At 43.4% G+C, this 144179-nt stretch overlaps 1 protein-coding gene across 4 annotated transcripts; it reads left to right on the forward strand.

The window, feature by feature from the left end:
• Positions 1–337: 337 nt before the first annotated feature.
• On the forward strand, positions 338–97722 carry TTI2 (TELO2 interacting protein 2). Of its 4 annotated transcripts, XM_069213814.1 has the most exons (7): positions 352–1646; positions 23247–23433; positions 50545–50637; positions 51880–52067; positions 61282–61425; positions 96103–96265; positions 97581–97722. In XM_069213814.1, exons 1-7 carry the CDS (start codon positions 1075–1077, stop codon positions 97662–97664), a joined length of 1431 nt encoding a protein of 476 aa, XP_069069915.1. In that variant the 5' UTR covers positions 352–1074; the 3' UTR covers positions 97665–97722. The 4 variants fall into 4 exon arrangements, 2 of the variants coding, with proteins under 2 accessions (XP_069069916.1, XP_069069915.1); XR_011199420.1 differs by lacking the exons at positions 96103–96265; positions 97581–97722 and adding an exon at positions 60250–61186 and having other exon boundaries at positions 338–1646; positions 61282–61393; XR_011199421.1 differs by lacking the exons at positions 96103–96265; positions 97581–97722 and adding an exon at positions 60250–60949 and having other exon boundaries at positions 338–1646; positions 61282–61363.
• Positions 97723–144179: the final 46457 nt, after the last annotated feature.

The raw sequence follows: 144179 nt of genomic DNA on the forward strand, positions 1-144179 counted from the left end.
ACGGAGACTTCGATGAAAATCAGAAACTCCGTTTCCGCGCATGCGCGGGCCGCAAAAGGAGTAAAAATAGAGAGCTGACTGCTCTCTGGGGCAGCACTTGCAAGTTTCTCCGGTCCGCGAACGCAGTGAACAGACAAAACTGCGTCACGGGCGGAGAACAGCTTTCACTGCACCGCGCGGTTGGGAACAAAAAGGAGAACATTCCTGATGCGCTCACAGTTACAATAAAATCGGGAAGACCGAACTCTTGTCTCCCGATTGTCGAGTGCCGCTGGCCCTGCTCCCACTCCACGGGAACAGATAAACAAACAGCACTTATCTGGCACATTAATAGAAGAAAACGAGGGGACTCAACTTCGGCTGCGCAGCAGCAAAGAAAGAGGAGAGATTAACATGGAGACTCTTATAGTTGGGGACTGCCTGGGATTGGCCAGTATGGACTACTGAGGTTTATGGGATTTGTAGTTTAATGTTGATAACTCTTTAGCTGCTGTGCTTTGATCAGGAAGAGAAGCATAATCCGAAGCCTCCGGTCCTGACATAGAATAGCCGTCCCTATCTCAAGTCTTCGATGCGAGCCCTCCCTCCTGCGTGCGATGCATCAAACACCGTCCACAAAGCAAGAGAAGACAAGCGCTCGCCGTTTTGGAATGAACAATGCCGTTGTTCATCTCGATGAGATTACCAGATGTTAGAAGGAGTTAATACATTTTGCACCAAGGAAGGAAAAAAAAGAGCTCGAAGATTTCCAAAGCGACGCCGTACGACGTGCATCCCAAAGATTTTGTAAAATGTAAAAACAATAACAAACTGCTGCAAAGAAGTGTGGAAGAAATATGAAAACGTTGTAATAGTGAATAACTGCGTTCTGTATTCTGCACCTACAACCTTTGATAAATACCACAACAATCTACTCCAAGCTCAGCCCACAGGAAGCCCGTGACTCCGTAACAGGAAATGGCGTGGACGTAACGTAAGGGGGTCAGCCTGTCAGCTGTATTTTTTCCGGGTTTGTGAAGTTGAGCACTTTGTCGACAGCAGAAAAATCCTCTAATTAGCAGTACCGGATCAACTATGAATGAGCCCGAGTCGACAGATGTGGTGGATTCAAGCAGTAGTCCTTTAAGCGTGGATGCCTTGGATTCTGCGAGTTTAACTAATTCTTTACTTGACATGGGACTCGTGGGTTTCACAGATCTTAACTCCGTGGTCCTGTCTGCAGACCTGGCAATGACTTTATGTCGTCACGCTGCCCCAAAGGGAGAGTCCGAAGGGAAAAAATGCTCTGTCCCCGAGAGAGCTCGAGCCTCTGGGGCTATAATTGTAGATTTGCTTAAGGCTATGCACAAAGGAAAGCTTGCGCAAGAACAGACTGGAGCTAAATGTGCATTTTCAGACGAGGGAGGACAGGCACTGTGTGAGTTGCCCAGTTCTCTGGCAGCCCCAATATATATTTTTGCCACCACCCACCATGAGGATAAGCCATGGACGGACCATGATTCCAGAGCAAAGGCACAGGAGGTGTTGGCGTGCTTGCTTTGGACCTCGCGCGCTGGATCTGTTGCTGAGCTGCTCCGAGGACGCGGAGAAGCAGATCAAGGGATTTTCAAGGATGTGATGGGGCTCCTGAAACCAGAGCTTAAGAAGTGAGTGACCATGACAGCCAATGAAATCAACATATATTATAATCACTACAAGAGGCTCCTAATCTCTTTTAGAGCTAAGTAAACTAACCACCCTTTCCCATGATGTTGCAAATCATAATGAAGTTCCATTACCGTGTTTCAACTGGTAAATGAAAGCCATGTGCATTTGTACGACTGAAGAGCCTGATGGAGACCGTACCATATACTGATTATGTTTCAAGTTATGACCACTTTATTATAATTCTTATGCACTAAAGCCCATATTATCAGAGGAAATCAAGGCTTGTTTCGTAATTCTAACTTACGTGCTTATCTTTGACACGCACTGATTTTGAATTTAGAAATCAGTTAAAACTCATGTGTATCAACTGTCAACCGGTAAAACGATTCAGTGTAACTTTAGTCTAACATAATGATAATAGTTTTTATGCATCATTGTGGTGGTAACTGTAATAAAAGAAAATCCAGCTTCTTGAAGGTAATTCCCTTCTTTATTAGTAAATAAGTATGTAGGTGTAATGGCCATAGACCAGCATTCTTCTAAGTCTGTGGTCACCCTCCAACTGCTAAAACGGCAGAAGAAGGCAGAAACCAGAACCATGTTTGAAGATGCAGGCAAATACCAGGCTATACAAGGAATATGAACATAGAATAGGTACGTTAGATACGTTATCACAACAATACACTGACTGAATGTCACATCTCCCACTTTAACAAATAAACAGAGCAAAACCATAATAAAGAAAATACATAATATTAATAATACTTAGAATACATTGATATCTTAGTCTTGTAAAATAGCTCGTTTTTTTAGATAGTCTATTGGATCTAGTGGTATAATTTGAACCAGATGAAACAATTTCTTTGCTATGTGATGAATTATCGTTGACACCACCTTCCGATGTAACAGATTCCTCGTACACCGTACTATTCATCACTTAACATTTTATTCATAGGAATAAACAACAGATTTCCAGAGGATTGTGATTCTTTCCTTAATTTTTTCCCTTGAACATCATTAATCAAGATAAGAATCCTTTTTGCCCACCTACGCCCAGGCTCTAGCTGCACAGATGAACGTGTAACTTTAGATACTTTAAAAGGTCCAATACATTGAAATTCCGCTTTAGATTTCATTGGTCTCATGTCTTTAATCATAACTAAGGACCCTCTATATATTTCCTTATGATGACTTTTTTTATTTTTAAATCATAATACCTTTTCATCTTATCTTGAGCAACTGCTGCATTAGATTTTACCTTCTTCAAATCTGCTTGTTCCTGTATATTGTTTTTACACTTGTTTATTAACCATGTAGGACAAAACCCACTACAAGCTTGCCTGCCTCTCAAGTCACAAAAAGGTCAAACACCTGTCACTTTATAAGGGGTGTTTTGATAAGCCCATATTTATTCTTGTACAAACTTTTCTGCATTCCGACTACAAGTTAAAGCAGTTTGAATTCCTTCCATTAGCAAACGGTTAATTCTCTTAATCGTGCCATTTGCTTGAGGAGAATATAAAGGGACTCTGTAATGTTTATTACCATTGTTTCTTAGAAATGATTCAGTTTTGTCAGAAACTAACTGCACACCATTATCGGTTACAAGTTCATCTAGATAACCTTCCAATGTAAAATATTTTTCTAAGAAAATGATCACCTCTTGTATGGTTATTTCAGGTACAAATTTATAATATACCCATTTTGTTAAATACTCAGTAAGAACTATTACATTTTTCAGCATGTCTGGAAAAGCCTTGATATGCCCAGCAAAGTCCAATGCCAATTTAGACCGTGGAGCAGAAGGCATAGGTGTAGGAATAAGAGGTGTATCCTTCAATCTCCAATGTTTGTTTGATACAATACATTCCTGACATGAATTGACAAAACTGTCCACTTGCTCATCCATATAGGGCCACCAAAACGTATTTCTTAACGATTTGTTAGTAGCCTTAGAACCTAATTGCCCTTTGTTAGCGAGACCTGTTACTTTAAGTCTTACATTTTCCGGTATGGCAATTTTTCCTCCACTTAATAAGACATCTGTCTCTACAGTTAATTGATCGCTATTTGACAGAAACAGTATGTCTGCTTTAAAATGTTTAACATGTGGCCATCTTTGCTGTGCACATTATTTTTAACCTTTTGTCATGTCTCCTTCACAAGCGTTATTCCATTCCTGCTGTGAAATAGTGCCTTGACAACTATCAAAACATCCCCTTTAGCCACTACACACTCAATGTTTAGTAATATTTATCTGTCTCGTAATTCATCCTGAATTCGAAGCCTTGATAAACAATCAGCTCTAGCATAATTATGTCCAGATATATATCTTATTTCAAAATTATATTCCTGCAGTCTAGACAACATTCTTATTAGCCTAGGAGACACTGATGAAGTACCTTTTGTCTCCTAGAAGGTGTATTAAAGGTTTATGATCAGTGATTAATACAAAATATGTTCCCCCACACATATATCTTAAACTTCTCTCTAGCTCATACACAGGCAAGTTCCCCTCTCTCTCTCTGGTATATTTTCTCTCAATTACGGATATTATTTTAGATGCAAAAGCATTAGTCATTTCGGCGCCATCAATACATTAGCATAAAACGGCTTCAAGTCCTTCTTCTGCACTGGCATTCATAGTAATCAGACATTGATGACTTCTACTTTATGATTTTAATGCAGGATCATTAGCTAGTATATCTTTGATTTCTGAAAATACTTTTTGTTCTTCAGGACCCCAACTAAATTTCTCTCTTTTTCTGAGCATTTTTTAAAGAGGTTGCATGAGAGTAGCGTAACCACTCACAAATCTTGAATAATAATCGCTCAGTCCCAAAAAAGATAACATGGTAACAGGTGATCTAGAATCTGTTATTATTCTATGATCTTGGTTATCAATTTTGACATTGCAAAACTAACCTTTCTTGCTAGCAATTAATGATGTATCCTTATTATCTGTACACTTGTACATATGACTCCATGTGCGGTGTATTCTTGAGCATGCTATCGGGCTAGGGAGGACGTGACACCCTGTAATATGTAGAAATGCATTGGTTTGTGGGAAACCTCAGTTTGCTCACTACAAACTTCAGATGTCTAAGTGTAACTGGGGGGTTGGTGACTTAAATCAAGGTTGGTGCACTGGAGAAAAACAATGCATATTTACTGTGCTACTTGATACCCATCCTGTGACAGTAAGCACTGTGAATATTCATTGTTATGTTTCCAAAATGTGCTTTTTATAAGATATTTTGTATAGATCCCCGCTCACATCATCGTGCTGCATGTTGGTGGAGGTGGATGGCCATCCCTTTATCGAGTCTTCAATGCAAGCCCTCCCTCCTGCGTGCAAAGCAACAAACACTGTCCACAAAGCAAGACAAGAAAAGCGCTTGCTGTCTTGAAATGAACAATGCCATTGTTCATCTCAATGAGATTGCCTGACTAAATGTCTCTTTTTTTCTGAGCATTTTTTAAAGAGTTTCCACTCGCAAATCTTCTATAATAATCGCTCAATCCCAAAAAAGGTTTCAGTTCATCTTTATTACCAGGAGATGGTGCTTCTCTTAATGCCTTAACAAGATCATCCTTAGGTTTAACACCATCAGCTGTAACACAGTGACCTAAATACTCCACAGTTTGTTAGAAACTTACACTTGCTCATGGATACTCTCATACCATGCTGGCATAAAATATTGAGTACCTTATCTAGGATAATATTATGTTCCTGCACATCTTTAGGAAAAATAAGAACGTCGTCTTGAAACACTAACACACCTGGTATGTCCTTTAAACAGATTAAACATTAGTTTTTGAAACATGCTTGCCGCTGATGCTAGACCAAACAGCAGACATAGGTACTTGTAAGCTCCGAATGGAGTAATAAATAAAGTCAAAATTTGGGATTCCAATTTCAGAGGTACTTGGTGATATGCTGCTTTAAGATCTGTGTGGCTAAAAACTTTATCCCCATCCAATGTGGACAAAAGTTTATTAATTTTATGTAATGGAGAACACTCTACCACAATATTTCTGTTAAGTGCCCGTAAAATAGACAAATCCTAAATTGCCCATTTTTCTTTTTAGCTATAACAATAGCGCTGGGCCATTCAGGCGCATTAACAGGCTAATTAATCTTATCCATACACAGTTGATCACTGTTTTTTTTTTTTTTTTTTTTTTTTTTTAAACTGCCCTTACAGATAACGGAGCATCCCTTACTTTGTGCTTAACTGGAATAGCATCCTCTTGTAATACTATTTCATGCTCAAATCCATAGACTGTACCTACATTTTCTAAAAACACAGTTGGGTATCTGGATATTATCTGATCAATACCATTATTACTAGACTCAATCAGCGTAGCTGAGACATTAGTTCCTGATTTCAAAACAATACCTAACCTTTCTTGATCAATTCAGCCCATACTATCCATTCAGTTTACGGTTACTTAATTATTTTGTGAAAAAATTACAGCACGTCTTCAAAAAATCTAATTGTTTCAGTTTCTGATTCTCCATAAGCAATTGCCTTTATATCTGTTTTTTGTAAGCATCTCGTTACACCAATGTGAATTACAAGATTTTTTGGACAACATGATAACTGGTGATCCAGAATCTGCCATTCGTCTAAGATCTTGGTTACAAATGTGACATTGCAAAATGGACCTTTCTTGTCAGCAATTAATGTTATGTCTTTATTATTTGTACACTTCTAACCACTACTAAAATTCTAAGAGCAGCTACATACTGGTCATTAGTTTCCCCTGTGGATTGTTTTCTAGAATACAAATTAAATCTTTCCAAAACAATGCTAAGTTCTTGAGAAAAATGTAGTAACAACCGTTTTTCAGCTTCTACAAATCCAGTTAGCTGCATCACCAGAATCTCATTCTGGCCCTGGGATTTCTGGTAATATATCACTAAGATATTGTCCTTCTGTGCCAAGATAATTGTAAAGAATGGCTAATTTTCTGGCAGCATCACAATTTACACCATCAATTTCCACTAAGTAGTTTTTAAAAACATGGAGCCAATGTTTCCACACTATTTTAGGATTGTCTTGTTCCACAAGAAAGTGGGGGGGTTGTTGTACATTTCCCCCACACAACATTGCAGATAATATATTATTATCAAGGGCAATAGAAAGGAGAATTTTAAATTATTAAATGTTACTTAAAAACAACAGTTGAACTGTTCTGAAATATTAGTCCTTACATAATCGCATATACATTTGCAAAAACATGTGACTAAATACAGGGAGTGCAGAATTATTAGGCAAATGAGTATTTTGACCACATCATCCTCTTTATGCATGTTGTCTTACTCCAAGCTGTATAGGCTCGAAAGCCTACTACCAATTAAGCATATTAGGTGATGTGCATCTCTGTAATGAGAAGGGGTGTGGTCTAATGACATCAACACCCTATTTCAGGTGTGCATAATTATTAGGCAACTTAACAAAAAACAAATATATACCCATTTCAATTATTTATTATTACCAGTGAAACCAATATAACATCTCAACATTCACAAATATACATTTCTGACATTCAAAAACAAAACAAAAACAAATCAGTGACCAATATAGCCACCTTTCTTTGCAAGGACACTCAAAAGCCTGCCATCCATGGATTCTGTCAGTGTTTTGATCTGTTCACCATCAACATTGCGTGTAGCAGCAACCACAGCCTCCCAGACACTGTTCAGAGAGGTGTACTGTTTTCCCTCCTTGTACATCTCACATTTGATGATGGACCACAGGTTCTCAATGGGGTTCAGATCAGGTAAACAAGGAGGCCATGTCATTAGATTTCCTTCTTTTATACCCTTTCTTGCCAGCCACGCTGTGGAGTACTTGGACGCGTGTGATGGAGCATTGTCCTGCATGAAAATCATGTTTTTCTTGAAGGATGCAGACTTCTTCCTGTACCACTGCTTGAAGAAGGTGCCTTCCAGGAACTGGCAGTAGGACTGGGAGTTGAGCTTGACTCCATCCTCAACCCGAAAAGGCCCCACAAGCTCATCTTTGATGATACCAGCCCAAACCAGTACTCCACCTCCACCTTGCTGGCGTCTGAGTCGGACTGGAGCTCTCTGCCCTTTACCAATCCAGCCACGGGCCCATCCATCTGGCCCATCAAGACTCACTCTCATTTCATCAGTCCATAAAACCTTAGAAAAATCAGTCTTGAGATATTTCTTGGCCCAATCTTGACGTTTCAGCTTGTGTGTCTTGTTCAGTGGTGGTCGTCTTTCAGCCTTTCTTACCTTGGCCATGTCTCTGAGTATTGCACACCTTGTGCTTTTGGGCACTCCAGTGATGTTGCAGCTCTGAAATATGGCCAAACTGGTGGCAAGTGGCATCGTGGCAGCTGCACGCTTGACTTTTCTCAGTTCATGGGCAGTTATTTTGCGCCTTGGTTTTTCCACACGCTTCTTGCGACCCTGTTGACTATTTTGAATGAAACGCTTGATTGTTCGATGATCACGCTTCAGAAGCTTTGCAATTTTAAGAGTGCTGCATCCCTCTGCAAGATATCTCACTATTTTTGACTTTTCTGAGCCTGTCAAGTCCTTCTTTTGACCCATTTTGCCAAAGGAAAGGAAGTTGCCTAATAATTATGCACACCTGATATAGGGTGTTGATGTCATTAGACCACACCCCTTCTCATTACAGAGATGCACATCACCTAATATGCTTAATTGGTAGTAGGCTTTCGAGCCTATACAGCTTGGAGTAAGACAACATGCATAAAGAGGATGATGTGGTCAAAATACTCATTTGCCTAATAATTCTGCACTCCCTGTATACTTCAAACACTCCGTGGTTAACTTTGTAGAAATAGAAGATACCCTGCCTGAGGGCATCTCACACTGTTTCAGAATCAGACAAAGTGGCCTAGAAAATGTTGCTCCATGTAGCTAAGTACCGATGTTACGTATGATGTGTACTTCCTTGTTCTTGCCTCAACACGCTGCTCCAGACGCGTGCATGAGCAGTCCCTCATTCAAGGCCCCGGGGCATGAATTGCCACTCAATAACACTGTGGCCAAAATATGGTGGCCACCACCCAATTCCTTGCCGGTCGTGACCTCCGAATGCCACCAAAAGTCAGTGCCTGACGGTACATGCGCCTCTGCAGCACGGCGACTGCACAACAGTACAGGTAGCAACAATGGCAATTCTGGCACATCACATAGCCGACAACAAACAGCTGCAGTCAGTACTTCCACCACTGCAGTACGGTGACTGCACAGCCGCACAGGTCATAACAGTGGCAACTCCGATACAGCACTCAGCCGCAACGAACAGCTGCAGCTCAGCACAGTTGCAGCACCATAGTGTGCCAACTACAATGGTCACAGCTCGTGCTCATCCAGTCGCAGTTAAGCGCCACTACGGCACCGCTGTGTGTCAAATACTGCAGTCGTGATTCCACATCGGTCGACAGCACTCCGAAAGCGCATAATCACGATCGTTCCAGCTGTCAGTGGCCTCCCCGGAACATGTAGGCTTCTCACTCATCGCCAAAATGCGGTGGTAACTCCAATGAAAGACAATCTGACTTCTTGAAGGTTAATTACTTCTTTACTGGTAAATAGGTACATAGGTGTAGAGCCCATCGACTAGCATGCTTCTAGGTCTGTGGTCACCCTCCAACTGCTCAAACCAGCAGAACAAAGAAGGCAGAACACAGAACCATGTTTAGAAGATGCAGGCAAATATCAGGCTATACAAAGAATATGAACATTTAATAGGAATACTACATATATCATCACAGTAATAAAATGTCTTAATGTCTCAATCATGGCCTTGCCATCAGCTGTTTCTCAATTTGTTTTAGCATAACGTCAGACTTGGATTTTTAAATATAAATGGTATATTCAGTTTAGTTTTATAGCACATTGCAAATTTATTTAACACAACCAATACTTTTTGGTTAAAAGTGCACCAAATTAATGCAGTGTTTGGAGGCAAAATTAGTGAGCGCAACCCTGGCATTATAGAGGAAAATGTGTTTCCTAATGTGAAGTTAGTTTTACTTAATACTGTTGATTAATGGATTTCTTTTAAGGTCTGGCCAAGAGACAGGTTTATTCTTTTCACCAGCCTCATGTTTTCCACAAAAAAAGTAAAAACCAAAATAGATCTGTAAACATGCTTTTGTTCAGCCCCCTTCATCCTTTGATCTGTTCTGGAGTTACTCACATTTTCTGCCCACCACAGCATAGGCCAGTGAGTCATCCCGCTTCCGCCTCTGCCTCCCTTCCCTGTACGTGAATGCATTTTGCTTATATACATGCACTTCCACCTAAAAAAAAAAAGAAGTCCACTTCAGTGCTAATGCTGGTAGATTAATTTCTGCTTTATTTTCTGTTGGGGTTTCTTATTTTTTTAATTTATTTTTTTCGATTAGGGTATTTTGTACTTGTTTTACTTTGGTTTTGCACTCTCATCACACCACCTTTTATACAGTTATATTTTTATTTTGTATTACTTTTAATGTCCGTTGCAAACAAATAAACACTGCAGGCTTGCGAGGACCAGACCTAATGACTTTTCTTATATTGTTTTTCTAATGCAGTTAGATGGTTAAAGCAACAAGTGTTATCAGAATGAAAAAATGCAGATTGTAGAATCACCTTATTGTAAGGGAACACTTTTTGTTAAAAAAAAAAAAAAAAAGGTAATTCAAAAAAATTAGTAACAACATAAATGTAGAATTTTTGGGCAAGATTCATATTTTTCTCTTTGCGTATGCACAGGTTGCTCATGGAAAATGCAGAAACGCCCCATTTAGAACTGAAATGGTATCCACAAAGTCATTCAAGCTGCTGAGGCATCACTTGGGGCAATTTGATATTCCTATTAAATTTCCATATTTGAAAGAGGCTCACATAGTTGTGTGTGCATTCTCAGTGTCAAGCGAGTACAGACAAAATGAGGTCAGATGGGATAAGCACCTACAAAGGCACACATAAACCTTTGCATTGTCTTTCCCACATTTAACAGTGCCTGTGGTGTGATGGAAACATTTTTCACAGAATTTATTTCCCATTAAAACAAAAGAGCTAAATTTTTCTTTCTTTTCCTAACCTATTTTTCAGATTCTCTTCTGTATGGAGTTTACAGGCATAGCGTTCGGATAAATGTTACACAGTTCCATGAAAATACGATTGAGATGATAAAAAATATTGAGAGCAATTGTGCAGTCAGCATCTACTCCATGAATCTAGGGATTTTGGACTCTTTCTGTGAGTCGGTCCTTTAAATGCTTAGTGTGTGCTATGGGTTGGATTTTTTTATTTTTTAGCAAATTTAAAGCTTCTCATCCCTTTATGAATTACTTTTTATATTTGCAGAGGTTCTTGAATCCTACATTTAAAAAAAAAAAAAGTTTTGTCTGTGATCCTATGAAAATAGCTAATGCTTAGTGCCGTTTGAGAAAAACAATGCTTTGATTCCTTTTGCTGAATTTCTAGGGATGTCCCAAACTTGGCATTAAGTATTTCCCAGCACTTCAGTGCTGTCTGATGTCTTTTTTTCACATCACAATTTATGTGTTAAAGATAGAAAATGTGCCCATGCAATATCCACAGTTGACTTTCTGAGGTTTTAACCACTTTATAATTCTTAGAGTCATGTAGCTCACAGATGGTAGTCTAATGTATGTAACCTGTTCAGCATCAAAAACAACATTATAAACTTGGTGCACTTACCTCTTTTGGACTAGGAGGTATTTGTAGTATATCAAAAGGTGATGCTGTTTTACTATCGTTTCTACAGTCTGTCATCATCATCATTTACTTTATTTCAGTAAGAGAAACATACCATAAAAGTGCAATACATAACAATGTATAAAGAAAAATTATAAAAAATGCACAATAAAAATAGATAAAGGATTCTTAAGAAGTAAGTTAAAACCATAAAAGATAGACATAAGAAATTCATTACACCAGCAACACCTCTGAACCCAATAAATATCAGCTAAGATCATGCACTAAAATAAATGTGCATAAAAGAAATCTGAATCTAAGAAACAGCCACCCGAACCTATTCTTTAAGATGCTAATCCTAAAACACCACAGATGGTTCCTAAAATGTTTTCCATAAAATAGAATTTATAAGCAAATAAATCCAGTTTAGGGAATTCTCTCAGCAAATGAGCAAACCTCCAAGACCATTTGTATCCAATAATATAAAAGCTGCACATCGGGTTACGTAAGATACCAATTGATGTCATACACCAAGATACAATAAATATGCATGGAGAGATCTAAATCTAAAAGGCAGCTACCTGGTCATGTTCTTTAAAGTTGCTAATCTGAAACGCCAAATTGATTTCAAGAATTTTGCCACTGGATAAACGATATGAGCCGATGGATCAGATTTAAAAATTCTCTCTGCATGTAAACAGCTCCTAAGGCCCAGTTGTATGCATGGAGGATTAATCCAAGAGGCCCTCTGTTTGTCATATGCACGACATTGAAAAAGGACATGTAGGACAGACTCTTTGTTTTTACATCCCATCGGGCATGACTTAGACTTGTTAATAGAATTAGGCCATTTGTAGGTTAGAGATCACAGGGGGAGAGACCCTATTCTGAATCTGATAAAAAGAGCACGCGCGGATGGGGAAAGTGCTGCACCCATGAAGGGCTCAAACTCCTAGTGGCATTTGGACTGCAAATAGATATCAGTCATGGACAATGGCGCAACCTCAGCCAGTTGAGCAGTTTGGACTTTAAGCCAAAAAGCGTCCTTCAATGAATGCACAGCATTTTTGGGGATGGAAAGGGGATCCTTCCAATAGGGCCCCAAACCAAGGAGCATTAGAGACCTATCAACATACACACACCAATTGATTTTAATCTTGGGGTTGTGGCCCACCAGATTGAGGAGCCCACATCTAAATGGAATGAGGGCATCTGAAGACCGTAGCCGAATCCAAAACAGGAGAGGCCTTAAGGCAGCAATGTGATTAATTGGAAAAAGATTTAAATCCATTCGGATGGGCAAGGATCTTCAAAAAAAGGGTTTCCACCCTAGCCAGATTCAACAAGTTGCAATGGCCCCAAAGCTCCGCACCATACAAAGCCCCCCCCGGCTTGAGATTTATATATTTCGAGAGCAGGAGTCATGGCAAACCTAGGGGATCTGGTTGCAAATCGCACAATACCACCCGCCCTTTGTTTCAGGCACATTAATGACTTCTGGCGGTAGGCATGCCAGAAGTGAGAGTCTTCTAATTTTATACCTAGGTAATCGAAAGTGCCTACTCTTTCTAGGGAAACGCCTTCTAGATAAACAGGTCTCTTCATTTTCTGCTTTTTGTCCCCAAACACCATGTATTTTTGTTTTGGCTGAGTTGATTTCCAAGCCATGGTCTTTGCAAAACTCCAGGAACCTTGCGAGCAGACATGAGAGACCCATAGCTGTTCGAGAGAGTAGCAAGGTGTCATCAGCAAATAGGAGGCATTGGATCTTCTGCCCATCCATACTGGGGGCATCACCAGAGCAATCTAAAAGGTACGGAATGCAGGCGTTGATAAACAGGAGGAACAGGGTAGGCGCAAGAACGCAACCCTGCCTCACACCACAAGCAGTGGGAAATGCTAGAGTCGGGTCACCAGCCGGGCCCCATCGTACTTTGGCACAATTGCCAGAGTATAGATCTTTAATTATATTAATCATGCAGCCTGGGACTCCAGCAGTTCTCATAACCTCCCACAGCTTGGGGCGTGGGACAAGGTCGAAAGCGGATTTCAGATCAACAAAGGCCACAAATAAGTGGCCTTGGTCCACGTCTACGATCTTCCACGTTATGGTGGTAAAGCGGAAGACCTGATCGATGGTGCTGACCTTGTCCCTAAATCCTGCCTGCAGATGGCTTAGTACTTAATTTTCGCCATCCAGTGTTTCAGTCTGCTTAGCAGCTGGGAGTAGAATATTTTTTGCAAATTATCTAAAAGGCTAATGGGTCTGTAATTTCCTGGAAGGCTTTTCTCTCCTTTCTTATAAATAGGAACAATTATTGCCTCATTCCAGGAATCCGGGTAAGACCTAGTAGCCAAGGCATTATTCGATATCCTATTAATATACCAGGTCCATTTGGGCAAGTCTGATTTGTGCAAGTCCGAGGGGATGCCATCTGGTCCCGGGGCCTTCCCTGATTTTTGGGCACTAATTGCTAACTCTGTTTCTTTTAAGGTAAAAGGAGGCACCGCAGGGCAACACGTTGGGGATTCTGCAGGACTGATGGCAGCAGTTTCCGGCAAGGAGCCATACTGTTCCCAAAAATGAGTAAGCCAAGTATCAGCAGTAATATGACATTCTGGAGTGAGTGGCAAATCTGTATCTCTGCGTGAAACCAGGAGCCAAAAGAGTTTAACATCACGGGTCCTAGCTGCCTCAGCCAAGTCTCCCCATAGACTTTCCTCATACTTGAGTTTGCATAGTTTGCAAGTGGCAACATAAGTCTTCCTCGCATTTACAATGGCTTCCTGATTCTTTGACTTTAACGCTTTGGTCAAAAGATACTTGGCCTCACGACACCTCTTATCAAACCATTTAACGTTAGATGGGAGAAAATAATTCCTTCGTTTCGAAGCAGAAAAAAGCTCCTTGAGAGACATAAAAAAGCCACATGGGAAGACATGACTTCCTGTGGGGATAACACAATATTGTCATCAAAGAGCTGATGTCTAGAAACTAAGGCGCGCAGTTTGTCATTTAACAAGTTGGACTTCTGGAACGAAGCCCATCTCACAGTGCGCCTGTTGCTAGACAACTTCAAACGATCATGAACATTAGGAGCAGAAGACAACGGAAGTCCTGCAAAAAGAGTTCCATAGAATATAATTTGTAAAGGAGCATGATCACTGGTAAACCGTGGCCCCACTTCCACATCAATTATGGAATGCCAAACCCATAGATCGAAAATGACATAATCCAAAATACTACTATAGAGACCCCTAAAAAAGGTTGGTCTAGCAGGAATGTCAGCAGGGAATTGGCCATTTCCGAAGCGAAGGCCGTGAATTACTGTAAGATCTATTATTTGCGTCGCCCTGCAAGAAACAGTAGACGATGCTGGTTGTCTTGAAAAAAGGGGAATATTCCACACTTCGTCTTCGGCCTGTATTGTCTCAGCATAGGCGGAGTCAAGTTCGATTTGCGCATTAAGATCACCTGCAATGATAATACGATACTTGGAGCGAAAGTCAGATATGAGATTATGCAGGCAATCTATAGTGGCAGACTGGTGGTTAGAGGGGCCTGGTCTGTTGTAGATATTAATACATGACACAGGATTACCCAAATTTGGCAGTATTGCTATTGCCAAAATGTCACAAGAATCAACAGCAATCTCCTTAACTTTGCCCACCTCTGTCATCTTTACCCAGATGCATAGACCCCCTATTGCCCTGCCCATAGAAGACTGAATTGCATTTTTAGTAAAGGAACAAACACCTTGCCTATACACTCATTCCGTGGCCCATGTTTCCTGAAACATACAAATGTGGAAAGGTTCGATGTAAGCCCCCCCCCACTCGGGATCAACTAATTTACTTTTGATACCTGCCACATTCCAAGACAGAAATTTCCCTGTGGCCTGCATAGAACTGCAGGTGGCTTCACAAAGATCAACAACCAATGCTGGATTAGAATTCACAGTGACTGTGCTAGATGGATCCCATGAAATGTTGGCACCAGAACTTGGCAAAAGAGTTTGAGGAGGCAAGGCCTGGGAATCATAACCTACACTGGAGTCACAAAAACGAAGGGGATATAGTCAATCCACATCAGAAGTGCCCCGTTGAGGCGCAGAAGTGCATGCACTAACACATTTAAAAACTGGGGCCGTATCAGACTCAGCATCCGGAACGGATGGCAGACCAAAAGAGGCAGCAGGGTCGGTTGCAATAGATGGGGTCAGCTTATCCATACTTAAGCGGGAGGGCAAGCTCTTAGGTCCCAACACAGGCAAGCTGTCACTAAAAAATATGTCAAAGTCCTTCCTTGTCAAATTGCGTGCTTCCATCTAGAGGGGGCCCATGACTAAAGAAGGGCTTGCAAGATTGAGTTTAATAGTGTCCCGCCCGCCAATGCGACCACGCAGCCGAGTGGCCGATACAATGTCTGAGTGGATGATTGAGCCACAGCCTTTGACATGGCGAATCCAATCCAAAGCCTTATTAATTAAAGAGGGTATGTCTTCCCTCAATTGAGCTGTGAGGGGGGGGGAACATTACGCATATAAATACAATTCCAATTAGACATAAGGGTTGGGTGGCCAGAGACTGGTGTAGGGTCCACACTCCGGTAGATAGTGAAGGGGGAGGGTGTGGATTTTTCCAAAGAAGGAGCAGGGTATTTGCGGTGATGCAACCTATAACTAGAAGACTGGGAAACCTCAGAAGTAATTGGAAGATCTGCTGTCAAAGGAGCAGGGGGGCCATCAGATGACTACATTGCAGTGGCGCTGAGTTCGGAACACACTGGGGAGTTGGTTCAGATTTCTTAAGAAGCTTGAGGACTTCGAGCAATAGGCACTTCAACTCCCCTACTCCATGCTTTAAACTGGAGACTAAAGCTGGAATGTCTTCTTCAAGAGAAGGAGGCGCAGGGGTCAAAGGAATCTGATTGTCACTGGCCAAATCTGAATGATCCAAAACAGAAAAGCAATTTGAACAGGGAATCCCATGGAGAATAGGGTCTGTTGCTATAGCTTCCAAGTTAAACACAGAGTCCAGCACAGCTGAAGGGTCAGCCCTACAAAGCGGGCTTGAGGAAGCAAGGACTTGGACTGCAATTTTCGGGGGCAAAACATCAGTAGAGGAATTAGATCCAGATGTTAAAAACGGCAATAGAGTTCCCGGTTTCAGCCTCTTCCGGGCGTTACTCTCTTTATCCTTAAGAATTGACTCCACTTCTTGAATTAAATTATCAATTTGTCTGGACACACAGTTGGTATGGAGATGCGTTGCTCTACTAGATTTAGAGATTTTCGTTTTGGCAGGGCCTAAATCTGGGCTGGATCTTCCCTTACGTTTCCCCATTCTGAGAGAATAAGAGGGCTAAGCACCAATATAGGTGCAACAAGGAAATAAGGGGCACAGGTATATCAAAAAGCCTTTAACCGTACCTTACATTCCAGGGGAAAGGCAGGGTCCATCCCAAAGAACAAATGCAAGTATTCGCAGCAAGTCAAACAATATTCCGTGAGACACAGCAAGTAAGCCAAGAATCCTTGACCCTCTCAGAAGACCAATCGCCACCAAAAAATAAATATAAAAGGGTTTGGCCTAGCCCAGTCTCTACCGGGCGCTGGACGGGCCCGCCCTTGGCCCAGGCTTTGCCCGGGCGTGTCCCGTGAAGCGGGCGCGCGATACAAGTTTAAAGGGGCCTGGTCCCCGCCCCTCTCCGTCAGCTGGTCTCTCCCGGCACTCCAAATGCTCGCCACGCGAAGCGGGCACGCGATACAAGTTTAAAGGGGCCTGGTCCCCGCCTCTTTCCGTCAGCTGGTCTCTCTCGGTCTCTCCCGGCACTCCAAATGTGCGCGAAACAAGTTTAAAGGGGCCTGGTCCCCGCCCCTCTTCGTCAGCTGGTCTCTCCTGGCACTCCAAATGCGCGTCCCCAGTCTGTCAAGTATTGCATCTTGAGACCACTCACAGGGATGTTGTTGGTGAAATGGGCTCTGGTTCAAGTAGGCTGAAAAAAATAAATGGCCTGCCCACAATTTCTAAGTTATTATGAGTGAGAAATGTACGAAGGACATGGGGATATTAAGTATGCTTTGCACATGTCTTCCATTACTCAGCCTCCCATGTTGATGTGTGAGGGAAATTAACTTTCCCAGCTGAGAACTTTCATGATCCTCATATGTGGTTCTAAGAGTAAAGGTAATTTATGTCCACCATTTTATTTATTTATAGTTTTATAAAGTACAGACTTAAATGTATGGGTTTAAGAGCACCACACAGATCAGGTAAGGGAGCCATTTCAATATATTGGCTAGTATCAGTTTACAGTGTGGATTTGTTATTGTCCATTTATACAAATGTTCTTTCCTGCCATTACACCACTATTTACACACATGTTAATAGCTCCCATTATCATTGCTTTCATTCTTTGGGGTTTACAATGTAATATCATATTCTTCCTTTAGTATCTTGATCTCCTGTGATGATGTTTACAATAGATAGGTGTGTCCTAATATATTTGATGTACGTTTTTTTAGATTAAGGATCTCAATTTGGATTTCAAGTTGCAAGGCAAAGGCTGGATACATGAGTCAGAAGTTCTCATGCTCGCCCTTGAGGTGTTTTTTAATATAGGGATCAAAGATACAGGTTTTGATGTGGATTGGTTTGCCAATTTTAGTTTATTGTGACACATCCTGAGAAAGACTTGAACAATGTGATTCTTTTTCTTTCAAAATGTAACAGACATTGGGGGTCATTCTGACCCTGGCGGCCGGTGACCGCCAGGGTCACCGACCACGGGAGCACCGCCAACAGGCTGGCGGTGCTCCCAAGGGCATTCTGACCGCGGCGGTTCAGCCGCGGTCAGAAAGGGTAAACCGGCGGTCTCCCGCCGGTTTACCGCTGCCCCATTGAATCCTCCATGGCGGCGGAGCGCGCTCCGCCGCCATGGGGATTCAGACACCCCCTACCGCCATCCTGTTCATGGCGGGAAACCCGCCATGAACAGGATGGCGGTAGGGTGTGCCGCGGGGCCACTGGGGGCCCCTGCAGTGCCCATGCCAATGGCATGGGCACTGCAGGGGCCCCCGTAAAAGACCCCACAAAGTATAAAGCAGACACTGAAATACGCGACGGGTGCAACTGCACCCGTCGCACCCCTGCAACTACGCCGGCTCAATTCTGAGCCGGCGTCCTCGTTGCAGGGGCATTTCCGCTGGGCCGGCGGGCGCTCTTTTGGAGAGCGCCCGCCGGCCCAGCGGAAATGTTTGAATGGCCGCCACGGTCTTTTGACCGCGGTGCGGTCATTTGTCGGCGGTAAGGTCTGAATGACCCCCATTGTCTTGTCTTGTTTTAAAGGTTGTTAAGAGACGGAATGGGGGATATACAGTTGCCTTTCAGCACAATCCTTTTGAAGCTGTGTGAACTTGGAATCATCTGCTTTTTTGAACAGTAGTAGTGACTGATCAAGTAGTCGCTGACTCTTGATTGGTGCAGTACTCTGATTTTTAAAGATGAAACCAGGTGGCCCTAGCATTTTTTATTTTTATTTTTTATAGCTAGTCATTCAGCGGAATGTATTTCTCCTGTGGTATTTTACCAAACCATGAAGTTAATTCATTGGGGATTGTAGCACTCACTGTTTTTTGATAACTGGTTTATGTTGTGTATAACTGCGGCACACAAAAAAGAGTCAGCAGTACATAATGTTGATACCCTATAGAACATCTTTTAAACAACACCTTTTGGCTAGATTCTGGTTAATAATACAACTTGGAAGGTTCTATCAGAATCATACTATTTAAAAAAAAAAAAAACTGAGTGAGTACATAAAAAGCAGAACTTTATAAAATTCTCTAAATAAATGCTACAAGAAATGAGGCCTTCAGTCAAATAAATGGCATGCACAAGTATTGTTAGAAAAAGACACAATTTGTCAGTGAGATGCTTTGGTGTAGCATGCTCAAGTATTGTTTGACAAGCATCGGCAAAGCCAATAGTTCTTGCTTATGCAACGTTTTGTCAACGCGTTTTAGCTGGGTTATACACCAGTGTGCCATGCTGTTCAGCATGGCTAAAGTTAGTTTCATGGAGTGGTATAGAATGGCGTAGAGTGGAGTGCATAGAGTAGAGTGGCAAGGAGTGGAGTGAGGTAGAGTCTTGTAGACTTGAGTGGTGTAGAGCGTTGTGGAGTGGCATAAAGTCAGGTAGAGCGGAGTGTCCCAGTTGAGTCATGTAGATTGGAGTGTTGTAGAGTGGAGGAAAGTGTCGTGGAGTAAAGTGGCATGGAGTATAGTAGCGTGGAGTCAAGCAGAGTGTGGACTGGCATATTGTGACATAGGGTGGAGTAAAGTGGAGTGGAGTGTTGTAGAGTGGCACACGATGGAGTATACTGTCATAGAGCAGAGTAGAGTGTCACAGAGTTGAGTGTTGTGGAGTGACATAGTGTTGTAGAATGGAGTGGTGTAGAGCTGAATACTGGCACAGAGTGGAGTAGTGTCATTGAGTAGTGTCGAAGTGTCATGGAAGAGGGTAGAGTGGCTTAGAGTGGAGTATAGTGTTGTGGGTTGGAGTGTTGTGCAAAGTGAAGTGGAATAGAGTGTTCAAGTGTGATATGGCATAGAGTGGAGTATAGTGGAGTTTCAAAGTAGAGTGGCATAGGTTAGAGCGAGGCGGCGTAGAGAGGAGGGACCTAGAATGTCAATGAAATGGAGTAGTGTCATAGAGTGGAGTGGAGTAGAGTGGCATACACTAGAGTAGAGTGGTGTTGAGTATGTGTGGTGTGGTTGTGTGCTGCAATTATAGACAGCACATTTTCCATTGAAATTATCATTACATTTGCACAAATGTAGTTTTACTGATAAAATTATAATCTGATAGAGACTTCTAGTTGCATATTCCTTACCATTGAATTTCCCACAGGCGTCAGCTTGATCCAGAGATTTCTTTTTGAGCTGTACGTACCCCTGCGAGCCTTTGAGCCGTTGGGTGGTGTTGATTGGCTTTGCGTCCATCGGCAGCGTCGTCCGTGCTGGATATGACATGGCGGGTCCTATATAGGCACAACCCCCGGTGCGTTGACATCAATTCTTTTCTTTCAGCGCCAGCTAGCACTGATCTGAAAAGACCTACCCGCCCGTCACTTTTTGACTGGCCTTTTTAAAACTTTTTGTTGAAGACTTTTTTTCGAACTTTCTACTCCTGGTGCGTCTTGGGTGTCATTACTGGAGGCTGGGTTTAAGCCCTGCGGGTCTGTCATAGGGCGATGTCCCTGATAGATATGCATCTTGTGTGTCTTTGGTGCCTCGAGCGCGACAACAACCCAAAGTCGTGCTCTGAGTCGTGGGACACCCAGGGATCAGGTCCTAGATCCAGACTAGCGTTGGTCGTACTTCCCCGACGCTCCAACACTACCCGCACCCAGGAGCGGCACCATCCCTATTCCCGACTCAGATTCGGAGCTGGATAGGCGTAGTGTGACTCTGATGTCAGCAGGAGCCTTGTATCCTGTCGGATCCTGAGCCCCTTTCTTGTGAGCTAGGTTATGGGTGAGTAATGGGAGGGGTCACTGGACCGTTTAGAATACCAGATCCAAGACGGTATGGACTGGCGTACAGCCTTGGGTGTGGCTAGCGGAGTGGATACTTCACCAGACACTGGCATGCTTTCTCCTCCTCCTGTGGCTACAGAGGAGGGGCTTCCTACTTAATGGTGGTGAGAAGAGCAGCTGAGGTCTTGGACCATGTGTTGCTTTCGGTGGCAGTCAAGACTAACCTCCTGACAGCGGTGCTTCAGCCTAGGGTTTTCTCTTCTGAACACATTCTTTCGCTTTTATTGAAGCCCTTGCGGACGTCCTACTGGGTACCTGGTCGAAACCCAGCAAAGGGCCTCCTGTCAACTGGCCAATTGCCCGCCCCACTCCGGGGGACCCAGGATTTCTGACGCAACACACCACCCCTGAGAGCTTGGTCAGTAACTTGTTCTACAGTGCACAAACCACAATTTGTGGGGATCAGCATCACCCAGCGTTTCGATATATTTTGCTCTTATTAAAATATTTGTTTGACACTTCAGAATTATATAAAAAAAAAAAAAGTGCAATTCTGGTATGTTCTGAAATGTTTGTACAGTTTGTTTACTTGCATTAAAATGTTGTGGTTTTCTAGAAAAAAGATAACACCCTTTCCTCTGCACCAAGCAAGATTGTCACATAATTCCTCTCATTTTGCAGTCCGAGAAAAGTAAATACCAACCTTCCTCGAATACAGATCCTGACATTTGACATGCTTTGAATGCAGAGCAAATGTGACAAAATAAAAACTAAATTTACAGACCTGTTTTATTGCTCATTCGCTTCTGAACTCCAGCATGGCTCTTTTGGAGTTGCTTCAGCACCCCCCCACTTCCCTGCTCATGGCACCTATGGCACTGGCATGAAATTGAAGGGGAGGATTGTTTAAGGTATGCTATTAGTAAAGAACACTGATGAAAATAAACAAGCTTGTAGGCAGAACATTGTTTACAGGCATGCAAGATTGATAAACTCATAGTGGCAGAGATGCGTTGCATCAATCAAGCAGAAAGATAGAAGGCAGGAAACATTTTCAAAGAAAAAAACCCACATTTGCTGCTGCATACAAACTGAGAACACGTTTTCTCATGGAGTTCCTCATGCAAAAGAAAAGAAAACTCCTATAAAGCAAGCACTTATAGCAAAATAAAAGAAGCTGAAGAAGTTGGAGAAGTGGTAAGCAGGCAATGCTCCACAGGAAACACAACAACATGCTGGACAGCCCAAAACAAATAAAGCCAGCAAATAAAAAACAAGCACATTTTGTGTTACAAACCAAGCCAGTGGTAACCAATGGGCGGAATACATTCCTATGGAAGCTTTCAGCATGTCTCCAATATGACTTTGCAAGCTTAGACCTAAAAAAGGGCACAATTTATCTGAGATGCTTATGTCACTATGTTGCAGTTTAACACCAAGCTAATTTTGAGCATATTTGTGTGACTTTAAAAAAATGACAAAAATGTTTTATTTAAAGTAGTTGCCCGTGAATTCAATCAACCCAATATTTTTTTTACTGCATTTTATTTAAATCAACCCCATTCACTTTACCAACAGTGCCCTACTCCATTTTCCTCCTCCTGGAAATTTTCCATTTTAGAGGCATTGGACAGGCAGTAGTCATCTGACATTGCTGCAAGTATTGATCATTTCATTGTCTTCCCAGCATTTTTTAAAATATGCAGTGATGTATGATCGAGACAGTGCTTGGCTAGCCATGTGTTACTTTCTCACATTTTAAGGTATATGATAGAGGCATGGTGGTGTGATCAATGACTTAAGAAATAATAGAAAATTTAAATTGGCACTAGTTCTGCACTTTTTGTCAAATTCTCAGCTAGTTCCCTTGTCTCGTAGACCTCAACTTTGTGAAAAAATGTAGAAAGAACATGCTCTGTGGGTAGGAAGAATTGGTGTACAAACAAAAAAAATGATGAACTGCTCAATGCTGAAAACAGCTCTCCAGGGTAAAGTTTTGTTTTGGCAGATTGATGGGCAAAATAGAGACAAGAAAGAAGAGTCCAGTAGCACATGCTCTGCCTGCTTTGCCTGTTCTTGAAGAAGTGTACAACTTTGGCTTCTAATGCTCTCTAACAGAACTGGATATTACATCAAATGGATAACATTCTTATGCTGTTCTCCAGGTATTTTAAGCTTTAGAATTCAAGCCAACTCGCTAATTTATTGTGCACCATTGTACGGCTGGGATCTGCTCTAAAAGTTATTGTACTTTTGAGATGTTATGGCATGGGACGTTTGCACTAACAGATATTGGTCCACCCCACTATAACTATTTTAATTATGTATTCTTAGGGACACCTGGGAACTGAACCCTGCCACCAAGTATATTTTCTCGTGGACATTGCAGCAAGTAATTCGTCCTTGGCTGAGTGATTACCTGGACAGTGTTTTGCCTCCATCACTGCTATTATCCGATGACTTTAGGACAGAAAATAAGATCCTGGGTGTGAGATGCCTGCATCACATCATCCTGAATGTGGTAAGCCAACGTGACAGACCCCTGCAGTGCAGTGCGGCCACCAACCCTCAAGGGTTCCTCAGTCTTTCAGGGGGGCGGCCAGGCCAATAAATACATGTGATAGACTGGGGGCCCTCATCACATTCTGCAGGGGGGACCCCATAGTTTTGCATTACACCACTGGGCCAATGTTGTGTAAGGCTATGTATCTTTGTGTGAGGAGTGTGAAGAATGCTTGCCTGTGGATTGGGGGCCAGTGGAGCTCTTTGAGGTGCAAGGTGATGTGAGAGTGGGTTGTGATGTTGAGGGTGAGCCTGGCCCTTGAGCTTTGTATGGTCTGGATTCTTTTGATCTGTTGAGTGTTGATTCCAGCATAGGGTGTTGCCGTAGTCCACCTTGCAGGTGATGAGGGCTGAAGTCATGGTTCTGCGAGTGTTGGTGGGGATCTATTTGAGGATCATCTTGAGCATCTTGAATGTGTGGAATCAGGAGACAGAGGCTGCGTTCATTTGGCTGGTCAATTAGTTGGTTGTCGATTACTATTCTGATGTTGCTTGTGTGGATTGCCGGTAGGGCTGAGGGTCAGAGTTCGGAAGGCTACCAGGTAGAGTCCCAGAGCAAAGGTGTCTTTGCAGAAGGTTGCTGTTTCTGTCTTGAGCTTGAGTCATTTGATTGTTATCCATCTGGTGATTTTGGTCATGCAAGTGGAGAAATTTGTCTCGGTGTTGGTGTGTTGTTGGACAGGGAGAGTATGAGCTGGGTGCCATCAGCATAGGATATGATGTTGATTCCAAGGGCACAGATAATGCTGGTGAGTGCGGTCATGTGGGCATTGAACAAAGTGGGGCTAAATGAGGATCCTTGTTGAACTCATCAGATGAGGTTGCAGTGTTTGAGGTGAAGGTGGCCAGGCTGTGACAGACTGGATGCAGCCTGTCAGGAAGGAAGAAATCCAGCAAAGTACAGTACCTCGGATGCTAGCTTCACGCAGTAGTTGGATAAGAATAGGATGGGAGACCCTGTCAAAGACCTCGATACGATCCAGTAGGATGATGGCTGCAGTTTCACCTCTGTCCATGATCATCCAGATGTTCTCCAAGGTGTCAGTGAGGGTGGTCTTTGTACTGTGGCTGGGCCTGAATCCAGATTGAATGGGGTTGAGGAGGTGGTGGTCAGTGAAGTGTGGCTAGGCATTTGCAAGTGTTTTTGATGGCCCAAAACAGTTGAATATGGAACCTTGCTTTCATAGCTATGTAAACCAGTAGAATATTTTTGTGCTAAATTTAAGTTCGTTCTCCTGTCCGCGTTGGCTTTGTGCACCATGTTTTCTTGATTCCCAGTATGAGTTTAATATCCCAAAGTGTCCAACTCTAAAAGCATTGCTTAGAATTTTAGGCCAAAATTAATATGGTCACTAAAGGCTGTGAGGTGGTTTGTTTCATTCCGTTTATTAGTAGCACTTTGGGTGATAACGTTAATAATGAGACTTACTAGTAGAGCTCCCTCTGACAGATGCATTACTATGTACATTTGTGTCTCTTGTTTCACAGAGCATCCGCATTCCACCAGGGGTGTGGAATTTAATAAAATATCCACTTGTCCATCAAACAGGTTGCTTCATAAATCTACTTGTCCTGTAACAAAATCTACTTGTCCCTTTGATGCAATATAATGAAGTGACAAATCATGGCATCAGTCTTATTATACAAGAACTCTGAAAAATAGCCTCTCTGATTATGCAAGGGCTTATACTATAGGAGGGTTTGGATACTAGCATATTCCTTATTTTTCCACGTTTCCACAGATGTACATACTGAGGATGTAGGTAGTATTAAGCAATAGTTCCAGGTTGGGAATGCCCTTTTTGAGTCTGTGTAAACCATGAATTTGCATGTTTTAGGGTTTTCTTTACCAGCTCTTCTCTAATTATTTTCCCTACTGAAAAAGCTTGGACATTTTATTTCTGACAGTTGGGGAGAAAAGTAATTGGAAGGAAAGTGAACTTGTAAATGAGACTTTACAAGTTCACTTTACAACAGATTTTACCATGAGCAAATCTAGACATACATATTTGCTCGAGCTTAAATGTAGTTCACAAATATTTTCTAGGAATCCCATTTCCCGGCCTACTTCTGTACATTCTTTGTAATTCATGAGTTGTAAGTCTGCACTAAGGCAAGGACACATACCATGGGTACACTTTTGTGACTTCCTGTAAGAATTGGACTCCTAATTAGGTCTTGTGTTGACCAAGATCTTTTGTTTTTATTACAATTCTGTCTTTCTCTCTCTGTCTATTGGCTGGCTTCACTAAGAGTGACAGTATTGTGTTTGTAAAGCAGAAAGAGGAAAACACTCCCGTCTTTTTCTACAATGTGACAAGATACTGCTCTTTCTATATACCTAAAGTACAAATAAACAGCACAGGGGCTTGCCAGCTTTTTTCTGTTTTTTTTTTTTAAAGCAGTTAGTCACTCATGCTGAATAGCTTGATGCCACTCCCAACGTGTCGATCATCCTTTCATTTTCATGGATTCTTCAATGTGCCCGAGAAGAGGGGTGATACATATGAAAACAGTGAAACGCAAGCCTTTGTGTGGCACCGCAGATCATTAATCTAGGTCTGTGCTAATCTTTATTCTTGGTTATTTTTTATTTTGTGTAAATCAAGTACCCTACATAGAGATATGTATGCTGAGTTGAAGCTTTTCACACTCTATCCTATGAATTTTTTAAAGGGCGACCCTTTGCTAACGCCTTTATTGCAAAAGGATGCAGTGTAAGGAGAGCACACCTGTCTGTGGAATATTTTGCTGTGCTAGGGTGAGAGTAAAGTAATATCACTGAAAATGTTGTGTAGCTTATGCTACTGCAGTTTCTTCATTTAGTCGCGTTTTAAACGGCAGATTTCAATTTTACTCGGTATCTTAATTTATAGCATTCAGAGCAACCCCAACAAGTACTTGAGCTTGTGGAACAACTAAATTGTCACTGAAAGGGATTCATAACTAGCCAAAGGCTTGTCCTCGGAACAAAAGCTACTGAGTTGGTCAGTAAAATATTCTATAAAGTCAGAAGACGCTATTGCATAGGAAGAGTGCATTAGGAGATGTTTGATGTGTATAGATGGAGGCTGCTGTAAAACCCTGGAGGGTAATAGGTCTAAGATTATTGTGATCATTTGTTTCAAGTACTGTGTGTGTGTTTTACTCAAAACGCAAGTTTTTGTTTCTTTTAGGTTTTAGGTTTTTTGTTTATATTTTGTAAGGCAGATATTGGACACTATGCAAGTGTTGTTCTTTACCATCCACACACTTAGAGAGTAAACCACACTGTTCAATGAATGCTGCATTCACCAGTGACCTACAAGTTGCTTTGAGGGAATCTGGTTGGATGAATCTTAGAACTCCAAATTCCAACACAGTTAAAGTTCTTCAGTCAATGAAAATGCCTCATCTTTGCAATACATGACGAAGGGAAGAACAATTGGAGCTCAGGGAAGAACACTGCTTAGTGCTTAAGTTAAAGGTCTGTCTCTCTTATGAACTTAAACATTAGAATCCTGACCTAGTTTGGCTATCAGACTAGGTTCGGTGATGAAAGACTGACTAAAGATAACTCGCCTAGCACTAATATGATTTCATCAAGGTATGCTGGCACTTTTGCGACAGTGGTGACAAGCTAAATCAACCCAGTAGTTAACATGCATTTTGAACAGCCAGTTCTTATTAGGGTTGCTCTATGCTGGCTGGCTTGTAATGTTTATGTAATGAACAGACAGGGGATCGTCAGTTTGGCTATTTAAGTTTTAAGATACAGTTCATGGTCAAAAATAATCCCTGCCCACTTAACTGGTGCCAGGGCAGAACCCAGTGAAGATAGTCACCAGGCCTGGAAAAAAATAGCTGAGTCAAATATAAAAAAATCTATTTTATCAGTATTGCATTTGTGGTGGGTTTTCACATGTTGAGGTAGAAATATAAACTTCAAGCTCTCTTTAAAAAAAACATTTAACAAATGGCAACAATGGTCTAAGATTGCACATCTTGATATGTATCAGAAATGTCAATACCTTGCTGCTCAAAAGCTACAACACACCTTTTGCCCTGATGTGAATGTTTTAAACAGAAACAAATTCTGGTAAAACAGGTAAATAAACAAAGTAGTGGAGCACTCTTATTTCGACTTAGACGTGTCATGAGCAAGGGCCCAGGAACATGTGTCAGTATAATCACTTTCAATACTAAAAAAATATGCATACGAATTAAATCAAAAGAGACAAACTTTTAGTTTCTTTAATGATAGAATTTACCAAACAACAAAAGATCTAATTAAAATCATGATCACTAGTTAATACATAGATAGTCTTGGGAATGAGTAGTTATTATTGGCACTAAGATGTAGATACTCTATGCTACATTGCTCTGTTCTTGGTTAAGTTGGGAATTCAACGTGTTTCGTCCCTTCTCCGAGACTTCTTCATGGCTGATGACAAAAATAATTGTTCATGTGTGAGAGAACAGGGCTGATTGCATAGGCCCCCTAACTTGTTGCCCCCATTTTCCACTTTTTGCTGGTGTTTTCCTGACTCTGGTGGTACCCTGGGTACTGCTAATCAGTCCCAGGGCTTGTGCTGTGTGTAAAATCAGTATGCAAATTAGGCTAATTATAATTGGCTAAGTGAACCTACCTATACGTTCCTAGTATATGGTAGGGCATGTAGGTTTAGGGACCCCAGCATAGGTAGTGCACCCATAGGTGCACTGCTGAGGTGCCAAGTGTCATTTTAAAGGCGGGCCTGTCTTGCTGGCTGCTTTTAAATTAAAGTTACATGCAAATTCGACTTTGGAATTAAAAGTAGTTCCAAAGTCTTAAACTATCTTATTTTTCATATAAGTCACCCCTAAGGTGTGCCCTATGTGCCCCTAGGGCTGGGTGCCATGTAACTATAAGCTGGGACCTTATAAAAATAGTTTTATAAGCCCTGGTGAGGTAAAGCACCTACATTTGTTTTCCCTCATTGTAGTGAATGGCCTCCATAGGCTAGAATGGGGAGACTTTATTTTAATTTCCAAAATCCTCTTAAGTAACAGATACCAGAAGTTTGGTATCAAATTAATTGTAATAATAAATCTCACAACTTCCAGTTGTTGGATTTAATATAACTTGTTCAGGTAAAGAGTTTTAAACTTTACCTGAAAAGTTGCCAACTTCTGCCCTGCAGTGTTTTTGCTGCTGTGCTCTGATTGGCCAGCCTCTGGCAGCCTGGCCAGGCTGCCTTGATGAGGTGTGAAGTGGCCTGGCTCAGCACAACGAGATGTGTGTGGGGGAGGAGATCTCCCCTCAGAAGATGGTGAAGCAGGAAGGCGGAGGGCTGCCAAACTGGCCTTTAAAGGCAGAGAAGGACATTTCGAGCAACACAGAAACACCCTCACATCCTGCAAACCCGGACAATTAGGTGCCCCCTTGATTAGATTTGGAGAGGGCAGGAGAGGGGTATGTTTAGGATTTTTAGCCACACCAGTGGGTGGTGTCAGCCAGATGTAACCTCCAAAAATCACTTTTAGCCATGATGGATTTTTGAGGAATGGAAGTGGTCATCACAGGGGAAAGGACCCTGCCCCTGATTGGAAATCCAGGACCCCCCTGTTTTTCACCCAGGAGCAAGGATAAAACTGGCAGACCTGCACCCACACCTCTGATCCCTATCAGATTCCAACAAGGAAGAACTACAGGAGAAGATGGAATGCCCTGCTGGACCCCTGACCTGCACCTGCACCTGCACACTGCACTCTGGAGGACTTCACCAGCTGCACACTTGGGCTTCACCACTAAAAGGACTTTACCTGTCTTCTACTGCTTCAAGAAGGGACTCCCTGTTTGCTACAGGTACCAAGGAGCGGCCCAAAGTCCCCTGCATCAAGTCCTGCAAGCAGAGCCCAGCTGACCAGTGTCCAGTGTCTGCCTGAGGATTCTGATCAGGTGCATTCTGGGAATTGTAGTCCCAACTCCCAAGGAGCAACTCAGAGCTTCTGGAATCATGGATCAAGTTGTGGACACTTCAAGGACACAAAAAGGACCCCTGGAAGAAGACCCAGAAGTTTGGAGATGTTTGGAGCAACTCCATAAATTGAAGAGGTGCATTGTGGGAGTTGTAGTCCCAGACCCCAAGGGGCACACCCTAGCCTCTGAACCCTTGGCTGGTGCTGTGGTCCACTTTCCTGAATGAAACACTTCTGAAAGTAAGTGTGTTAGTGTTACCTCGTGGGTGGCCTGAACTCTGTACTTTGTTCCTTTCCAGTGTGACCTTTTTTAACCCTTTGAGCGCTAGTTGCTTCTAGGTGCTAGAAAGCATTCATTCTTTAACAATTCATATCTCTGGTTCCACTTATCCGATTTTATTCATTTTTGTGTCATTTTAAAGCTAAAAATATTTTCTATTTTTATACATTGACTTTGGATTTTTAAACCGTTTCCTGTGTTTTATTTAATTACTGTTTTGTGATACTTGAATGCTTTACGCTTAGTCTCCTAAGTTAAGCCTTGTCGCTCATTGCCAAGCAACCAAGGGTTGAGCTGGGTTTAATTTACTGAGACCTGACTGGACCTAAGCAGAGGTTACTTACCTGCCCTTACCAATAACCCATTTTCCAACATCAATACAGAGCTGATCTCCACAAATTAAAATCATCTTATAAGTAACTATATTATTGTGCCAAATCCAATAAAAGCCCAACACTAATGGTTTTGAGTTTGTTAATTACATATGTGCTATATAATTGGGGCACTTCATGATCAAATCTAAAATTAAAAACAAATATCCACTGTGACAATTAACTTTGTGATCACTAAAGGTGACTCCACATGGACCCATTCACCAAACATATGTGCCAATGCAAAGAAAACGTGAAAGGAGAAAGAGCCTAACGTCCCCCAAAACCATAGTCCAACCTGTAAGGAGAAATATACCATTTATCACGCTGCATGCCCCTTGATAGAAAGAACATGATGGGTTCACTCCAGTACCTAAAATTTTGTTCAAGCCACCGAAGAGAAACACCGAAACAAAAGAGATGTGCTCAGGAAAGATGAAAGTAAGTAGGTATCACCGAACAACCTACATCGAAAACAAATACTATCAAGTCTGATTTATTCAGCGACGCGACAATGGATGATAGATCCTTATAACACCCTCTTCCAAAAAATGTATCAGAACAGCTAAAAAGACAAAATAAAAAAGATATATGTTAATTCACTTTAAAGCCATCAATAAATCCTATATCGAATACTGAAACAACTAACCTTCAAATTCTGGAACTTTACATCAATAGCTGCTATTCTAATGGCAGTTAACGATTTGAGGTACGAAGATCCAAATGAGACTGGTTACACATATCCCTTAATCGCCAATTCAAAGGACTGCCCAAATCGGGCTGGAGAATGTAATAAATAGTAGGATAAATTATGGCTCAGTCAGTAGAAAGATGGGCCTTGAGAAGTCTTCTGACTACTAAATCTGAAAAATAATAATTGTGGCGCCCAAATTTATGAACTAGTAGAGCAAAGCCAACAGAGAGCTACATACAGTGTAAAAATACGCATTTGTTCGTGCCTGTTAAAGGACGTGTTGTGCCGCCTGTATAGGCTGGGACAGAATTAAATAAATTATGAATGTTAATTCTCGCTGTATTTCCTACAAAACCTCAATGTTTCCTGTAATTCCAAAATCCTTATTATGTTGCTCACATGGTACACCACCTCACAGAAGGTTAAGTGAACAATAACAGAAATATAATGGCAGCTGTACTCTCCTCAATAATCTTAAAAATGGACAATAAGGGAAGTTCATATGGCTACATGTTAAAAACATATGTTGCATCGCCTATAGAGGCTGAGACAGAATTAGTCAAATCTTAAGTATCAATCCTCGCCATACCCACTACAAGGCATCAAAGTCTCCTGTGATCCTAAGACAAAATCACATTAGTCATGTCACGCCCAAAAGCTTTCATTTGCCTTCTGCATGTCCCAAACGCCCACACATACTGTACTTCTAAACCAGGCGAATCCCCAAGCCTTGGATTGGCATCTTGTAGGCATTGAGTTGGCGAGCATAACCATCTGTTCTTTATTGACACATAAACGTGCATGTGTCACCTAAACGACAACTGTGCTGAGCCAACTAAATAGAAAACAGCTTCCTCGTATCCAAATGAAGGAAACGAAATGAAGGAAACAAAAACAATTGAGTAAATGTAGTATTAGTCTTTACGGATCATGAGATAGTCAGCTGAAATCCTAATTTATTTCCTTCCAAACAATAATCCTTCTGATTTGATGTTTACATGCATGCAACATCCGATTTCGTTGTAATAAAAAGGGGTCAGACAAGGAAGTGAACCCTATTATTCGCCTTGAAGAAGTCACTGAGAATGGATGAAAGACGTGTCTACTGAACTCTCGACTTGACCAAGAACATCGATGCAGCTTAGAGCATCTACATCCTACTGACAATAATAACTACTCATTCCGAAGACTAACTATGTATTAAGACTCTCTGTCAACAGAAACATTGATGAAGCCAGAACTCTGATTGTCAACCATGTAGCAGAAAACCTGAAATCATGTAGTCTGATAAATCTGGCTAATAGGCCTAGAGTGCCAGGCTCACAGATGGTCTCTGCAGCTACCCAGAGGCCACCGAATGCAAAGCGGATCAGAATAATGAACCAAGACACTACCTAAATATGATCTGAAAGAAAGGACTATGTCCTCCTCAGCATACTGCCTCTCACCTGCATCTCCCAATACCTAGAAATAATAACAGGCTGAGAGACTGGTTGCCAAAAAGCAAGAGAGATCTACAAGGCCAATAGCTATGGGCTACCTGAATCTAAAAATAGCAGAGATTGCATAGTTTGGCTGCTGGCACAAGTTCAGTCCTGCGCTGCATACAAAGAGGAGCCAATGCATCTCTTGAAGGATCCAGGGACTGCTGCAGAACTAAGGATTACAGAGTGTGTTTAGAGGCCATTTTCAAGAAGTTAACAGTGTAGTGGTCCAGAGGAGATTCAGAGTAATGGTACAATGTTTACTACGAGTTTAATAGTCTTCCAGTGGAGAGAATGGTTACAAGGCTCCAGTGATATGCATGGCTGAAGATAAACAGAAAAGCTTTTGGAGCATGCCAATAAATTACTCAAAAATACGTTTTAGTATTGGCATTGGGTTACTTCTACCCTAGCATTGCAGATTGTTCTCAGGTAGGATATCTCACTGTGTGAAATGATCTAGTAGAGAATTAATTTTGTCTGTGTTTTGCCCATCATTTGCTTTTTTGTCTGAGGGAACAAGAACACAGACTCTCACTGATAGAATCGTGCTCTTTCTGATAGAATTAAGAGAAGAAGTGAAATTGGTAGGTGTGCTCGCTCTCCTTTAGGTCAGCCCATTAACTGCTGAGGCTTAAACTCCCTCCTTCCCTCTGTGCCCCAACCCCCAGTCCCCATCCCCCTGCACGGACCCCAGTCCATGCAGATCCTGTTTTGGGTGCTCTTTAAGGGTTGGAAATTATTAGAGTCAAATTTTTAGTCCTTATGGAGATAGCTCTGGGTTAGTGCAATGGGTAAAATTATATGTATACTTGTAAGAGCTTTCACACAGCCCTCTTCAACATTGGCCTGTTATTGCCAATCACATTTGTTGTCTACCCATTACAGCGCAGCAAATGGCATTGACCGCAGACCAGCCCACCTCAGAACCTAGCTATTGGCTATCTTCACTTAGAAGGACAGCATTATGCCTAGCCACAAAGAGCAGATCCACACACAAAAAAGTTCTAATAAGTGCTGAGGACAATAGTAATATGTGCGCTTTGAGACTTTTTTTTTTCTTTTAGTCTTTTTAGGTCAAGCATAGCAGCGCACCAGCTCTGCTATTTTCCGACGGGTTGCTATGTATTTGGGCTTTTAACCATGCCCACTTCACGCCCACCACTGTCGCTCGTTCGGGAGCTTGCTGTTCAAAAATCCTTTGTTATCATTGGTAAATGCTGTACGTTTGTCCCTCCTTTTGGCGGTTTGGTTAGCGCCTTGGGCATCGACCCTGTTACATGGCTAATTGCGCATTTGCCGATACGTTTGACTGCAAGGGAACTTCTTTTTCCTTTTGTGTGTCTCTTTCACGCTCATGGCGTGGCGCTTTGAATTGGCTTGCTCAGGGATGTGGAATTCCTATCGCCCGACGCCCGGGACATCTTGTTTGGGGTCAAGGGCAAAAAGTTTTTATGTTTGCTTTGTCCTTGGGACAAGTAGGCCCAACCCCCTGCAGCACAAACCCTTTAGCTGCCTGTTTACAGAGAGTTGAACTCTCTGCAGTTGAGGTAATGTGTTTCCATAAGATAATGCTGTTCGAACTTGTATTTATGGTTCATTATTTGAAAGCCTACATTATTAGGGTGCGTGCTGTAAATAAATGTTATAAGGTCACACTTCACTACTGACGTTGGTTCCAGTACACGAAAAAAAAAACGTGTACACACGTTTGAAAAGTTTAGGCTAAGAGGCTAAGTATAATGCTCCAAGAATGCTCTCTGATTATATGCAAATGAAGTGTCATTTAGTAAAATGTGTTGATGCATGCTAGTATTTCCCAAAAATATTTCTAATGGAAAATCAGTGTAACCATTTTCAACACGATTATGGGAAGCATGAAAATAAACAAACACTGACAAAGCCAACTGATCTGACATATTTTTATAAGTCTTTTAGTTTCATCAATGCGTGTCTTGTTTTGACATGGCTTTTGTAACACTTTATTGTTGTGGGAGCTACCAGGCCCTCAACATTGTAACAAACATTGGCAAAACCCCCCCAAAAAGTTTTTGAACTCTTAAAGCACACGTTGCCCCCAGCGGCATAACAAAGGCCCCGCAGCCGCCCTCCAGAGGGCCCCGTCAGCACAGCACCTGCCCTGAGTGAGTCTGGAGAGGGGGCTCCTCCATGTTCTTTGCAAAGGGGCACCCTCCAGTTTCGTTACGTCACTGATTGCCACTGTAGTTCCTGACACTGAACAAAACTACTTTGTGTGGCAATATGCTCCTTGTGGAAGAGCAGAATGCGATCACTCACAGTAAAGCCAGCCAAAAGAGAGAGAAATAGAAGTTTAATAAAAACAAAATGTCTTTGTTAACACCAGACCTAATTAGGGACCAAGACCCACATGTAGGTAGCTTTTTGAATGTCGCAAACAGCGACTTTCGCTGTTTGCGACGTGCAAAAAGCACATTGCGATGCACAAACCCAGTTTTGCGATTCAGTAACCTGGTTACCGAATCACAAAATGGGTTTGCGACTCGCAATTAGTAAGGGGTGTTCCCTTCCTAATTGCAACTCGCAGTGCAATGTAGGATTGTTTTGTGACCGCGAACGCGGGCGCACACCAATCGCAGTTTGCACCCATTTCAAATGGGTGCTAACACTTTCGCAAAAGGGAAGGGATCCCCATGGGACCCCTTTCCCATTGTGAATGTCACTGTAAACATTTTTTCAGAGCAGGCAGTGGTCCTGCGGACCACTGCCTGCTCTGAAAAAATGAAACGAAAACGTTTAATTTTTCGTTTTTGTTATGCATCTCGTTTTCCTTTAAGGAAAACGGGCTGCATTACAAAAAAAAACAAAAAAAACTGCTTTATTGAAAAGCAGTCACAGACATGGTGGTCGGCTGTCTGCAGCAGGCCACCATTCGTGAGGGGGTCGCAAATTGTGGCCCACCTCATGATTATTCATGATGTGGGCATTTGCGAAGCCCTTGCGAATCACAGATGGTGTCAAGGACACCATCCTACATTCGGATTTGCGACTCGCAATTTGCAGGTCACAGATCTGAACCTACCTACTTGTGGCCCCAAATTCTTAAAGAAAGTCACAAAAGTGCACCCATGGTATATGTCGTACCCCTATAAAATATTTGTGAACTGTATTTTAGCGTGGGTAAATACGATGTGTAGATTTGCTCATGTGAAAATCTATTGAGCATTTGCAAGTTCATTTTCCCTCCAGCCACTTTCTTCCCAACCCTGGAAGAAGTTCTAATTCTGCCATTGTCAGGAGTAAATGTCCAACCTTTCTTATTATGGGAAAATATTAGAGAGAAGCTGGTAAAAATCTTTAACACATGCAGGTACGTAGGTTTGCAGACTCAAAGGCATTCCAGCCCTGGAACTATTGCTTACTGCTTCCTCCAGCCCCAGTATGCAGATCTGCAGAAAGGTGGCAAAATAAGGAAATTGCTACAGTAGGGATTGAAACTCCAAGTATTCAAGCCCTACTATGGTAGTAGCCCTGGCATAATCAGAGAGGCTATTAATTGCTGCCATAATTTGTCGCCACACTACATGGCACCAAAGGGACAAGTAGATCTTTTTACAGGACAAGTAGATTTGAGAAGCAACCTGTCCCCTGGACAAGTAGATATTTTAATAAATTCCACACCCCTGCTTGCTTATGTGAAACTGTATGAATTTTCATTTTCAATTTAAGCGGCAAGAAAAGTCCAGTTAAGAGTTTACAACGCTAATAGCTCTTGCTCGAGCAAATGTGAGACACATTGCAATGCAAATGTTTATTTTGTTTTCAGTGGGGATTGGGCATGCCAGGTTCCTCTCCACCACTGTCTAATCATATTCCTTTAATTATTTTCCTCCCCATGAAACAATTCATGTTATGTGACCAAACGTTAGTAGGCCCATTGCCATCCTTAGTCCATGTAAGGTTGGAATGCTGAGGCAGAGACTTTTTACCTTTTTTTTTTTTTTTTTTGGTAATATAATTTTATTGGTATTTGAGTAATATACATCATCAAAGTATGCACAGTAACAATGTCAAATTTGTACATAACTATCTCCGCAGGATGACCAGAGTCACAGTGCAGGGTCTCAAGATGAGTGCCTCCATAATGTACAACACAAAATGCCTCTTGAGAAGCATGTGAAATACAATGCAATAAAATCAGTAAACCAAATTAAACGACCCCCCGCTTCCTCCACACCACTTGCTCAGTATATAGTCACCTTTCAAAGGACATCAAACAGTACATCCTAACCCCAGCCGCACAACCCTCAGGCCATCTCTAGTACTGGTGGCCAAGACCCTGAACCTCATCCATGCCATTGTATCTCTATCATACAGTGAGAGCACTATACCTGGTCAGTCCCTTCATCACTCACACTCTCCATCTCTGTAGACGCAGGATGGTTGGTAATATCAAGGTTGCGGATCATGGCACCGAGGGCCCGCAGGCCATCAGCGAGCCTATCTTCTCGCTTCACTGTTTCACGTGGGCATTCTCCACTCCTTCCCATTCTGTCATTTTGCACAGCCAGTCCACAGTCAAAGGGGGTGGGGGGTGGTCTCAGGTTCAGCCACCTATTGGCTATGCGTTGTTTGGCCTGGGTCAGTCCAAGGATTGCAAACGTCCTACTAAGCTTCCTGTTTTTCATAGCAGCTACCAACCCCGGCAAGCAATATTTCGGTTCCCCAGGTATCACTCATCCTGTGTAAGTGTTGCAGTACAGCGTTCCAGTAGCAAACAATCTGTGGGCAGCTCCACAGTGTGAAAGAAGTTAGCTGCTGTGTACCCACAGCGTGTGCATCCTACACTCCTAGATGGGTAGATTGCATGTGGGTGTCTGGGTGAGGGGTATGTAATATGCACTACATTATACTGAATAAGCCTAAACCATGCATTAGCAGAGACTTCCTGCACTCTTCCATGGATCCTAACCCATTCCCCAGCCTTGATTGGGAATTCACAAACCCACTGCCCAGTTGCTCCCAGGGGGAGCTGAGCCTGTCTTCTCACAAAGTGCAGTATAGATGATTAATAAGCCTCTGGCCTCCCACTAGATTCAGCTGTGCCACAAGCGGCTGAGTAGGCTCAGTGGCATCTGGGAATCCTGGCCAAAGTTCTTGCGCCGTAGCCAGCCTAGAAGTTTCCATTGCCTCATGTATAGTGACATTTCGGCCCGAATGATATAAGTCCCCCAAGGTAAGAAGGCCCCCTCCGCCCAGTAGGCCATGGTCGTGGATCGTCCAGTCTGCAAAAAAAAAAAGGCAGAATTTTCCATATCTCCAGGTCTGGCGAGTATGGCACCCTGCAGAGCACTACCCATACCGCCCTCTCCAAGAGCCTGCACACCAGCTTCAGTATTTGTGCCATTGTTCAGGCATGCCTTTACCCCGCAGCAGTAGGGCCCCATAATCTTCTCCCCTTATAGAGCGAGCCAGTAGGGATTTCTCTCAATTAGACTTGTCGGCAAACCAGTGCACGGCATGCTGTAAGTGAGTTGCAAGATTATACATTTCAAGGTTTGGTACCTCCATGCCACCTCTGTCCCAATCCAACCTCAATGTGGTGAGCTCCACCCGGCACCTTTCCCCAGCCCACAATTAAGTCTACCAAGAGTTTGTCCAGTTCCTTAAAGACACTCCGAGGCATCTCATACATGGTACCCTGCAACACATAAAGGCACCAGGACAGTACCACCATCTTAATTAGGGCAATCTTTCACATTAAGGAGAGCTGGAGCCTATTCCAGAATTTAATTGACGCCTAAAATTAGCAATCACCCGCCCAGTATTTAAAGTATGGCATGCCATGTTAACAAACACTGTCTGTTTTCCATGGCAGTCCAGATTCAGGAAGGTTAGCAGTCTCAATCCCCTCCAGCTGTTCCAGTGGTAACAATATTGATTTTGACTGATTGACATGAGGTCCGAGAGCTCCAGATTCCCTCAACATATTCAATATGATTGGGGCAGAGATGTCTAGTTGATGCAGGTAAATCATGGCCTCATCTGTGTCAAATTACACAGCATGGGTAGCTTGCCCCATCCAGATAGCCCTGCTATGTAACACCTGTCTCATCTTGGACGCCACTGGTTCCACTGCCAGGGCGAACAGAATGGGGAAAGGGGACACCCCTGCCAAGTTCCCCGCTGCAGCTGGATCACCTCCGATACCATGTAACCCGTATGCATGCATGCCAGTGGTTGATCATAAAGAAGTTTGATGCAGGCAACAAATTTGGGATCCAGTCCCATTCTTTTTAACACTTGCCACATATGCTCCCAGCTATCCGAGTTGAACACTTTCTCTGTATCCAGGAAAGCAAGGGCATACCTATCCTCTTCCAGAACAAGGTGAGTAAAAGTCATGTGCCAACCTTCATAGGTTGCAGAACGTATTTCTAAGGGAGATAAATCCCCGTTGGTCAGGGTGGACTAATTTTGGGAGACAGCGGCACAAGCGCTTTGCTAGTGTGTGGTCAAGTATCTTTTGGCCTACATTTAATAATGACAGTGGGCTGTAGGAGGCTGCGTCCAGAGGTTCCTTCCCGGGTTTGAGTATTAACACTACTAGTGCTTCGCGCATGGACTCTGGGAGTACTCCCCTCTCCAGAGCATCCTGATAGACCAGCAGTAATGTATCGGCTATAGTTAATAGAAGAGCTTTATAGAGTTCAGCAGGTAAACTATCTCAACCTGAAGCCTTAGCTGTCTTAAGAGAATCTGTGGTCTGCAATATCTCCTACCTGGTCAACGGTCCTTCTAGCTCCTACCGTTCAGGCTCTCCTAGCCGCATTAGTGGCAGCGAGGCAAGGTAGGCTGTCACCTCAAGAACCGGGACCACACCGGGCGATATGTACACCCACCCCCTGAGGTGATCCATCAGGGTCTCATTAATGGCCTTTTGTGTACAAACCATTTCTCCCCCTGAATCCCTAATCAAAACTATAGGTTCTGATTGATGCTCTTGATTAACCATCCTGGCCAATAACCTGCCTGCTTTATCTATCTCCATGTGCAGTTATGGCCTATAAGACAGGCAGACATGCTTTTTCAGGTGATCCCATAAGGAGAGAACTTGTTGTTTAGTGTCTCCTCACTCTGGACGAACTGTGGGATCTTGTGGTAGCATCCTCTCTAGGATAGGAAGCTTTTTTTCTTGTAGTTTTAAGCTCCTCTCTGGTGTTTGTCAGATACCCGTAGTGGTTTTTGTACACACTCCACGAAGCACCACCTTAATGGCATCCTGCTCTGTCGCAATGTGTTTGGGGCTCTGCCGGGTAAAGATAAAATAATCAGTGAGGGCATCAGCTATCACGCCCCTAAAGACTGGGTCAGTAAGGGATTCCGTGCGCATGTGCCGCAACGTGACCCGCAGTACTCTCCTGGTCAGACAGTAAATCATGAGTAAGGGTGAGTGGTCTGAGATATATCTGACTAAGTATGTTGTATCTGAAACTAGCTGCAAGGCCTCTATCTGTTTAAGGAAGTTTTCCAGTCTACTGTGTGTGTCAGCTGCAGGAGTGCAGCAGGAGCATTTGTGTGTCTGTGGGTGCTGAGCTCTCCAGATGTCTACCCCACACCTCATCAGTTGTTTCAAGGCTTCTGACATATGATACTTAGTGCCTCATTGCATAGGGAACTGGTCTAGTTCTCCGTCCAACACACAATTACAGTCCCCAGCTACAAGCAACTTTACAGGGAGGAACCCTTTCGCCGCAGTCAACACGGTCGGTCCCATAAAAGGTGTCATAATCTATATTAGGAGCATATATATTGACCAGGCAGAGGTTGTGAGCATCCAGTGTGCCATATAGGATGACATATTGCTCATTTAGGTCCTCATTCTCCCATAAATTCTGGAAAGGGCCACCAGGGGCCACTCATATAAGGGTCCCTGTTATGAATGAATCATACAACAATTTGTTGTAAGCCACTTTATTTCCTGGCGCCTCAGTGGAAAGCCTCTTAATCAACAGCCTCCCTGTTCCTTCTTCCCGATGCGTTTCCCACAGCACATGGCAACAGTGGAACGCGTTTGATTATAAACATAACACATCCCCTTCCTTTCAAAATACAAAGAAAAATAAAATAAAATGATGCAATAAATATAAACCAAACATTGAAATTTAACAGTAGTACTAACAGCAGTGCATATAATATTTTATATACATATGGCTCTCATAAAGGTTACTTGATTAACTCAAGAAAGCTTTCTCCCCGCACACAAAATCCTTAAGCCAACCAGGTGGTTTCCTCACTCTTCCTCCATCCAAAACTTCACTAACACCACCATCAACTTTCTCAAACCTTCCACGACACTCAACATCCTTGTTCACTTCAGCACCATTCTAATTTCCACCAATGTTCCCATCAACGCTATTTCCACTTCCACCAATCTCCTTGTTCACATCAACACTATTTCCATTTCCACCATTCTCTTTAAGTAGTCCATCATTACTTACAGTATCATCACCTTCTTCCCCTTCCAACCATCTAAAATCAGGGGTAGACGGATTATGTCTCCAAACTTCCCTACACACCTTGACCACCCGTTTAAGATTCCATACTTTCCCATTGCTCAACCTGATAGCATTGTTCAATACCTCTACCACTTCCTCTAGTTCATAAAATGGACTATGTCCTTTTTATAACCTTACCTGGTTTCTTGACATGAACCCAATCACCAACCACAATGTCATCATGTTTTTCCTTCATCCTATTCTAAACTGATTCTACTGATCATTGCACAACATTACGTTGATGCAACCAGTTTAAACTATACTTGGTCCTAGGTTCCCGCCCTCTCATTATCACAAAAGGCGACAATTCTGTTACCTCATTCTTCATCACTCTGTATGCCCATACAGGCTTGTGTAACTGTACTTCCCAATCCTTGCCACTAGCAAAGGCTGATTGAATAACTCCTTTAATCACCCTGTTGAACCTTTCCACCATGCCATTGCAACTTGGGTTATAAAGGGAAGTAGTTTTATGTTGTACGCCAATTCTTTTGAAGTAATCTTTCGATGCTTTGGACACAAACTGAGCACCATTGTCACTTAGTACCACTTTAGGTAAACCTTCAGACACAAAAACCTTATCTAAAGATGCCAAAACACATTTTGTGTCTACCCTCTCCACAATTTTTAAAATAGGCCATTTTGAAAACAAATCCATCAACACAATCACATATTTTTGTTAGTCACCAAAAGGTCCAGCAAAGTCAATTGCCACCTGTTCCTATGGTTGTTTTGGCAAAAAACATTTGTTCATTGGCGGTCTGAATGTTTGTAACGCCTTGTCGGCATTTGAACACTTGGAACAATTCCTCACACACCTTTTGACCTCAACATCCATATTTGGCCACCAAAATAAACTTCTTACCACACCCTTTGTTTTTACAATACCAAAGTGTCTTTCATGACATAGATCCATAATTACTTCCCACAAGCTTTTCGGCTGAACAATCCGTTCACCCCTCATGATTGTACCATTCTTCATAAACAATTGCGATCTCACTTCCCAAAACAGCATAACCTCTTCCTTCAATTAGTTTTTTATCAGACCAACGTTCTTGCAAGAAATGTCTCACATCGATCAGTACAGTATCCTTATCATATTCAGACATCCATTCTTCTCTGCACACAGCATGACTACCATCTGCATGTACAAAGGCTACTTGAAAATTATGCTAGTTTTCATCCACACACTCTTCCAATTTAGTAGGCATTCTAGATAGAAAGTCCGCTACTAGATTGTCCTTGCTAGGTAAATATATCCGCTAATATACATAGTCCTGCATCCTTATTGACAATCTTGCAATCCTCGCAGAAGCCTTCACAGTTCCCTCCGTTGTCAATAATTTCACCAACGGCTTGTGATCACGGAAAATTGTCACTGGTTTTACCCACACAAAAACTCTGAAGTGATCCAAAACCCACCCACATGCCAACGCTTCCCTCTCAGTTGTGGGATACTTTTCCTCCATTGGCAATAAGGCTCTAGAAGCAAAAGATATTATAAATTCCTTCCCATCGTTATCCTTCCGGCTTAATACTGCACCTAACCCTTTGCCACTGGCATCTGTCGTGATCTAGTTATCCAGGTTAGGATCAAAACATTGCAAGCTTTGAACTTTATCAATTTCTGAAGTGATGCGGTTGAATTTTTCCTGGCATTCCTTAGACCATTCAAACTTGACTTTGTTTTTTAACAGTTGTCTCAAATGAAAACTTTTGTCAGCAAATCGTGGAATAAATTTAGCACAGTATTCAACTAATCCTAAAAAAGATCTGACATCATCCTTAGAATTTGGAAGCAGAGCATCTTTGATAGCATTCACTAGGGACTCTTTTGGTCTGACATCTTGGGCTCCAATGTCATGACCCAGATAAGTGGCGCTGTTCCTTGCAAATTTGCATTTCGAGAGTTCCACAGTTAAACCACTTTTCTCCAATATATTCATCACCTCCTTTAGCCTTGAATTATGTTCGATTTTGTTCCTTCCATAGATTAGAATGTCATCCTTGAAACGTTTTACACCAGTCTTATATCCAAATAACTGAAACATAAGTCTTTGGAACACTGCAGCAACAGATGCGAACCCAAAAGGCATCCTGTTGAATTGGAAACACCCGAAAGGTATTATAAACTCTGTGTATTTTTTTTGAGTCAGAAGTCAAGGAAATCTGATGATACGCAGCATCCAAATCTATTGTGGAGAATATTCTTGCACCGTTTTAAGAGAGAACCATTTCATTAATCCTAGGTAAAAGAAAACGATCAATAACAATATTATTGAGAAATGGCGTAAGTCCACACATAGACAAATCTTTCCATTACTACGTCTAGCGACCACCAATAGAGAAACGCTTCAATTGGTTGTATCACTCCTAACGCCACCAATCTTTGCAGCTCCTCTGAAACTTCGGCTCTAATCATGATAGGAACGTCCCTAACCTTATGTACCTTGGGAACTGCATTACCCTTCAAAATTATATGGTGTTCAAAACCCTTTAAATTTCCCAAATTCGTGTCAAACACTGAAGGAAATTTACATAGCAGATCCTTTGCAAAATCCAGCTCTTCATCCACTACCTTCACTTGTCTTCACTGTTTGGATTCAGGACAATGTGCAATTTACCCTGATCAATCCAGCCAAGAACTGGTGGTCCTTGCTTACTTATATACAACTTAGCTCGAGTGGATCTGTTTTTAAACCTAAAGGTTAACCATCTATAACCTAACATGTCAATTTTATCACCGCTATATCCTTGCGGTTGTATATCTGGTTCTCGTAACTCCACACTAATTTTCCCCACAAATTTGTCTCTCCACACCTCTTCATTCACAATGGTTTAAGGTGAACCAGAATCAGCAAACATTTTCATTTTAACTCCACCAATGCTTATTTGACACCCCGGCTTAATTTGTTTTTGGACTTCCCATTGACATTCAGAATCATATTAGTTGAAGAACATATGACATTATCATTCCCAATAACATGACACTCTCCAACCTCTTCATCTTCACAATTCAGAATTTTCCAACACACACTTAACGTTACTATTTTTTTTCCCTGCAAACTTTCGCAAAATTACCAATTAACCCACAATTACCACATTTCCTTTGGATGGCTGGACAGGTCTTGCTATACGCTAGGTGATCCTAACTACCACACCTGTAACATCTATTTTTTTCTTTAGGAAATGATTTAGATTGAGCATTGAAAGACTTACTGGCAGGTTGGGGGCATTATAAGACTTACTGGCAGGTTTGGAGTTTATTTTACAAACAACCTCAGACTCTTTATCTTTTGACAGTAACTCCTTGGCACATCTGCCTAACATCTCTGCTTTACACAATATTCATAATATCTTCAAGTGATGAATCCCCATTCACCCATAAACTTTCTTGTATACCTTGATTATGAACATGCATTACTAATTGATCTCTAATTAACTTTGTTTGTAATGTTCCAAACTTGCAATCAGTTGCTCGTTTTTTAAGTTCAGCTACTTAATTGTCCACTGATTCATTCTCATGTTGCTTACGTTGAAAAAATGTATACCTAGTAATGCCCATACAAACCTTTGGTGCAAAATAAGTGTCATGATCTTTCAATGCCGCCTCAAAAACATTCTGATCCCCCTACTACTGGGTAACATTTGGTTATACACTCTTAACCCATAAGGACCTGAGGAATGTAGTAAAAAACGTTTTTTTTGTTTTTGTTCTGCTGACATGTTGCCAGAATCACCCACTGCGGCAATGTAATTTGTAAAGTACTCTTTCCACTCTATCCACTTAATAGTTGGTTCAGAAGCTGTTGGCCAAAATGCATGTGGTGGAGAAATGCAGAATTTCTGTGTTGCCATTATTAATTAACTGCCCCAAGCTTATATTGAAAACAATAGCCCAGAAAAAAAAAATAACGAATGCAAATAGCCATCCATGGTTTCTATGAGGATTATCCCAGAAGACAAAGGTGGCCGCTAAATACATGTAAAGTTGTTTTCCAAGGAAATAGGGCTTGTCACAAAATAAGGAAAATTTGTTGTATTTAAATCCAGCGCACGTTGAGTCACTGACCAGGCTCGCGCATATGAAAACAACTTGGATCTCCACTAAGACAACATCTGAGCTCACAGCCAGTTAAACTTTGTTGCCAAGGCAACTACACACTTCCACAGGATCCTTCAATATGGCCTCTGGCAACACATACCCATCAGTGTTCATGTTGTTATGGCAACACTAACGCGCATAACTACTGTTGCCCACAGCCTGATATAACTTCCTTGATGAATCCAAGAGCGGAAATGTACGATTTAAATCTGCACAAACTGGCCCTCAAGGAATCGGAAATGTGCAAACACAAAGCGCAATGAGGATCTTTCCGTCGGCGCTAACTCCGGCCTAGAAGGAGTGCTAATAGGCGCGTCCACTTCTCCACGACACAGCACGTGTAGTTTCCCAGCTCCAGGCGCTTGTCGCCAATTTGTTATGAATGAATCATACAACAATTTGTTGTGAGCCACTTTATTTCCTGGAGGGGAAAAGCCTCTTAATCAACCGCCTCCCTGTTCCTTCCTCCAGACGCGTTCCACACAGCACATAGCAACGGTGGAATGCATTCGATTATAAACACAACAGTCCCTGGAGCGAAGCCATAATAAGACATTGCGTACACCTTCCGTCTCCAGCTCCGACGCAGTGAGGCCACACAGTCCCCCCATAAGTGAGTTTCTTGCTGAAACGCGATTGATATCCAATAGCTTGAGGTAGGCAAAGATTTTATGACATTGATCCAGCTTGTTCAGTCCACTGACATTCCATTTAAGGAACCTGTAGTCATTCCTCATTTCGGGCACGTCTCCTTATTCAGGTCGGTAAGGCACTCCCACTAGGCCGAGTCTGCATTGGAGGCCAAGCCAAAGGTTCATTAGCATCAAGAGCACTGTCCCACAACAAAACATAAACAGAAAAATCAACAAAGAACAAGTCCTCATATCGGTCCTGATTTTTCTGAGCGTCTTACAAGGACACTGAGAGTTATTGGGGTACGGGTGAATATAAAGAAATCAGCTTTATACCTGTTGGCCTGCCTAGTGAATCAATAATTCGATAAAATGCCACAGGTGGGCCTTCCGTTGAAAACAACATTGTAAAATACTTAGGCAGACACATTACCCAAAATGTGAAATGCCACTATGATCTTAACCTGGGTTCGGTTATTTCACAGCTACGGCTATGCCCCTCTATACGGTTTTGGAATATGTTAAATCGATCACTGATGGGGAAGATAGCGCTTCAGAAAATGGTGGTGCTTCAGCTATGTCTCTGTGTAATGCAAGGCTCCTACTATGAGATTCCCAGAATGGTCTTCAGAGAACTAGACCGTCTTACAATTGAACTCCTTTGGCATGGTAAAAGATGTAGAGTCAGTTTATCCACGCTTCGAAGACAATGGGAACTGGGCGGGTTGACAGTACCAGATTTTTAGCTGTACTCTTTCGCCATTCAGCTGCAACATGCAGTGCACTTGCTAGATGGGGAACAAAATTGGAAAAGGACCTTGCTTGGGAGGTCCCATTGACCTCTCCAGCTGGGTGAACTACTGCTGAAGTGCGACGGAGTACGCCACACTGCCCTCCATGTAATTAAGCTTTATGGTAAAATATGGTAGAGAACAGTTAGAAGAGTATTTAAAGGAGCACCCCAATGTTTCAGACATGGACATTTAGATGTTGGCTCCCTTTGTGCAAATGAAACACACCATGACCGTGACCAAGTGGCAGGAAGGCTGATGCATAATGCTCTCTGACCTATACCCTGCATGTAGTTTTATTATGTTCCATGACTCTCTAGAATAATTTAGCTTAGGTACAGTAACCTTCCTACAATTCGCAAAGCTGACTGCAATAGCTAGGCAATTATGGCCCTCATTCCCGGACGCACTGACTCATACACTAGTTATACTACTTGAGATGGCAGCGGGCTCAAACTTATAACTCATTTATATTGGACACTATGCTCGGACAAGACAGTGCAATCTCAAACTGTGGAAAGAAACTGGCAGCAACTCATTGGGGCTGTACTTTCCCCGAGGGATTGGACCAAAATACATGCAGGGGTGCGAAAGGTGGCGATATGGGCCTGCTTTAAATTGATCTAATACAATTTTATACATATGACCTATGGAAATCCCAGGTGCCTTCACACAATCTATCCCTCTAGGGACCAGCATTGCCCGATATGAAGGGTGGACTACACTGATTTTCTACATTTGACATGGCACTGCCCCACAATGTGGGATTAACTGGCTAGAGGTCTTGCTCAAATAAAGGCAGCCAGTGGATGGGAACTCCCATTGACGAGTGAACAATGTCTGCTGAGTCTTTTTCCTCCGAATAAAAAAAAAAAAAAGCTAAGTAGATGCTACACAGCATTACGCATCATAGTCGCAAGGTGACACATTGCAATGCACTCTGAGTTCCAGGGCCCCAACAAGAGACTCATCTGACTAATATGATTGAATAGGCGGGAGATGGAGTGCACACGCAAAAAATGAGGAGAGGAGATGAAGCACAAGAAATACTGCTAGCTTGGGCGGAAATGATTCAAACACTGATTGCCTATACCATCACACAAAAGGGCAGCGCCCCCTCTTCGCAGCCGGATAGAGGCGGACAAATGAGATGAGGGGGATTGTGGTACGACTTTTGTTTGTTTACTGACCAATACACAAGCACCTTGACCAACTGCAACTGGTCAGAGACACTCCTAACAAACACTCCTGGATAAACGTTGATGAACCCTTACATGGAAGCTCAGGGGGAGGGAGGGAGGGAGGATGAGGGAGGTTGGGAGGGAATATTGTTGTAGTTTTCGTTTTGGTTTAACTGGCTAGAACACTAGAGAATTGTTGAGATATGTCTGACTAATTCTGTTGTATATTTATGAGATTATGGTCATATGCTATTGCCACTTTACATGGATGTTTATTGTTATATTACTCAATAAAGAGAATATAAAAAAGCAAAGAACAAGTCTCCAACCATCCCATCCCCAGGCCGAAAATGCATAACCCTTTCCAGCTCAAACTATGCCCGAAGGGCACTGGTCACTGCCACACTTTCAGCCCTTTTGATCTCTCCCCCCACCCCCCCCCCCTCTAATTACATACCAAAGCATGTACTGAATGTAGTACAGGATGGAAACCTGTGTCACCCTCGATCCATGACTTCATACAGGCACTCAGCAGGCCACATGGTAAATTAAAATTTGTTTGCTTTCAATTCGGGGTGGGGCATATGCTGAACGATAGCATCCCGGTAATTAAAAAGCCGGCCAGTCATGGCCCTTGGGGGCACTCTCAAGTTCGATGGTGGCGCAGGTGCTCTATGTGCCCTCTCCACCGTGAAGACGTTCTAGAGTCTCGGAGGCCGGAGAGTGTTTGTGATCCAGTTCCCCAAAAAGAGTTCCACAGAGGGACCTTCTGCATGCTCCGGGAATCCCACGAAGCATAAATTATTATGAAACAACTAGTCTTATTTTCACATTCCTGAAGTTAACAATACTGGAAGTCCAAAACGTACTAACTGTGTGGCTGTGGAATTAATGGGGATTTCAGACTGAATCCCTCTGCAGGTTTCTCCAGGCTACTTGGAATCTCCAGGGGAAAACTGATGAGTCTGCTGTAACATAGGAGGACCTCATAAATCCGGATGGGACTATGAAAAGGTTATTGGCCCAGTTAGGAATTAGGGGCCTCTCACAATGAGGTCCACAGAGGTCTAGCTTTGATTTTCAAATGTATTTCAGTAACCATGTTAACAACATAATATCATCATCTACTTGCCACCTGTGGCAAGTGCCTAATCCTTATCACTTGTTGACTGATGCAGATATATATGGCTGCGGTTGCTTGACCCATTGTTGCAGCTGTAATTGACTATGGGAACCCTTTTCTACCTAGCAAATCTGAGAGCAAGTTGAATAAACAGCAGGCTTTATAGGATGGAGTAACCAGAGGAGTCACTGCCACACCAATAACTTTCTCATACTTCTCCTATTCACATTCGTATTCCTTTGCCTTCTGGTTCAGTTTGAGTCACCTAATCTCTCATACGTCTCACTCCAGTAATAGCCCTGAAGATTTGAGGCAAAACTTTGTCTCTTGTTAACCGGTGAAGTATTCTAGATCATCCAAAAATAAATTGCTCCTTCCATTAAAAAGCATCATAAAAGCGACAGACACAGATTATTTCAGAATGTAGCATGTGTTTGATGGAATTCTCCACCAAATAAATCCCTCTGGATTTGTAATTGGATACCTCCATTCACAAAGTTTCTAAAAATACATCACTTTTAAGTGATTCCTTGGGTAGCTCCTTATTTTAGGGAGTTTTTCGTGTAATAGTACTTTATCATACTCCTATTTTTAACACTTAAAAAACTTGTTGATTGGGGCCATTTGTCAGGAGCAGCCAGTTTAAAAAATATATATATATTCTGCACCCTGAGACAAGGCGATTGTTCCTCAAGAAGAAAAGTTGTATGTGGAGGGTGAAAGTAGCAATGACTTTGCTTTTGTAAACTATGGCAAGACCTCCTTCTCTATCTCACATTTAATTATGAGTGAGAATCAAATAGCCTGCTTGAATGGCCATCACCTGCCATGGTTTAATATTCAGTAAATCACATTACATATAGTCTTCGTGATTCCTGCCTCAGTAGAGACACTAAAGAACTATGGTCTTATGAAGCAAGTGTGCCTCTGACTTCCCTTTGTGAGAAGCCCCTGCATCCCTCTGACCGAAAAGGTAAAGAGGTCGAGCTTGATGTGTGGGGTCACTTGCCACCAACTTCAAAAAAACATTATGCCATTAGATTTCAATAGTACACGGTCTCACTAACTGACTTTTCTCTAGTGTGCAAGCAAACTTCACAGAATCCTCTTTTGGAACTTGTCCCTAGCATGCTTTGATGTTGATATTGCATGAATATGTGTACAACTTATGCACAGATCTAGAATTTATAGTTGTATAATTTGAGGTGAAGTAGATGTGAAACTAGGCACATAGAAGTGAATCCGTACCTCAGTGGCCCATTAGAGGGCAGAATCTGTAGGCCTTATGATATGTAGCCTTGAGGTAGGATACTAAAGCCTCCCTATATTCATTGGTGTTCATAATAAAGGGTCTCAAAATATGATTATGTGTTCGTTCAGTGCTTAGATATTTGTATCACACTGACAGCTCTAACGTGATCAGGTATAGTTTACTAATTATGGTGTACGCACCTTAGCTCCAGGCCCTAATAATGATATCGCATGCTTTTCCGTTATGGTAGGCACAGGAAATTTCTGAACAGCCACACACACACATCTCCCATACAGACAAATAAACAAAACGTAATGCCGAGGCATTGAACTCCTAATCTGTAAACAATTAAAAGCTGCAATAAAGGCCCGACAGACTTAACACGAGACACCAACAAGTGTACCAGCAATGCCCCTTACTCTCCTGTGCAAGCACTAGAATTGTCATCATCGCACTACCTAAACGCAAGGAGAAAATTAATAAAATAGATTGCAGCCTGGCCACATTTAAGAGTCACTTTCAGGGCAAGGGATAAAACCCCTGATCATTCAATTTGTCATTTAACTCTGTGTCCAGATGCTTATTTCATAGTTCTGTAAGTTGTTTTATGTATTAGGTTTTCTTTGTATTTGCCATGCTGTCTACTAATACATAATATTTTACTCTTCTTGTTTTTATAGCCAGCTGCAGAGTTGCTGCAGTGTAACCGGGCACAGGTGGTGTACCATGCCCTTTACAATCACCTCTACACCCCAGAAGCAGATCTCATTCAGGTACAAGATCAGGGGCTTGTCTGTGGTACAAGTGAAAAGTATCACAAGTGTGTAGAATCTACATTGGTGTGATACTCTTGTATTTTAGATGGATTGGCAGTGCGTAATTTGAGATAGTGGTTGCAGGTGGGTCTACTGACACGCTTTTTTGGGGATCAGAACTTAATTTTAATCATCAGAATTTTACCCAAAATAACAGCAAGAGAGATGTAGTAAAAGGGTAAAGAAGGAGGAATGGTGAAGCAAGAAAATGAAGATTAGAAGGAATTTACAAGAGTGAGCTATAGGGGCAGGGACAGTATATCGATTGATGGATGAAAGAGGCAGTAGGTGAGCAGCCTTGTTATTCATCAACCTAGACCTTTGGCAGTGGTGACGAAGGGCTTCTGCAAAAGGTTTGAGCCCTAGCACTTATTCTTTTACCAATTACCCACTGTGGACGGGTTAGAATTTATGTTTTTTGTTGGTACCTTTGTGCATAATTATGAATTCATTGCTAAAGCATGACATGTTTTCGGAGTGGATTTGTCCAAACTGATAATGCAAGAGACTTGTATTGTATTGTGGGCTTTAGTTGGCTATCAAGATAGGCCTACATGAAAAACCCATAATGCATTAAACCACAGGATCATTCCATCTATTGTATTGAAGGCCAACTGTGACTGATAGGATAGATTAATTAAATCTGAGACAAAGCAAGTGTCAGGGTTGTTGGAATTGGTTTTGTAGTCATTCCACCCATCCGGTGTAACATATTTGTTAATCTTTATAGAGAACCTAGAACTGTGGCATCCTGGGGAAGTTTCGCTACTGGATCATTGGCCAGTGACTGCACTGACAAGTCATTAAGAAATAGTTGAGGTAGTTGGAATCTTGGAAAGCTTCCATTATGCTTCCCTAATTTTTGTGGGAATATAAAAAGTGTTGATAGTAGAGATAATTGGCAATTTACACATAGATTAATAAGCAGGAAAGATCAAGTTTATTTTTTCAGGTCTTCTTATGTGCAATGGACAGGGGTTACGAACTTGTGTAACTTCACACGAATCGTTCAGGGGAATTGACAGACTATACTGCAGTTGCTACTCTCTTCCAGAGGTTTCTAGAGACTAGTAATGCCGTTATTGTGAAAATGATGTTCAGAAGTTAGGGATCCTGTTTTGCCAGACTGGTCAGAGGATCTGTAACTGTGTATCAAAGATGTTGAAGTGAGGCCTTCCATGATGTTTCTCTCATTTTCAGGTGGTCCTGTCCTGCCTTCTAGACCTTCTGCCTGTACTGGACAAATTCTCTCGGGTGACCAGGGACCCCGGCCAGAGGCACCAACACACCAACGACGTGCTCCAGCTTATCGTGACCCACATGGAAATGGAGCACAAGATCCTTTTGCGTCGGGTGTATGCAAATTACCTTCCTGCCTTTGTGGAAAGGTAACACGGAGCGCACTTTGTTAGGTTGGTAGGCAGTTCTAGAATTCAATCAGAAATGTTACTTTTTTCAATATCACAATAACATAGAAGGATTGTGATGAGGAGCTATCCAAAGCCTGCTTTGTTTCCTCAGTCTGACTGAATATGAATGCAGATGAATGACCATCTCCCTGTGCCTTTAAACTTGATTGTGTACTGACAAATGTATGGTTATAAGTAGGTGTTCTAGTAACAAAAAAAATACAGTTTTAATGCCAAAAAAACACTTGAATTTACCAGCTATACGTAACTGACCTATGTATAACTTGCACTGTGATATATTTCACATGTCCTCAATGTTGTAATTTCTGAGGTCATCAGCAGTCCTTCATAGCGATGCACGTTATACTTAGATCAGTAACGTCTAACTGGTGAATTTCAGTGGCTTTTTTTTTTTTTTTTTTTTTTTTTTTTACAAGAACACCTATGTATATGTAAGCTTTGTTTTTTCCTTTGAATTTCTGTTTTTTTAATGTAAAATAAGAACTGATTACGATGAGTCTGCAGCAAACACCCTGTCACGCTATTTAAAACATTTTGAAGAATGCGTAAGTTCTCAAGAACGATAAAAAGATACAAAACATATTTGGTGAAAAAGGTCACAAAATGATGCTTGCCAAAGCAGGAAGAGATTGATAAGTGGTATTTTCAGGTTATTTCATAAAAGGGTACAAAAGAATCATCTGACCTGACAACTTGTTCTGCTAAGGCTTATGTAACATGCTTGAATATATGCTGCCTAAAATAAACAAAAAAGGACAAATACCATCAACAGTATACCAATTCAAGCATTACACCAGGGCGGGGGACCATCACAAAGCATTAAATTCCTCCACATAAGGGAGTTCATTATAACAATACAGAAGACATGATGCAGCGTTAGTGTAATTGGGACGTCATCACAAACTGTAAATAGTCATCGACACATACACAATTCATTAATCCACCAAAAGAGTCCCTACTCCTTCCTCAGTTGTGTCCTGCACCTCAGCTTAATTGAAAAGGAGCGTAACTTTCTTTGGCCAACTGGTTCACTTTCCTTTAAATCAAAGCAGTAAAAGCAAAAACAAAACACTACGTCTGGTTTGTGTTTTTAAGTGCTAACTGCCATGGTCAAGTGTACAAAGACACCTACTGCAAGTCTTCCTGGAAGTAGGTGGTTCACAAAGGCACCCTCTCAAGTTGACGAATTGAGACAAAAGCAGATTAAGTGATTTGCTGAGGAACACAAAATCGAACGGGTAAGGGGAGAATGGACTGGCATGCCCTGAGCTCTAGATACAAGATAAGCAACTTAACTATATCCATGTATTTTCCTGGTGCAACCAACGTACAAACAACCCTTTCAAGAACCATCTGTTTCCCCAGTTCTTGAACTAATTGATGGCCTGCGTTCTATGAACACCAAATAAGAAAATAAATTTTATGTGCACCCCAGAGCTGTCTGAGAAATGCTGCGTGAAACTGCAAACTGAAACCCTTAATGACTCCCTGATTTTTAAATTAAATCAAGGGCTTCAACAATAACATTTGAAGGGGGACGATATGAACCAATTGAAGGGATGAAATGTTAGGATGCAGTTGTAAGGAGTTACCAAACTGGTGAAGGAAAATATAAACCTCATGTGAACTGTTGGTAAATCCCAACACAGCTGATTGTTCAAGATGGAGATTTTCAAAGTCCGCACCATCTGGTGATGGGGCGCTAACCCTTCTGATCAGTGAACACTAACTACACTGCTCAGCCATTTCCCTCATCTTCCTAGTGGACTAGCACTTTAAAACAGCATGATCATACTGAGCTATAAAAATGACACACTATTGTTCTTGAAGAATGGAGGGAAGGGGATGTCACCTACGATTGGGGATCTGAGGAGGTTTTAGGCAGGTTTTCAGGCCTACACTCTGATTGGTCAAAGACCTGTCAATACCCCATAGACCAATCCACACAGTTGGATTCTAGAATATTAACCTACGGGGGCATCACAAACAAAATATATTTTGATAGTGGTGGTAGGATATATCAGACCAAATGATCTCTTGACTAATAATTTGGATCACCACAGAGGAATTTCAAAGGCAGTGTTGACTTTTGTCAGGCTTTGAAGCTATCAGTGATGTGCAGACTAGCCCTGCCACAATGGTGGTGTTTAAACTGCTTCACTATTTCACCAGTTTAGCCATGTGGATGCTGATGGGCTGAGCTAGGGACCTGCAGGTTCTCTTGAGGGACTTTATGTGGGCTGAGAATCGACACAGGGTAACTACCACTAGCAGAGAGTAGTTTGTCACTGCCTAGGCCTGAGATGCTGGGCAAGAATCATACGAAAAACGGCATTTATACAATGTGCTAACTCCCTGATGAGCGTTCTTAGATGCGAGCGAGTTATTTCACAGCTCCTGCTCTGAACCACTGGACAGAAGCTGAATATTCACTGCAGAGAATAATCATAAACTGGTAATTTTGCTTTACAGGTCCCTTCTACAAATGACTAAATCTAAAGTTTCACAGTCTAAAACCAATTGGGAAAACAATCTTGGTAGGCCATACAAGGCAACAGAATGATAACGAGCCTTAGCCCACGCAGAGGTGGTCTCTAAGAATGTGAGGCTTAAATACACACTGTCTATCTATTTATACATGTCCCATGGGAGATTAAACATAGTACATGGGGGAGAAAGACATGAAATTCCCCACATGCGTTCACCATAACACAAAGTTATATCACATGGTTTGGGTGTGCTCAGGATGTGTCGGTGTGTTCAGTTATTTAGGATGAGTGCAACAGATAGTCTCCTAACTTAGGCAGGACATCACTTCTCCAGAGTGTGTTTGCGGGGCCTACTTAAGAAATCATAGTCTAAAAGGCAGGAAACAAATGTATACATGTGGCGCTAGTATTAGCTAAAAGGTGCATAACTGTGAACTGGAGGGATCCGCCTTCTCAGCCTATGGATAAATGGCAGTGTGATGTAAGTAAGTAGCCCAAATCCGAAAATGGAAACTAGACGCAAAGGAAACGAGGAACCTCCCCCAGAAAACGAACGGAGTCCTGGACATACTGCAGGAATATCAAATAAACTGTATCTCGTTGTTATTTTCTTTATATACACAATATGCAACTGTTTGATTGCTCTCTCTCATAACCACAAAACACGCATGCTTCTGCCAAGGACTTTACCCGATTCACACAAATTTGTTATGAATCGATTCATTGTGTAATTTGTCCGTAAGTGAACAATATATTCGCAAAAATTCATGTAACTATGGTACCCTAAGAAAGAGGAAACCAATAAGCAGGTTTTAAAAAAAACATTGGTTGTAATGACCAAATATTAGCCAATGTTAGAATAAGTAATTTTTTTTTATTTTTTAAATCTATATCTGTTTAATCCCTTCGCTGCCAGGCCTTTTCCCCCCTCAGGTGCCAGTCCTTTTTTGGCAATTTGGGACAGTTCGTGCTTAGGCCCTCATATCTTTTTGTCCGCGTAAGCTACCCAAGCCAAATTTGCGTACTTTTATTCCAGCATCGTAGGATGCCAGAGGTACCCGGAGTTTGTGGGTTCCCCTGAAGGAAACCAAGAAATAAGCCAAAATACAGCAAAAAAATTATTTTTATTAAAAAATAATATGGGAATAAGGGCTGCAGAAGAAGGCTTGTGTTTTTCCCCTGAAAATGGCCTCAACAAAAGGCTTGCAGTGCTAAAAACACCAGCTTCCCAGCTTTCGGGAAGCAGGCAGACTTTAATCAGAAAACCCAATTTTTCAACACAATTTTGGCATTTTACTGGGGCATACCCCATTTTTACTATTTTTTTGTGCTTTTAGCCTCCTTCCAGTTAGTGACACAAATAGGTGTGAAACCAATGCTGGATCCCGGAAAGCTAAACTTTTCTGAAAAGTAGACAAAATTCTGAATTCACCAATGGGTCATTTGTGTAGATCCTACAAGGATTTCCTACAGAAAATAACAGATGAAAAAATATATATTGAAATTGAGGTAAAAAAAACATGTTTTACTCTGTAACTTTTTCTTGCAATGTCAGATTTTTAAAAGCAATACTACGTTATGTCTGCTGGACTCTTCTGGTTGCAGGGATATTTAGGGCTAGTAGGTTCATCATGAACACTAGATACCCAGAGCCAATAAATGAACTGCACCCTGCAATGGGTTTTCATTCTATACCAGGTATACAGCAATTCATTTGGTAAAATATAAAGAGTGAAAAAGAGTTATCAAGAAAACCTTTATATTTCCAAAATGGGCACAAGATAAGGTGTTGAGAAGCAGTAGTTATTTGCACATCTTTGAATTCCGGGGTCCCCATACTAGCATGTGAATTACAGGGGATTTCTCAAATATACATCTTTTTTTACACACTGTCTTACATTTGGAAGGCAAAAATGTGGAGAAAGACAACGACCAATAACACTTGTTCTGCTATTCTGTGTTCCCCCAAGTCTCCCGATAAAAATGGTACCTCACTTGTGTGGGTAGGCCTAGCGCCCGCAACAGGAAATGCCCCAAAACACAACATGCACACATATTTTCTCAAAGAAAACTGAGCTGTTTTTTACAAAGTGCCTAGCTGTGAATTTTGGCCTCTAGCTCAGCAGGGACCTAAGGAAACCTACCAAACCTGCGCATTTTTGAAAACTAGACACCTAAGGGAATCCAAGATGGGGGTCTTGTGGGGCTCTCACCAGGTGCTGTTACCCAAAATCCTTTGCAAACTTCAAAATTTGGGCAAAAGACCACTTTTTCCTCACATTTCGGTGACAGAAAGTTCTGGAATCTATGAGCAGCCACAAATTTACTTCCACCCAGCGTACCTCCAAGTCTCCCGATAAAAATGATGCCTCACTTGTGTGGGTAGGCCTAGTGCCCGCGAAAGGAAATGCCCCAAAACACTATCTGGACACATCAAAATTATTAAATACAAAACGACCTGTTTTTGTGGGGGGTACCTGCGTTTCTGGTACTGGGATCAGCAGCCATACAGTGAAGCCTACCAAACCCAGACATTTCTGATAACTAGACACCCGAGGCAGTCCAGGGAGGTCTGACCTGCGTGGATCCCCCAGCGTTTTCTTATCCTGCATCCTCAGCAAACCTCAAATTTAGCTAAAATAAATCACATTTTTCCCACATTTGTATGTGGGATCACCACACCGAGATAAGTTTCCTACCACCCAACATTCCCCTATGTCTCCCGGTAAAAAATATATCTTTCTTGTGTAGGTGGGCCAAGTGCCTGTGACTGGGAAGAACCAAAAACATGTTGAAATTGAGGGGGAACCAAAGTGGGTCCAAAAGGGCAGTTTTGAAAAAAAAAAAATTTTTAGTCTGACAAGTGGGGTAGAATATTTATCGGTATAGATGAGACAATGCTGGGTGGTAGGAATTTTGTGGATTCATGCAGATTCCGGAAGGTTCCAGCACAAAACTGTGGAAAAAATGTGTGATTTCCAGCAAAGTTGGAGGTTTGCAGGGCATTGTGGGTAATAAAATGGTGCAGGGTGCATGTGAAACACACCACCCGGGACTCACCCAGATGTTTACTTTTCAGATGTGTCTAGGTCTTGTGGATTTTTCTACATGGCAGTGTCCCAGAGTCCAAAAAGTGTATCCCTCACCATTCCAAGTGGGATGATTTTGAAAGTTAGCCAAGCTCTCATGGCCCAAATGTAAAACCAAAACCCAAAATAATCAAATGCCCTCTTGCTTGCCGTGGGATAAGATGTTTTAGTCTGCGGGGAGAGCTGAAAGACTTTTACCCCTTCAGTTGGGGTGAGGGCATAACCCTGCCCATAATGGTTGGTAGCCACCACCACCCAATTTTTTTACTTTTATTTTAATTCCCTGGCATCTAGTAGACTTTCTGCACATCGCCCACCCACCCGGAGTGTGGATCGGGGGTAATTGCTCCATCTGCCCACTGGTGGGCAGAACAACTTTGACTCCATTTATTTGAGCTGGGGGTATGGCCACACCCCCACCTGCTTATTTTGGAGAAAAAAAAATCTTCCCTGTTCTGTTGTGGGTGTTCTGCCAATCCCTGGTGCCTAGAGGTTTCTGCCCCCCTTGAGGGTAGATTGGCCTAATAAAAATAGGCTGATCTGCCCCCAAGGGGGGCAGAAACGGCCTAGAATAAAATTTGCCCTCAGGGGAACAACCCATGCCTAAGGGGGTCGCTTCCCACATATGGGAAAAAAAAAAAGATCCCTGGTGTCTAGTGGTTTCTGTCCCGGGGGGTGGGGGTGGGGGTGGGGGTGGGGCAGAAACAGGCGTAAAATAATTCTTCCCCCAACAACCCCCCTCCCCCACCAACCCCCCAGCCCCCCAGGGAGCAGCCCTTATGCATAAAACAAACTCCCTGTTGTATAGTGGGCGCATCGCGATCGGGCAGCAGAAATGCTGAGAAAGAAATCAAAGGAAAGGACGTTCCTTTCCTTTGATACCTCTCTCGGCCCCTCCACGTGATCAAAGGAGAAATGCTTCAGATTCCAGCGCGGAGTGGTAGGCCTCTGATGAGGTCAGCGCGCGATCGTGCGCTGACATCATCAGACACCTGGGGGGGGTGGTAAGGGGTGGAAGGGGAAGCAATTCCCCTTCCATCCCTGCCCAGGGGAGGGAGGTGCTTGGCCCTTGGAGGTATTGCTAGCGCTCCCCCGAGGGCCCATAGCAGGACTAGCTGGTATCGTCCTCGGCACCGGGCAACCGTAGCCGAGGGCGAGACCAGCTCATCCTGGGCACCCAAGGGGTTACGATTGTGTTAGGGTGCGGTCTTGAAGTTTTTTTTTTTTTTTCCTCTAGAATCTGAGTCAGCGATTCACTGTTTGCAATATTCGTAAACCACCATAGGCTGTGATATTTTAGGAAATGTTTGCATTGGTAGTATGCTAGTTGTTTACATCTAAGACGAAGATGCTGCTCCTCAAAACAAAGAGTGATTTTTCTCATCATGACTGTCTATATAATAAAATATTATGCCTATTTAGGTGTGTTTTCTTGCCTTTGTCAAGGGACCTGGTACTGCGATATTTGTTGGCCCTTTATAACAAATGTTTTATGCTGCCTGCAACTCTAGGAAAGCTTATCTGCAAAACCTCATCTGAATGTTCATATTGTGGGTCTGTGGAGGGGTAAAGTGGGAGGCAGACTGAATTTTTTAAAGGATTTTAATGAATGCTGTTTTTTTCAAAGAACCAGAATCATGGTCTTGTTGCGGTTTGAACTTGACTTGATGGCCAAGTCAATTTTGTTGCACTTTATACTGAAGCTGAAAATCGCATAGGCTGTCACTCGCCAAACTGTGTACAGTAGAAAGTAAGTGTACTCTGTGACTTCTGCTGTATGTTTTCAATGAGACAACGGAACAAGTCATGTACATTTCAAGCTTCCAGTTATCATTAACAAATGAAGTACCAGCTGTCGCTAAGAAGAATGATGTAGCTGAGATAGAAGAAAGGCTAAATGCTCTCCTTTCAATGTAAATCTTTTACATGTTTGATAATCCAAACGTACAACAGAGGGGATAACATGCTTTACTGTTTGGCAATGATTTAACTCTTAAAAAGGAACTGATTAATGCTATGACTAGAGTGTGTCATACTTACAGCCAGAGGTGGCACGAGTCTGCTTACACCTGAAGACAGGAAACGAGGTTATGGGTTTGAAGAACTTGATACCACTCTTTATTTTATTTTATTTTTTAAATCTGTTTTGTAACATGTTAAACATACTGTTTGACCACATTTTTATTACGTTCGTAATAAAAAAACAAGTGATGAAGTGAGACAAAGTAGACAGAGATAGCCTTCTCATTGAGACCAGACACTAAATTAACGAAAGAGATGATGTTGAATAATTGTGGGTTAATCGTTAAATGTTGATGAAATAATTCTGTCTTGTTTTAACACCCAAATTGTCCACATTTTCTAATTTTCGACTTTTATGTTTTACTTTTGACAATGTTTATGTGTGAATCTGTGTTTCAAAAATCAGTAAAATTAGTGGTCATTTTGTTCGATATACATGAAGCCATTCATTCATTCCTTTTTTTTTTTTTTGTCCTCATAAAGAACACACCACTCGAGGGTCATCAACCAGCATCGAGCATGGTGAACGGGTTTAACCAGGTTAAACCCAAGCAGATACAGCACTTCACCTATCCCGGGCATACCCAATGCTCTTATCCAACCACAAGCCCGGGAGCAAGGAGGGGGAGGGGAAGGAGGAGGGAGTAATCATTGGACTATATACCGAGAGTACTTCTATTTTGCCGAACATTTTCCCAAATGGCCCAACTTTCATCGTTATTACCTATTGGACCACTACGTTCTAAGCAAGAAAAGTAATCTACAGAAGACAGCCAGTCTAAAACATTCGGGGGTATAGGGCTGACCCATTTTAGACATATTTGTCTCCTAGCCAATAGCATCAACAAAAACAATATACACTTGTACGGCCTGGATAACTTCTGATCCCATGTGGAACCGGGGGAGACGCCAAAGAATACTAAAGGGGAGGTCACCTCCACTTCATTACTTGTAAATCGCTTAAGAAAACCATTAATCCCATACCAAAAGATACCTAGATTTGGACAACTCCAACATATGCATATCGTTTGCATTAAGCTCCCCACATCGTGGACACTTTTTTCAGACTTCCCCACAGTGGATAACTTCTGGGGGGACCAATAAACCCTATGCATCGTAAACAATTTGTTTTTGTTTTCCAAAGCGTCTGATCTAGTTACCGACCACAGCATGGTAACTGGTGGCTGCTCCATGCCATTCTTTCCTTTTGAAAGAGCAACAAGACCTGGACCAAGCTGAGGTTAAGTTCATGTTGGATTTCTTTGAGACAAGGTTTTGTGTGCTGGGATCCTGTTAGAGAAAACCTTTTTGAATCTGAAAATATGTACTTTAAAATGACAACTGATGTAATCACTGCACACAGGTAAAGGGTGAGTGCAGTGGGGAGAATTAGTAAAAACTAAGAAGATTGAAAAGAGACAGTTAAAGTTTTGATCATTACACTCATTTTCCCATCAACCTCTTGATTCTAATTCAGGTGATAATTTAATAGTTTTACAGTGGGTTTAGGAATTGATCAATTATTGCATTGACCTCTATGAACTAAGCTTCTTTCATTTACTTGGTTGGCAGGCTCGGCATTGGTGTAGCACGTCACCTGAAGAGGCTGGAGCGTGTGGTCGTTGGCTATCTTGAGGTATATGATGGACCAGAGGAAACAGCCAGACTGTCATCACTCTCAACATTAAAGTGCATCATAAAGCATGCATGGCCAAGGTATGATCTGAAGTTAAAGGGGTAACGGGAAGTTGTTGTTTACTTCACTTTAGGAATCTTTGCAACAGCTGAAACTATAAACAATTTATGGAAGATAGACACGTGGTACATATTGAGGTAACTTCCATGGTGTTCTGTTAATGCTAATAGTTCAGGTTTGGGTGTTTGTAATGTGATTGAAAAGTGCCTTTCTTCACAAGCATTGATATCAAAAGTAAAAAATATCACACTTTGTGTTAATAATAAGCATAAGCAATTGCAATGCCAAACACGTGCAGTGCCTGTTAGGGCATGGGGTGGGAATTTTAGGGCTATTTCTAAAGTGACATTAAGGCAGAAATTCAATGCATTTAAACAGAGGATATCTTTTGTATACCAGACAATGTAAAATTTCCATTATAACTACACATCTGCCAAGATATTTTATTGCAACTGCCACCCCATATGCCCTCCTCCATGCAGTGCCAGAGCTGTATAACATTGCAAAGGCTGCTGTTTTCCTTTGACCCTCCGCTACTTCCAGAGAATTGTCATTCGGCATTTGCATAGCATATAACTGTCACTATGTGGCATTGTAACAGTCTTTATAGATCATTAACAGAGTGATATGTATATTTAGTTGGAGCACTGGGTTGTAGTGTAAGCCAATCCAGACATCTCAATAAAAGCCTAGGATGCAAAATGTGGAAACTTTAGTGTCCAAGGCAGTTAGGGTGCAAATCAAGAACTCCTCAGCTATCTCATTCACATATGTAGGTATTTATTTTTCTGTAGTATGCACCAGAAACAGAGGTACAGCAGTCGTGAATAACCAACACTAACCAAACTATACTGTAGATTCTATGTCAGGACCGGAGGTTTCGGATTATGCTTCTCTCTTTACTGCACCAAAAAACAGCAGCCAATGAAAACACTTTAACACAGAAAATGATGTTTCCCATGATCCCAGTAGAGTCCATATCAATGTCCAATCATATGTCATCTCTATTGATAGAGATATATATGTTCGATGGCATGTGTAGCTGCAGATACATATGCTGTGCACATCCCGCCATCTGGTGTTGGGCTCGGAGTGTTACAAGTTGTTTTTCTTCGAAGAAGTCTTTTCGAGTCACGAGACCGAGGGACTCCTCCCATTTTGACTCCATTGCGCATGGGCGTCGACTCCATCTTAAATTGTTTTTTTTCCGCCTTCGGGTTCGGACGTGTTCCTTTTCGCTCCGTGTTTCGGGTCGGAAAGTTAGTTAGAATCTCGGAAAAATCATCGGTATTGTTTGCGTTCAGTATCGGGTTAGTTACAACAGATCGACACCGAATTAAGAAGAGCTCCGGTGGCCCTTCGGGGTTTTTTCGATCCCTGTCGGGGCCTGGGCGGCCCAGCCACGTGTCTCTTCAAGGCTGATGGAACGGACCCCATTCCGCTTCTGTCCAAAATGCCATAACAAGTATCCATATACAGATCAACACCTGGTCTTTAACTTGTGTTTGTCACCAGAACACAAGGAGTATACTTGTGAGGCCTGTCGAGCGTTTCGGTCCAGGAAGACACTCCGGGACCGAAGAGCAAGAAGACTGCAAATGGCATCGGCGCCGACAGGACAAGGGCGTTTCGAGGAGGAGGAAGAAACATTCTCCATCCAGGATTCGGACTCGGAGGAGGTCGATCCCGAAGGAACGCCGAAAACCGCGAGTAAGACGTCGAAACAAAGAACTCACGAAAAGACTGCCAAAGCCCAGGGGACGCCACCGCCAACAGGCCATGGCTTAACCCGAAAAGTAGGTGACCGTCCATCGGCACTGAAAAAGGGCGAGCTGGTGTCGAAGTCATCCGACTCCGGTCGAGATACAGGCACGCACCAATCTCGGGCCCGAGAGAGTGGCTCCGAAAAGATTCAGCATCGAGACAGCGGCACCGAAATTGGTCGGCACCGAGAGGGCACTACGCCGAAAAGCAAAAAGATTTTGTCGGAGCCGAAAAAAGCAGCGGAAAAGGTTTCGGTGCCGAAACATCCGGCCCCGAACTGAAAATTAGTTCCTATTCAGAGGAACAAGGACTGTCCTCACAAATGAAGACACACAGATTTGAACAAGAATTAGAGACAATAGAGCCAGATCACACGCGAAGGCGGCTCTTTATTCAGAAAGATACAGGGAAGATCAGCACTCTTTCTCCAATCAGAATGAAACGGAAACTTGCCTTCCAAGACAAGGACAAGGACAAACAGCCACAAGCAAAAGTGGCTAAACAAGTAACACCACCACCATCCCCACATCACTCTCCACAACTATCACCAGTAGCCACTCCACCAGTGATGCAATTCCCAACACATACGGGGATGAGTCAAGATGACCCTGACGCATGGGACCTTTACGACGCACCAGTGTCAGACAATAGTCCTCAATGCTATCCAGCAAGACCCTCGCCACCAGAGGATAGTACAGGCGACGTTCAAGTGGTATCAAGGGCAGCAGCATTTCACAATGTCAGCCTTCACTCAGAACCCATTGAAGACGACTTCCTTTTTAATACACTGTCGTCTACGCACAGTCGATATCAAAGTCTGCCAATGTTGCCCCGAATGCTAAAACACTCCAAACAAGTGTTTGAGGAGCCTGTCAAAGGGAGAGCCATTACTCCAAGAGTAGATAAAAAATATAACCCGCCACCAACAGACCCAGTGTACATCACACAACAGCTATCACCAGACTCTTTTGTAGTTGGAGCAGCGCGCAAAAGAGCCAACTCTCATACTTCAGGAGACGCGCCACCTCCAGATAAAGAGAGTAGAAAATTTGACGCAGCAGGCAAAAGGGTGGCGGCACAGGCAGCAAACCAGTGGCGTATTGCAAATTCGCAAGCTTTGCTAGCCAGATATGATAGGGCCCATTGGGACGAGATGCAACACCTTATTGAACACTTACCAAAGGAGTTCCAAAAAAGAGCGCAGCAAGTGGTAGAAGAGGGACAAAATATCTCCAATAATCAAATTCGATCAGCAATAGATGCTGCAGACACAGCTGCTAGAACTGTCAACACAGCAGTAACAATAAGGAGGTATGCATGGCTGCGTACATCAGGATTTAAACCAGAGATACAGCAAGCTGTGCTGAATATGCCATTCAACGGACAGCAGTTGTTTGGGCCGGAGGTGGACACTGCAATTGAAAAACTTAAGAAAGACACTGACACGGCCAAAGCCATGGGCGCGCTCTACTCCCCGCAGAGCAGAGGCACATTTCGAAAAACACAATTTCGAGGGGGGTTTCGAGGGCAAACCACAGAAGCCACAACCTCACAAACAAAGCCCACTTACCAGAGCCAGTATCAGCGGGGAGGTTTTCGGGGACAATATAGAGGAGAACAGTTTCAAAGAAACCGAGGAAAGTTCCAAAGTCCCAAAACTCCTCAAAACAAACAGTGACTTCAAGGTCACAAATCCCCAACACATAACACCTGTTGGGGGGAGACTAGCCAAGTTTTACACACATTGGGAGGAAATAACAACAGACACTTGGGTCTTAGCAATTATCCAGCATGGTTATTGCATAGAATTTCTCAAATTCCCTCCAAACGTCCCACCGAAAACACACAATATGTCAAAACAACATATAGATCTTCTAGGACTAGAAGTTCAGGCATTGCTACAGAAAGAAGCAATAGAATTAGTACCAAAAGAACAATTAAACACAGGAGTTTACTCACTGTACTTCCTGATACCCAAAAAAGACAAGAGCCTGAGACAAATACTAGATCTCAGAACATTAAATACCTACATCAAATCAAACCACTTTCACATGGTTACTCTACAAGCATAATCCCACTGCTCAAACAACAAGACTACATGACAACACTAGACCTAAAGGATGCATATTTCCATATACCAATACATCCTTCACACAGAAAGTACCTAAGGTTTGTATTCCAAGGGATACATTACCAATTCAAAGTGTTGCCATTCGGAATAACAACTGCGCCAAGAGTTTTTACAAAATGCCTAGCAGTAGTAGCTGCACATATCAGAAGGCAGCAAATACATGTGTTCCCATACCTAGATGATTGGTTAATCAAAACCAATACAACTACGCAAAGTCACACCTGCAGCCGTGCCAAACACAGCAATACTTGGGAGCAACAATCAACACAGCAAAAGGGATTGCTACTCCAAGTCCACAAAGAGTACAAACATTTCACAATGTAATACAGGCCTTGTATCCAAAACAAAGAGTACAAGTCAAAATAATATTGAAACTACTAGGCATGATGTCCTCATGCATAGCCATTGTCCCAAATGCAAGGTTACACATGCGGCCCTTACAACAGTGCCTAGCATCACAATGGTCACAAGCACAGGGTCAGCTTCTAGATCTGGTGTTGATAGACCGCCAAACATACATCTCGCTTCAATGGTGGAACAGTATAAATTTAAACCAAGGGCGGCCTTTCCAAGACCCAGTGCCACAATACGTGATAACAACAGATGCTTCCATGACAGGGTGGGGAGCACACCTCAATCAACACAGCATCCAAGGACAATGGAACATACAGCAAAAACAGTTACACATAAATCACCTAGAGCTGTTAGCGGTATTTCTAGCGCTGAAAGCATATCAACCCATGATAACCCACAAATACATTCTTGTCAAAACAGACAACATGACAAAAATGTATTACCTAAACAAACAAGGAGGGACACACTCAACACAGTTGTGTCTCCTAACACAGAAAATATGGCATTGGGCGATTCACAACCACATTCGCCTAATAGCACAATTTATTCCAGGAATTCAGAATCCGTTTGCAGACAATCTCTCATGGGATCACCAACAGATCCACGAATGGGAGATTCACCCCCAAATACTGAGCACTTACTTCCAAATTTGGGGAACACCACAAAAAGATCTATTTGCAACAAAGGAAAACTCAAAATGCCAAAACTTCGCATCCAGGTACCCACAACATCAGTCTCAGGGCAATGCGCTATGGATGAACTGGTCAGGGATATTTGCGTACGCTTTTCCCCCTCTCCCACTCCTTCCATATCTAGTAAACAAGTTGAGTCAAAACAAACTCAAACTCATACTAATAGCACCAACATGGGCAAGGCAACCTTGGTACACAACACTACTAGACCTGTCAGTAGTACCTCATGTCAAACTACCAAACAGACCAGATCTGTTAACACAACACAAACAACAGATCAGGCATCCAGCATCGCTGAATCTAGCAATTTGGCTCCTGAAATCCTAGAATTCGGACACTTAGACCTCACATAAGAATGTATGGAGGTCATAAAACAGGCTAGAAAGCCTACCACTAGACACTGCTATGCAAATAAATGGAAAAGATTTGTTTATTACTGCCATAATAATCAAATTCAACCCTTACACACATCTACAAAAGATATAGTAGGATACTTACTACATTTGCAAAAAGCAAAACTAGCTTTCTCTTCCATAAAAATACATCTTACTGCAATTTCAGCTTACCTGCAAATTACGCACTCAACTTCATTATTTAGGATACCAGTCATAAAAGCGTTTATGGAAGGCCTAAAGAGAATTATACCACCAAGAACGCCACCAGTTCCTTCATGGAACCTCAACATTGTCTTAACACGACTCATGGGCCCACCTTTTGAGCCCATGCACTCTTGTGAAATGCAATACTTAACGTGGAAAGTTGCATTTTTAATTGCCATCACATCTCTAAGAAGAGTGAGTGAAATTCAAGCGTTTACCATTCAAGAACCATTTTTTCAAATACACAAAAATAAAGTTGTTCTATGAACAAATCCTACATTTTTACCAAAAGTAATCTCACCGTTCCACTTGAATCAAACGGTAGAATTACCAGTGTTCTTCCCACAGCCAGATTCTGTAGCTGAAAGAGCACTACATACATTAGACATCAAAAGAGCACTAATGTACTACATTGACAGAACAAAACTAATTCGAAAGACAAAACAACTATTTATCGCCTTTCAAAAACCTCATACAGGAAATCCAATTTCAAAACAAGGCATTGCTAGATGGATAGTTAGGTGCATTCAAACCTGCTATCTTAAAGCTAAAAGAGAACTGCCTATTACACCAAAGGCACACTCAACCAGAAAGAAAGGTGCTACCATGGCCTTTCTAGGAAATATTCCAATGAACGAAATATGTAAGGCAGCAACATGGTCTACGCCTCATACATTTACCAAGCATTACTGTGTAGATGTGCTAACTGCACAACAAGCAACAGTAGGTCAAGCTGTACTAAGAACATTATTTCAAACTACTTCAACTCCTACAGGCTGAACCACCGCTTTTGGGGAGATAACTGCTTACTAGTCTATGCACTGCATGTGTATCTGCAGCTACACATGCCATCGAACGGAAAATGTCACTTACCCAGTGTACATCTGTTCGTGGCATTAGTCGCTGCAGATTCACATGCGCCCACCCGCCTCCCCAGGAGCCTGTAGCCATTTAAAAGTAGATCTTAAACATTTGTACATTTGTAAATAGATTACTTGAAACTTTATTATGTACATACGCATTCACTCCATTGCATGGGCACTATTACTAGCATACACAACTCCTACCTCACCCTCTGCGGGCAAAACAATCTAAGATGGAGTCGACGCCCATGCGCAATGGAGTCGAAATGGGAGGAGTCCCTCGGTCTCGTGACTCGAAAAGACTTCTTCGAAGAAAAACAACTTGTAACACTCCGAGCCCAACACCAGATGGCGGGATGTGCACAGCATGTGAATCTGCAGCGACTAATGCCACAAACCGATGTACACTGGGTAAGTGACAATTTCCACACACACACACACATATATATATATATATATATATATATATATATATATATATATATGTTCGATGGCATATGTTGCTGCAGATACACATGTTTAGCACAGTCCGCTGCCTGGTGTTGGGCTCGGAGTATTACAAGTTGTTTTTCTTCGAAGAAGTCTTTTTTGGTCACGGGACCGAAGGACTCCTCCTTCTTCGGCTCCATTGCGCATGGGCGTCGACTCCATCTTAGATTGTTTTTTTCCGCTGTCGGGTTCGGACGTATTCCTTTTCGCTCCGTGTTTCGGTTCGGAAAGTTAGTCAGAATCTCGGAAGAAAGCGTCGGTATTGTTCCGTTCGGTATCGGGATAGTTAGGTACATCGACACCGATCATCGGAAGACTTTGGGGTAGTTTCGATCCCCCATCGGGGCCTGGTCGGCCCGACCGCGTGCGACATCGAAGCCGATGGAACGGACCCCGTTTCGTTTCTGCCCAAAATGTCACAGTAAGTATCCTTATACAGATCAGCACTTGGTCTGTAACTTGTGCTTGTCCCCCGAGCACAAGGAGGATACCTGTGAGGCCTGTCGAGCCTTCCGGTCCAGAAAAACACTCCGGGACCGAAGAGCCAGGCGTCTTCAAATGGCTTCTACGCCGACAAAACAACGTTTCGACGAGGAAGAGGAAACCTTCTCGGTTCCGGAATCAGAATCCGGAGACTCCGACGTCGAAGAACAGCTACAAACAGTGAGTAAGACGTCGAAAAGTAAAACCATTGAGAAGACAAAAGCCCAGGGGACGCCACTGCCAACAGGCCATGGCTCGACCCATAAAACCGGCGAGCCGTCGAAGGCGCCGAAAAAGGGCACGCCCATAGCGAAGACACCCGACTCCGGTCGAGGGACCGCCATGGAGCAACCTCGGAGCCGAGATAGCGGCGCCGAGAGGCAAAAGCAAGATGCCGGCACCGAAAAACATCGGCATCGAGACACACTGCCGAAAGCCACAAAAATCCTGTCGGCGCCGAAGCCGAAAAAAGATCTCTCGGCGCCGAAAAGTTCCACACCTTCATCCTACACAGAGGAACAAGGAATAAGTGGCCAGATGCACAGATTTGGACAAGAGCTCCAAAGTGTAGAATCGGACTACACACAAAAGAGACTGTACATCCAGCAAGACACAGGGAAGATATCAACCCTTCCCCCAATAATGAGGAAAAGAAGGATCGGACTTCCAAAGGATGACGCACAACCACAAGCCAAAGTGGTTAAAAAAGTCACGCCTCCGCCCTCTCCACCACAGGCATCGCCGGCACAAACACCGCCACAAATGCACTCACCAGCGCAAACTACCATAAGTCATGACGATCAGGATCAAGACGCTTGGGACCTGTATGACACCCCAGTGCCGGACAATGATCCCGATTCATACCCCACAAAGCCGTCACCGCCAGAGGACAGTACCTCATACTTGCAACTGGTGGCTAGGGCAGCAGAATTCCACAATGTCCAACTGCATTCCGATCCTATAGAGGATGATTTTTTATTTAACACCCTCTCGGCTACACACAGCCAATATCAATGTCTCCCAATGCTACCAGGGATGTTACGGCACGCAAAACAAATTTTTGAAGAGCCTGTAAAATCAAGAGCCATCACCCCAAGGGTGGATAAGAAATACAAACCACCACCCACAGACCCAGTGTTTATTACTTCGCAGTTATCACCTGACTCCGTGGTAGTAGGGGCAGCTCGCAAGAGAGCAAATTCCCATACATCTGGCGACGCCCCACCTCCGGACAAAGAAAGCCGAAAATTTGATGCAGCAGGAAAAAGAGTAGCATCACAGGCAGCCAACCAGTGGCGCATCGCAAATTCACAAGCGCTGCTGGCCAGATATGACCGCGCACACTGGGACGAGATGCAACTTCTCGTAGACCATCTTCCCCAGGAATACCAAAAAAGGGCGCAGCAAATAGTTGAAGAGGGACAAACGATCTCAAACAATCAAATCCGCTCTTCACTGGACGCAGCCGATACTGCAGCAAGAACAGTCAACACTGCTGTCACCATAAGGAGACACGCTTGGCTACGCACTTCAGGCTTCAAACCTGAAATCCAGCAGGCTGTCCTTAATATGCCCTTCAACGAGAAACAACTTTTTGGCCCTGAAGTGGACACAGCCATTGAAAAACTTAAAAAGGACACAGACACGGCCAAAGCCATGGGCGCACTCTACTCCCCGCAGAGCAGAGGCTCTTTTAGAAAAACACCATTTAGAGGGGGGTTTCGTGGCCAACCCACAGACACCACCAGCCAACAAACAAGAACCACACCATATCAGGGTTCATTCCAAAGGGGAGGTTTCAGGGGATATAGAGGGGGTCAATTCCCAAGGAGTAGGGGAAGATTCCAAACTCCAAAAACACCTCCACCTAAACAGTGACTTTCAAGTCACACAACCCCTTCACTCAACACCAGTGGGGGGAAGACTAAGCCAATTCTACCAATCTTGGCAACAGATTACAACAGACAATTGGGTATTAGCAATAATCCAACATGGATATTGCATAAAATTCCACACATTCCCACCAAACATCCCTCCAAAAACACGCAAAATGTCACCACAACATTTAGAACTTTTAGGACTAGAAGTTCAAGCACTACTGCAAAAGGATGCAATAGAGCTAGTACCAGTACAACAAAAAAACACAGGAGTTTACTCCCTGTACTTTCTAATTCCAAAAAAAGACAAAACATTAAGACCAATATTAGATCTCAGGACACTAAATACCTACATCATATCAGACCACTTCCACATGGTCACACTACAAGACATCATTCCACTGCTCAAACAGCAGGATTACATGACCACATTAGACCTAAAAGATGCGTACTTTCATATACCGATACACCCTTCTCACAGAAAGTACCTAAGGTTCGTATTCAAAGGAATACATTACCAATTCAAAGTCTTACCATTCGGAATAACAACTGCACCAAGAGTGTTCACAAAATGTCTAGCAGTAGTAGCAGCACATATCAGAAGACAACAGATACACGTGTTTCCCTACCTGGACGATTGGCTAATCAAGACCAATACAGTAAAGAAGTGCACAAACGACACCACATATGTCATACAAACCCTTCACAAACTGGGTTTCTCCATCAACTATACAAAATCACACCTCGAACCGTGTCAGACACAACAATATCTAGGAGCAACCATCAACACATCAAAAGGAATTGCCACTCCAAGTCCACAAAGAGTGCAAGCATTCCACAAAGTAATAAGTGCTATGTTTCCAAACCAAAAAATACAAGCAAAATTGGTGCTAAAACTTCTAGGCATGATGTCATCATGCATAGCCATTGTCCCAAACGCAAGACTACACATGCGACCCTTACAACAGTGCCTAGCATCACAATGGTCACAGGCACAGGGTCAACTTCAAGATCTGGTGTTGGTAGACCGCCAAACATACCTCTCGCTTCTATGGTGGAACAGCAACAATTTAAACAAAGGGCGGACATTTCAGGACCCAGTGCCTCAATATGTTATAACAACAGATGCTTCCATGACAGGGTGGGGAGCACACCTCAATCACCACAGCATTCAAGGACAATGGGATGTACACCAAACAAAATTTCATATCAATTACCTAGAACTGTTAGCAGTATTTCTAGCGTTAAAAGCCTTTCAACCCATAATAACACACAAATACATTCTTGTCAAAACAGACAACATGACAACAATGTATTATTTAAACAAACAAGGAGGAACACACTCAACACAATTGTGCCTCCTAACACAAAAAATATGGCAGTGGGCGATTCACAACAACATTCGCCTAATAGCACAATTTATTCCAGGGATCCAAAACCAACTAGCAGACAACCTTTCGCGAGACCACCAACAAGTCCACGAATGGGAAATTCACCCCCAAATTCTGAACAAATACTTTCAAATTTGGGGAACACCCCAGATAGATTTGTTCGCAACAAAAGAAAACGCAAAATGCCAAAACTTCGCATCCAGGTACCCACACCGCGAATCACAAGGCAATGCTCTATGGATGAGTTGGTCAGGGATATTTGCATACGCTTTTCCCCCTCTCCCTCTCCTTCCATATCTAGTAAACAAGTTGAGTCAAAACCAACTCAAACTCATACTAATAGCACCCACATGGGCAAGACAACCTTGGTACACAACTCTACTAGACTTTTCACTAGTACCGCATGTCAAACTACCCAACAGACCAGATCTGTTAACACAACACAAACAACAGATCAGGCATCCAAACCCAGCATCATTGAATCTAGCAATTTGGCTCCTGAAATCCTAGAATTCGGACACTTAGACCTCACACAAGAATGTATGGAGGTCATAAAACAAGCTAGAAAAGCTTCCACTAGACACTGCTATGCATCTAAGTGGAAAAGATTTGTTTGCTACTGCCATACCAATCAAATCCAACCATTGCATGCCTCTACAAAGGACATAGTGGGATACTTACTACATTTGCAAAAAGCAAACCTCGCTTTTTCATCTATAAAAATACACCTCGCAGCAATATCTGCTTACCTACAAACTACTCATTCATCGTCTCTATTTAGAATACCAGTTATTAAAGCATTCATGGAAGGGCTAAAAAGAATTATACCACCAAGAACACCACCAGTTCCTTCATGGAACCTTAACATCGTCTTAACAAGACTCATGGGTCCACCTTTCGAACCCATGCATTCCTGTGAAATGCAATATCTAACGTGGAAAGTCGCATTTCTCATTGCAATCACATCCCTCAGAAGAGTAAGTGAAATACAGGCATTTACCATACAAGAACCGTTTATTCAAATACACAAAAATAAAATAGTTCTAAGAACAAATCCAAAATTTCTACCAAAAGTCATCTCACCATTCCATTTAAATCAAACAGTAGAATTACCAGTGTTCTTCCCACAGCCAGATTCCGTGGCTGAAAGGGCACTACATACATTAGACATCAAAAGAGCACTAATGTACTACATTGACAGAACAAAGCTAATCAGGAAAACAAAACAACTGTTCATAGCTTTTCAAAAACCACACATAGGAAATCCAATCTCTAAACAAGGCATTGCTAGATGGATAGTCAGATGTATTCAAACATGCTATCTTAAAGCCAAGAGAGAATTGCCTATTACACCAAAGGCACACTCAACCAGAAAGAAAGGTGCTACAATGGCCTTTCTAGGAAACATTCCTATGAGCGAAATATGTAAGGCTGCAACCTGGTCTACGCCTCATACATTTACTAAACACTACTGTGTAGACGTACTAAATGCACAACAAGCTACAGTGGGCCAAGCTGTACTAAGAACATTATTCCAAACTACTTCAACTCCTACAGGCTAAACCACCGCTTTTAGGGGAGGTAACTGCTTTATAGTCTATGCTAAACATGTGTATCTGCAGCAACATATGCCATCGAACTGAAAATGTCACTTACCCAGTGTACATCTGTTCGTGGCATTAGTCGCTGCAGATTCACATGTGCCCTCCCGCCTCCCCGGGAAGCCTGTAGCCGTTTAGAAGTAAATCTTAAATCTTAAACATTTGTACATTTGTAAATAATTAGTATAAACCTTTTATGTACATACGTATTCACTCCATTGCATGGGCACTATTTATAGCAAACAACTCCATCCTCACCCTCTGTGGGGAAAACAATCTAAGATGGAGTCGACGCCCATGCGCAATGGAGCCGAAGAAGGAGGAGTCCTTCGGTCCCGTGACCAAAAAAGACTTCTTCGAAGAAAAACAACTTGTAATACTCCGAGCCCAACACCAGGCAGCGGACTGTGCTAAACATGTGAATCTGCAGCGACTAATGCCACGAACAGATGTACACTGGGTAAGTGACATTTTCAATATATACCAAAAGCAACCAAGACCTGCTTGCATCCCGAGAGAAGTGTTCTTTCTTTCAGATTTACACTCTGTATAGGTATATTATTGATTACATACCATTTGGCACATGGAGTGAGAGTAGGACTTGATCCCAGCGAGTCGCTGTGCCTTCTAATTTATATATTTGGTCGCGCCCGCTATAAGATTGGAAGCCGGTGTGGCATCGCACGTGACCCACAAATCGTTTTGGCGTCTGAAGTCGGTCTTCCGATTGCTGCCAGAGCTTCGCTCCTTGTCGAGTGTGTTTTTAATTATTTCAGGCACTGCGCACCGCCGCGTGCCTTCTGCGACCGTCGGAGGCTGAGGACATAGTCCTCTTTCTATCTCAAAAAGAAGCGTATTGTCAGAGCGCATGCACGGTGTCTAAGTGTGTCTCCGAGTGCATTGTGTTTAGGCTTCCTGAAAGTCTGTCCCAGAATGCCCAATGCAGCGCATAATCAGTGTAGGGCCTTGCCCTAGGAGTTACATGCAGGTGCTCCCTCTACTCTTTATTTAGTGCCACATTTAGGCACCTTGTGCTGGACTATTGTTATTGTTTGACCTGCTTGGTGTGCCCCCCCATTGAACTCCTCCATTCCTCTTATTTTGAATAATGGTGTGCTACGCCACTGAGGAAAATTACTATCAGAAATCTCCTGATATGAATGAAGAGCATTGCATGGAGGAGAGATTGGTTGAGGCGGTGGGCACTCATGTTCAGGACTCTGTGAACCAGGCTCTAATTAAGACGCTGAAGCCTTTTACTCATCCTTTAATGAGATACAGTTACTGTGAACTCTGGGGACTGTTTCCTATTTTGAATATGTCTAGAGATGATCTGACCTGTGATGTGGGTGCAGCCCAGAGAGCCTCTGTAGGTCCTGCATCTTCTGCGGAAATTCTTGTGCAGATGGCTGCGTCTGTGTTAAAGGACTACAAAGATGACTCCTTCGCTTCTCTGGAAGCCCCAGGTTCGATCCCAATGCTTGCCACAGACACGTTGGATACCTCACTCTAATCACACTCTTCTGATTCAGATCGAGCAGATGACCCTAAGCCCTCTGGGATGCGCAAGTGCAAATCCTGAAACATTGAAGACGATGATCAGACGCAAAGGACTTTGCCCTTTGCTACAGATTCTATTATCCATCCACACTCTACTGAGTGGATTCCTTGCGGCGAATTAGCACACTATGTGCTGGATAGACTCCGCAAGGGGTTTGATCAGGATATCCACAGTACCTTGCGGTCTGAATGTCCACGCCCCTCACTCCTAGATAAAGTGGCGGATACGCCTGAATTTGACCCAAATTTAGCACCCTTAAAAAGTTCACAAAAGAACCCCAAAAAAGTCTGGACAGAGCGTGGAAAGGATGTCAAGATAAGTTACAGGACACCTCAGGCCCCATTACAAAGATCCTGGAGCTTGCAGTGCAGGCAAAATAATCTAGTGCACCCTTGGATCCAAATAAGATATTGGAGTGGGCTCAAAGAGCCATATGTCTACACGGCAATGCCAACTGTGCAATTTCTACAGAAAGGAGATGATCATTCCTCATGAGGATTGATCCAATGTTGGCAGAGCTGGCTCCCAATGAGGCTGGAACCATGGCAAATGGTTTGTTGTTTGGAGATAAGTTTTTGAAAGATTTGGAAAAATTTGTGGCCACCTTTTCTGCCTTAGACAAGGCCCAAACCTCAATGAAGAAGATGTGGGGACCGTTTTGGCAGGTCCGGGCAATTTAGACTTCGTGCGCTAGGCCGTGGATACTATCCGGCCTCAGGAGGTTTTTCCCAAAGAGGACGAGGGTCTTCCTATGCCACATCTGCATTCTGCCCCTCCAGATCTCAAAGAGGTCAGGGCCGTGGCTTCCAAGGCAATAACCGTGGTGGATTCTCCGCTTCTAGCAGTACCGCAACAGTAGAGAATCATTCCATATTCAGAGGTGATTCTGGGGGGCAGAATACGAGGTTATATGCACGTTTGGGAGAGTATTTCCCAAGATCTTTGGATCTTGTAAACCGTTTAAGGGTTCAAACTACAGTTTGACACCCTTCTCCAACAATAAGGCAGTCCTCGGAGTCTTCATTTTTCCCGAAAAGAGAGCAATTTCATAGATGTAGAAATTTCTGTGCTGTTGCGCAAACAGGCCATAGTCAGAACAAATCCTCATCCTTCAGGGTTTGTCAGTTTAGTCTTCCTGGTACAAAAGAAGGGCGGAGGTTCTCGCCTACTTCTCAATCTAATGGAACTCAGTTCTTGGATAGTTGATCAACATTTTAAGATGGAAGATATCCATCTGCTGAGAGATCTGTTTCAGTACAAAGATTATATGGTGCGTCTCGACCTCACGGATGCATACCTAACCGTTCTGGTTTATGGGCCACACTGAAGATTTCTTCAATACTTTTGAGGAAATCAGTGGTACAAGTTTGCCATCCTTCCTTTTGGGCTTTCGTCCGCCCCTTGGTGTTTCACCAAACTTTTGAGACCGGGGGTTCAATTCCTCATCGAAAGAGGCGTTCACCTTATTATTTACCTGGACGATATTCTGATCATGGCCTAATCAGAGGAGACCGTCTTGACTCATCTGTCATGGACGATGCAACTTCTTCAGGCCCTGGGTTTCCTCATCAGCTCGGAGAAATCGATCTTGATTCCGTCTCAGAACATAGAATTTTTAAAGCTTCCAGGTAGACTTCATCAGAGCATAACTTCTGTTGCCTCTTTCAAAATGAACCTCTATCAAGAAAGAGTTGAAGAGAGCCGTTTTCTCTCCTAATAGATCATTGAAGACTTTGGCTTTCCTGGTCGGTCATCTGGCCTCTTCCATTCAGGCGATTTTTCCAAGGCTCATTCATTATCGGGCTCTGCAATGTTTGAATATCCTGCATCTTTGCAAGGGTCTAGCGTATTTGGAACAGATTCTACTATCCGGCGAAGCCAGAGCAGGGATAACCTAGTGGTTAGATCAAATGGATGCCTGGAACGGCAGAGCAATTTTTGCATCCACTCCAGAAGTAGTGATAGTCGGACGCCAGCCTTTGGGGCTGGAGAGCCCGCTGCAGCTCAGTAGAATCAGGGTGACAATGGTCCTCTCAGGGGCTGACGCACTATATCAATTGCCTGGAACTTCTGGTGGGGGTGTTTGCGATTCGGTCCCCCTCCCCTCGCAAAGATAGTTGTTGCATACTTCTCTGAATGGACAACATTTCAGCAGTGCGGTATATAAATTGCGTAGGAGGTACCGGATCACAAGTTTCGGTGACAATAACCAAGGAGTTTTGGGAGGTTTTTCTCCAACATCAGATTTCGGTGTTGGCGGAATACATTCCAGACTGGTCCAACCTTATAGCACACTGGAGCTCTCATTTCCTGACAGATGGCAGCCACTGGAAATTGGACCCTCAGAAATTTTCTAGCCTCAATTGGTTGTGAGGTCCGTGCTCTGTTGATCTGTTTGCATCACGCCTGAATGCTCAGCTACCCCGGTTCTGTAGTTGGAGACCGGATCCCCTAGCATTGGGGTCGGATGCCTTCCTCCAGTCGTAGAAGACTATGGGGGTTATTCTAACTTTGGAGGAGTGTTAATCCGTCCCAAAAGTGACGGTAAAGTGACGGATATACCACCAGCCGTATTACGAGTTCCATAGGATATAATGGACTCGTAATACGGCTGGTGGTAAATCCATCACTTTTCCGTCACTTTTGGGACGGATTAACACCTCCTCCAAAGTTAGAATAACCCCCTATGTTCTCTTATACTTTTCTCCCGTTCTCCATAATTCTGAGAGTACTCTCTCAGGTGAGGAGACATTCGGCAGAGATTGTCCTGGTGACACCTCTTTGGAAGGCTCAACCTTGGTTCCTTGTGGCAATGGCGCTCTCTTGTGCCCACCTGATTTGCATTCTCTCTCATCGATTTCTATTGCGGGACCCAGCGGGGTTAGCTCATCCCCTAATTCTAACAGGGCAGTTGTCCCTCATGGCATGGAGACGTTCAGTAAACATTGGCAGGTGTCAGGAGTTTCAGACAACGCATTGCATTTCCTGTCTGAATTCTGGGCCCCTTCAACTCACAAGTGGTACGAGTCATCTTGACAAAGATGGACTGGTCGTTGTGGTGAGCGAAGTATTAGTCCAATGGGGACTAGCATTAATATGATTGTGAATTTCCTCTCGGGTTTGGCAGCCCAAGGTTTAGCCTATCAAACCATTAATAATTTTAGGCCTGCAACCTCGGCTGGCCATTCACAGGTTGAAGGTAAGACAGTTGGGGAGCATCTGTTGGTTTGCAAATTACTATGTGGCATCCTAATGGTTAAACCCCCTAACCCAACATTTTCAGTTATTTGGGACGTTGATGTCATTTTGCGCTTTCTGAAGGCCTGGCCTTGTAACGAGGATCTTTCACGCAAACAGCGGCAAAGTTTACGATGCTTCTTTGTTTAATTTCCTGCCGCCGGGTTTCAGATGAGAAAGCGCTGGATTTGGCAGGTAGAGTATTTACTTCTTCGGGAGTGTCTTTTACCATTTCCAAACAAACTAAGACAGATTATAAATATATTTCATACTGTGCATTTCCTCATCACCAAAAGTTATGTGTCGTTAAATGTTTGAAAGTTTATGAAGAGCCTACTTATGAAGTTTGTTGGGCACTCTAGAGTCAACTACTCATTTTACTGCAGAAACCTTTTGGCCTGGTTTCAGTAGCTACTCTAGCCAGATAGGTTAGATGGTTGTCGAAAGAAGCTGGTATAAATATTTCTATTTTTGGAGGGCTGTAAAGAAATGGCTCCCTGTTGCAGTTACCCCCCCACTTTTTGCCTGATACTGATGATGACATGACTGAGAAGTGTGCTGGGACCCTGCTAACCAGGCCCCAGCACCAGTGTTCTTTCACCTAAAATGTACCACTGTCTCCACAATTGGCACAACCCTGGCACCCAGGTAAGTCCCTTGTAACTGGTACCCCTGGTACCAAGGGCCCTGATGCCAGGGAAGGTCTCTAAGGGCTGCAGCATGTCTTATGCCACCCTAGGGACCCCTCACTCAGCACAGACACACTGCTTGCCAGCTTGTGTGTGCTGGTGGGGAGAAAATGACTAAGTCGACATGGCAGTCCCCTCAGGGTGCCATGCCAACCTCACACTGCCTGTGGCATAGGTAAGTCACCCCTCTAGCAGGCCTCACAGCCCTAAGGCAGGGTGCACTATACCACAGGTGAGGGCATAGGTGCATGAGCACTATGCCCCTACAGTGTCTAAGCAAAACCTTAGACATTGTAAGTGCAGGGTAGCCATAAGAGTATATGGCATGGGTGTCTGGCAATAACGAACTCCACAGCTCCATAATGGCTACACTGAATACTGGGAAGTTTAGTATCAAACTTCCCAGAATAATAAACCCACACTGATGCCAGTGTTGGATGTATTAAACAATGCACACAGAGGGCATCTTAGAGATGCCCCCTGTATTTTACCCAATTGTTCAGTGCAGGACTGACTGGTCTGTGCCAGCCTGCTGCTGAGAGACGAGTTTCTGACGCCATGCGGTGAGAGCCTTTGTGCTCTCTGAGGACAGAAACAAAGCCTGCTCTGGGTGGAGGTGCTTCACACCTCCCCCCTGCAGGAACTGTAACACCTAGCAGTGAGCTTCAAAGGCTCAAGCTTCGTGTTACAATGCCCCAGGGCACTCCTGCTGGTGGAGATGCCCGCCCCCTGGACACAGCCCCCACTTTTGGCGGCAAGTCCAGGAGAGATAATGAGAAAAACAAGAAGGAGTCACTGGCCAGTCAGGACCGCCCCTAAGGTGTCCTGAGCTGAGGTGACTCTGACTTTTAGAAATCCTCCATCTTGTAGAAGGAGGATTCCCCCAATAGGAATAGGGATGTGCCCCCCTTCCCTCAGGGAGGAGGCACAAAGAGGGTGTAGCCACCCTCAGGGCTAGTAGCCATTGGCTACTAACCCCCCAGACCTAAACACCCCCCTAAATTAAGTATTTAGGGGCTCCCCAGAACCAAGGAACTCAGATTCCTGCAACTTACAGAAGAAGAGGACTGCTGAGCTGAAAAACCCCTGCAGAAGAAGAAAGAAGACACCAACTGCTTTGGCCCCAGTCCTACCGGCCTGTCTCCTGCCTTCAGAAGAAAACTGCTCCAGCGACGCTTTCCCCAGGACCAGCGACCTCTGAATCCTCAGAGGACTGCCCTGCTTCCAAGAGACCAAGAAACTCCTGAGAACAGCGGCTCTGTTCAACAAAGACTGCAACTTTGTATTCAGAGGAGCAGATTTAAAGACCCCTGCAATCCCCGCAACAAGCGTGAGACTTGCAACACTGCACCCGGCGACCCCGACTCGACTGGTGGAGAAACAACACCTGAGGGAGGACCCTCCGGCGACTCCGAGACCGTGAGTAACCAAAGTTGTCCCCCCTGAGCCCCCACAGCGACGCCTGCAGAGGGAATCCCGAGGCTCCCCCTGACCGCGACTGCCTGACTCTGAAATCCCGACGCCTGGAAAAGACCCTGCACCCGCAGCCCCCAGGACCTGAAGGATCGGAACTCCAGTGCAGGAGTGACCCCCAGGAGGCCCTCTCCCTTGCCCAGGTGGTGGCTACCCGGAGGAGCCCCCCCCCCCTTGCCTGCCTGCACCGCTGAAGAGACCCCTTGGTCTCCCATTGAAACCTACAGAAAACCTGACGCTTGTTTGCACACTGCACCCAGCCGCCCCGCGCTGCTGAGGGTGTACTTTTTGTGTGGACTTGTGTCGTCCCCCCCCCCCCCGGTGCCCTACAAAACCCCCCTGGTCTGCCCTCCGAAGACGCGGGTACTTACCTGCTGGCAGACCGGAACCGGGGCACCCCCTTCTCTCCATTGAAGCCTATGCGTTTTGGGCACCACTTTGAACTCTGTACCTGACCGGCCCTGAGCTGCTGGTGTGGTGACTTTGGGGTTGCTCTGAACCCCCAACGGTGGGCTACCTTGGACCCCAATCTGAACCCCGTAGGTGGTTTACTTACCTGCAAGAACTAACATTACTTTACTTTACCTCCCCCAGGAACTGTGAAAATTGCACTAAGTGTCCACTTTTAAAACCGCTAAATGTGTTTTATGTAAAAAGTATATGTGCTATTGTAATTATTCAATGTTCCTAGAGTACTTACCTGAAATACCTTTCAAATGAGATATTACATGTAGAATTTGAACCTGTGGTTCTTAAAATAAACTAAGAAAATATATTTTTCTATAACAAAAACCTATTGGCTTGGAATTATCTCTGAGTGTGTGTTCCTCATTTATTGCCTGTGTGTATGTACAACAAATGCTTAACACTACTCCTTTGATAAGCCTACTGCTCGACCACACTACCACAAAATAGAGCATTAGTATTATCTCTTTTTGCCACTATCTTACCTCTAAGGGGAACCCTTGGACTCTGTGCATTCTATTCCTTACTTTGAAATAGTGCATACAGAGCCAACTTCCTACAAGGGCATTCAGGTGCTATGGCCCCCAAGGCCTTTTCTACAGGTTCTCGTTTGGAGTACATTATGGCAGCGGCAGACTAGTCTTCAGATTCTTTTTTCAAAGTGTTTTACATCAAACCTATTGTAGATGTAACATCAGTAATAGCTGATCAGCTTTGAACTACCATATTCCGAAGCCTCCAGTCCTGACATAGAATAAAACATTTTCTAGCTTTGCGTCAAGAATTTTCAATTCTATTAAGGACCCGGAGGCGAGGATTATCCCACCCATATTGGTTGTAAAGAAATTAAATTTCAAATATAATTGATATTTGTAGCATTTACTTTATAGACTATGTTGTTAATACCCTCCCATTGATCCATTGGTTGAAATGGTTATTACTGATATGTTTTGTCTATCCTAGGTGCAGTTAATAAGAGCACATGAGTTATGGAGTTTGGTGTTGAACTTCTTCAGTATTTGGAGCCCTGTTAGCTGAAGACGCTTAGAAAATTCGAGGAGTTGTATTGCTCGGTTGAAGATGCTATATATGTATGTGTATATATATATATATATGTGTATATGTATGTGTGTATATATATATATATATATATATATATATATATATGAATGACACACACACACATATATATATATATATATATATATATATATATATAGGGATGACATGATTGGACAGTGATATTGACTACTGGGATCTTGGGAAACGTAGTTTTCTGTGTTAAAGTGCTTTTATTGGCTGCTGTATTTTGGGGCAGTAAAGAGAGGGAAGCATAACCCTCGCCTCTTTGTCCTTAATAGAATTGAAAATTCTTCATGCAAAAGCTAGATTTTTTTTCTTATTGGTGTTAAAACCTGATTTGAGTGCGCTGTTAGCTACTCCAGGATGCTTTGCGAGCAGAGAGGTGGGGCGAGGAGAGAGGCAAGCGCGGTAGAATGAATTCCAAACACTGTGTGTCAATTCTGACCGTCTGGTGAGCCCCCTGCCACCATCCCTCCCTCCCAGCCTTTCCCACACCTGTTAGTTAGACCTCTTGGTCACCTGCTCCCCCACCTGCCCTTGCTCAACCAGCTGCAATGCTTGCATGCTGGAGGGTGGGGGGGAGCGAGGCAGGAGATTGAAGAACTTAGGGAGTAGAGGGTAGCAGTAGAGAAAGTGACGTGAATCAGCGCCAGTCAGTGGGGGCAGAGACCGAGGCATAAATATGAAAGCTGACCGGTGACAAAGCAAGGGAAGTGAACTGGTAAGTGATAGGCACTGGTGGTGTTCCCAACCTTTCTCCCTCCCACCTGCATCCTCCGCCCTCTTCTCCCCCGACGCCTACCCCATCCCCTCCTCAACAGAAGTTGCTGGCAGTAGGCCGGTGTAGCTTCTTAATGTGGGAGGAGGCCTCCCATTTGACCATTCATCCTCTGCCTGAAGAGGTGCAGAAGGGACTAAGAACTTTATACACCACACCACATCAGAAACAGACCACAGCACCCTAGAACAAGTCACAGCACCCTAATTTCTTGTACTTAATTTTGCAGTCTTTCCGCTGCTGTCCACCGTAGACTGTGAAAATCCTCCCAGCCGGAAAGACCCCTAAGATCAAGATCTTAGTCAGTTGATGGTGGTGTGCTGATCACTCTTGGCCTGCACAATTTAAAGGATGAAAAAGATCATGCAGCAAAGGATGTGCACAAGAAACTCATTGCTCCTAAAAGCATGTGCATTGAGGGACAAGGCAGTCCCTGGCAGTCGAAAACGGGGGCAATTGCCCTCTTACAAGTTCTGTAGCTCTCCACCATCTATAAGATTGCCCTCCAACCTGACCAAATTGACCATGGATAAGCAAACATTCCCTTGTGAGGAACTAAGAAAGTACTACAAGGCTAACAAGCATTGGCAAAGCCAGTAGGTCTCAGCAATAACTCTAGCTGTGATCTTATAGAGTTTGAAAACTCTGAGATGTTTGAAACAAGTACCGTACTCGCTACTCCGCTGTGCATCAGAATGGAGAAGGCAACTCATTCCTCAGAAGGACATGTCCCCCACCATCGTCCACACCGTGTATGCAAATTCAAACTGCCATCCCCTTCCACAACAGTTCTCTGTTCCTAAACAGTTATTTGTGAGATATGTAATTGCTAATTCCAACAAGCCGAGCAACAGCGGCCTTGTTGGTGGCAGCCCTGCAAGGCACATTGTTGGGGTGATGGGAGGGGGCAGTGCTGGAGGCTTGATGTCATGGCCAGCACAGAAGGAGTGAGCGGTGGCTGCAGCCCTGTATGCTATTTGTTTTTAATCAAAATCCCAGACTGTAAAGGTAATTGGAAATTAAGAACAGGGTGAACCTATTGACTACTAGTGCCTACACAAGCAATAGCAAGCAAATGTCTAGCCTTCAGGAGCATGGAATTTTTATTTCTATTTATTTGCAAACATATGCAATGAGCTTTAAAACCTAAAATAATAAAAAAGCAAAAAATACCACCATTTACATGTGTGCATGTTTGCAAAAAAAAAGAAAAAAGCAAAAACTGCAAAAAAAATGAAGAATGTGAAATGAAAGCATTATTTCAAGCAGAAACTGCCAAACCAGCTTCGCCTCTCATTTAGACACTTTTTAGGCAGATGTACATGCACAAAAGCCAATCACAGAAGCAGGCTGATCATTGACATTATGTTGTGGTGGGTGGAACAATTAATGAATGATTCTTGAACGAACCACGGCTATTTTCAAAACTACTTGGTTTGTACCTTGAATGTTTTTCCTTGTTAGTTCCCTGGTACGTTTCCCCTTCCAGTGGGATACCTGTAATGCATTTTCCCATGGTTGGTTTGCCTACATTGAACTCCAAGATAGGTGAGGTCCTGGTGTGTATGTCCCAGTTGGCTATTTTTAGGTTCACTCAACTGTTGGTGTGTCACCTAATGCATTTTCTTCTGCTGGGAGTTACTTGGCTTTAGTTGGCACTTCACAATTGGAGGGGTACCTAATAATTTCTGTGTTAGAGTTTACTTAGTGAGTAATCACTCTGGCAGTTAATCATGATGAGAGAGAACATTCTAGGCCTTAGCCCCAGGAAACCAAGAAAGAGTAGTCCAATGTTATGCGTTCAATATAAGAGGGCAAATCAGGCTAAGTGATATGTGCATACATTTCTGTTTTTTTAAATCTTCAAGACCAGTCACGTGACCATTTGCTCAGTACTGCTCTGTATTATGCAAACCAAAAACACAAAACTACTTTGACCCGTATCTGTGTCCGCTGTCTACTTTGTAACACTGCTTGACATCCGCAAATTGGTCTGCGTTTGCCATGAATTTGAGTCATTAATTTTTAGAATCACTGCCTAGTATTCTCCGGCGTACCAGACAAGACCACCATAAAATAGTATATTTTATTGCCTTATCAACCAGTAGATATACTTTAAGTATACTTTAATTATGGGTGAGGAACAGCGTAACTGAAACAGTAATTTGAAAACAAGGTTTTATTTGGTGATAAGGGCAAGAAAGCATGCGTGATAAGACAATGAAGCATCAAAGGGGATAACTGAGGAAAAACGTTCTGGTAGATGTGAAATAACTTAATGGACTGAAGCAAAGCAGAAGTTACATGAGAATGGAGGCGGGGTACATGAAATGTGCTCAGTGCACTCCTTGTAACAGCTTTCAAATGAGACAGTTGTGCAAAATATTGAACCAGAACAAGATCAGAAGGTACATAGATGAGACTATGGCAGGTTACAAAGAGAAGAGGCACTCATCACTACACTCCCTACAAAAGATACTACATAACACAAAGTCTGCGGATAGCAGGGGCATGTCTCCTTGCTCACAAAACCATAACGGGGAACTGGTTGCAAGGCTGAGCTCTATTCCTCTATCAGAATATGAAGAGTCACTAAGATGTACAGGAAGGCTGAGGGAGGGCAGGGGCCTCTGGTAAGAACGGCAAAGGCAGATGAGACCAGTCCCCTATGAAGATCGTGAGACATCCACGTGGGCTGTACGACTGAAGAAGGAAGCAAACATTAAAAACTGAACACAACACACATGGCGGTGATGAATGACGACGCCAACCTCGCGAGTCTACAGGAACTTGTGATGGTGTCACACAGAGTGCACTGGAATTGCAAGCCTGGCCATTCAAGCTACTAAAAAGAAATGGAAGTGAAAGGGTTGAACTGTGAGTCCAAGGAGGCACCTTTGCAGGATCAGGTGACTTTCCATCTGCTGAACACACTGAAGAGACAGACAAGTTGTGCGTTGCGATGCAAGGTGACGTAGCATGACAGGAAATGTTACTTTCCGTGATGGAGTACATGCCCTCCTAAGCCCAGTGCAATGCCCGGAGCCTGAGATCTCGACGCTACTGGCTCATTAATGTCTTTGATGGGGGTCTAGATGCTGTTCCTGCATGGTATTGTTTTTCTAAAACGTAATTGAAATCAGTTTTACTGCACAACCTTGACAGCCATAAAACTAATACTGCTGAATTAACAGCTTAGCAATTTTGAACCGCCAGCAGTTCATCTTCTCCCAATGGGCGCTCTAACGGCTTAGTGTGGCACAACCGGTCCCCAATTTAAAAAACTAGTCCAAAAACAATGCTAATAAAATAGCTGCTGTGTGTGTCAACAGTAGTTGGCCAGTGCTCTCAGGGAGGGCTAAACACCAGAAAAGGCATGACTTATGCATGCCCTTGACAAATGAGGAGAATGCAAATTGGAGCGACAATATTGCCAGCAAATGGGAAGCTAGGGGCCAGTTGTTAACCCTGAAGTAGATACAGCACGTCTGTTCGAGACAGTGCATACGCTGTTTGGGAAACTGGCCCTTGTTGCGCCAGTTTATTTGCCTGATATTGATGCTGACTTGACTGAACGTTTGATGGAATCCTGCTAACCAGGCCCCAGCACCAGTGTTCTTTCTCTAAAAATGTACCATTGTTTCTACAATTGGCACATCTCTGGTACACAGATAAGTCCCTTGTAAAAGGTACCAGTGGTACCAAGGGCCCTGTGACCAGGGAGGGTCCCCAAGGGCTTCAGAATGTGTTGTCACCCTAATGGACCCCTCACCAAGCACATGCACACTGCCTTTGCAGATTGTATGTGTTGGTGGGGAGAAAAAGGCAAAGTCGACATGGCATCCCCACCAGGGTGCCATGCCCACAAAACACTGCCTGTAGCATAGGTAAGTCTCTAGCAGGCCTTACAGCCCTATGTGGGGTGCACTATACCATAGGTGAGAGCATAGCTGCATGAGCAATATGCCCCTACAGCGTCTAAGTCCATTCTTAGGCATTGTAAGTGCAGTGTGGCTATATTACATATATGGTCTGGGAGTTTGACATTTCGAACTCCATAAAGGCATCACTGAATACTGGGAAGTTTGGTATCAAACTTCCCAGCACAATAAACCCACACTGATGCCAGTGTTGTATTTATTCTGAAAAGCACACAGAGGGCATCGTAGAGATGCCCACTGTAGTTTACTCAATCTTCCAGTGTAGGACAGACTGGTCTGTGCCAGCCTGCCACTAGCAGACACGTTTCTGACCCCATGGGTTTGAGGGCCTTTGTGCAGAAACAAAGCCTGCTATGGGTGGAGATGCTTCACACCTCCCCCTGCAGGAACTGTAACACCTGGCGGTGAGCCTCAAAGGCTCTGGGCTCATGTTACACTGCCTAGGGCACTCCAGCTCCTGGAGATGCCCACACCCCCCTAGACAAAGCCACACTTTTGGTGGCAAGTTTGGTGGGAAACTTATCAAAAAGTAACCACTTCAGCTGGAACCACCCCTAAGGTGTCCAGAGCTGAAGTGACCCCCTCCCTGCAGAATCCTCCATTTTGGTTTGGAGGACAGGGATCAGTTGGGTTGGGAATGTGCTCCTCTCCCCCAAGAGAGTGGGCACAGGGAGGGTGTAGTCACTCTCAGGGACAGTAGCCATTGGTTACTGCCCTCTGACCCCTGTATCATCCCTAAATCTTGTATTTAAGGGCTTCCCTGAACTCAGATCACCATATTCCTGGTGACCTGACAAGAAGGACTGCACAACTGAAACCCTAGCAGAGAAGAATGAAGACGACAACTGACTTGGCCTCAGCCATACCGGCCTGTCTCCTGCTTCAAAGACCCTGCACAAACCCAGCGACGCATCCAGCGGGACCAGCAACCTCTGCCAAGCTCCAGAGGACTGCCCTGCACCCAAAAGGACCAGGGACTCATGTGGACAGCAGCCCTGTCAAAAGAAGAAACAGCAACCAAGGACTCCAACCTTACTCCAAATGTGTGAGTCCTGACCACTGTGCACCCAATGCCAATGGCCGGGTCTAGGTGGCCCAACCAGCTAGAGAGGATCCCTAGGCGATTCTGAGCAAGTGCCCACCCTAGGTTGGCCTCTCCACGACTACGCCTGCAGAGGGAATCCTAAGGATCCCCCTTACCACGAAAGCTCCTGACGAAGATATCCGACACCTAAAGACACACTGCTCCCGCAGCCCCCAGCCCATGGAGAACCCGACCTCTGGTGCAGCAATCCTCAGCAGGAGGCCCTCCTCCCTGTCCAGCCTGTGGTTTGCCCCTAACATTATCTCCTTAAAACACTTACTGTGTTTCTGGATTCTTTGAGGCATAAACAATCTTATTGCAAATACCGAGGTGATTGAGGAAATTAACAAAAATGAAGAATACTTGCAAGAGACATAGCAGTTTGCTGAATCATGACAGGATCACTTTGAATTGTTCTCTTCAGCTTTGGTTCTTATACACAAATCTTTGGCGCTTGAGGCAACAGAACTAGCAAGTGGTCTTGGTGCTTACATCTTTGTTACATTATCCTCAGCAAACAAAATACAGCATAGGAAAGCGACATCAGTTGTCATCAGAAGGATTGATATAAACTCAAAACAAACAAAGAAAATACTTTCGACTGGAGATGTTTGAGAAGCTATTAAGATAACATCAAGAAGCCATGTGAGTGTTAGCAGGCGACTTCAATATTTAACTCTGAGAAACCGCAGAGCCTTTAATATGGCAGCAGGAGGAAACTATTGCATGGCGTATCCCAGAGATTTGCTTAGGGAAAGCCAAGGTGGGCAATGCAGCGGAAAAAAACACTTCCACTCTCAATCAGAAGGGTTACAGAACATTAAATGGCAAAAGTGACGCAGATCAACTTCCTGAATTACAGCCAGGTGAGCAACTTCCAAGTGCACCCCAGACTGATCTGCGACCATGCAACATCAACCTGCTCTCTCTCCATGATTGCTAGCAGGCAGCTACAAGTTAAAACAATTCACGATCAGGAGAGAGTATGTGGGCTTTAGAGAATTAAATGGTCTTCTCTATCTGTCCAAAGAACTGAGGAATTGAAGAAATCTCGAACATCAAGGTTAAGTGACAAGCTCACAGTTCTTCTTCGCAGATCTAGCTTCACAGAGCAATTACTCAACTTATTTTCACCAAAGGCATGCAATGCTGAAGACAGGCAATCAGTTAATCCAGTCCCTGATTTGAGAGCCCTTAAGAAAAAATTTAACACGCTTTTGAGAACGGTCCGCATCAGTAGTAACTATCCCTCACTAATAGCCGAGACACAGAAGGTAAGAAAGGCCTATAGAGTCAAGCTATGGGAAATTGTCTGACAAGATTAGGAAAAACAGTGAATTGAACCCTATGAAGCCTCAAACGAATAATTCCAACACATTTTGGAGACTGGTGTTGAAGCGTCCAAATGGAAAGAGCCCAAATGCAGCTCCTCGCATCTCAGCAACTAAGTGGGTGGAATATGTATCTAATGTGTACGCCACACTGGCAGAAAGTATGTGGAAGGAGCTGTTAACTGCCTCTAAGACTGGACATCATTGGGAAAATCCTGAAGAAGGGGAAGAAAATACCTTCAGTATAGATAATATAAGATCCAATTATTGCTTCATTTCACCTGCTCAGCATATTCGAAATAGCAATAGAAGATTGGGCTGCCTTATTAAGCCCTCTACTCAAGAACTGTATCGCAACAAATGACGTGCCTGATAGCTGAAGATGATCCATATTAACTCCCATACACAAAAAAGGTCAAACTAATCAACCAGCCAATTTAAGGTTGATTTCACTCCTTGCTGTCAAAAGCAAGTTCTTTGCCAAAGCCCTGAATGAAAATCTAGAAGAATGGACTATTTCAAGGGCATTAATTCCTATCACGCAATCAGGGTTTAGACGCTGTTGTGGCACGGAGGACAGTTTGGTTATCCTCTCTTCTGATTGAAGCTGCAACCAAAAAAGACGCCCCAGTGCTCTGTGCAGCATTTCGAGCAAGGCTGTGGCTGAAGCTTTACAACTGGGGCATTCCAGCAAATCTGTTGAAAGCTATGAGTTTATAGGTGAGGTGTACAAGTTAAAATTTCTGCCAGTAGAGTTACATCACAAAAGTTCTGTACTAACACCGGACTAAAGCAAGGGTGTATCCTGGTGTCCCTGTTATTTAATCTCTATCTAGCACCGTGGTACTCAAAGTACGGCCCGTGGGCCGCCAGCGGCCCCACAGACCTACCTTGGCGGCCCACGGACACGTCGGACAAACGCCATATGATAATGGCCGCCATACATAAACATAGAAGAGGGCCGCAGGAGCATGCGCAATAGTGGCTTCTTTGCGCATGCTCCGGCGGCCCTCCTCTATGTTTACGTACGGCGTCCATTATCTTATAGCGTTTCCATGACGTCTTCACATCTGCCCCTATAAGCCCTTCCCCTCCCCACCCCCGCTGTCACTTCAGTGTGGCCCTTGGCCGCAAACCATGTTGCAATTTCGGCCACCGAGAAAAAGTTTGTGAGTACCCATGATCTAGCATATATAAACAGTGCAGTAGTCAAATTGAGGGCTTTTCCACCCAAGCTTGCAGGCAATCACATCCATTGCTTGCTGTACACTCATGCTACAATTATATTAGGTCATACGGCAGTGGGCTTGCAACGATCCTTTGACATCTTCACACTATACTATAAAGAAGATAAGATATAAATTAATCTTAAAAAACCAAAAATCTATTTCTGTGGAACCAGAACAATCAACAAAGTGTGATTGTTTACGGATCAGGTAAAACTAGAGCAAGTATCGCATATGATGTCTCTGAGCATTCATTTCAATCACCGTGGCTCGCACCAAGCTCGGCTCTCAGTACTGAAAGAAATGTCAACATCTGTGATCATCGGCTTTCAAAAACTGTTAAACAATGAGAGGCCCGGATCTCACTTCCTGTTTGTCATATTATTGATGCCATGCTTATGAAAACATTGGCCTTCGCTTTGTTGATATTCAAGGAACATCTAGCTACTTGGCTGGATAAAGCTCAAACCTTTTGTTATAAACAGCTTTTTCAGCTGCCTGATGCCACTCCCTCCTCTCAATATGACTTGAATTTGGCCTCTGTAAGCAATCGATTATGGTCAAAGCAAGGTTTCTGGGATATTAAGTTAAGCTCAAGGCTACACCTTCTGGATCATTGAAGGAATTCTTAAGGTTAAGAGCTCACAATAAAATGTTCCAATGGGTGGCCTACCTTAAGGCTTCAGTAGATTTGTTGGGTATCCAGGGTATCTGACCAAACTCTGCTGCCAAAACTGTGTGCCAAAATCCTTGCTAAAAATGCAAAAAGGTAAATCTTGCAAGGACGATCACCAAGAGTTCGCATTGAAGGCACATGCAGATTTGTGTCTAGCTTTTTATTAAGACATTAGAAAGTCCACCTATCTATCCAGACCCTTGAGCTTAATCCATAAAAAGTTCTTCTAGGACTGAGATGTGGATTAATCCCCCTAAAAGCTTATAAATATGGGTGCCTCCCGCCATTGCGGACTGTGTGATTACAAACAAGAACCTCTTGCATGTTGTGTGCCTTTGCAATAGCCTTATGGTGTTACTGGCTAAAACGAGTATTTCACTACTTAGACATAAAGCAATGCAAAACGGCGGTAACGGCGTGCCTGAGTGGGATTAATGCGCAACTTTCAGGTAGGTTTTTGACGTTTCTTAGGGAAGCCTTTAAGATGATGAACATCAAGTTCTGTTTCCCAATAAAGATGTATTATTGCATCTCTTTTTCTCAATACCAGGTAAAGAAGTCTCTGTTGCCTGCTGTATAGTGCACTTTACTAACCGGTTTTAAGTCTTGCTGTCTGCCACTTATGTTTTTAGTACCAAATGAATTTGATCTGGGGACCACCCATAGCTAACTCGCAGGATTGTTTAGTGAACAAAGGAGAGCCATTGGCTCACTAATGAGCGATGTTCCTGGACTAAGATGCACATGTTACGTCTCTACATCTATTATCAGAGCCGTATTGACAGTTGTAGGGAGCTGGGTGTCTGATTGCAGCCCCCCCCCAACACACACACACTTTTTGCCTGATTTTTAGATGCAATTTTGACTGAAGTGCACTGGGTTCCTGCTAACACGGTCCCTAGTACCAGTGTTCTTTCCTCAAAACAAGACACCTGTCTCTTGATCCCCAAGTGACCAGGCCCTTCAGCACCTCTAGAAGTCTCTAGTAACTGGTACCTAGGGCATGGATACTGAAGAGGGTCCTCCTCAGAGCAGCAGCACAACTTGTGCCACTCTGAGGGACCTAGCAGCAACCTTATGAAGACTGCCATTGCAGGCTGTGTGACTAGGTGCTCCCAAAATTGAAAACACGGCAGGGCACACACTTGTGGCCATGTCCCGTAAAACACTGCTTGCAATATCTGTAAGTCATCACTACAGCAGGCCTTCAGCCCTAAGTCAGGGTACATTATCTTACAATTGAGGGCATATATGCTTGAGCAAATATGCCCATTCTATGTCTTTGTCGATTGTTAGATATAGCAAGTGTGCAGGGAAGACATTTTAAATACATGTATTGGACACTGATCAATAGGAGTTCCTCAGCTACATGATGGCTTCTCTGTACCTAGGGATGTTTAGTATCGAACATCTTATATTGATGAACCCTCACTGATTCCATTGATGGAGTTATTAATGCATACACCGAGAGGACATCTTAGAGAAAAACCTACCAACTGCTGTTGGGCCCACTGACCGGTTCTGGCCAGCCTGCCACCAACAGACAAGAATCTGAACTCCCAAAGTGAGAGCCTCCTCTCTCTCTCTCTCTCGAGAGAGAGAGAGGTCATAAACAAAAGCCTGTCCGGGCGGGGTGTTACACACCTCTTCCACAGGGTGACCTGCTTTCGATAGCAGGAGCTTTAAAGAATCCCACTGCCTTTGGTATGCAGATCTGGCCTTCCTCAGATGAAGATGCCAACCCCCTTTCCCCAGAACCCATGTGGCACCTGGAAAGGTAGGAAACTTAGCTCTGAAGGAGGTATGTCACACTTCCAGACCGGGAACACCCCTAGCGTGACTAGCCTGAAGTGGACACGACTTAGGAAGTTCTGCTGTCTTGCATGTGGGGGAGCTTTTGAACTCTGGACAGGGTGATGCCCACTTCCCCCAGGAAGTGGTCATCTAATGGGTGTAGTGCCCCCAAGGTTCAGTAGCCCATTGGCAACTACCCTTCACTCCCCTTAATGTCCACTGAGTATTCAGGGGACCCTCTGATACCAGAGCCTCAGATCTTCACTGGAAACCAAAGTGGACAGGAAGCCTGCTGAACCTGAGAACTGAGGAACACTACTGACTTGGCGCCAACCCTGCCAGCCTTCCTGCTGCATCCAACCCTTGAATAGCAACTGACCAGCCTTGCTGCTGCAGTCTCCAAGAAACTGGGACAGCTGCCAGTGCTTCACAAATCGCCAAGAAGAAGCCACTTGGAGAAGAGAAGCTTCTCCCCTTCATCTGCCGACATCCAAAAAAAGAACTGTGAGGACCTGGACCACCAAAAACAGACGCCGGACATCACCACTACACCTGAGCTGCCTAGCCTGAGCAGAAGTGGGCCAGTGATTTCAGTGTGGTCCCCATGCCCTCCAGAGATGAAGCCCACTTGAACTTCTGTTCTGTGGACTTCCCAACTGGGTCTGCAGCCTGAATCTGCAGACCTTCCCTTCACCCCAACTGCCTCTGGTCACGGAGACCTGACGGTCCAGTGCACTTCTGTACCCAGATGCTCCAGCCCGAGGAGAAGAGGGCTGTTGATTTGTCCGGACTGCCCCACAGTCCACGCCTGCAGCCTGTTTCCGTGGGCCCCCTGCACTGCGACCTCCTCCGGTGACAGTAAACCCGGCGGTCCAACCCACCTCTGCACCCGGATGTCCCGGACCGAGGAGAACAGGACCACTGGTGTCCCTATGTCCCCTAGCATTGCAAGAACTGAACCCCGTCGGTGGTTCTCCCAGAATGGACTCTTGGTCCACCTCTGCAGCAACTTTTAGACCAGATCGATCCCCATTGACTTACACAGGGCACCTGACACTGAACTGCACCACTGCATCCAGCCACCCCTGTGCCACCCGAGGTGACCTTTTGGTGTAGCCTTGGACCTTGCCCCATACTAACCCATTCCAGGAGATTGGTCCTGTAAGTCACTGTACTCTACCTTGCTTGGACTGTCTACAGTGTACCTCATTTTGGTCCACTATACAGTATAAAGAGCCAGCTTCCTACAACAGTTTAAGCACAATGCACTTTCAAATGGGCGTGTTGCGAATACCTTGACTAGACGGCTATTGCAGAATGGTAACATCATTTTAAGCGAAATGCACCTTACTTAGTTGGCCTCATCTGCCACTGAAGGTCGAGTTGACCGTCAGTAATTATTGAATGGGCTGATGTATGGCGGCTGAACCATTACATATTCAATGAAGTTGTCACTGTTTTGTTTGCAATGTAATTTTAAGAATTGCACAAACATTTAAAGCATAACGCACTCTGTCTAGCTGGAGCCAGTTGTTGATGAGCAGTGGCTGAGCCCTTATATATCGCACTAAGCTGTGAATGTTCCGTCTGCACTGTAATTGGAAGAATTGTGCAAACGTTCAAAACATAATGCAGTTTATCTAGCTGGATATAATTGTTGATGAATGTGGCGCTCGCCCCTCAGCAAGGAGTCTTGTATATGTCGATAAACAACAGTCATTGTATACGTCTCTAAGAATAGTATGATTGTTTGGATTTGACAAATGTGATTTTACAGCGTTTTGGCAATGGTGATGTTTTATATCTGCTTTTGTAAATTGTTATGGTTTTAAATAACTGGAAACAGTAACATGTTTACCTACTTATTCTGTAGATTGGTAAATCAAATATGGCAATTAAAGAGTAAAACCCATACCATGTAAATAGCTTTTTTACTACTAACGTTATAGCTCCTGTAACCAATTCTGAAGTTGATGAAACTGGGTTGGAAGTCTCGCCGAGTGGGCTGTAATGCACCTATAGAGTTAGCTGAGAAATTCCAACATCTGATAGTTTGCTCCTCCTAAAAAAAGAAAAATTAAGAGAGAAGTCACACTGGCAAGCATAGGATCAGCGAGGAGTAAGTGATGTCTGTGTAGTAGGTCAGGTCAGTGAGACACCGTCAGGTCATACCTGCACATATGTGATATCGAACATCAAGAGAGACAAGTGACACCGGAGTCTGCATAATTGTGGAAGTTACCAAAAGCCTGTTTTGTGAGAACATCCTGCAGCAGTAGCTGGCAGTCAGTTCTCTCATGTCTGCTGCAATCTTGACACCACCGATGATTCTTAGACCCTAAGACACTGCAGAAAATCTGTAAAAAAATAATAATAATAATAATAATAATGGTTGTGATCCACAAACAAAGAAACCGAACTTGTCATAAACATGTTGGCACTTTTCAGCCAACAGTCTGTTAAAGTCTGGCTCTGGCCGCTTCATTAAAACTTTCGTAGTGAGACAACAGCAGAAAACTCACATGAATACAAATACATTGTTGCATATTCATCTGAAAAACAAAATCATGTGGAATAAAATACAGTGATGATAAACTTGGTGGCGGACATGAGACAAACAAAGATTGTAAGTGCCTTAGTTGATTAGAATAAGTGCAAAACTGTTCAGATTCGTTTTTTCTGTGGACGGCGGTCTTTTTAAACTCCTTCTACCTTTTATATGGAGGGATCACTTTTTTGTGAAAGCTTAAGTCTGGAGAATTTTGACCTATTTCCAGTAAAGGGGACACTGTGGTAACAAGGATGGAAAGCACTATCAGGCAAGTACTCTGAGGTGTCGCCTATTAAAAGTGAAATCAAAAGTAATTTTAGCCTATTAAAAGGATTTGTTTGTTCTATATGTTTTTCTTAGATTAGATTTTGTTTAAATAAATGGTAATTAAATTGCAAAGAAGATATTAAACGTTGCTCTGCCTATGTCATTTGTTGCAGACACATATTACAAGGTAAAAAAACAGCAGTTGCTGGTTGACTGTATAATTATTCGTCATAATTCAGTTGTGTTTCTGATTTGATGCTAACCCTTCTCTGCTCTTCTCTTCTCTTACAAACTCAGAATGCTCTGCAGGCTTGGTGTATTGCTGAAGTCACTCCTACGACTTGTATTTGATTTGGCTACTGATTGCAGTCTCACCCCAGGACAGGTAAAATCAACTCTACTTGAAGAGGCTACAGACTGTCTTATGCTCCTCGACCGATGCTCACAGGGACAAGTAAAGGTAAGTGGAGAATAGTGAACAAAAAGAATGTTCATAAACCCAAAGAGCCACTTTTACCATCGTACAAACAGGCGTGGGTTGTAATTTTAGGGCCACGTGTACAAAATGTAGGGATTGATAGTTCCTAATTGCAATTCTTACAGAATTGTAATTGGGAAATCGCAATTCCTGATGTACGAAATTATACAAGACTTAAATAGTGATTCCCAGTGGGTCACAAATCAGCCTACCTCATGAATATTAATGTGGTAGGTCGCAGTTTGTGAGCCATTAGGAATTGCAGCCATCACAGCAGACCACAATGTCTGTGATTGCTTTTTCAATGAAACAATATCCTTGTATTGAAAAAATAAAATAAAAAAATACAGCAAGTTTTTCTTAATGGAAAGGGGATGCATAAAAAAAAAAAAAGTAACATTTCCGTTTTTTTCGAGGTAAAAAAAATTGTTTTCCTTAAAAACATTCATACATACTGTGATTCAGTATTTGGAAGAGAAGCCCTAAACATGTGTCTTCCAAACATTGAATTGCTAAACCAGAAAGTGAAACCGAATTGCAGTATGGTATATGTACGATATATGTTCATTAGAAATTGTTTTTTTTGTGGTCCCAGACAGGCGGATGTCGACCCCCAAAAAGTTTTGCACATATGCCCCTTTGCTCCCTTTATGGTTGATAAAGTTTCATCTCTTGGGAACATTTTATCGTCCTGTGCCTAAGATGCATTATTTAGTAATATTGTGCGCACTTACAAAAAGACAGACTCCAATATTATTTTTTTAAAGAACTCTAAATAAAACTGTAATGAGCCACCCAGTGTACACCATTACATTAAATAGCTTGTGTATTATGCATCAATAAAGACCTTTCTTAGGGCCCAGGCATGCTACAGATTTTTTTTATTGAAAACTTTTTGAGATACCAACAGACTTTTATCGTCTGTTGTACTTTTACGTTCACGTTTTCTAATGATGGAAGTTAGAATATGATTACAAACAGTTTGATCTTGAATAAAACTACATGTCCAAACACAAAGGAGACCAGAGAATCTTCACCACATCAAACCACCATGGAACAATACAACTCAGACTTTCACCTAAACAGACCTCCAACACATAAATCGTGATGCTGCCCAAAGAAAAGGGAGGATCATTTGCCATCATCGTCTTTTTACTACTATGTTTCTGACTTTTGTCTTGCTCTTGTTATATTAATTGAGCAGTGTAAAGCAGTGACAAAAATCACAGTTATGTGTATTTTGAGTGTAATTGTTAAAGTTTACATAATCACATTCTTGTGTCATTTCGTTTTACAGGTTCTGCTGGAAGGAATTTCCAACAACTGTACAGACCAACAAGTATTAAAATGTTTAGCAAAGGTGCAACAAGATATGATTTGAAATATCGCCTGTAAATCTAATTTATTCCACACTAGTAAATGTTATTTTTGTACATAAATCTAATTTGTCCTGGCGATTTTCTGTAAGTGAAATACCCGAAGGAAGAGTAATAACACATGGATGTTAATGTAGGGACATTATTACCTAATGGCAATAATTTCCTTCTGGTCTACTCTTTGCAAAGATTGGTCATCTCAGTCATCCATCTGCTTCATTTTCATAAGTGCACAGAAGAGATTTGGATTTCATATTTTCCAGGTTAATGCAATTATATATTCCCCAAGTAAAGTTCCGTTGCCACAAATGACCTGATATTATGTTGCACATATTGTTCGTCCTTTCCCCCTGTTATGAGCAAGACCAGCATATTTTTATTTTATTATTAAACGCTATGTGAAAAAAGAAGATGCAGAATTTGCAGTGAAATTTGAAGTGTGATATTTACTGTTACTAGCTAAGCGTGCAGGAAGAATAGGCAAGTATCAAGGGAAGCAGAATGCCTACAGCACACAACAATTCAAGCTTGAAGGAATGCAATCTCTGTTTACCTTTCTGCAGGAAAACAATTCCATTGGAGTGCGCTAGTTAGTGCCACTTGGCCCGAGGGTGATTTCCCATTTAGACTCATTTGGTTAACCTCTAGTGACAGGAGACCCAGGTCAGACAGATATAACCCCAAGCCCATATTCAGACCTTACTGTGAATATGGAGTTTTCTTAGATGTCATCAGTCAGTGATATTTTTAGTTGACTGGTACATTGCAGACGTAGCAGATAAAAAACAGACCCATTTTAAGTACAAGAATGCTGAAACTTGGAGCATTTAATTGGGTTAATGTAGTAATTAGCAGACCAGGTGTATTGAAATACAAAAAAAAGTGAGACTTGACTGAGGAAAGTCCGGTTTGAAAATTTGATATGTTGTAAGAAGGTAGTCTGATTGTGTATCAAGAGCACACTGCATTGTGTATTTGCCCTTCTGATCCTTCGTAGGTTGGAGTGATAGTGCTGGAAGAGAATTTTCAATATACTTATATCTGTACCTGGATACGCCTTCACTGGTTTCTCACTTCTCATTGAGATCATCAACTCCTAGAGACACACCTGCAGTGGACTGGTATCCATCTGGTCCCATCACTCTCCATTTTGATCCATTTTTTAAATGCACCTAGTATCTCTAGGGAAGATACTGTATACTCTAGGACAATTAAGACAACTCACCAGTGGGATTTTTTTCAGTGCTGACAAATATTGCCTCCACCTCATAATCTCCTGTAGAGAAGGCACACTACTGGGTACGTTGGTAAACGTTTATGGAAAATATTGCGTCTTTAAAGTACTATACATTTTGCTAGCATATTACAATACCTCAGTACTCCCAAATAACACCAAAAAGCAACGTTTCTTCTGTGTTATCCTAGTGAACCTATTCTACGTTGGCTGCAATATTGCCAGCAATCCTTTCTTTGCTTGATGCCCTCCTCACCTTGCAGGAGATTCTGGCAAATTCAGCTAGGAAATGAAATGTTCATTTCATGTTACCCCAACTCAGATTCTCTGTTATCTTCAAGTAACTGCATAATTGTGCACCATCAGCTCATTTGATGTTATTAGGTCTTGCATAACAGTGCAAATGTGAAGTTGCTGTGAGGGGTATTGTATACAGTAAAGGGCTTGGACCCTGCCCATTACTTACCAATAGCTCATTCCATCTTCACTCGTCTTTGCTGCCTTTTAATTGGGCAGCATAGGCCATGGGTCAGTTCCGTTCCTTCAAATGGAGCATGGACAAAGAACAGATTAATTAAACTTAATTCGTGTTGGTCGGCTGCTTGTTCTGTAATTCAGGCACTATTTAATTCACTGCAGTCACCTGGTTTCTTATTTTCTTTTTGTTGCTTGACAATTGTTCATTGCCTCCTCTTGCCCCACCCATGCCTTTGCTGCTACCTCCTCCTGCTTCGTTGCCAATTCTGTATTGGACTGGATTGAATTCAATGATTCTTTGGGGTGATGTTTCATCCAGAAATTACCCCTTTTAGAGAGGTATTGTATCACTTCACTTTTTGCCTACCTTCAGCAGGCAAGATTGAAAGCTGACAATATTTTGTACATAATTGTTCACATTTTCAGACGTTTTTGTCACTCGACAGCAGCATCCAGAGAGCGCTTTCTGGAGCGAAGCCCCATCTTGGCAGTACTTTTGTATGGTTTTCCTTTTGTGGTGTAGGGGATTGGAGAAAGCAGAAGATGGAGTGAAGCTGCTCCATGTGTATCGCTCTTTTTTGTCTCCGGGAGTTTCAGGGCTTACAAAGTTCAAAAACAATGACTGTTGGGTACTGTGGTGATTGTCTTTTTTTTTTTTTTTTTTTTTTCGGAACTGTTCCTTATTTCTGGTTGTTAAAGATCTGTAAGGTTTCACAGCTCTTTTCAAGACTTTGAGTTTGTTAAAATGCCCTCTTCCACTCACAGCTCTTTTCAAGACTTCACCTTTGAGTTTGTTAAAATGCTCTCTTCCATCCCCCACCTCAGCTCTGTTGACAATACTGCACAGCGGTGCGCCACCCCAAAAAAAAGCCCTATAACCTGGTCAACATTGATTGCGTCGCAATAGTGCATTCGCTGCATGTGCACTTTATTTACATAAAGAGATTGGAGACTGCCTTTACCTGTAGTGTCGTCGACTGTAAGGGAGGCTTAACCTTTATCTTGATAGATGTTATCATCATCAATGATAATGGCCAGTACATTATCAAGGGAGATGGTGGTGCGGTAATTGTTACCATCGCTGTGGTAGCAGTGGTGACAGTCTGTCGACAAGGCGCTCGTTGACCGTGGCGTTGACGAGAATGAGCTCTTTGCTGTCGGAGGCGGTGGAAGAGATCTGGTAGCTTTATTTAAACCTATACTGTGCTGGCTGATGGTGTGGAAGGTTCAAAATGTCCCTTTCCTGAGGAAATATGTTTTTTTAGAGATGGATGGATGTTCCTTCGTTCCTACCTCTCATAAATGGGGTTTCTTGGCTCTTACATGATTTTGGAGACAAACTCTCCACCGATCTTTCTCTTTTTAGAGGCCACAGTTTTCACAGAAGTGTCGCTGTCGTCATCAGATAGAGGGTATTCCTTGGCCTTGAGCTTTTTTTTAGCCAAAGCAGAAGTCTAGCCTCTCTATCTCTCAGAGTTTTGTGAGAGAAAGTACGACAAATCTTAAATTCTTTCACATGGTGGTGTGGGTAAAGGCAATATATGCAGTCCTTGTGAGGATCTTCGTAGTGGAGCCTTCGTTTTCCACAGGTGCTGCAGGGGCAAAATAATGCTTTCTTGACTGTGTACATGATCTAGAAGTCGCAGTCTGTCAGTCCAAGAGGAAAAATTGATTGTGTTCAGAATCATTTCTGCCAGGGAGACTCTAAACTGCGCAGAGCTGAAGGAGACTTCCCATCATATGACAGTGCGGCAGAACATTTGAGAGGCTGGAGCCTCTGTGGTGAAGGTTCTAAAGGGTGCCGTCACCTGATTGGCTGGACTTTGGGTCACTTCTGATACCACTAATAAGCTATTAAAGTGAACGTCTTTTGCAGTAAGTGAAAGTCTTTTGCAGTAACTTCAATGTAAAATTTTTGAAATACTACTTTCTATGTACTGTGGGACTCCTGCTTCGACAACAGGCAGTGATTCAAGCATGTGAATCTATGAAAGATCCAATACTGGAGACCCACAGTTACAGTTAAGTAATTTATTTTCTTGTGTCAGATTGCAACAGTCACAACGCGCAAAATGCTGACAGTATAAATCATGTTTTTCACAAAGCAATTTAAAATTAAACTAATTGCTTTGCTGTTCTTCCTGACTGATATATCGTGACACATATTCATTATCTGCATACAATAATGATGTGTTTTATTTAGCTATTGCAGCTGCAGACTTATTTTTTCGGAGCACTGTAAACAACACATTACTTTCACCTCCTTAACCTCTTAGCTGCTGGGCCTTTTCCCCCCCAGTGCTGAGCCCTTTTTTGGCTATTTGGGGTAGTTCGCGCTTAGGGCTTCATAACTTTTCGTCCACATAAGCTAACCACGCCAAATTTGCGTCCTTTTTTTCCAACATCCTAGGGATTCTAATGGTACCCAGAATTTGTGGTTTCCCCTGGAGGAGACCAAGAAAATAGCCAAAATACAGTGAAAATTTCGTTTTTTCCAAAAAAATGGGAAAAAAGGGCAGCCGAAGAAGGCTTGTGGTTTTTTCCCTGAAAATGCCATCAACAAAGGGTTTCTGGTGCTGAAATCACTATCTTCCCACCTTTCAGGAACGGGCAGACTTGAATCGGAAAACCACATTTTCCAACACAAATTTGGCATTTTACTGGGACATACCCCATTTTTACTATTTTTGGTGCTTTCAACCTCCTTCCAGTTAGTGACCGGAATGGGTGTGAAACCAATGCTGGATCCCGGAAAGCTAAACATTTCTGAAAACTAGACAAAATTCTGAATTCAGCAAGGGGTCATTTGTGTAGATCCTACAAGGTTTTCCTACAGAAAATAACAGCTGAAATAAAAAAATATTGAAATTGAGCTGAAAACAACAGCCATTTTTCTTTGTTTTACTCTGTAACTTTTTCCTGCGATGTCAGATTTCTGAAAGCAATATACCGTTTTGTCTGCTGGACTCTTCTGGTTGCAGGGATATAAAGGGCTTATAGGTTCATCAAGAACCCTAGGTACCCAGAGCCAATAAATGAGGTGCACCCTGCAGTTGGTTTTCATTCTAACCTGGGTATACAGCAATTCATTTGCTGAAATATCAAGAGTGAAAAAGAGGTATCAAGAAAACCTTTGCATTTCCAAAATGGGATCAAGATAAGGTTTTGAGGAGCAGTGGTTATTTGCACATCTCTGAATTCCGAGGTGCCCATACTAGCATGTGAATTGCAGGGCATTTCTCAAATAGACGTCTTTTTTACACACTCTCTTATATTTGGAAGGAAAAAATGTAGAGAAAGATAAGGGGCAATAACACTTGTTTTGCTATTCTATGTTCCCCCAAGTCTCCCGATAAAAATGATACCTCACTTGTGTGGGTAGGCCTAGCGCCCGCGACAGGAAGTGCCCCAAAACACAACGTGGACACATCCCATTTTTTGACAAAATACAGAGCTGTTTTTTGCAAAGTGCCTACCTGTAGATTATGGCCTCTAGCTCAGCCGGAACCTAGGGAAACCTACCAAACCTGTACATTTTTGAAAACTAGAGACCTAGGGGAATCCAAGATGGGGTGACTCGCGGGGCTCTGACCAGGTTCTGTTACCCAGAATCCTTTGCAAACCTCAAAAAGTGGCTAAAAAAACAAGTTTTCCTCACATTTCGGTGACAGAAAGTTCTGGAATCTGAGAGGAGCCTCAAATTTCCTTCCACCCAGCGTCCCCCCAAGTCTCCCGATAAAAATGATACCTCACTTGTGTGGGTAGGCCTAGCGCCCGCGACAGGAAATGCCCCAAAACACAACGTGGACACATCACAGAAAACAGAGCTGTTTTTTGCAAAGTGCCTACCTGTAGATTTTGGCCTCTAGCTCAGCCGGCACCTAAGGAAACCTACCAAACCTGTACATTTTTGAAAACTAGAGACCTAGGGGAATCCAAGATGGGGTGACTCGCGGGGCTCTGACCAGGTTCTGTTACCCAGAATCCTTTGCAAACCTCAAAAAGTGGCTAAAAAAACAAGTTTTCCTCACATTTCGGTGACAGAAAGTTCTGGAATCTGAGAGGAGCCTCAAATTTCCTTCCACCCAGCGTCCCCCCAAGTCTCACGATAAAAATGATACCTCACTTGTGTGGGTAGGCCTAGCGCCCGCGACAGGAAATGCCCCAAAACACAACGTGGACACATCACAGAAAACAGAGGTGTTTTTTACAAAGTGCCTACCTGTAGATTTTGGCCTCTAGCTCAGTCGGCACCTAGGGAAACCTACCAAACCTGTACATTTTTTAAAACTAGAGACCTAGGGGAATCCAAGATGGGGTGACTCGCGGGGCTCTGACCAGGTTCTGTTACCCAGAATCCTTTGCAAACCTCAAAAAGTGGCTAAAAAAACAAGTTTTCCTCACATTTCGATGACAGAAAGTTCTGGAATCTGAGAGGAGCCTCAAATTTCCTTCCACCCAGCGTCCCCCCAAGTCTCCCGATAAAAATGATACCTCACTTGTGTGGGTAGGCCTAGCGCCCGCGACAGGAATGGATCACACAAGGGTCAATGGTAGTCCTTGCTTGAGGTCTACTGTTAACCCTGGAGTGATTCATTCCTGAAGCAGGCACTAGGCGCAGGCACACAAGCGGGGTTGTGTTTTTATCAGGACAAGTGGGGAAACACTGGGTGGTAGGAATTTTGAGGATCCCTGCAGATCCCTGGACTTCTGCTCATTGGAATGCAAGGAAAATGTGTTTTTTAAGCACATAATGTAATTTCAAGGGGATTCTGGGTGAAGGAAAACTGGTGAGAGCCATGCAAGTCCTGCACCCTTGGTCTCCCCTGGTACTAGTTTGTTAAAGTTAACCCACCACTCACACTGGTTGGTTTTAGCACCTCCAGAAATTATGGTTTTAAAGCATGATTACTTATCAAAGTATCTGAATGTTGAAACCAAGCCTTCTGAAGGTGGGCCATAAAGCCGCGTCCAGGCACCAACCTCTTTATGGTCCATTCACACGCCATTCACGCACAACAAACAACCCTTTCATATCGCCAGCCACGGGCCCAATCCAATCAATCACTCCACTCACATTAACTTACCGCTGCCAGACAAGGGCCCATCACATTCACACGCCACAGAACGGAATAAGTTTGACTACATTTTACCACCTCTCAAGTAACTGCCTCCTTCTTCCTTAACATTACCAAATGCATGCGTAACAAACCTTTACTAATGACTCCTGTGACAGCCACCTGAGGCTCAGGAAGACATGTTTTTCATGCGCCTTTAGCGCAATCTCTGTGCTAAATCCAACTCCTTCCAGTTTGTGGATGCAAGTTGGGGGTGTCCGAGTATGCCGTACAAAGCGATTCCTCGAACTGAGTGAGCATATCTACCTTTGAAACTAAGGGAGACATGCTGGGGATTTCTCATGATGTTCCCTAAAGAGAAGGTCATAGGCTATGGAAAAGGGTAGTGTTTGGTACATAGGGGAGTCCATGAGAACGTAGCATATGTCCCAGCCAACATTATGTGCAGTGATGTGACTATAATGCACTTATACAGCAAACTGAACATCTACTAAGTTCTGATGGAGGATGAACATGAAAAGCAGGTCAAACACTGACCTATACAAGTCATTCTCCTTTAGTGCTGGGATGGCACCAATGGGTTTGAATCCATAGGTGTAGATGATGTACATCTGTACTACCTTTACTATCTGCCTTCTACCTGTGCAATAACCCTGTGAAGGCACTCCTACCATAAGCTTTCCTTACCCATCCATGTCTCTGTTCTCATCAGAGTCCTGTCTAATCCTGTATAATAGCCAAGTGAACCTATACTAGTTTGTGGAAGCAAGTTGGGGGCTTCCAAGTATGCCCTACAAAGTGATTTCTCGAACTGAGAGAGCATATCTACCGTTGAAAGTAAGGAAGACATGCAGGTGAAGAAAGGGTACTCCGTGGCAATGTGGCATATGTTCTGTCTACTAGTATATGCAGTAGGGGGAAGAAAATGCATGTTAATTGAACAGAACACCGACCACGCCAAAAGGAAGTCCATGATGAAGTAAAATTCTGTGGCTCCTTGCCTAACGAAGCAGTGGCCCATGGACGTTCGGTATCCATGCACTGCCACTGAAAGGATTACCCAACAGCAGCTCAACCTCAGTTGATTTCCCAGAACTTTGCTTTAGTATGATACAACGTAAAGCAAGTAGGGATTACAGAGGCCTGGTTGTGATGGACACTGGGGACAGTAATACCGACTCTCCTGCCGCTTTCCATGCTTTGAGCACACTTTACAGCGACGACATGGGCGATCCTTTTTGGGTGTTTTAGGTATGCGATCAGCAAAGTGTCGCTCCTGCAGCCTTGCCACATCCTCCAGAACATATGAGGGGGAGGCTGCTGCTTCTTCAGTAACAGCAGTGAGGCTTTCAATTACAGACAACTGGAAGTCAAGGAAAGTCATGAGTCTTCCTGTTGTTGTCTGACGGTAAACAACATACGCATTATATGTTGCCATCTGAATCAGGTGGGTAAACAGTTTCTTGTACCAAGTGCGAGTTTTACGACACGCATTGTATGGTTGAAGAACCTGGTCGTTCTTGTCCACTCCACCCATGTACTTATTGTAATCGAGTATACAGATGGGCTTGTGGACTTCGGCCATCTGACCCCAAACCGTGATGGGAGAAGTGCTCTCATCATGAATTGTAGTGAGCACGTATACATCACGTCTATCTAGGAACTTGACTGCGAGCAGTTCGTTAGAACGCAATGCAGTACTCTGTGATTTCTGGAGCTTCTTGCAAACAAGCTCCCGCGGGAATCCTTTGCGGTTACAACGAACTGTACCGCAGGCCACAGTGCCAGCTTTGTAGAGCTCACTGAACAGCTCTACTCCTGTATAGAAATTGTCCACATAAAGGTTATAACCTTTGTGAAGAAGTGGCTGGACAAGTTCCCATACAATCTTACCTGTGACCCCTAACACGGGAGGGCAACCTACAGGGTTTAGGGTAGAATCCTTCCCTGTATACACTCTCAGGCTGTACACATAGCCAGTAGAGCTCTCACACAGCATGTACAGCTTTATGCCATAGCGAGCTCTTTTGCTCGCAATGTACTGTCTGAAAAGCAGCCGTCCTTTGTACAGGATCAAGGACTCATCGACTGCTATATTCTTTCCAGGAGTATAGATCTCTGGAAACCTGGCAGACAAATGTTCCACGACAGGCCGAATTTTGAACAACCTGTCATGATCTGGATGGTCCCGGGGCAATGCAGCAGAATTGTCATTGAAATGCAGCATGCGCTGCAGTAGCAAAAAACGATCTCTGCTCATGTATGGTGCGAAGATGGGAGTTACCCAAACCGTGCGAGTCGTCCAGTAGGACTGCAAGGTGGGTTTCTGTACTAACCCCATTTTGAGGGTAAGGCCCAAAAATATCTTCAACTCCGCCAGCGAAGTGGGAGTCCACTGGCGTGCCCTAGAACGGGGCCCTAGAGTGCCTCCGCGCTCCCTCAGAAATTGGTCTGCACGCAAATTTGTTTGCTGCACAACTTTCTGAAGAAAGTCAACATCCAAAAACAGATAGATGTAGTCGACTGGCAAAAAGTTAGCTGTATCGACTTTACATCCAGCGGCACCAGTAAAAGGTGGAATTTGGGGCTGAACCAAACAGGGGGGCTGCCAAGAGAGCACTCGTTCTATGCTTGCGGCAGCAAGCACGTGCTCTCTGGGTTCGGCTAACCCAATGTGGTCCCGCTGCCCAGAATGTGCTTGCGAAGGGACAGCACGGATGTCGTCATTGTCTCCTTCAGACTCACTGGAAGAGGTGTCGTCAGATGGGACTCCGCCGACTGGAAAATCACTCCCAGAATCTGCCCCATTGTCCTCTCCCTCAGATGCTGTCTCAGTGTCTGCTGTCTCAGTCTCTGAGCCTACATCAGAACTGTCCTCCATAACCCGAGCTAGGGCTTGATCAGCAGTCATCCAACGAGACGCCATCTCTGCAACTGGCTAAACTGTCCCTCTAAATTACTATCCTACGTAGAAGGCAGATAGTCACAAAATTGCTTGTTGGTATGTTTGTTGTGTACAACAGGAAATGTCGTCACCTTACCTTCGCTTCTTCTCCAATTCTGCAGATTCTCTGAAAACACTGAAAAAAACAAAAAAAGAATGTATTACTTCACCTTACCACACACCCTGTGCAACAGTCATTTTTGGTGCTCTGCCTCCCATTACCTCCTCTTCTAATTCCCTCAGTACTATCCAGCAAAACTGCCACTACAGAAAAGACATGCATGCATGCATATTGTGTATATATATATATATATATATATATATATATATATATATATATATATATATATATATATATATGTTTAGAAACAAAGTGGTTGAAGGGTTGCTGGGCGGCACACTCCACTGCCGGTGCCCAGTGACAGGGAAGACCAATCTAGAAATTATCTAATGCCGAAAAATTTCACCGCACTCCATGAAGTACAAATAAACGTGTATTTTATTGCAGTCAATAACCACCAACGTGTTTCAACTCACCAAGGAGTCTTGATCACGGTCCTCGTGGAGTGCGGTGAAATTGTTCACCATTATAAAACAACACACGCAAGAATAACAAGCATTTACAATGCAATGGGTCTCGCATCTGCTCGAGTTAGAGCTATTAGCGTTATAAACTCCTAACCCAACTTTTCTTGCCACATAAATTGATAATTTAAAGTTAAACTCTTTCACATAAGAGAGCCGATTCACAGCGCCATGGCCACCATGAGCATCATGTGAAGAGTTACACAAAAGGAAAAGAAGTTCGCTCGCAGTTAAACATAACAGCAAAAGTGCAATTAGCCATGTACCAGGGGCGATGGCCAAGGCGGTAGCAAAACCTCCCCAAGGAGGGACAAAGGTAAATCATTTTCCAATGCCATCAAAGGAGTGGTAGTGATGGGCGTGAGGTGGGCGTTGTTAGAAGCCCAGATACACACCAACAAGTCAGAAAAGCAGCACATGGACGCTGCAATGCTTGTCCTGAAAAAAATATATATATCTATCTATATATATATATATCTATATATATATATCTATATAGATATATATATATCTATATAGATATATATATGTGTATACATATATACACATATATATGAGACTCATGTCACAAATCTTTTTCTTTTTATACATGTGTGCTTGCCCTCGGCAAAGCACACATGTATAAAAAAAAAAATGGCCCCATTGATGGTCACCCTAAGGGCTGACCACCAACAATTTGTTTTTTTTTTACCCTGGGGGGGCGATCGGCCTCCCCAGGCAAAACTATGTTTTTTTTTTTTTTCCCCTGGGGTCGGCCCGTGTTCCAAGGGCCGACCCCGCCATTTTTTTTTTCTCTTTTTTTTTTTTTTGTGTGGGGGGCGCGATTGCCCCCCAAAACAGTGTAAATAATTTAAATATTGCCAGGGGGGGGGGTGGCCCTTTTACGAGGGGGCCGACCCCCCCCAAAGAAGATCCCTGGTGCCTAGGGGCGTTTCCTGGCCGTGGTTCGCAGCCGCGCTGCGATCCACGGCCAGGAAACAGTGCCAGGGAGGCATCGATGGAAAGGGGAGAGCCTCCCCTTTCCATCGATGCCTCCCTGGCATCTGGGGAGGCCGTTTTGGCCTTTTTTTCCCCACCGGAGAAGGAAAGAACGCTTACCTCCGTCTCTCCTTCTCCGGTGGGGAAAAAATGTGACGTCAGCGCGCCTCGCGGCACGCTGACGTCATAAGGGGGCGGGAGGGGGGTGGGATGGAGACGCGGAAGCTCTTCCGCGTCTCCTACGGTGGAAAAAAATAAAATAAAAAATCCTCCGGTGCATTGCACCGGAGGATTTTTAACCCCCTCCCTGGTGTCGGCCACTGGTCGTGACCCGCACCAGGGAGGGAGTGTGGGCGTCGGCCAGTGGCCGATGCCCGCATTCAACGGGTTAATGTTCTCGAGCTACGAACTTCAGAAGAATGAATAGTCCAGTTTGCCTTGCTGAGATTCCAAAGTGTGACCTCTGGGTCCCTTAAAAGTCAGCAGCGATCGCGCATCTTACTGATCCTTGTTTCCATAAGTAACTATTTATGTTGTAAACATCATCATAATTACTTTATTTCAATCACAAGGATCATATAAGTACAAGTCAAGAAAAAATATTATCACAGCAATATACATAAAAATAAAATAAAACAACACAAAATATGACCATCCTACAATGTGGTCGAAGTGCTCTCATGCAGTCATGCTCATTAGATCACTTTGAGGCTACCCCAGAGACCATGGTCCAAAAAGCAAAAATGTGTGTGTTTCATATGTCCCTTGCAAGGAGGTTCCCCCCACATCAATTAAAAACCGTATGTTAAAACTCCAGTATTATAGCACATGTGAATGAATGAAAACGTTCACTACCAATAACACACATTTATCAGTTTTACAACTATTTGACTTGATTTATGCAGATTGACAAATGTATCCAGTGTAACTTCGCAAAGTTATTGGTGCATAGATTTTGGTAACAGTGTACAAAATCACAATATGAAAAGTACAAATGCATCAAAAAATCACTCTTCCTTATGGCACAAAAGAAGATAAAAGATAGCAATAAACAGGCCACTTTCAGGATTGGACAACAAATTATCATTTGATCACTTAAATGAGTACAGTTTTATCAGCAGTAGTAATATCAGGCTAACTTAAAATATTTTCTAATTAATTAACACAAAGGTTCCAAATTTAACAACTTCCCAGCTTCAATAATGCAAATTAAGTTAAAAAAGCAGCATGTAACGTAGCATATAATCCAACTTGGCATCTCTAGATGCAGTAATCATGATTGTTTTGGCAATCAACGTCTTCGATGTCCCCCAACGCCTTTGATATGCAACCCAGGCATCCCCCAGACCTTCAGGATGCTACCCCTGCCATGAGACCCATTTGGCCCCAGAACAGGCAGGAAATTAGCGATGCCAGGAGATGTGGAGTGCATCCAGGTCAGACACATCCCCTAAGGTGAACTGCCAGATGTGACCCACTCTAGGAAAATTCTGCCATCTTGGTGATGGCAGAATTTAGGAAACTGGGACAGGGTTATACCCACTTCCCACAAGAACTGAAGACTGCTGTGGACTTTTGGCGCCAAACCCTGCCTGTCTCCTAGCTTGACAGTTGCAAAGACCCGACTCATCCTGCAGCTGTGCATCCTCCACAAGTCCCAGAGGGTTGCCAGCACTTTGCCAAGCAGCCAGCATCTCCCTTGGAGGAACTACTTGCCTACAGCACCAACCCTGATGTCTGGTTTAAAGAAGCAGCTGTTCACCGGGTCAACCGAGCAGTAGCCGCCTAGGAGAAGATCAGCACACTCCCAGAGGTTCGATCAGTCTTCCTGCCAAGCCTGAAGACACCAGGACCTCCACGAGCCCATCTGCACCAATACCTGAGGTACTGGATCCTTGCTGCGACCAAACCTTGTTGAAAGTCCAGTGTGCCTTCACTGCTGACGAGTGACCGCATTGCAGAGGCCAACTTCAAGAGTCGCTCAGGAGTCCTGTTTTTGACCCCCTTGCAGGTCCTTACAAACAATGAGCGCCTAGCCGTGGTCTAGAGTAACCGACTGCTTCCCCATGCTCCCAAGACCCTCATGACGTGACCTCCTTGTTGGGAGCTCCTGAACTTGTCCCCAAGTCCCCCCCTTGCAACCTAATTCCAGGTGGCCCACCTACCTTTCTACTGTGTAACATACAACCATCCCAGCTTGTCCAGAACCTCTGCACCCGGACTTACCAGGGCCGATACAGCCAATCTGCTCGTGGAACTTTGGTCTTTGTCCCCCTATTACCTCACGACCGAAAGGGATCCCACAAAAACACCTCACAAGTATACAAACGGATTGACTGTACTTTCGCCCATAGGAAAACAATACACTTAAAAATGAACTGTTGGTTAACATTGCAAAAAACTGTAAAGAGTCTAATCTGAGAATGTACTTGCCTGTTTCCGAAATTCTTGGTTTCAAAATACATATAAAAATATCTGCTATTTTTCAAAATATTGTGTGTGCATCATTTATTGACTCTGTGTGTGCAACAAATGTCTAACGTCTCTCTGATAAGCCCAAGGCTGCTAGACCACACTAACATAAGAAATTACCTTGGGAATGCTAGAGCAAACCCCTGTCCGCTTATAAGGGGTACCGGGACTCTTTACACAGCATACCTCTTCTTGGTGTACTATATAAAGAGTCGGCTTCCTACATTCGTGGTGCAGTGGTGGGATCCAGAACTTGACATTTGCTGTACCACTCTGTTAAAAAGTGATTCGACTAAGGAAGCCAAAATTGTCTTTAGCCTTGAAAATATTTTTTGTTGAAGTTGAAGTGTTTCTCAATTGTTTAAAACTAACTGCAAGGACCTTGTTGTTAAGTCCCATAGACCAAACTGTTTGATATTATAAAAAGTATACTAGGTGCTAGGCCTGATACTCTACTCTAGATTTTTTTTGTGATCTTTCAAAAAGATCCAACTACTTTTAATGTCCATCTCAGAGGCAAGAGTTGAGGAGCTCACCCTTACCTGCATCTTAGTATGAAGCAGCTAACTGACCTCTGTAGGGCTGTCAAAATTGTGACCGGGTCTCGACTAACAAAAGCACAACTCCAGGAGTTGCTTCCTGAGTTCGATAGGGCCCAGGTACTTTGAGAAATGCTGACCATATAGATGAAGATCTAGTCAGTGAGGATGAGCCTGACAACATTGGTCAAGGGGAGGATTCCCCTTCCAATAATTCAAGGAAGAAGAAAACAGTACAACCCTGTGTCCCAAAGTTGTACCAGCAGGATGCTAGGCCAGCAGAAGAACTAGAGGATCCAGACTTTGAGCTGGAGAGACTAGCCAAAAGAGTAACCCCTGAGGATAAAAGGCTGGCCATAGAAAGAGAGATGACTGAATTGGGTCTAGCACCCATGAATGGTGGCAGCAACACCAATGAATGGAGGAAGCTTTCAACCCTAAAATCCTCTAAGAGATGGTACCCAAATATGTTGAGGTTAATGATATCACTGAATGGTTTACAGCTTTTGAGAGGACTTGTAAAATGAGAAAGCTAAACCAAAAGTATTAGGGCTCTCTGCTTTGGGAACGTTTCTCAGGTAAGTGCAGGGAAATCCTTGGTGGCAATGAGTGAAGAAGAGACTGAGTCCTATGACCATAGCAAGGATACCCTGATTGAGCTGATTGAGGGCTTTTAACTCACCACTGAGGAGTGTAGAATTAAGATCAGGGAGACTCATAAAACCTTGTGTCAAGTCCTTCATTGATTTTGTTGACTTTGCAGTCAAGACACTAGGTGATGGATTAAAAGGGTGTAAGGTGCAAGACTAAGATGGGCTTTATAATTTACTTATGAAAGAACATCTGTTAAGTAACTGTACTTCTGAAAAATTGCACCAATACTTGGTGGGCCTAGGTTTGGTTTCTCCTCAGGGATGGGGAATAAGGCTGACCATTGGGTCAAGACTATGATGTTCTAAAGGTCTCATGGAGGGGATGACTAAAAAAAGGGGTGACCAATTCCCCCCACTAAGGGAAAGATACAGGTCCAAAGAGTCTTCTAAAGGCCCCAAAAACCTGTTTGGGAGAGTGGGACCTGAGACACTTTACAATCCAAGGGTGGGTTCCAGGGTAAAAACTGGGATCCCAGGAAGGCATTGGTGTTTTGATGGCAAAGCCAGTGGACAGGGAACTGGGGACTCTTCAAGTCCCAAAATGCTTCTTCTAGTGCACCCCAGTTTACCAGTGGGGTGGTGAGTCTCCAGATGGTATCCTTTGTGTGCCCTTACCAGTTCAGAGAGCACACAGAAACCACTTTAATCTCAGAGGGTGGGGTGGATTTAGCTACTCTGGCTGTCTGGCCCAGTAATCTGGAGAAATCCAGACAACAGCCACATATCGATGGAGTTCGAGTGGAAGCACTGAGGGATACAGGTGCAAGTGTCACTATGGTGACTGAGAAGCTGGTATCCCCAGAGCAGTACTTGACTATAGAAACCTACCTAGTCATCAACACTGATAACCAAACTTAAGGTCCATCCCAACTCTATGGTGTCCTTAGAATGAGGAAGAGTTACTGGCCAGGAGACTGTGGTTGTGTCGCGTAGGCGCTCATTATCCCAATGAGACTACTGGATTTTTGGGTGGCAGGATCGTTCACAGTGTGGGGGACTAAGTCTAACTTCTGGTGAAGGACCCTTGTCACCCCAATCCGGTTTTGCTCCGGCTAACTAGCAGTGCCTCGTCTTTCCCAGAGGGAAGAGATAATTGGGCAGCCGAGCACATGACATCTTAGTGCTTCCCAGGAAAGTCGTGGTCACTCAGATCCCAACCATTTCTCTCATACCCAGTGTGGTCTCATATACAAATGACAGAGGCAGTTTAAGTTTTACAGATTGATTTAATAAAACAACTGCATTTTAGATAACAAGGTGTGAGCCGCAATAACCAGAACCATACAACACAGTAGGATTGAAATAGTAACGAGGAGAGTGAAACATAGAAATAACGCTATCATAGTGCTACTAGATTACGTTCTCTCTTCTAAGTTCTATATTGAGCACAGCATGTTCAGCTCTAAGCCTGCCTTTCAGGTTCCCCGGGAGGACATCAACCCTCATACCTGAGCAAAGGCCTGTGATCTGGATCAGCATTTGCAACAGGTCAGTCAACGTCAAAGTGTTTTTATAATTAACACGCCGGTGTTCTAAGAAACGTCCCTACGTAAGAATGTGTACTTCCTATGAATATTCCTATGAATATGAACCCTAAAGACTAAACTCCTACATCGTCTATCAACAATGTACCAGACTGTATCTTTGACTGAAGCACAGAGCGAGCAAGAATGTATTGTTTGAGAACTCCGGTGCTGAAGTAAGCTAAACAGTGTGATAGAAGAAAATAAAACAAGACCGTGAAACTGGTTATTGAAAAATAACAGTGCGAGGCTGAATAAAATGCATCTAGAACAAAGTGCACAGAGGCCTAATGCTTTAAGAAAACACGCAAAGGCTATATTAAAAATGACTACACTACAGTTGTATCCTCTGCAATTTCTGTTGAATGTCTGGTAGGGAATGTTCTGGAGTCCTCAGTATAGGCAAAATTGGAGCTAAGATACCATGCAGCCATGCTGGGATTACATGAATGGGTGAGCGTGAAAACCAGAGCACAAAGCAAAGCACAGAGTGGTGAAAAAGAGGAATTGGGCTCTGGAATAATGGCCCAACACTTCAAGACAAGAAGTAAGAAGTCTGGGAAACCATTTTCTGATCAGCCACAAGCTCAGGTCCCCTCATCTCAGGGGGAAGACCGGTCAATCCCAGTGGGAAGTGTGCCCTAGGAACTTGGGCCTTACACAGCAGAACTCCTAGGCCCGGGGGGGACCCACTAGGGAAGAGCTATGTCTGGGATAGAGGGCTTGTCCCACTCTTGAAAGCCTGAGAGAACAAGCTGCTGACCAGGAAAAGGGAGATGTCAGTGGCTCCCACAGAACCTATTGGGAGAAGGGTATCTTGTATACTGAGGCCAGAGACCAAACCTGGTGCCACTAGACAGGTGATAATACCTCAGCAGTACAGAGAGTTCTTACTCTTTCTAGCTCATGACATCCCCCTTAGCTGGGCATCTTGGCCAGACAAAAACCTGGAATAGATTAGTCACCTGCTTCTACTGGTCAGGTATGTTCTAGAAAGGTAAAGGAGTTTGGCAACTCCTGTTTTACCTGTCAAGCCAGTGGCAAGACCGGTAACCCCCCAAAGGACCCCTTTATTGCCCTTCCAGTGGGTGGGGTCCCCTTTGAAAGGTAGGGATTTACATTGTCAGACCCCTTAACTCTCAAACAGCATCAGGGAACAGATTGATACTGGTGGTAGTGGATCATTCCACCAGGTCAGTCAGTCAGAAAATCTTTATTCGGATGAAATAAACATCCATAAAAGATTCATGGCAATCCGTGTGAATTAAAAACACATGATATTAAAAGAACATATCAAAGTAAGATAGAAACATACATACATATATTGAAAAACAAAGTGTAAAGTGCATTAACCATCTACTGAAACAAATATAATAAAAAATATGTGCAAATGATTATCAAGCAGCCAGGGATAAAGTGTCTTGGTACTATAATAAGATGTTTGACAATCAATCAAAATGTTACTATATATAATCTCTTGGCTGTCATCAAAATCCCTCATTTAAAACATTTTCTAGTTTTAGTTACTCTCTTGTGTTAGCTGCTCAGTAAGGGTAGGTCCACAACACAAACTAGAAAAGTCTAAAACAGTTATATGTTTACCCGAACATCTTCCGGTCAGGCAGTCATGCATTATCATCAACTAATTCATCATACCACCAAATACAATGCCCCAGTATATAACATTTTAAAACATGATTTAAAATGGTAAATACTGATCAATAGATCCTTTAAAACAAACAATCAGCCAATATACTGCCATTATTTCACCACAATTCTTCTATATTTAACAGCAAGAGAGCTAAATGTGTATACGGTTATGCATACTTGATCGGTCAGGAGGAATTTTAGGTATGCCAAAGCCTCTTTACACTTTCTGATACTTAAAGTTCTCAAGCGTGGTGCTAATAGCTGAGTGCTTTGATCTTTATAAAACTCACAGAAGAAAAACCTATGTAATTGCAATTGAGGGGTAGTTGAATTGCGTGGGCAAGCTATCCGCTCTTTAGCAGCAAACACTTTAGATGGGTAAGACACCAGTATGCGGGCGAGGCCCAGCCTAAACCTTGCCAAATAGTATATTTTGTGGCGGGAAATCTTAAGCAGATATGGGTCAATATTGGGTGTTGTACAAAGTAAGAGGTAGGTTACCACCATTCCTTTCTTCACATCAGCTTACCATCTCTTTTTGGCTATCCGATTTAACAGTTCAGTTTTCACCAAATGTCTAAGTTGAGTTTCTATAGACTTCTGATTATGGGACAAATCAGATCTATCAGTGGCATAGAGTTAATTGTTTACATACATGAGCCACTTGATCTTATGTACTCCTGCTAAATTTAAGCAATCAGTAATCCCCACTTGGGTCAATGTTGCATCTGACCTAGACCAGATTGTCAACCAGAGTAAAATTGGTGCCATCCTTACTACATCTCCCAGGTAATGTAATCCTAGCTCCTCGTTCACTATAGGTATGCTAGGAGGGAATGCCTTTGCAAGGGTGAAGGGTCAATATGACCCCACACCCCACCTCATAGATGGCAATTGATATGGGTCTAGCTTTATAAATAGTGATTGCTGCATCTAGGGGCATGGATCCTATCTTGGAAGCAAATTTACACAGGGAGCTATTGCTTGTTTGAACTGCGTAACCCTAACTCCCTTTAAATGCATCCAGGTGTTCCTACTAACGAATGGTACCCCCAGATAGGCAAATGTAGAACACATTTGAGGGATGTTCCACCAATATGAAAGAGGGTAATCCTGTTTCGAGGTTATTGAATGTGATTTAGTTTTATCCGTAGAAAGGCCAAAATTTGACATAAAAGTCACAAAGTTGTTTAAAAGTCTCTGAAGGCCACTCCCTGTTCGTACCTTGAGGGCGCAATCATCCGCTTACATAAGTACTGGTAGTTGTCAGGTCCCCTCCCTAGAAGGGTCAGCTGCAGCTTCAATCAGGCAATCTTCAAAACCATTGATGTAAAAACAAAAAAGGAAGTGTGCCAGCACACAACCTTGTCTGACGCTTCCTTATCTTTATATAAGAGGTACATTCCCCATTTGCCCCATACCTAATCCTGCCCTTACTTGGTACCATAGTCTACAACTCCCCCCCCCCCCCCCCTTTTTGACATTGTCAAATGCTGCACTCAAGTCAATGAACTCCAGAAATAGACAGCCCTATTTGGCACGCATGTATTTATTCATTATTAATTGCAAATTCAAGCACTGATCCACTGTCCCTCAAAGCTGCTAAAAGATAAATGCCACTTTTGCTAGCCCAATTTTCTAGTTGGTCAAGCAGAACTCTGCACAGTATTTTAGCTGTAGCATCAAATAGGGATATTAGCCTGTAGCAGGTTGGGGCACTTCTGTCTCCCTTCTTAAAAATCAACACAGTCGTTGCCCATGACCATGATTTAGGAGGGGCTATATTAATCGCTCCCTTAGTACGTTCACTAGGATCGGGGCCCCAAAAACCAAATTGTCTTTAAAAAGATCAACGGGGTCCTGATTTGGTCCCGGAGCTTTGTGACTTTGGCTTCTATTTACTGCCGACGTGACTTCCCCAAGTGTAATTATCAGCTCCTCTGAACATACTAAGCTAGATGAGTCTAATACAACACTAGGCTCCATATTTGCCTGATCATATAGCTTGGAGTAACAATTAGTTCAGTCGTGATCGGGGGTAGTTACCTCTATGCCAGTTATAGGGCTGCTAGAGAAGAAAGAGCTGTTAACTATCGTCCAAAACTGTCCTTATTAATACCTTATGGAAGCAATAACCAACTGCTCCCAAGCCTCCCCCTGATTTCCTCTTTCTTTTGTCTAATGGCTTCTTTATACAGCATCCTACATTTCTTTATAGCTGATGGAACCCTTGGGGATATTTTGAGGGCATGCAAATGATAGCATGAGCTTGCAAGCAGGTTTTGTCAAACCACTTATTGGCCTTGTCCAAATCATTGGGGTCGACATCCCTTCACTTCCGTTGCATCCCCCCTGTTCCTGATGTATTTAATAGGCCAATCCATCCTATCCGCAGGTGTCAAGGGCAGCCCTACATTTAGACTTAGGACCAGCAGATTGTAGTCCCTAATCGCATAATTCGGGATCTGGAAATTTGAAACCTTCCTAGACCAGGACCTGGATAGTGCTACAGTCAATTACAGAGCCTCCCCCTATCCCCATGTATGTTGCTTCCTGTAAGATTTTACTTGCCACTAGGTCAATTCCAAGAATGAGGTCGTGGGTCATCAGAAGCCTATTCAAGTTATCGCCACATGGGTTATGTGCGAATTGCGAGAGATTAGGGAAGTCACTGACCCCTAAATCGCAAACATGGTCATTAACAATTAAAGTCTAAGATTGAAATCCCCGCCCCATATTATTACATAATCCTCTTTCAGACTTGACAAAAACACATCTATGGTACAGGCTAGCGGGTCAATTATGTGGATGTTGCTACTAGTAAAATTGTTATGATAAAATTAATAAGAATAACTAGAGGTGCCCCAATCAATGAAAGACAGATTAGTTGAAAATAAGGGAAGTCCAGATAGGTCTTCACCACCTTGGCTGCCTAGCAGGTACTTATTAAAGTTAGAACACCACCACTGTGGTTCATAGAAGGCGATGGAATTGCAGGTGTAACTACAGATAAAGAAAACATTTATGTGGGTATTAGTTTGTGACCAGGTCTCCCAGAAGCATACAATCTGCTGTTTTGAAATTAAAGAGACACAGTTTATTTCAGTTAGTTTATTACTAATACTGTCAATGTTCCAAAAAAGGGGCACTCGGATCAGGCGCCTTGGTTGCATCATTAACAGAATTGTGTGCTATCCGAGCATCAACAAGCAAAGGGCCAGTGCCATCCTTCCCTTTCATCATTGAATCGGAAGGCGAGTGGGTACCATCACCTGTATCAGGTTTCCCAATTTCACATGGAGCTATACATTGGATTTGATAAATTGTTGCAGGTAATGGGTTTGGTAAGCAGACTAGATCGACCTGGTCAGAAATGCTCCCAGCTGTTTCTGGGCAAACTCTAAGACTCATAGATGATTCGTCAACCGGCTTGATCACAGTTAGTCGACCCCTTCCAAGACAGCAAAACAATGTATGTTGGTATGTTAAATCTCCTGCTACTTGGTGGATCATAAATGGCCCTTGGTTTGTAAAAATACCCCAAAGGGACCAGCTGAGTTCTTTGGGGAAGTCCTTGGAGATTGCCAAGCTTATTCACTATGTTCCCCACTAGGCTTATATCACAGAAGTTAATTACCACACAATCTCCCAGATCTAACTTGGGGGTGTTGTCCAACCTTTTTATCCTCTGCACCACTATTATTCCATTTGAGAGGACATTACTTGTGATGCTTCCGAAGGTGGTACCAGGCCAATTAGATCACCTTGTTCTTTAGCTGATGGTCTGATTCCACGCGGGTTGGGTCCAAAGATGGAACATTCTTCAAAAAACTATATAAGGTGTGCACTCGGGGGAGGGGAGGTCAGGGTTGGAGGCTGTAGGATTTGCAGTTTTCTACTTTGAACCCTTACTGGCAGAACAAAAGCGAAGATAATGAGGGATGCGGCTTTTCCTGTAGAGCCCATTCTGGGCAAACACTGGGACTTATTTGCGATACCCTGTTTTGGAATAGTCATATCTGTTTAGTCTGGAGCTACCTCCCTTATCTTCCCCAGTTGCAGCTGTAATAGGAGGAGTAGGTCTGGCATAACAAGGGTGGTACCTGCTAGTCGCGGGTAGAACAAATGATTTGGACTGCACATGTGTAAGGAGCTCCTTCAAAGTGCTATCAATACTTTGTAATGCCTCAGTCAGGAGAAACAAAAGTCTCACAATAGTCCATCTAGGAGGCAGCCCTCCCACCCATGCGATTGTTTCATTTGTCACCTTCTCTTGTATTGTTGGGCCTTAGTCCCCTTTAGGTCAGGGACCCTTCCCTTGTTGGTTGATGAGTCTGTTTTCGTATGAATCCTTCCCACTATTTTTAGCTTAATTCCCCACCCACATGAGTAACCCTGTAAACATCTCAGACCTGCAACTGCAGTGTCTGTGTGGGCAGTTGTAAACTGCCAGTTCAACCTGGCAAGTGCACCCACTTGCCAGGCCCAATCCTTCCCTTTTACTACATGTAAGTCACCCCTAAGGTAGGCCCAGGGTAGCCCCATGGGCAGTGTGCAATGTATTTAAAAGGGATGACGTGCTAGTGTGTTTTAAATATCCTGAAATGCTGCTAAATTCGTTGTTCACTACTTTACAGCCTATCTCTTCCATAGGAACATGAGGATTGCCTTAAAATATCCTTTAGGTGCAATTTCCCATTGGGAGCAGATCGAGATCTGGAGTTTGGGGTCTCTGAGCTCACAATTCAAAAGTACATCTTTTGGTAAAGTTGTTTTTTAGATTTTAAGTTTGAAAATGCCACTTTTAGAAAGTGCATTTTCTTGCTTTACTATTCTGTGCCTCTGCCTGGCAGCTGAATACATGTGTGGGTCAGACTAACAGTTGGGCTGTTTGTGAATTCACTCTAGACAGTCACACAAAGGGAGCTGAGGTGTGGCCTGCATATCTTGATGGGTCTTCCTGGGCTAGAGTTGAGGGAGGAGATGACACTTGCACCTGAATAGGGCTGTGCCTGACCTTACACAAAGCAGTCTCCAATCCCCTTGAATCTGTATGAGGTCAGTACAGGGAGATGCAGGGTATTGTGCACTACAGAGAGTTTTCTTTGAAGTTTGCCTACTTCAAAAGCAGAAATGAGTGTAAGTATTGGACAGCTGACCCCACAACTTCAGAACACTTCTGGACTGAGGAAATTCGACCAGGGAGAAGAGGTGGATGCTTGGGGAGGAACTGCCACACTGCCTGTTGCTTTGCTGTGCTGGCCTACTGCTGCTACTTCTGCCCTGGGAGTGAAAGGACTAGACTTTGATTTCTACATCCTGCTTTCCAAGGTTCTCCAAGGGCTTGAACTGAGCTTGCCTCCTGTTAAGAAGTCTCAGCGATATCAAAGACTTCATCTGCCAGCACTGAGGGTCCTGACTTGCCAATGGGCATCTAATCCAGTTCTTGGACCTCTGGGAGTGATTTCTGATGAAAACAAGATGAAAAAGGCACATCAACTCCAGACAACTCCAGAACCAGCACCACTGCTCGACTGTGTGCTGCTACCTGCATCTGAAGCTGTGGTCCCTGCTGAAGTGTAACAACTGCGACTGATGCCGCAGATCTGGCACCACTGGCCTGAAGCCTCTGAAGTCCCACAACATCGTAAGTCCTGAGTACAATGTCACCGATAAACATGACACCCGACTCCGCCGCTTCGCCTGCGACCCTCTGGTGTGACTGTGACCCTTTGAGGTCGCCTCTTCATGTAATGACCCGCCGGATTGTATGGCTCTGACACCTCAGCACCAATGCTGCATCACCTCACCTGCAACTGTAAGGAACCAACACCTCAACTCCTCTCCCTCACAGTAAGGCACAGAAGCCTCACCCCCTGACCCCCTTCTCCCAGTGGTAGTAAGAAACTGATGCAGCACCTCCTCCTGTGATGCCTCACCTCCCTGACTCTATGCAACTTCTTTGGTTCATCGTTTTCAAAGGTAATGTACCTGGAGGGTCTGTGCGCATCCATGACCGTTGCCGCACTCCCTTGCGGGTGGGGTTGGACTACTGGGAATGACTCCGTCAATGATGTTGTGACAGCCCCAGTTGGAGCTGTTGTGTTTATAAGCACTTTAATAGGATTTAATTTTTAAAAAGTTGTATCTTTGCTTGTGTATGTTGGATTTTTGTTGTTTTGGTCTTGTTTTACTTAGATAAATATTGGCAATTCTTCTAAACTTGTGTGTGTGTGGGGTGGGGGATGCGTGCATCCTTCGTCCACACAAATACTTAACACATTGGGGGTTATTCTAACTTTGGAGGAGTGTTAATCCGTCCCAAAAGTGACGGTAAAGTGACGGATATACCACCAGCCGTATTACGAGTTCCATAGGATATAATGGACTCGTAATACGGCTGGTGGTAAATCCGTCACTTTTCCGTCACTTTTGGGACGGATTAACACCTCCTCCAAAGTTAGAATAACCCCCATTGTCTCTGTGATAAGCCTAACTGCTTGTGCCAAGAAACCAAGGGTGTGAGCAGGGGTTATTATAGGTGTGACTTCATTATCCTGACTAGAGTGAGAGTCCCTATTTGGACCTGGTACAAACCACTGCCAACTAAAGACCCCATTTCTAACAGTAAGTAAAAGACAGGAGATGTACTTTTAAGTTTTAAATATCCGGGTAATAAAAAAAACTCCCAAAGTAGAAAGGAGTAGCTACATCTTGTTTCATATCATTGGAATAGTAAAGATAAATCCTTTTAACTGGTGAAGTCAGATTTAATATTACTGTTTTAGAAATGCCACTTTGAGAAAGTGGACATGTCTCTGCTCCCACTACTCTGTATGCCTGACAGCCTGTCTCCAGTACACATGTAGACTGGGCTGGGTGACAGCTGCATTTGTGCATCTAGAACAAAGTGCACAGAGGCCTAATGCTTTAAGAAAACACGCAAAGGCTATATTAAAAATGACTACACTACAGTTGTATCCTCTGCAATTTCTGTTGAATGTCTGGTAGGGAATGTTCTGGAGTCCTCAGTATAGGCAAAATTGGAGCTAAGATACCATGCAGCCATGCTGGGATTACATGAATGGGTGAGCGTGAAAACCAGAGCACAAAGCAAAGCACAGAGTGGTGAAAAAGAGGAATTGGGCTCTGGAATAATGGCCCAACACTTCAAGACAAGAAGTAAGAAGTCTGGGAAACCATTTTCTGATCAGCCACAAGCTCAGGTCCCCTCATCTCAGGGGGAAGACCGGTCAATCCCAGTGGGAAGTGTGCCCTAGGAACTTGGGCCTTACACAGCAGAACTCCTAGGCCCGGGGGGGACCCACTAGGGAAGAGCTATGTCTGGGATAGAGGGCTTGTCCCACTCTTGAAAGCCTGAGAGAACAAGCTGCTGACCAGGAAAAGGGAGATGTCAGTGGCTCCCACAGAACCTATTGGGAGAAGGGTATCTTGTATACTGAGGCCAGAGACCAAACCTGGTGCCACTAGACAGGTGATAATACCTCAGCAGTACAGAGAGTTCTTACTCTTTCTAGCTCATGACATCCCCCTTAGCTGGGCATCTTGGCCAGACAAAAACCTGGAATAGATTAGTCACCTGCTTCTACTGGTCAGGTATGTTCTAGAAAGGTAAAGGAGTTTGGCAACTCCTGTTTTACCTGTCAAGCCAGTGGCAAGACCGGTAACCCCCCAAAGGACCCCTTTATTGCCCTTCCAGTGGGTGGGGTCCCCTTTGAAAGGTAGGGATTTACATTGTCAGACCCCTTAACTCTCAAACAGCATCAGGGAACAGATTGATACTGGTGGTAGTGGATCATTCCACCAGGTCAGTCAGTCAGAAAATCTTTATTCGGATGAAATAAACATCCATAAAAGATTCATGGCAATCCGTGTGAATTAAAAACACATGATATTAAAAGAACATATCAAAGTAAGATAGAAACATACATACATATATTGAAAAACAAAGTGTAAAGTGCATTAACCATCTACTGAAAAAAATATAATAAAAAATATGTGCAAATGATTATCAAGCAGCCAGGGATAAAGTGTCTTGGTACTATAATAAGATGTTTGACAATCAATCAAAATGTTACTATATATAATCTCTTGGCTGTCATCAAAATCCCTCATTTAAAACATTTTCTAGTTTTAGTTACTCTCTTGTGTTAGCTGCTCAGTAAGGGTAGGTCCACAACACAAACTAGAAAAGTCTAAAACAGTTATATGTTTACCCGAACATCTTCCGGTCAGGCAGTCATGCATTATCATCAACTAATTCATCATACCACCAAATACAATGCCCCAGTATATAACATTTTAAAACATGATTTAAAATGGTAAATACTGATCAATAGATCCTTTAAAACAAACAATCAGCCAATATACTGCCATTATTTCACCACAATTCTTCTATATTTAACAGCAAGAGAGCTAAATGTGTATACGGTTATGCATACTTGATCGGTCAGGAGGAATTTTAGGTATGCCAAAGCCTCTTTACACTTTCTGATACTTAAAGTTCTCAAGCGTGGTGCTAATAGCTGAGTGCTTTGATCTTTATAAAACTCACAGAAGAAAAACCTATGTAATTGCAATTGAGGGGTAGTTGAATTGCGTGGGCAAGCTATCCACTCTTTAGCAGCAAACACTTTAGATGGGTAAGACACCAGTATGCGGGCGAGGCCCAGCCTAAACCTTGCCAAATAGTATATTTTGTGGCGGGAAATCTTAAGCAGATATGGGTCAATATTGGGTGTTGTACAAAGTAAGAGGTAGGTTACCACCATCCCTTTCTTCACATCAGCTTACCATCTCTTTTTGGCTATCCGATTTAACAGTTCAGTTTTCACCAAATGTCTAAGTTGAGTTTCTATAGACTTCTGATTATGGGACAAATCAGATCTATCAGTGGCATAGAGTTAATTGTTTACATACATGAGCCACTTGATCTTATGTACTCCTGCTAAATTTAAGCAATCAGTAATCCCCACTTGGGTCAATGTTGCATCTGACCTAGACCAGATTGTCAACCAGAGTAAAATTGGTGCCATCCTTACTACATCTCCCAGGTAATGTAATCCTAGCTCCTCGTTCACTATAGGTATGCTAGGAGGGAATGCCTTTGCAAGGGTGAAGGGTCAATATGACCCCACACCCCACCTCATAGATGGCAATTGATATGGGTCTAGCTTTATAAATAGTGATTGCTGCATCTAGGGGCATGGATCCTATCTTGGAAGCAAATTTACACAGGGAGCTATTGCTTGTTTGAACTGTGTAACCCTAACTCCCTTTAAATGCATCCAGGTGTTCCTACTAACGAATGGTACCCCCAGATAGGCAAATGTAGAACACATTTGAGGGATGTTCCACCAATATGAAAGAGGGTAATCCTGTTTCGAGGTTATTGAATGTGATTTAGTTTTATCCGTAGAAAGGCCAAAATTTGACATAAAAGTCACAAAGTTGTTTAAAAGTCTCTGAAGGCCACTCCCTGTTCGTACCTTGAGGGCGCAATCATCCGCTTACATAAGTACTGGTAGTTGTCAGGTCCCCTCCCTAGAAGGGTCAGCTGCAGCTTCAATCAGGCAATCTTCAAAACCATTGATGTAAAAACAAAAAAGGAAGTGTGCCAGCACACAACCTTGTCTGACGCTTCCTTATCTTTATATAAGCGGTACATTCCCCATTTGCCCCATACCTAATCCTGCCCTTACTTGGTACCATAGTCTACAACTCCCCCCCCCCCCCCCCTTTTTGACATTGTCAAATGCTGCACTCAAGTCAATGAACTCCAGAAATAGACAGCCCTATTTGGCACGCATGTATTTATTCATTATTAATTGCAAATTCAAGCACTGATCCACTGTCCCTCAAAGCTGCTAAAAGATAAATGCCACTTTTGCTAGCCCAATTTTCTAGTTGGTCAAGCAGAACTCTGCACAGTATTTTAGCTGTAGCATCAAATAGGGATATTAGCCTGTAGCAGGTTGGGTCACTTCTGTCTCCCTTCTTAAAAATCAACACAGTCGTTGCCCATGACCATGATTTAGGAGGGGCTATATTAATCGCTCCCTTAGTACGTTCACTAGGATCGGGGCCCCAAAAACCAAATTGTCTTTAAAAAGATCAACGGGGTCCTGATTTGGTCCCGGAGCTTTGTGACTTTGGCTTCTATTTACTGCCGACGTGACTTCCCCAAGTGTAATTATCAGCTCCTCTGAACATACTAAGCTAGATGAGTCTAATACAACACTAGGCTCCATAATTGCCTGATCATACAGCTTGGAGTAACAATTAGTTCAGTCGTGATCGGGGGTAGTTACCTCTATGCCAGTTATAGGGCTGCTAGAGAAGAAAGAGCTGTTAACTATCGTCCAAAACTGTCCTTATTAATACCTTATGGAAGCAATAACCAACTGCTCCCAAGCCTCCCCCTGATTTCCTCTTTTTTTTGTCTAATGGCTTCTTTATACAGCATCCTACATTTCTTTATAGCTGATGGAACCCTTGGGGATATTTTGAGGGCATGCAAATGATAGCATGAGCTTGCAAGCAGGTTTTGTCAAACCACTTATTGGCCTTGTCCAAATCATTGGGGTCGACATCCCTTCACTTCCGTTGCATCCCCCCCGTTCCTGATGTATTTAATAGGCCAATCCATCCTATCCGCAGGTGTCAAGGGCAGCCCTACATTTAGACTTAGGACCAGCAGATTGTAGTCCCTAATCGCATAATTCGGGATCTGGAAATTTGAAACCTTCCTAGACCAGGACCTGGATAGTGCTACAGTCAATTACAGAGCCTCCCCCTATCCCCATGTATGTTGCTTCCTGTAAGATTTTACTTGCCACTAGGTCAATTCCAAGAATGAGGTCGTGGGTCATCAGAAGCCTATTCAAGTTATCGCCACATGGGTTATGTGCGAATTGCGAGAGATTAGGGAAGTCACTGACCCCTAAATCGCAAACATGGTCATTAACAATTAAAGTCTAAGATTGAAATCCCCGCCCCATATTATTACATAATCCTCTTTCAGACTTGACAAAAACACATCTATGGTACAGGCTAGCGGGTCAATTATGTGGATGTTGCTACTAGTAAAATTGTTATGATAAAATTAATAAGAATAACTAGAGGTGCCCCAATCAATGAAAGACAGATTAGTTGAAAATAAGGGAAGTCCAGATAGGTCTTCACCACCTTGGCTGCCTAGCAGGTACTTATTAAAGTTAGAACACCACCACTGTGGTTCATAGAAGGCGATGGAATTGCAGGTGTAACTACAGATAAAGAAAACATTTATGTGGGTATTAGTTTGTGACCAGGTCTCCCAGAAGCATACAATCTGCTGTTTTGAAATTAAAGAGACACAGTTTATTTCAGTTAGTTTATTACTAATACTGTCAATGTTCCAAAAAAGGGGCACTCGGATCAGGCGCCTTGGTTGCATCATTAACAGAATTGTGTGCTATCAGAGCATCAACAAGCAAAGGGCCAGTGCCATCCTTCCCTTTCATCATTGAATCGGAAGGCGAGTGGGTACCATCACCTGTATCAGGTTTCCCAATTTCACATGGAGCTATACATTGGATTTGATAAATTGTTGCAGGTAATGGGTTTGGTAAGCAGACTAGATCGACCTGGTCAGAAATGCTCCCAGCTGTTTCTGGGCAAACTCTAAGACTCATAGATGATTCGTCAACCGGCTTGATCACAGTTAGTCGACCCCTTCCAAGACAGCAAAACAATGTATGTTGGTATGTTAAATCTCCTGCTACTTGGTGGATCATAAATGGCCCTTGGTTTGTAAAAATACCCCAAAGGGACCAGCTGAGTTCTTTGGGGAAGTCCTTGGAGATTGCCAAGCTTATTCACTATGTTCCCCACTAGGCTTATATCACAGAAGTTAATTACCACACAATCTCCCAGATCTAACTTGGGGGTGTTGTCCAACCTTTTTATCCTCTGCACCACTATTATTCCATTTGAGAGGACATTACTTGTGATGCTTCCGAAGGTGGTACCAGGCCAATTAGATCACCCTGTTCTTTAGCTGATGGTCTGATTCCACGCGGGTTGGGTCCAAAGATGGAACATTCTTCAAAAAACTATATAAGGTGTGCACTCGGGGGAGGGGAGGTCAGGGTTGGAGGCTGTAGGATTTGCAGTTTTCTACTTTGAACCCTTACTGGCAGAACAAAAGCGAAGATAATGAGGGATGCGGCTTTTCCTGTAGAGCCCATTCTGGGCAAACACTGGGACTTATTTGCGATACCCTGTTTTGGAATAGTCATATCTGTTTAGTCTGGAGCTACCTCCCTTATCTTCCCCAGTTGCAGCTGTAATAGGAGGAGTAGGTCTGGCATAACAAGGGTGGTACCTGCTAGTCGCGGGTAGAACAAATGATTTGGACTGCACATGTGTAAGGAGCTCCTTCAAAGTGCTATCAATACTTTGTAATGCCTCAGTCAGGAGAAACAAAAGTCTCACAATAGTCCATCTAGGAGGCAGCCCTCCCACCCATGCGATTGTTTCATTTGTCACCTTCTCTTGTATTGTTGGGCCTTAGTCCCCTTTAGGTCAGGGACCCTTCCCTTGTTGGTTGATGAGTCTGTTTTCGTATGAATCCTTCCCACTATTTTTAGCTTAATTCCCCACCCACATGAGTAACCCTGTAAACATCTCAGACCTGCAACTGCAGTGTCTGTGTGGGCAGTTGTAAACTGCCAGTTCAACCTGGCAAGTGCACCCACTTGCCAGGCCCAATCCTTCCCTTTTACTACATGTAAGTCACCCCTAAGGTAGGCCCAGGGTAGCCCCATGGGCAGTGTGCAATGTATTTAAAAGGGATGACGTGCTAGTGTGTTTTACATATCCTGAAATGCTGCTAAATTCGTTGTTCACTACTTTACAGCCTATCTCTTCCATAGGAACATGAGGATTGCCTTAAAATATCCTTTAGGTGCAATTTCCCATTGGGAGCAGATCGAGATCTGGAGTTTGGGGTCTCTGAGCTCACAATTCAAAAGTACATCTTTTGGTAAAGTTGTTTTTTAGATTTTAAGTTTGAAAATGCCACTTTTAGAAAGTGCATTTTCTTGCTTTACTATTCTGTGCCTCTGCCTGGCAGCTGAATACATGTGTGGGTCAGACTAACAGTTGGGCTGTTTGTGAATTCACTCTAGACAGTCACACAAAGGGAGCTGAGGTGTGGCCTGCATATCTTGATGGGTCTTCCTGGGCTAGAGTTGAGGGAGGAGATGACACTTGCACCTGAATAGGGCTGTGCCTGACCTTACACAAAGCAGTCTCCAATCCCCTTGAATCTGTATGAGGTCAGTACAGGGAGATGCAGGGTATTGTGCACTACAGAGAGTTTTCTTTGAAGTTTGCCTACTTCAAAAGCAGAAATGAGTGTAAGTATTGGACAGCTGACCCCACAACTTCAGAACACTTCTGGACTGAGGAAATTCGACCAGGGAGAAGAGGTGGATGCTTGGGGAGGAACTGCCACACTGCCTGTTGCTTTGCTGTGCTGGCCTACTGCTGCTACTTCTGCCCTGGGAGTGAAAGGACTAGACTTTGATTTCTACATCCTGCTTTCCAAGGTTCTCCAAGGGCTTGAACTGAGCTTGCCTCCTGTTAAGAAGTCTCAGCGATATCAAAGACTTCATCTGCCAGCACTGAGGGTCCTGACTTGCCAATGGGCATCTAATCCAGTTCTTGGACCTCTGGGAGTGATTTCTGATGAAAACAAGATGAAAAAGGCACATCAACTCCAGACAACTCCAGAACCAGCACCACTGCTCGACTGTGTGCTGCTACCTGCATCTGAAGCTGTGGTCCCTGCTGAAGTGTAACAACTGCGACTGATGCCGCAGATCTGGCACCACTGGCCTGAAGCCTCTGAAGTCCCACAACATCGTAAGTCCTGAGTACAATGTCACCGATAAACATGACACCCGACTCCGCCGCTTCGCCTGCGACCCTCTGGTGTGACTGTGACCCTTTGAGGTCGCCTCTTCATGTAATGACCCGCCGGATTGTATGGCTCTGACACCTCAGCACCAATGCTGCATCACCTCACCTGCAACTGTAAGGAACCAACACCTCAACTCCTCTCCCTCACAGTAAGGCACAGAAGCCTCACCCCCTGACCCCCTTCTCCCAGTGGTAGTAAGAAACTGATGCAGCACCTCCTCCTGTGATGCCTCACCTCCCTGACTCTATGCAACTTCTTTGGTTCATCGTTTTCAAAGGTAATGTACCTGGAGGGTCTGTGCGCATCCATGACCGTTGCCGCACTCCCTTGCGGGTGGGGTTGGACTACTGGGAATGACTCCGTCAATGATGTTGTGACAGCCCCAGTTGGAGCTGTTGTGTTTATAAGCACTTTAATAGGATTTAATTTTTAAAAAGTTGTATCTTTGCTTGTGTATGTTGGATTTTTGTTGTTTTGGTCTTGTTTTACTTAGATAAATATTGGCAATTCTTCTAAACTTGTGTGTGTGTGTGGGGTGGGGGATGCGTGCATCCTTCGTCCACACAAATACTTAACACATTGGGGGTTATTCTAACTTTGGAGGAGTGTTAATCCGTCCCAAAAGTGACGGTAAAGTGACGGATATACCACCAGCCGTATTACGAGTTCCATAGGATATAATGGACTCGTAATACGGCTGGTGGTAAATCCGTCACTTTTCCGTCACTTTTGGGACGGATTAACACCTCCTCCAAAGTTAGAATAACCCCCATTGTCTCTGTGATAAGCCTAACTGCTTGTGCCAAGAAACCAAGGGTGTGAGCAGGGGTTATTATAGGTGTGACTTCATTATCCTGACTAGAGTGAGAGTCCCTATTTGGACCTGGTACAAACCACTGCCAACTAAAGACCCCATTTCTAACAGTAAGTAAAAGACAGGAGATGTACTTTTAAGTTTTAAATATCCGGGTAATAAAAAAAACTCCCAAAGTAGAAAGGAGTAGCTACATCTTGTTTCATATCATTGGAATAGTAAAGATAAATCCTTTTAACTGGTGAAGTCAGATTTAATATTACTGTTTTAGAAATGCCACTTTGAGAAAGTGGACATGTCTCTGCTCCCACTACTCTGTATGCCTGACAGCCTGTCTCCAGTACACATGTAGACTGGGCTGGGTGACAGCTGCATTTGTGCATTCCCTCCAGCCAGCCACAGCACAGGACACTCAGCTGCATCTGCATACCGACGGGTCTTCCTGGGCAGGGAGGATGGGAAGGGGTCACACTTATACTTTATAGATTAGTGACCTGAGACCCACATAAAGGGCTGCATACTCCAAGCTGATAGTCTGGAGCCCGGGCTGTGATGAAAGGGGGACCTGGGCACTTCTAGGAGTGCATTGAAGTCACCCCCACTTCAAAGGCTCTTTTTTTTGTATAAGTACTGGGACTCTAACCCTAGAAAATCAGTACACTACTGGACCTGGGAACAACTCTGCTGGAGAAAAGACGCCTGTGCTGTAATGAGTGCCACTTTGCCTGGACTGACTGTTCCAAGGAACTGCTTATGTGCTTTATTGAGCTACCCTACTGCCTGCTGATCTCTGCCCTGCTGAAAACAAGGACTGGGCCCATCTTGCTCATTAGAGTGACTCCAAGGGCTTGCTGGCTTGCCCCTTGTTCTTCTGCAGTCTCACGGATATCAAAGACAGCCAGTACATCTCCTGATGTTGCTGGACTCTGCCATCTGTGAGTGCTACCTCTGTCTGAGGTGCCTCTTTCATTCCTGGGCCTCAGAAATGAGTTCTGCAGCTGATTTCTGAAAAAACGAATGCATCGCCTCGAGTGCAGGATAAAACCCAACACATCGCTCCCTCGACACGGACACAGAGGCTGTTTGACAGCGGATTCACAGCCTGCGCGGTTCGATAACAGCGCATCGCATTCACTTCAACGGAGTTCGATGCCTGTTCGGGACTTGACTGCAAAGATTTGAACCGATGCATCATGCCCTTGTTGTCAGTGTTTTGCTCCGTCATTTATTTATTTTATTTATATAATTTATAGGTCACACCGCCACCAAACTGGTATCCTGGCACTACAATAATACTGGAATAAGGGAAAAGAATATTCGCTGCAACCAAAAAGTGCTAAGATAGAGACAGAAATTATTTAGGAAAGAGCCAAGTTTTCAGGGCTTTCCTTAAATACAGAAGGTTGGACAGGAATCTGAGGGAGGAAGGTAGTTGATTTCAGAGCTGAGCTACTCTGATCATAAAAGCTCATCTACCTTGTCTTTTTTTTTAATGAATTTAGCAACATAGACAAAATTAGCTGTTGAGCGAAGGCTCCTTCTTAGGTAGTATCTTTTTATTTTGTTTTGCGGGGCACAGGGCCATGACCCTGGAGAGTTTTAAAAACAATGCAGAGTGATTTCAAAACAATTCTTTGTCTCAGTGGTAACCAATGAAGGACCTTCAATGCTTTAGAAGCTGATGCTGTCCTGGATCTATTCAGTGCTAGTTTGGCAATTGAGACCTAGGCTCTTTGTATTCTATTTCACAAAAATTCCGGTGCTCCTGGCAGAAGGGTGTTAGAATAGTCCAGCCTGCCTAAAATGACACTATGTACAACCAGCAGAAGGGGGCAGCAGCAGAAGAATTCTTCGGAGACCCCTGAAAAAGGAAAACCAATGCCAGCAACTTTGTTCACATGACACTCCATAGTTGGTTTATTGTTAAACGTGACCCTCAAATTACGGACCGATTCAGATTGTTTTATTTCTCCATTCGTTGACACTGGTCAGAGGCTCGGGGTAAGCAGAGCAGGGGAGTTATTTTCTGAACAGCACAAAAACTCAGTTTGTCACAGTTGAATTTTAGAGAGTTAGAATTCAGCCAGCCAATGATACAGTTCATACAGTTGTGAAAGGTGTTAACTGTCACCTGCTCTTTGCCTTCGAGTGAGCAGATTAGCTGGGAGTCATCCACATAGTTTGATTAGACTAACATGAGATTTAATGAGTGTGCTTATAGGCCTCATATATACATTAAAGAGAATATGGCTGAGCGCTGCGGAGGGCCATGTTTGATGGTCATAAAATCAGAGCGGTAGGGAGTAAGAGTGACAGCTTGTCTGTTGTCCGACAGGAGCACATCCAGTACAGTACCACGTACTCCCATTGAAGCAAGTCGAGTCAGGATTATGCTGTGACTGACCGTATCAAGTTCGGCCGATAGATCTAGCAGGATCAAGACCGCTGATTGACCAATAAAAACCTGCATTCTAAGTTTTTCCAAGGCCATGAGCAAGGCTGACTCAGTTCTGTGTCCTGGGTGGAAACCAGACTGCTTCTCCTCTAGTTGTCTGTTGTCTTCCATATATTGAGATAGTGTTTTACTGATATATCAATCCAGTGTTTTAACTGAGGCAATACCTTTAGCACCCCTGTAAAGTCCCTAGTAAATGCTACCCCTTATACTTAAGGCCTGGGTACTAAAGAGGGTCCCTAATGGCTTCAGCATGAATTGTGCCACTCTAGGGACCCCTCACCACACTTATGCAGACTGCTGTTGCAGGCTGCATGACATGGTGCTGACCAACATTTTAAAAAAACATGGCACACATCTTGTGTGCTATGCCTGCAGACACTGCATGTAAGATATGTAAGTCACCCCTACAGCAGGCCGTATAGCCCAAAGGCTGGATGCATGATACTACGTGTGTGAACATATCTGCACAAGCAGGTTTGCCCCTGTTATGTCTATGTGAACAGGGACGCCATCTTAAAGTATGTTCCGGGCACTGGTAAACCATGGTTTCCCAGCCACATAATGACTTCACTAAAACCTATGATGTTTAGTATTAAACACCTTGTATTAATAAACCCACACTGACTCTAGTGATGGCTATATTAATGCATGCACCCAGAGGGTAACTTAGAGGTATTCTCTGAAGCCCCCTAGTCCTCTAAAGTGCTGGCGTCTCTCATGCCCCTGTAGGTGAGAACCCATGCTCTCGGAGGCCAGAAACAATGTGTGCTTTGGAGGAAGGTGCTCACACCTCTTCCAGCAGGATGGCTAGTAAACCTAGGCCAAAGACTTCAATGTCCCTGCCTCCTTTAATATGCAACCCCAGCATCCCCTGGAACTTCAGGGTGCCACCCCCTGCCCATTTGGCACCAGGTACAGGTGAGAATGTATCTATGCTAGGAGGTTTGGAGTACACCCAGGTTAGACACACCCCTAATGTTAGCTGCCTGATGTGACCTACTCCAGGAAAAATCTGCCATCTTAGTGATGGCAGAATTTAGGAAACTGAGAAAGGGTTATGCCCACTTCCCACAGGAAGTGGTCAAATAGGGTGCATAGTGACCCAAAGGGGTAGGTAGCCCATTGGCTACTACTCTCCACTCCTCTAACACCCCTAAATTTAGTATTTAGGGTGCTCCCTCAGTCCAGAAATTTGGATACCACGGACTAAAAGAAGAAGAGCAGAGCCCATCAAGAACTGCAGACTGCTTTGGACTTTTGGCACCAAACACTGCCTGCTGCTCAGAAACTCAACAATTGCAAAGACCTGACTCGTCCTGCAGCTGTGCATCCTACACAAGCCCTGGAGGTTTGTTACACTTCGCTAAGTGTCCAGCATCTCCCTTGGAGTAGAGGTGCTACTTCCCTGTTGCCTGCAGGACTTGACTGCGACATCTGGTTTAAAGAAGCTGCTTTCCACTTGGTCAGCAAGCAGTAGCCGCCCAGGAGAAAGTCAGAACACCCCTAGAAGTTGGATCCGTCTTCCAGCAAGCCTGAAAATACAAGGACCTCCACGACCCCATCTGCACCAATACCTGAGATACTGGGCCAAAGCTTGTTGAAAGTCCAGTCCAGACTCCAACAGCTTCACCGATGCCCAGCAGATGAGGGATGTCAGCACCACAGAGGCCAGCTTTGTGAATGGCCTAACAGTCCTGTATTTGTCCCCCTTGCAGGTCCTGACTGATGACAGTGAGCACCTTGACGCACGAGAGCCAGCTGATGACAAACACTCTGCACCTGATCAGACTAGCACAGGTATAGAGAAACCAACTGCTTCCCAATGCTCCCAGGAATGTCACAACCCAAGCCCTCTGTTAGGAGCACCCAGGCTTTTCTCAAAGTCTCCCCTTGCAACCTATTTTCAGGTGCACCCCCTTCTTTTCTACCGCATAGCATGCAAGCCTACCAACCAGTCTAGTACTAATGCACCTGGACTCTCCAGGCCTGATGCGACTGATTAGCTGGTGAAAGGTTTGTCCTTATCACCCTCCCACCTCTTGACCAAAAGGGGTTCCACAGAAGCACCTTGCAAGTATACAAATGCAGTGAATGTTCTTTCTCCCAAAGAAAGCATTACACGTAAAAACGCACTGTTGGCTAGCATTGCAAAAACTGTAAAAAGTCTATTCTTGAATGTACTTGCGTGTTTACAAAGTTCTTGGTTTCAAAATATACATAAAAAAAAATACTTATTAGTTTTCTAAATTAGTGTGTATCTCCTTATTGAGTGTGTGCATCATTTATTGACTGCAAAAATGTCTAACACTACTCTCTGATAAGTCTAAGGCTAATTCAACCACACAACCCTTGGTAGAGCACCTTGGGATTTCTAGACAAAGCCCCTGTCCACTTATAAGGGATACCTGGACTCTTTACACAGCATACTTCTTTCTGGTGTATTATATAAAGAGGCAGCTTCCTACACTAGATAAAAAATATTTGTGAGTTAATGATTCTGGCACCCCTGCGCAGGCAGGGCAGAGGTCATCTCCAGGTGCAGCTTCTGATCATTTGATACAAAACTTTTTGGTGGGAAGAGATTTATATCTGAATTGTATATATATTTAGGTGAAAGAGAGGGCGTAATTTCATCGATTGAAGATTCATACCATGGGCATAGGTTAAAATTTATAAACTTTATGGTTACTGTTCCTTTGCAATTATTGACAGTTTGAACAGCCACAAAATCCCAATACAATTCTTTTAAGCTGGCTTTAGATACTGAACTTAATTTAACCGGGGAAAACCAAAATCTATCCAGTCCTAATTTCCTCAGTAGTACTTTAACAACATTCAGCCATGGGATTTTACAAACGCATGCAGGGGATCTCTTGGGCCCTCGCTATATGATTCTAGAGTTGTCAAGGTCCATGATTCATACCAGTAGATCAAAAGTCTACACTCTATTTTCTGGATTATTCCTCTTAGTACCAGAGCCCTAAAACATTGAGTCATTGGTGTACTGACTGGAAGTCCTAAGACGGATCTCAGGAACTTATTTTCAACCATTGGCAATTTTGGTGTTCACATACACCATAATTTCCAAACCATACAGGGCTGCCCCTAAGGCCTTTACATTATATCTCTATGGCCAGTGCAACACTCTTAGATACGGTCCTTCTCTGAATCTTTACTATATTCGCTGCACGATGAGTTAGTAATAATTGTGTTTTTTGGCATTACAGAGCCCAATTTAGGTTTGGTCCTAATTTTACTCCCCAATATTTGCTTTCATCATAATCATAAATTTAGTCTTCAAGCTATTCAGCTCTAGGCCCTGGTCTGCACAAAACACATAAGTTACTTAGCAGCTGTTGTAACCCCTGGGAGGATTTTGAGAGCAGTAAGGTATTGTCTGCAAAATGTAATGCTGGCACTTTCTGACCACCCATTTTTGGTGAATCACACGTATCCTTTTCCATACAGTTCACTACCCCACTGATGTACAAAGAAAACAGAGTGGGGGCAAGAACACAACCGTGCATAACTCCATGTTTAATCCTAATTGGGTCTGTCTATTGGGCCTATTTACCCCCCCCCCCACCTTACTGTGAGATAATTTTCTGACTGTAGCCCCACTACGATGCCCAATAGGTTTGCGAGAATACCCAGGACTCTCCACAGCTTGCTCCTTGGGACCAAGTCAAGGGTGGCACGCAAATTAACAAAGGCAACATACAATTTGCCCCTGTTAATTACTGATGTCTTCCAAAAGACACAATTAAAATGGAAAACCTGATCAATAGTACCAAGGTTAATTCTAAAACCCACCTGAAAATCAGATAACACATCATTGTCTTGGATCCAGTCTTGGAGATGGACCAACACTTGTTTACAGAAAATCTTTTGCAAAGTTTCATTCAACCTAAGCGGCCTATAATTGTCTGACTACAGCAACATGTGCGCTGCTGTAGGTGACCATTTCACAGAGGGAGGTTCTAACTGTGGGATCCACACTGGCTATCTTGTTCTGATGTCAGATTGTGGGGTTTCACCATCTTGAGTTCAACGGTTGTATGCAAGTCTCGAGCCACTATCAAATAACATTTTCCAGTTAGCTCTGAGAAGGTATTCTCTAACACATTTATCACTATGAGCTCAGCATTACGAGCTTCCACACAATTATATACATTAAATATTTTCAAGCGATACCTGAAGTAAGGGCCAAACTGATCGCCAGTACATCTGAAGAATGGATAGGGATAGCGCTTATTTAGCACTGGAGCAAAATTGGAACCCAGATTGCTAAACCCCCAAAGGTCTTCCCCCACCTGCATGGACCACATTTGTGCAAAACGATGTGAACCCATTCCTAAATATAGGGGCAGAGCACTAAGTCTCCTGAAAGAGGCAAATGTCCTGGGCATCTATAAACTGCCCGCATTCTGATTCAGGCAGCATTTTACTGATCCCATCCACATTCCAGGACAGTACTTTAATCTGATCTGGTAGGCCCTCAGTTAGACTGAGAGAATGAGAAATTTCCTAGCTATTGTAACAGAAAGTTTCAATTCTATTTAGGACTCCAGCAAGGATTATGCCTTCTTTCTCCACTTTATTAAACAGCCAGCCAGCCTCAAATAAGAAACTACTATTCCCATGAGAACTTGGGAATCGGAGTACAAAAGAACCAATCAAAATAAACAATTAAAACCAATCAGGAGCAGGCAGTCCCAATATAGTCCATTAACTATTTCCAGTATTCCTCTTTCGTTGCACGAGTCAGACTGTCATCCATGGTTAAGTATCCTGTTTTGCTGTTTCAGGTCCTACGTAAAAAAGGGGGGATAATCTTAAAATAAAGTATTTGGAACTTTGAAGAAAAAGACTGAGGAAGAGAGATCAGAACAAATCTAAAGAATTCAATAAATTTTAGAGGTTTAAATAAATAACTCCAAACGGATAAATGGAAATTACTTACTAATTAAAGGGAAGGTTCATGTAAATTGAAAAGGTTTCCTTGAAAAGTTCTCCTTTATAAAACCAGGCAGAAAAATCCTGGCCTCCGAGTCCCTAATAGAATTGAAACTTTCCGTTACGATAGCTAGGAAATTTTTCATTCTATGTCAGGACCGGAGACGAGGATTATGCTAGTTCAAAGCTTGTTTACCAATAATTGAGCCATATCAAAAACTGTCTTGAAATAGAATCTCTTGAATGTTGAATCTGAAGACCAGTCTGCTGAATTCATGATATCCTCCAGACGAGCACCTAAAGTAAATGCTTTAGAAGTGATAGCTCCTCGAATGGAATGGGCACCAAAAAGGGAAAGGCTAATACAAGCTATGAACCCACCGAGCTATGGTAGGTGAGGAAACTGCTTTATGGGGTTTCTGCAGTGCGATAAGAAGTTGACGCTCTCCAGGAGGGCGAATATCTGCAGTCATCTCCTCATAATCTTTGAGACAAAGAACGACACACAACTTTGGAACATCTGGGAGAGCAGGATAAGAGATTATTCTGGTATTGGTTTTTGTTCATCTACTTACTGTAAAGGCTACACCAGAAGGAGAAAAGGTTCTGTTAGATACGTCCAAGGCACAGACATCAGGAGCTCTTCTACAGGAAATAAGACAAAGAAACATAGCCAGCGTGGCAGAAAGTTATTTCCTGGAAAGATACTGAATATATTGCCAAGACATGAACAGATTCATTACTTGATTGACATCCCAAAGGGATGAATAATGGGGCTCAGGAGGTAAGGAAAGTCTAATACCTGAAAGGAGATGACATACTAATTTATGTTCCCCTAGCGGAACACCATCAACCATACAGTGTCCATCTGAAATAGCTGACCTGAAAGTATTAATGGGTTGATATGCCATTCCCTTAGAAGTGAGGTAAGCCAAAAAATTAAGAACATGGACTACATCAGCTTCCACTGGATTGTAACTCCTTTGCAAACACCAACGGTCCCATCGATCTCAAGCGGATCTTTAATGCATAGACATGCTGGGAGCCCAGGCCTTTGATAATAGGTCCTCAGCTTATTGTGAAAGACCTGGGACCGACCATTTTCCTCGGAAATTCGCCACGCCATCAATGAGAGCGAACCTTCCAGAACCATCCGATGAGGCATATTGTCCGGATTGAGAAGCAGCGAGGGAAATAGGGGGAGTCGGATTGGAAAATCCCAAGAAAGTTCCAGAAGAACTGGAAACCAGACTTGCGACTTCCAAAATGGTGTCACCAGAACTATGTCTGTTTGTGGGTGACGAACATGAGCAGATGTTCGAGTTATCACTGCAAAAAGAGGGGAAAAAGCATAACCTTTCTCCCAACTCCAGTCCTCAAGAAAAGCATCTGTGGCAGTCGCCAAAGGATCCGGTCTCCAGCTGAAAAATCTGGGAAGCTGGTGATCCAATCGGATGCAAAGAGATCTATTGTAAACGGACCCCATAGATCCTATAGATGAGAAAACAACTCCGGGTGAAGCTTCCAAAGACTGGAGTTTCTGAAATGTCTGGAATGAAAGTCTGCAATCTGATTTTGACCACCTGGTAGGTATTGAGCAGTGACTGAAATTTGATTATCCAAGCAAAACTGCCAAAAACTGGTTGCCAAATTGGAAAGAGCCTTGGAATGAGTGCCCTCTAGATGATTGATATAAGGGACCACCGAGATATTGTCCATCTTCAGGAGAACACACGATTGGATCGAGTCTTTAGTCCAGCACTTGACTGCAAATGAACCAGCTAAAAGCTCTAGACAATTTATATGTAAATTTTGTTCCTCCATAGACCAAGTCCCCCCAGTGGAAAAATCTCCACAACGAGCGCCCCAGCCTGATCTGCTGGCATCTGACTTGATTATGAGATCCGGAGCAGAACCGAAGATTGCTCTCCCGTTCCAGGCCTCCATATGTGATAGTCACCAACGTATTTCTTCCATTGATTCTCCCAAGAGTAGAACTTTCTGGGAGTGGGTTAAACCTTTGCGAAGATGATATGCCTTCAGACGTTGAAGAGCCCGGTGATGGAGAGGACCGGGAAAAATTGCTTGTATAGATGAAGAAAGGAGTCCCCCTAAGCGAGCAGTCTGCTGAAGTGAACCCCTTTATTTGGTCAGAGTACGTCGCAGCTCGTGACGAATCTTTGTCATTTTTCGAGATGAAAGACTTAAGGTGGCGGAAATTGAGTCTATGGTGAAACCTAGAAAAACCGCTCTTTGAGAAGGAATTAAGAGAGATTTGGACTTGTTTATGACAAAACCTAGGTCTTATAATAAGTTGACAGTTATCTGAAGTTGGGCAGAGAGTTTCCTGGGACACTGACGAGGAGTAAGATATAGTCGAGATAAAAGATTAATCGAACACCACGAGCCCTGAGGTGTTCCACAACGGGCCTGAGAACTTTTGTGAAGCACCATGGGGCTGGGGAGAGACCGAATGGAAGGGTTGTGAACTCAAAAATCTGATCTCTCCAGATGAACTGAAGAAAACGCCTGTGCAGTGGAAAGATGGGAATGGTTAGATAGGTGTCCTTTAAACCTAGACGAGCTAACCAATCCATTGGGCGCAAGACGTCTCGAAGAAGATGGATTTCCTTCATTTTGAAATAGCAATAAACCAACCATTTGCTGAACTCTCTTAGATTGATGACTGGTTGGCGACCTCCATCGGCTTTGTTTACTAAAAATAGATTGCTGATGAACCCTCGAGGAAGCAGCTCAGTCCAAGAAATAGCTCCTTTGTCTAACAGTGCCGCAACCTCCGCGTCCACCAGAATGGTATTTTGAGCGGAAAACACAATGGGGCTTGGACGAGATACTTGTATGGGAGTACCAACGAACCCTGTCTGAAAACCGTTGACTGTCTGCAAAACCCATGCAACTTTTGTTAATGACTCCCATGCCTGGATAAAATCCGCCAAGCGGCCCCTTACTTTTAGAAGGGATGAAGGGATAACACTCACCAGAATTGGCTGGATATCTGAAGAGTCTGCCTCTTGTGGGGTAGAAGTTGGCGAATCTGGACTGGTCCTGAAACTGGTTTTGCCTGGAGCCTTGGCCTCTGAAAGAGGTAGGTGCTTGAACACGGCCGGTCGAGTGGCCCCTGCCTCGACCAGCCCCGTGGAAAAAACTCTTCATCAATGATTGTGCCATATCCAAGGAAGTGAAAGTGTTGACAAACTATCCCAGTTCTTTTATGAAGGGTTCACCAAATAATCCACCTTGGGTCACAGCGCCCACTTCAGAGTCAGCTATGTCTCCTAATTTGGGATCCACTTTAATGAGGAGAGAGCAGACAATTTGCATTGCCGAGAAATATTATAGCTCGTTGAGCCCATCCTGAGAGGATATCAGGTGAAACAAGCACGCCTGAGGATTTGGCATCCTCAGCAATGTCAAGACTTTTAGTTACAGGGCCTAAAATATCCAATAGCTTATCTTGACAAGCATGCCATGACCTATCTATTCCCTTTTTTGGGTCTTTTATAAACTTTTGCAAGAATGTAGACATTCTGGAATCCAGTTCAGGAGTTAAGGCTACTTTATCGGGTAGAGAAGGGCGGGGGCACTCAGCCCTAAGACAATTGTGGGATTCCTTCTCCAAAAGTTTCTGGATGCGGCCCGCCACATAATTTGCGACTTTATCAGACAGGGCCCATTCGGAAGACGTAGGATGGATAATATTGTCAGGGTCTAATATTTCAGCAATGTCGGAGGCGGACTCTTGAGGAGTAGATTGAGAATTGGAGGGAAGCCACAGTCTGGACAGACCTGCGTCGTCATCTTGATCTCCAGAGGAGTCAGTATATTGGAGAGACGGAGATAGGGGTTGAGGGTCTAAGGAAAGAGGAATCGGCAAGGGATAAAAGGGAATTCTTAACACAATTGAAAACATTGTGATCAACTCCTGTCTCACGATGACACTTTGCCAGAGTTGCGGCAGTGGGAGAGGATTGAGAGTCGTTAAAGCACATAGGTGGCGCTGAGGGAGTCAAACTAGAGGCTGTAAATTTAGCACACTATTGTGCAATCTGTTGTGAAAGTCTGTCCTCAAAAGGACCAATTGCCTCAGAAACTGCTCTATAAATAGAGGCATCGACAGCATCAAAGAACTCCTCATCATCTGTTAATTCCATTGTTTAAATGTAATGAATAATATGTGTATACAAATATATATACAAATATATATAATAATAATGATTCTTTATGGAAGCTGGGTATCAGCTAAGTATTAAGAGTGCAAATTCGCACCAGCTTACATGGGCTTCCGACCGGGACACTACACCCCAGTGCACAGAAAATATTTTAAATGGGGAAAAAACATGCCTGGGAGCGTGTCCCAGAAAGGGTCAGAAATGCCCAAAATACTGACCTGGTAGGGTGTAAAACCCAAGAACAATACAGACCCCAATAAGAAAAATGGGGCGTCTATTGATGTTACAGACCCTTTAATAAAAGGGCGTCACTCTCCAGGCAGAGGGGAAACAAAATCCGGAGTGATGCACACACGGCTCGAGGAGGACGCGCAGCTCCGACTCCGAAGTCTGACAGGAATCGAAGCCGCAGGTTCTCCTCAGCGCAAATGTTTGGACAGGCGCTACCTGGTGGTCAAAACACCACTAGTGCACCAGACAACAGAAAGAATGGAGGCGAAGAAACGATTTTGTTCCCGCGACGTTATACAATTAGAATAACACAATAAAAGTCAAACAATGAACAAATTATGAAGAATAAACAGAATTATATACAAGAGATGAGCAGAAATAAGGAATTCCACTTATCTTGGCTGCAAGCAACGAAGAAAGAGGAATCCTGGAAATAGTTAATGGACTATATTAGGACTGCCTGCTCCTGATTGGTTTTAATTCTGTATTTTGATTGGTTCCTTTGTACTCCGATTCCCAAGTTCTCATGCGAATAGTAGTTCCTTATTTAAGGTTGGCTGCTGTTTAATAAAGTGGAGGAAGAAGACATAATCCTCGCCTCCGGTCCTGACATAGAATCACATATACAGGGGGCCCCAACCATCTTGCTCTACTAACAGCCTTTACCTCATACACCAAGGAAGTTTCCTAAAATTCATTCCTTGTAGAGCTTTTGCCAACATTTCTACTTCCAGTCGAATTGCTCAACCCTCCTCTGTGTGAAACCAGAGACAAATTGGAAGCCCATACTCAAATTTATTTAGTTCCCTCTCACAATTGCTCCTGTATAGATGAACTCTGTGTATACTCTTTGTTCTCAGTCAATTGATTTTGTTGACCTCCCTTTGGCTAGGAATCCTCTGTTCGTCTAGGACAACATCTTTTATTAGTTATTCTTGTAATTCTGGTTCGGCTTGGAATCTGCACTTAATCAGGATTTGGGTGTTAGCATTGTAGATTGAACATGCATCAATAGCCATTAGGCCATCAAGCAGCTCTTTATGTTTAAAAGTAACCCTCACCGAGTCAAAGGGGTCCCCTGAGGATACAATCCTCTCAGCTCTGTACATGTCACTCGTAATAATTGAATAGCAATGCCTCACCTCCTGTAACAAGTACATAACCTTATATAGCAGGGAATCGTGATCTTTTTTCACACTGTCTGCCAGCTGTAGGACCTGATTTAAATAATTTAGAGCCTGATTTAGTTTTGCCAGTGTTCAAGAATAGTTTGTGGACCATCCACTTATTTCGGGAAGTTTGGGGGCAATGTAAGTAAGATTGCACAGGAACATGCCATCACTGACCAGATCGCCCATTCCACTGACCAGATGCCCTGGGGCCATCAATCCTTGGGTACTCCCTCATAGATTTTCTGTTTTGATATTCTCCACTCTAAATGCTTCAACTTATTTCTGCGAAGAATCCAAAAGATAATGATGGTTTGGAAGTAAATGCTCTTTTTGGGTCAGAGGGTGAGCTATATTAGGACCTGAGGTGATGAGTTCCCTTCTTGGCTTTTCTCTGGAGCCCCCACCAATCCCTCCCGGTGTCCACTCACCATATTTGGCAGTGTTCTTGCCTAGCTCTTTACCAAACTTTTTCTCAGTATACAGAGCAGAATATCGATTTTGGCACTCAATAGCTGGGCTGTTGAGCACTGGAATCAGGATTTCGAGCAGAAGTCTTTTGGGTATTTCCACATTGGG

The sequence above is a fragment of the Pleurodeles waltl genome, chromosome 11 (genome assembly GCF_031143425.1).
Source record: "Pleurodeles waltl isolate 20211129_DDA chromosome 11, aPleWal1.hap1.20221129, whole genome shotgun sequence".
NCBI classification, from domain to species: Eukaryota; Metazoa; Chordata; class Amphibia; order Caudata; family Salamandridae; genus Pleurodeles; species Pleurodeles waltl.

What these genes read in the sequence shown, in the direction of transcription:
- TTI2 (XM_069213814.1), top strand. Translation starts at nt 1,075, where the DNA reads ATGAATGAGCCCGAGTCGACAGATGTGGTGGATTCAAGCAGTAGTCCT. An exon ending in CTGAAACCAGAGCTTAAGAA is followed by an intron (nt 1,647 to 23,246) that starts GTGAGTGACCAT and finishes ATGTATTCTTAG; the next exon opens with GGACACCTGGGAACTGAACC. An exon ending in CTTCCTGCCTTTGTGGAAAG is followed by an intron (nt 52,068 to 61,281) that starts GTAACACGGAGC and finishes CTTGGTTGGCAG; the next exon opens with GCTCGGCATTGGTGTAGCAC.